Genomic DNA, 144,179 nt, shown 5'->3' with positions numbered 1-144,179 from the left:
AGACCCAGTGTAATAAGAGTAACACCCCGATTGAAATTTTGCTTGGACCTTTTATTTCTCTAAGGAAGAGGAATAGATAACCTATATGATTTTCTTCCCCCAGAAACCTGGAGTCCAATATCCCAGACGCCATCATGAAAGAACTCATCTGCCCACTCTTCCTGAATTCCTTTACAGACCCAGTCACCATATCCTGTGGGCACAGCTTCTGTTGGTCCTGTTTCTGCCTTTCCTAGAGGGGAGATGAATTCCCTTCCAGGTGCCTGGTGTGCAGTGAACTCTCCAAACAGAGTACAAAACCAATATTGTTCTGAAGAATCTGCTGTCCATTGCCAGAAAAGCCAGTCTAAGGGAATTCTTGTGCTCTGAGGAGCAGATGTGTGGGGCCAAAAAGAGACAAAGATGATTTTCTGTAGTGAGGAGCAGAGTCTGCACTGTTTACTCTGTTCTGACTCTCCAGAGCATGAGGCTCACAAATACTGCTCTGTTGACAAGGCTGCTGAGGAACAGCACGTAAGTGATGGCACTGGGAACACTTTAACAGGTGGGATTTTAGTAAGGACATGAGGGGTATGAGGGTGCCTGAGTCCTCCTTCATGAATGCCAGGTACTGGGTACCCAGGAGGAGGCTGTGAAGGAAATACACCAGGACACCAGGGGGCGCCTGGTTGGCTCAGTTCCTCAAGAAATCTAACTGAACATGACTCAGATCTCAAGGTTGTGAGATCAAGCTTTGCACAGGGCTCTGCATTGAGAGTGCAGAGCCTGCTTGGGATTCTCTCTCTCCTTATCTGCCCTTTCCTGATCATGTTTTCTCTGTCTTTCTCAAAATAAACTTTAAAAAATAATACACCAGTCTACTGCTCCTCATGGCAGGGTGGTTAAGTAAATGGTCATGATGTCCATTGGTGAGACAGATCTCATCATGCTCAAGGTACTATAAAGCCCTCCCCTTGAGAAAGAGCCACTGGCTGTGAAAACTACAAAAGTACAGAAACGTTTTCTTATAGGCTACATATATCCCCAACAGTGGGCACAGGTGGGATAAAGTGCATTGGCATTAGCAGGGGAAAAGCATCACTGGAAGTATATTGGGATCGAAGATGCCGTGTGTTCTGAAGACTGACCCTGCCAAGCAAGATGCTGACCAGTTTCACCAGGCAAATGATAACCTGACATTGCATGGTTCTGCAATTGGAAATCCCCTAAATTTTGATCAGTAGTGGGGGCAAACAGGCAAAAGTGATGATCCTTTTGCTCTCCCTGAAGTATATGTATCTAGTATCCCTACATCCTTCCCACCATTGGAGTTCTGAAACTTGGATGTATTTGCCACAATCCATAGTTCTTTTACAGAATAAGCTCTCAAACCAGATGAGATATTTATGGAAGAAGATTCAAGGAATCCAAGAGAGCCTCCATAAATATGGCAGTATGAATGTACCTTGGATGGTAAGTATGAGACTGTATTTCCCTCTGAATCAGGGTGAGACAGATGACCTAGAAACTGTGCCATTAGGAACTTCACCTGAAATCATGTGTCATGCAATTCTGCCACAGAACAGCAGGAGAAATGATCCAGCCATCTATTGAACCTAAGGTAGCAAGCATGCCTCTTAGGATTTTTAGGCTCTACTATCCCAGTAACTACCAAAAAAGAACTACGAGAAGAATGTTCAAAAAGTGTTAAGATGGAGGCACAGAGCCTGATCTAGATCAGTTCAATAGCCATTATTCAGGCTCTCAGGACAAATTCCTCAGGCTGAAGGTCAATCTGAGTTCTCAAGGTCAAGTAGATGTGAAAAATCATTGGATATTTGAGGCAGAGATTTCTACGTTTATACACTCCAGGTATTAAAGAGCGTATCATTGGGAACTGCAGCTATTTCCATTTGATTAGTCCAGTGAGGACCTTTGATCCGGGGATCAAAAGAAAACATGAACAGCAGTTGAACAAGTGTGCCCCTGATGGTGAAAACAGTGGGAGGTAGAGAATGCAACAGGTCAAATAGGAGAAAATGTTAGGTTTAAAAATAAAACTTAAAAAATGAGGGAAAAAAGCAAAAGAAAAAGCTGACATGCAGAATGAGAGACAGACCCTAAATCCCGGCAGGGAATATGCAGTGGAGTAAGGATTAGTGTCCTTAATGAATACGGAGGGCCTTCTCCTTCGAAGGTGGACAGCAGAAGACAGGGCTATGAGGACAGACATCCATTTTGAAAGCAGGTAGTGAGAATTTTAGGAAGATCCTTTCTGGTGGCCTCCAAACCAGAGAGTCAAATGCAACATTGCCCTGAAGAGAGAAACATCAGGCTGTGGAGGAGGGAGGTTTGAGACTGGAGGTGAGTTTCCTAACCTAACCCATAGCAGAATATTGCATGATTTGAATCACTCATACATTTCAATTGCTTGCCCAGTTTCTGATGTGAGAGGTTGGGTTTGAAAGAGATTATCAATGACAAGCTTTTCCTAGTGTCAGGAATTCATAAAGTGGATGCAAGTAGTTTGAGGGAATGTGGTTTTGGCTTTTCATATAGTTTTGGAAGAATCAAAAACAAATGAAGGAAAGAGGAATGAAAGGCTTCTGAGAAGGGGGAGTTCATGAATTTTTGGATGTATGGAACTCAGTGGTAGAGCCATCTGGGTGCTGTTTTAAGTGGCAAGGGATGAGATTGACTTGAGTATTTTGATTTAGTTAACCGGTGTCCTTGCAGTGTTTTGTGAATCAACATGAAACTTCACTGTTCCTACTTATGAGAAACTGAAGTACTTGTTCGTTGGTGTGTTCCTTGATTTTGACAGTGGAAGTTTGAGGTTTGTGGACGTGACAAAGCAGTGGATCATTTGGACATACAATGATGGCTTCTTGAAATGTCCTGTAAAGTCTTTGATATTCTCTGGTCACAGATTTGGGCTAAGTCAGGAGCCTGACCTGGGACACCAGGAACCTAGTACCTGAGGGAGCCCTCATCCATCAAAGCAAATCAATGATACTTGATTGCCCTTTCTACTTTCCTACTTTATAAGTTCATTTGACTGCTCTTCAAATAAAGGGGTCGTGAAACCCAGAATTTTGCCATTTCATTCCACCTTCTTGGATATCAGAATCATCTCCTGTGGGCCTCTTATCTGGAATACTGTGTCATCACTGCTCACCTATTTTGTGAGCCTGCGGGAGTTACCAAAATACATGAGTATGTGATTGGAGCCGAATGGCCAAACACAGGGAACACAGGAGCATGGGGGTTGCACATTAGGCACAGGCACGGTTATCTTAGACTCCCATGTAAGTCTGCACCCAGCTTCTGGAGATCTCCCCAGGTGTATTTAATGTATAGCCAAGTTTAAGAACTACTACTCTCAATCAATACTTTCAAACTTGGCTCTAAATTGAAATCACTTGAAGAACTTTAAAGAGTGCCACTGCCTGAACAACATCCCAGAGATTTAAAATCTATCCAGGTGATACTAATGTGTAGTTGAGTTTGAGAATGATTGTTTGAATTTAAACCTAAAGTGTTATTCTTTTCTCATATGTACAGCTCATCATTCCACAATGTTTTTAAAATTAGATTACTCAAAACTTGATATAGAAGAAGACAGGTTACAGGTGAAAATTGAAATAGTTCCATGCCAATATATATATGACATGGGCTGCCATGATATTTTCTTTCTTTCATTAAGCGTCAAATATTATCAGGCACACCAATGTATAAATCTTTTTTGAGTTGAAGAAAAAGTGACAACATCCTGCTTCTGTTTCCCAACTGGCATTGATATGGTATGTCTGTTAAAGAATTTCAACTTTCATGCTCTGGAATCTGATTCATTAGGATCAATAATTTTCAGTCTCTCAGAGAGAGGGCTAGGTATCATTGATGCTTAATCTTTGCCTTACTGCCTGAGAGGCAGATTTGTACTGTGTGTGAACGTAAGATATAGGTCACTATACATTTAAATAATATTCCTCAGTAGTCCCATTTAATTTTGGTTACATTTAGTATGCTTTTGACAGTGGTACCCCATGTCCTGATTTGCTACTGTGTAATATGTATGAATTTACTCAAACATTTATTGAATGTCAATTACATGTTAAACTCAGTGCTACCTACTGAAATATATCTATACATTAGCCTGGCATATATCTTCTCATAATGGGTAAACAAGAGGAAGAGGAGCAATATTAGCTTGTGGACTTTACAGAGAGTATAAGGTCTCCTGAGACCATACAATCAGGAGACCTCATTTAGTCCAGAAGCTTTAAAAAACCGTTCCATGAAGAAGACATTTTAAAGCTGAGACTTGGTGAAGAAACACGCCTTAGCAGATGCAGAGCAAAGAGGAGAGAATTCCAGGTCTGCCAGTGAGAAGAAACCTGTGCTCTTGCTTTAACCCATGCAGCGGAGTAAACCCACTCAGGTATTCTTCGCCTCCAGCTACCTTGGAATCAAGTGAAAGGACAAGACGTAGAATAAAGATGGCATCAACCTCTAAGAGAGATTGTTTTTATTTAAATACAATGGAAACAAATGTATACGCTTGTAATTATCAACCTTTAAAAATAGTCAATGGGTTGGATAAAGGAAGACGTTGAAGACCCTCAAGCAGGCACTTCGCTGAGCTGACACTTGCGGTCACTTTCTGACATGTCCCTCCTCACGAGGGTGCAGAGCATAGAAAGGGTCGGAGAGGAAGACAGAAGGAACGTGAGAGGAAACTGCAAATGAGGGAGCAACTGGCCACGTTCACAAAGCTCACCACACCACACTCATAATCCAGGAACACCCCCACGTGGCCCAGAGGCCTTTCTACATATTGAGGCGACAGTGGGGAGGAGCTAAAGAGACGACACTGGTTGTCCTCTTTGATACAAAAGAGTAGAAAAATCCCCTCTGAGTCAAGCGCCATGTCATTCCTCATTGTCCAAGAATCATCGCAAAATCCAAGGGCCCAGTTCCGACAGTTCCCCACATCCACCTCCCAGTAATGCTGACCACAGGTAAATGTCTGGGCTCCCCATGCCAGAAAGTATTTTGATCTTGTTGCATTAGTGACAACGTCAGGATGATCGCGACTGAAGAGCCAACGTCTCAGATCTTCAAACAGCGGCATGTGACAGGTCGTTGTTTCATTTTCAAAAAAAATGGGCACTGCAGGAGGAAGGAAACAGTCCCATTAACATGGAGTGTTACCAACTCCTGGTGGACGTGGGCTTTATATCGTGTCTGGGTTTCTAGCTTTCCCTGGAAACAAGGGCCAGGGCAGTGAGGAAGCTCTAGAAATCTACTGTGTGCCAGGGCCTGTCTTCATAATGAGCAAATCATTAATGAGACAAAATAGAAGACATTTATGAATTTTCTTAAAATGTATAAAGAAGAGGGATATTGCTAAGCTCTGGTTTTTTTCCTCTGAAACTTTTAAAATTGGGACATCATTGGTAATTGACAGTAACAGAAAGGAGTAGCCAACTTCTCTTCTCAGAAAATAAGAATAACTCTAAATAATAATAATTCCTAAAGAGTGGTCACTTTGCCTCATATTTAGGTATTTTTTACCAATATATATCAAGATAAAATAACCGGAAAGAAAAATTCATATCTTTTACAAGTAGAATGCTTGTGAGAATTTTCAGCAAATGTAATTTTTGAGAAGAAAATTATGCAATAAGTGGTTAGCTTACTTTGTGGGGTTGTGTAGAAGTATTCATTTTCTGTTCTTAACACTATTGATTTATACAAAGTATTTTTGTATTATGTGAATAAAGGATGTACTGTGTAAAGTGCGTTTATTGTGAAACATTCTAGAAAACAAAACTCTCTACTCACCTCACAGCCAGTAATCACCACATAACCTGAAACCTGGAATATACTGAATGTTCATGCAGATTTACGTGTTTCATACAGTTAACACCAAATCTCAGCATGATGCACACATCAACTATCTTTTCCTATTGCTTACTTCCAGGTAGCTTATCATAAACTATTGTACTGGGTTTTTCTCCAGATATTATTTGTTGGTCCACATATATTATTTTTCCACAAAGGCAAATTGGGTTACAAAATGCCCAGGTATGAAATCATCAATCGTACAATGGAGCAACATAACCCGTAGACACTAGCTGAGGAGAACGTACAGCTATCCCACCAAAGGGTGGTCTATTACCAAGAAAATGGTTGAGTCTCTCTATCAGCCCCGTGATGGGCCATGAACTGAGCCGTGGATCCACAGGTTGGGGCATGTGCAGCTGCACTGACTCACTCCTGCAAAAAAGAACTGTCAGTTACTCTTTCTGAGTTCATTTTCATTACAATGGTTATATTTAATGTACGTCCTGGTGAAGATGCTTCATTAAAATCCTCATAGTTAGCATCGTAAATAGTTATGAATGTTAACTCCACAAACTAGGAAACTTAACAAATATCCATTTATTTTATGAAGAGCAAACTAAACCCAATTCTACCTCCTAACACTTTGATCCTGGCATAATATTTCAGGATCTGGTTCTTCACAGCCAAGCAGGGGTTCTGCAAAATGGCTCAAAACTGAGGACATTACAGAAGGGCACTTTGATTTTTAATCCACACTGGTCACCACCGAGATGCTGTGTCCATATAAGCACAGCAAGGGGGTGAGGAGCTTAGCCCGGGCAGAGATTCTGCTCCCAGGTCCCAGCTTCCATAAGTGCCACAGGCAGCCTTTCCACGTGAAGCTGGAGTCAGCCACGTGCTGCGTGGGAGCCCAAACCCTACATGGTCCTCCCCCCGCCTGCCCCGTGGCTTTCTCTCCCTTCTCCCACTCTATGCTTCTCGGAAACACCTATTTCTCCCACATAAGCCTGTCACAGCTTTGGGCCACATCCTCAATGTGTTCTTACGTTTCTAAGCACTAAAATCGTAAATGGCGCTTTGTCTACACGCAGCTTGTCCCAGAACTGCCAACCGCACGCGCTTCCACAGAGCCCTGTCCAGCTCCACCTTACACAAAATGACAAACGCGTCTCTACCTTATGAGACATGGAAAAATAAATATATTATAAAATGGGTTCTATTATCATAATAAATTATGCTCCTATTTCAGCACCAATAGCCTGATTACTCTTAAACAATTCTCAAACGTTTAATATAGGCGTAAACTTACCTTTTTAAAGTGTTTTCAAAATGCTGCAAAGAGAAACAGAAAAAAAAAAAACTCAGTATATGCCACAAGATTCGCAGTAGAGACCTCATTATTTATTCCCAAGAGTGGGTAAGCCCCAATTCCAGCAAATTGTATCATGTACACGGAAACAGAAAGAGAAAATGAATTGTATAGATTCTGAAATTTCTCATTTTTGCCAGGTCCACATACAAATCCACAGTCTTCAAACAAGCTTCTCGGGGCTGTCCATCAGTAAGTGAATGTATATTACAGCTTGAGAAGGAGGTATTCTCTAGGATTGTGTTTAACCTGCTTTTTCAGACTTGGCTTGTTATGTATGGCAAGAATACCGTTTGGACTTCTGCATCACCGAGACAGGTAAAACCCCTCCCACAGCATCACAAAGCATCACTGCCAACGCGTGACGGTAGACGGAGAGATTGTGGACGTTCTCCAGGCAGCCCCGTGACTCTCCTCAGCCCTTACCTGGAGCAGCTCCACGTCCGGTTTATGACACGTTTTCTTGAGGTCCTCATACATTCCTCTTAGGAGTTTTCCCTTTTGGTCCATGCTGTCCTCACTTGCTCTGAGTTGTTGTAAAATCTCGTTGCTTTCTTTTTCCATTCTCTCTAAATAACGTCTCTCTTCCTCGTAAAGCAAGTGGTACACCTTCCGATATTCAGCACGGATCATCTCCCTCCGCAGAGACACATAACCCTGCGGTGAGTGGATTGTTTAGATCACAGAGCAGGCTCTCCCTGTCTTATCATCTGCTATTTCTGCTCTGACATTTAGCAATTGGGTACATTCTTGAAAACAGAAATTTAGGGACATCTTTCTGTCCCCTGATCCCCTTTTCTGCTCATTTGGTTATTTTTTGGCACTAGAAGTGAAAACTTGACTCCAACTCCTTCCCCCAAATATCTACGTTTTCTTAATAATAGGTACTTGTGATTTAATAACTGTCCTGCCTAATATGCTAAGAATCTCATTACTAAATCCATTTCATCTCTTGTATGCCCAGATACTTTAGCTACAGACTAACTCGCTTTCTGAAAATAATAGCAAACATTACTTCCTAGAATAAGATAAGACCTTTCTAAAATGTTTGCTTCCACGTCCACAAACTGCAAGCAGACCAGAACCTTGTGTGTATGAATGCAGCTTAACTCATCCTGCTCAAGGCTCTACACCCCCTTTCTTAGCTAACTTCCACATGTCCTTAGAGACATTGGTCAACAGACAACCACCTTCCAGTATTAATTCCTCTCTTCTCACTTTTTTTCACTTTATCTTTCCCTATTTTCTTCCCAAAATTTAAACGTGGTTTGTTCATGCACATAGTTTTGAAATTAAAACAAACGTACTCGGTTGACCCGATGTCTTGGCTTTTGTGCTGTCATTTTTACTCCAAAAAAGCCTATTTCTTGTTTACAGGTATACATTCACTGGACTTGTTTATGGAACTCTCAATCATTCTTCCAATCAGTGAAATCTCTCTTTTATTCCTGTTTTAATGAGATTGCTAGATTGCTCTTTATCTCCCCAGAACCTTCTTTGCTGAATCCACATGAGTTGTTACATGCATGTTACAAAGTTCTTCATATTTCATCAGTCCTTCTTGCTATAAGAAGGACCCTGCATACCCTGGGCTTCAAGGAAATCCCTGTCTCCTGGTTTCTTTCTAACAATTTGCCTTCTCCAGCTACTCTTTCCCAGCTGGAGTTACTAATACAGGGATTTCCCAAGTTATCTTTCCATGTGAAAACTTTTTACTTTTCCTTCCAAAAATTCCCATGTGAAAACCCTCTGCTCCAATGCCTAAAATTTTCCAACAATTGTGAAATGCCCCTGTCCCATCCCAATCTTTCACATAGACTCCAACCTTACACATCCAACTGCCTACTGCACATTTCTTCTAGGATATCTCACAGGAACTTACAGTGGCACATTTCTCAAACTAACATTATCTTAACCCAAACCAGCCATACCTCCTCCATTTCTAACCTTGGTGATGTTCCAAATTCAAGGAAATCTGTTGCATTTTTAAATTTTATCCATTTAACATTCTACACTCAAACAGATAATATTTTCTGGCATTTCTCTACCATAAAGACTGTCCTTTAAATCCTTCCATTTCCCATTATCTGTGTTCAATTCATTCCCCAAATTTCCTTTCAAGGTTCCTAAACAGCCTATTTGTTTCCTTGACTTTCATTTTGAGGTCTTCCAATCAATCATTATTCTTTATAAATTGCTATCTGAATGAACTTTCTAAAAACGAATTGTGATATCTCTGCTTTAACTCCAGCAACTTTTAACTGCGTTCAATATGTTTCAACTTCTTAGCATATATTAGATGAACCTTCAGTAAAATGACACCTCATTATCTCTGTGCCTTTATCTATGATCCATTTGGATACTTCTCCTCATTACACCAGTTAACCTTCAGTATTTTAAATGAGTTTTTGGTTCATCTTAAGTGATGAGTTTTTGGTTCATGCTTGAAGTAAGCATGCTTACTTCAACTGTGCTTCTCATAAATAGGTCATACTCAATATTTAGATCTGACTTCAAATGTCTCCACTGTTACTTTCCTTTATTGTCTTCATAATGGAGAAATACAGGCAGGTGTGGGGAAATCCTAAGTTTAGTGTGAGATGTGTTTAATTACCTCTTCCTAAAAGCTATTTTCCCAAATAGCCACATGCCTTGATTTCTGACATCATGCTGGTGTCTGCCCAAAGTGATATTCCATAGTAAGTCTTTTCTGACCACCGTATTGAAAACTCAATTTTGTCAAAGCTACTTCCCTTATTTACTTTCCTACTGTATTTTTCTCAAAAAGCAGTTATCATGATGACTCATACTCTAAGTTTTATATTTTTACTTGTCAAATACCTTCCCCAACTACTGCATGAGCTCCTTGAGTGCAAAGAAATCTGTTGCTTTTGTCTATTTCTATGTTGGCTTGGAACAGTTACTGAGACACAGTAGGCACTGGATATTTCAAAGAAAAAATATTGTAGGTTATATACTTAATGATATCACCTTTAAGTAATGAAGATAATTTTGTTTTATCACCTTGTCATTCACACAGCCCCATTTTGATTCCTTTATTAGTGCTGACAAGGTTCCCTCATACTGTTTGTTTATATTTCCATCAGGAAATCTTTACTTCCTCAAAAATACAGATAGGCTTTTGTTTCACATCTTCTACTAGTGGTGTTCAATCCATATTTTTGAATCCACAAATGATAGATCCGCATTCCTCTCTCATTCATCAGGTCACATTTGAAGTAGCCAATGCTACTGTTTCAAGCCATATGTCTCAACACTGCATCTCTTATAGTACATGTGTTAACCAGCATGAACTTTTTAGGCTATCAACTTCTTCAGGATTCCTCTAGCTGTTAGGCTCAATCCTCACATATTTATCTGCTTGATATTCTCATGAGTTTACAATATCAAATTGTCCAATCATTAATATAATCAGAGAGTAACTTCTGCACAAAGATTTTTTTCCTTCTAAGAAACCCTGTATTTATCTCATGTATCAATTATTGTCTCCCATTATGATAGTGATTTTCCTATACCTGTTGGTGTGTTACGGTGTTATCCAGGAAATAAAATCTTTTAGGTGGGTTTTTTGGTTTTAGGAAGAAAGCCTCACAAAAATGACGTACTTCCCTGTACATGATTAGGTGGAACTGATTTGCTATTGGTTACTCACTCATGGAAGACTATTAACATGATTTTAGCTCAAATTTTTATTGTATAATCACTGTGTGGTTGAAGCTGGTACTAAAGAAAAAAGAATCCCTTGCTTACCTCCCATGCTTTGATTTTGCTGCTCTCTCTTTTTTGATTTCTCCGATTTTCTTGTGTCTTTTCCCACACAGACCTCATTTCTTTCAGGAGCTTTTGCTACAAAAGAACCATGAATGTGAGCATCACAAACGCTGTTATTGAAACTTCCATGTCATAACAGACAGAAAGGGGCAGGGAATGCAAACTACATGATTATTAAAGAGAGCAAAGTGCCAATGCATTTCACTGCTAAGCTCAATGTCAAATATGGAGGACTTTTATAACCACATAGTAAAGCTACAGTTGGAAAGGGTGTCTCACCATGGAGGACACTGGATGTCAAACTTTACATCATAAAACCAATTTTCAATAAATGAACCTATTTCACCTTTTAATGGTCCTGTTACCAGTTATCGTCTCCTAATACCCTATTACTTTAGTGGAGAGACGGTGTTTCTAAATAGAGTCTATTAGTTTAGGCTTTGTGTAATTATGGTTATAATGGACAATAACCATTCCTGAAACTAACAGATTTGTCTACCTTGGTCTTCACAGTTCCAACTATGATCAACATTATTATCACCATCAAGCTTGAGTTGTAAGATTTTAACTGTGGAAATGTAAATGTTGTAGGACTGAGAACATCCTTTTTTCAATAGGTTATCCAAGTGTCGGGCACATGATGCCAGTTAATACCTGTTCAGTAAGATGAATGGATGAATAAATTCTTTTTTTCTAGTCTCTCAAATATCAGATCCCCCAGATTCTGTCTCAGCCATTGCTTACCCGGTATTCCTCAGCGGTCCAGTCAGTGGAACAATGTCTGTGGGCCTCATGCTCCTTTGACTTACAGCACAGCAAACAGAGCAGGTCCTTCATAACCTCACAGAAGAAGTTCTTAGTTTTCATGTGTATCTCACACATCTGTTCTGCAGAGCTCGGTAAGTGGTAAGGTCTTGCCCGTCTGGCAAGGAATACCCGTGTCTTCAAAACAATGTTGGTTTTGAAGTTCGTTTGATGGGATGTTTCCCTGCAGACAGGGCAGGAAGGAGGATGATAGGCTTCCTCCCAGAAGATACAAAGACAAGGCATACAAAAGCTGTGCCCACAGCCTATAGTGACCGGGTCTATGAAGTACTTCACACATATGGAACAAGTGAATTCATTCTGGAAGATGTTGGAATCCATATTTCTGAGGAGACAAAGTAAAGAAAGAGGAAATTAGTTTGTCATAGGCCTTTTAAAGAAGTGAATATTCAAAACTTTAAAAAATACCAAGAGGTAGGGGTGCCTGGGTGGCTCAATTGGTTAAGCACCTGACTTTGGCCCAGGTCATGATCTCACGGTTTGTCAGTGTGAATCTGTGTTGGGCTCTGTGCCGACAGCTCGGAGCCTGGAGACTGTTTCAGATTCTGCATCTCCCTCTCTCTCTGCCCCTTACCCACTTGTGCTCTCTCTCTCAAAAATAAACATTAAAATTGTTTAAAAATATATTAAAAAATACCAAAAGGTGTAAAAATTATTTCCTTCCTTTATGTACGAATATCCTAGTATATATAGCAGGACACGCTATATATTGCATATAGGAGATGTTGAGGAAAAGACAGTCCTCATGATATAGGTCAGATTATTGATTTGTCAAACATGGCCTTCATACCAGAGTTCCAGCTCCCTTGTACAATTCCAAATTAGTTTATTTGTGTCTTCCCTTCTAAGTGGACCTGGGAATGTAGTACAGATCCAACCACCAGAACAGAGCATGGATCAGATTTCACCTAATGCAATCATCCTTATCCCTTTGCCAGGGATTGGTTATAGGCCGCTTGACCCTATTTACCCAAAGCAATTTGAAGGAAATGCTATTATGAGGATTTTGTGAAGTGTTTATTGGCTCCTGAGAAGAACCATAAGGAAGAGTCAACTGTTTCATGCCCCTCTGGACAGTATTTGAATGTGATGCATGAGACTGTCATTTTGTTACCACAATGTCCACCTGCCTAGAGACCAAAGCATACACCCTGAGGATGACAGAAATGGAAGACCTGGGTGTGTGACAATGTCATCAAGGCATTAAAGTAAGCCACTATGGGACTGACCATAAATACATGTAAGAGGAATTAAGGAAATAGAAAAATCATTTTACAATCATGATGATCATCTTTTCTGGCAAGAATCATCAATGGATATGAAAAACATTGGTTAAAACAGGACTCATCCAAAGATTGTTTATTAATAAGTTCTTCACTTTATTGCCAGCTAATATATTAAATCATTTATTGAAATTTTTAAAAATACATGATTTTAGTTACCATAAATTGTGACTAAATATTTAATTATATGATTGCTGTTATCTTTCCCATCTGGAAGGACTTGAATGGGAGAGGCTGTATACGTGCAAGGCTGAAAACTCATTTTGGGTCCAAAATAAGTTGGGTTAGACATGAGGTGAATTATTGCTTTACTGAACAGTTATAAAACCAGCTTTACAATACCTCTTTGAAAAATAGGTAGCAACGAGGCAGTAATGCTGACAGATATATTTATGAATAACAGTTTGTGGGAGGAGATTCATGGCTTTCTGCTCGATGAACACACGATTTTCAGTGACATGGAACATAAAGCCTTCTACCCAAACCCACCCATCTGGAGGAGATAGTTTGAGGGACAGGAAGAAAGTTTAAATTTGCCCTGTGTAGAATGGCCTAGAAACTGGCCAAGAATTCGTTCCAATATAATCATTTCTAGACTGATAACATTAATGATAATATTAAAGTGATAATAGTAGAAGCTAATACTGTTTTCCAATTCTAGGCATGGATTAACTCCTCTTACCTGGATTACCTGTTTTAGTCTCCTTAATAATGGTAGCAACTTATTTTCTGTTTTTACCAACACTTTATAATGAATAAGCTTGACATAGTATGAGTAAAATAAGTTACTTGTCTAAAAGTCACACATTGAACAAATGACTGATCCCATACTCAAATATAGATCTTACTGATGGAAAAAAAGACAACTCTGAGCTGTAGTGTCCAAGATTAATATTAAATCAAGCAGCATTTACTGATCTCTGAATTGTAATGACAGTAATCTGTTTCATCATGATAAAAAAAAAGACAATATTCTAGTACTCAGTGGGTCAGAGTTTGAATTTTTAATTGTTTTTTAATGTTTATCTTTTTTTGAGAGAGAGAGAGAGGAGAGAGAGAGAGAGAGAGAGAGAGAGAGAGAGAGAGAGAGAGAGACAGAGCATGAGCAGGGAAGGGGCAGAGAGAGAGGAAGACACAGAATCTGAGGCAGGCTCCAGGTTTTGACCTGTCAGCACAAAGTCCAATACAGGGCTCGAACTCACTATCTGTGAGATCATGAGCTAAGCCAAAGTTGGACACTCAACTGACTGAGCCACCCAGGTGCCCCAGAGTTTGAATTTTTTAAAAAAAGTTTATTCATTGAGAGAGAGAGAGAGAGAGAGAGAGAGAAAGAGAGAGAAAGAGAGAGAACAAGCAAGCACATGAGTGGGGGAAGAGCAGAGAGAGAGAGAGACAGAGAGAGAGAGAATCCCAAGCAGGCTCAGTGCTGTTGTCTGCAGGCTCGATGCAGAGCCTCATATGAGACTCAATCCCAGGAACCATGAAATCATGACCCGAATCCAAATCAAGTGTCAGATGCTTAGCCTATTGAACCCCCAGGTACTCCAGAGAAATCTGTAACTGGCTGTAATTAACTAATTGTAAACACATCTGTACTTGGATCAGCCAGCGAGTCAGAGTTTGAAGGATGATATAACCAAGTTTAGTGTAGTTTAGTTTAGTTTTTAGAAAAGGATGTTGTAATAATGAGAAACATGTAATGTGCCATGGAAACAGAGAAGAGAGAACCATCAGATAGTTCACCTTTGGTTATGCAACCATGCTACACGAATACACACTCAATGCATACAACCAAATCTACTTGTCTTAATGCCTAGCATATTTCTTAAGGAACATCCTCTCTCCCAGTCTACCTTATTTTTAATACAAAAAGCTGACCTATTTAAAGTTAAATATTGTATACTTTGTTCAGATCTTATCTATTTCCCTTCATTTTGAAATTTTCAAACAAGTCAATTTATCTTCTCTATCAACCCTGATGCGTTCAAGATTTTAATGACAAAAAAAAAAAAGAGACAGATTCCATATGTTTTCACTCCTATGTGGATCCTGAGAAACTTAACAGAAGACCATGGGGGAGGGGAAGGAAAAAAAATGGTTAGAGAGGGAGGGAGCCAAAACATAAGAGACTCCTAAAAACTGAGAACAAACCGAGGGTTTATGGAGGATGGGAGGGAGGGGTGGGTGGGTGATGGGTATTGAGGAGGGCACCTGTTGGGATGAGCACTGGGTGTTGTATGGAAACCAATTTGACAATAAATTTCATTAAAAAAAAAAAAGATGAAGAACTTAAAAAAAAAAAAGAGACTAATAATGTACTCAGACTCATTATCTAGAATTCCAGTTCTCTGTGAAATGATATATACCTCAGGTTAAAATAGTTGTCAGCAGCAAATAAAAATTGTGTTTTAAAGTACAGATTTTTCTTGGGGATTTTGGGTGGGTCAGTTGGTTAAGTGTCAGACTCTCAATTTCGGGTCAGGTTTTTGCTCAGGTGAGTTTAAGCCCCGACAGTTTGGAGCCTGCTTGGGATTCTCTCTCTCTCCCTTTCTCTCTGCCCTTCCCCTGCTCTTTTTCTCTCTGTCTCTCAAAATAAACTTAAAAAAAAGAATTAAAAAAAATTTTTTTTAACGTTTATTGATTTTTGAGATGGAGAGAGACAGAGCATGAACGGGGGAGGGTCAGAGAGAGGGAGACACAGAATCCGAAACAGGCTCCAGGCTCTGAGCTGTCAGCACAGAGCCCGACGCGGGGCTCGAACTCACGGACCGCGAGATCATGACCTGATCCGAAGTCAGCCGCTCAACCGACTGAGCCACCCAGGCGCCCCCCCAAAAAAAGAATTTTAAAATACAGATTTTTCTTGACTTATGATGGGGTTACATCTGAAAAAAATCTATTGTAATCTGAAAATATCATTAGTTGGAAACACATTTAATACACCTAACCAACTGAACATCATAGCTTAGCCTCACACACCTTAAAAGTGTTCAGAACACTTACATTTAAAACTGGGCCAAATCAGCTAATTCAAGGTCCATTTTAGAATAAAGTGTCAAAAATCTGCTGTAATGTATTGAATACTGTACTGAAAGTGAGAAGCAGAATGGTTGTGTAGGTACAAATGATTTAAGTGCATCAGAGGTCAACCGTCACGTTCACTGGCTGACTGGGAACTGCGGCTGCCTCTGCTGCTGCTCAACATCACCAGAGAACCAGTAGGGCTCCATTGCTGGCCAGTGAAAAGACCAAAACACAAAATTTGAAGTTCAGGTTCTACTGGATGTGCAACACTTTCTCATCACTGTGAAGTCAAAAAATCATTAAGTCCCACCATCTTAAGTCAGGGACTGTCCATAAATTGATTTGGCTACACTCAAGAGTCCTTATTTTCATGTTCAGTGGATGCAGAGAACCTTCCCATATCTAAACTTCCTCACAGGGAAAAGTAACAGTCTTCTCTAGGTCACTCCAATTCCTAAACACTTGACAATCTCCCTCTGAAAACTGAAATCCAAGTCTGAAGCTGAGAACATTAAGAGACATTTTAAACACTCAACCTCACAATGAATGTTTGTGGGATAATTCAGCACATTGAACCAACCGGCATTTTAAATAGACCTGAGATACAAACATGTACTTAAATATGCACGTACACAGAGCATAACATGAACAGCTTGGTAGGCATGGATAGATGACTTAGTATCTACAGAAAAATAATACAATTAGCATATATTTATTGCTTTACCTACCACACTGCAAGCTATCTGGTGCCAAATTATTTTCTGTACTTCACAATTATATATGAATAATCAATGTACACAAAAATAACAGAGGAAAAATAATCATACTAACTCAAAAAATAAATACAAAGAGAAGAGATTGCATCCTCATAATGGACGAAATTTAAAGTAATGAAACAATTTCTACTATTACATTCTTTGGAAACAACCTAAACAAACAGACATGTGGATTATCATTCCTAATTTTAAGAGAAAATAACAGAAGTTTCTTTCATGAATATGAGTACTCACCCGTGGTTACTGGTAATGGAGATTTCCATTCTTGTTCCGTACGTGATTCCGGTAAAGTCGGTTCAAGGATTAGGCGCTCACCTTTCAGTAGCAGTAAATTTCTGAAGTCTCCACAGCCCAGCCAACTCCAAACACAGATTCTACAGAATAATGAACTCAGCCCTTTGCCTGATGTTTTATAGTCTTTGAAGACCACGCCCATTTACCCAAAGTGCTTCAGTTATTGAATCTTGGGAAAGGTGTTGGGTTACATGATTCGATTTTTGCAGCCTGGTAAACACACCCTGAAGATTATGGCTGATTGGAAACCTTCTTCAACTTATTCAAACTTCCACATTCGCTCTCTAGTAAGAAGCCACACCTTGAGTTAACCTATGTGATCAATATGGGTCTTGTTTTAAATGAACTCCACATAAGTAAATAAATACCCCCCAAATATAAACTTTTTATCTGCTTTTAAAATTTTTTTACTTGTGTGTGTGTGTGTGTGAGAGAGAGAGAGAGAGAGAGAGAGAGAGCAGGGGAGGGGCAGAGAGAGAAAGGGAGAGAGAGAAAATTCCAAGCAGGCTCCACACTATTGGGCTCCAACTCACCAACTGTGAGGTCATGACCTGAGCCGAAACCAAGAGTAGGAAGCTTAACCAACAAAGCCACCCAGGCGCCCCTATAGTTTCTTAAAAGCAGATAAAAAGCAGGGCGCCTGGGTGGCTCAGTCGGTTAAGCATCTGACTCTGGATTTCAGCTTAGGTCATGATCTCACGATTTATGAGATCCAGCCCCATGTCCAGCTCTGTACTGACTGTATAGAGCCTGCTTTGGGTTCTCTTTCCTCTCTCTATCTCAGCCCCTCCCCTGTTTGCTCATGCTCTCTCTCTCTCAAAATAAATAAATAAACTTAACAAAAAAGAATATGTAATCAATGCTACTGGATCAAATTGTGTCTAGTGATACTCTAGCTCTGAGATGTTAAGAAGTTTGCTGGTATAAACCAGATTCATTCAGTGTTTCTCAAAACCCAGCATTCATCTGAATTACTTGGAATGACTGTCAAACCATGAATTTTGGCCCCTGACATGCAACATTTTTGATTCTCTAGGTCCTGGGTTTGAGCCAAGAATTGGCATTTCACCCAAAGTTCAGGTAAATTATTATTTTTTTTAAGTAAGCTTCATGCCCAACTTGGACCCTGATACAGGGCTTGAGCTCATGACCCTGAGATCAAGACCTGAGCTGAGATCAAGGGTCAAACACTTAATGAACTGAGCCACCCACGGCCCTGAAGCTCAGGTGATTATGATGGTGGGGAAACTGAATGAAACTTTGAGAAACATGAGTCAAGTCCCTTCTTTGTCCTTTATTATCCTCAACTGTGTCATCTTCAGTGGTAGATAGCATTTCTTATACTGGCTATTCTCAATTATTAATCACAAATATGTAGAATCACATGCATTTCAAAACTACGTCCATATCAGAAGTGGAATTTGGTAAACAGAGTATATAGTATGTTAACTGTAGCAAAGATTATTGGGTAGCATACAGTAATCAAACCCTACATTACACGATTGAATTGGAATCACACACTCATACATTTTTGTAACCCCAGCAAACTCCCAAACCAGGTGTGCAACCACAGCATGTATTCTAGGTAAGTGGGCCACAGAGATGATTTTAGTTTAAAGAAGATGGAACAAGAGAAGATGGAATGAAAAGTCAAGGAACATATACCAACTGGCCCAGAGATTTCTTTATTGACAAACACTGGGAAACTGGACAGGAAAGTGTAACAATTACTCTCTTTCACATATAAAAGAAGAAATGTATCCTCAGATTCCATCAGCAGGTCATTCTTCCTTATCCAAGAATCCTTATAAACTCCTAGAGCTTACTCCCAAGACCTGGCCCACATCCAGCTCCCAATACTGTTTTTCAGAGGTGAAGTCATCATCCATAATATGTCTTGATGTTCTCCACACAGCACAATAGTTAGATCTTTCTGAATTCAAAGATGCATTTTGATGGTCATGTCTACACCTCAAACATCTCACATTGTCAAACAGTTTGATATCCTGGTTGGTTATTTCTTTATTGAAGGATCTCTTTACTGTGGAATGAAAAGAATAGTCCAGTCAAAACCAGTTTTAAAATTCCTGGCCAATTTCTGAGTTGATTTAATATCTGATTGGATACAAACTGTGACTTCAAAATTTAAAAGAGGAAAAATTCAAGCTTTTTGTTCTTGTGAAGTATTTCTTCTCTTAGCACAAAATATTAATTTCTAAGTGATTTTGCTTCCAAGAATGCCCAGACCTAAATGACTCCACTTTAAAGCCAAAAGAAAAATTCCAAGAGGAGTTCTTAAGGAGTCAGAGGAAAATACTAAGCAATTCCTTTGCTTGTCTATGGTATAAATATATTTTACATATTGTATTTCCTCTGCTGGTCAATGTGTCTATTACTAAAATGCCCCCCTCCAGAATTTAAACAATGATATTCTTCTCGCATGTTCTACAAATAAATCTAAATGAGTGACAACAGAAGACTGTTAGTCTAGCTTGATGGTGAAGTCATAGGTTATTCTGATATATAAAAGTACATTATGTTTTGTAATTGAAAAATTGTGCCCATTACTATGTCTCAATTTTTGATCACCTGTAACCCTAACTTTAACACTCCCAAATTTTACTTGTACATTTTCATTTTTATATTGTGAAGGTGCTAATAAGTGCATCAACTCTAATGAAGTCAGTATCAGTTTTGTTTAAAATCAGTTGATAGTAAAAAGGATAAAATGGATAAAGGAATAATAAGATATAGGATCAAAAAAATAAACTTGTCAATGGTAGTCATGAGCATATATTTATATACACATATAAGGCTTTTGGGCACGTTTTATCCTGATGTTTGTGGATTATTTATGTTACTTCATAAAGAGCAGCTCTTTGGGATAGGCAAGAATATTTTTTTTATTTTTTAAAATTTGTTTGTTTATTTATTTATTTTAGAGAGAGAGTGAGAAAGAGGGAGGGAGAGGGGCAGAGGGAAAGAGAATCTTTTTTTGTGTGTTCATTTATTTTTTGAGAGACAGAGAAAGTGAGAGTGGGAAAGAGGGAGAGAGAGAGGGAGACACAGAACCTGAAGCAGGTTCTAGGCTCCAAGCTGTCAGTACAGAACCAAACACGGGGCTCGAAATCACGAACCAGAGATCATGACCTGAGCCAAAGTTGGACACTTAACTGACTGAGCCACCCATGCTCCCTGAGAGAGAATCTTAAACAGGCTCCACACTCAGCACAGAAGGGCAAGAATATTTTAAAGGAATGTATTCATTTCCTGCTCCCCCCAAAAAAGGTGGGGGTGTGGATTTGCCATGTAGTTCAGCAATTCATTCCAAAAACCTGTTCAAGAAAGCACTTATGCCATTGCAAACTAAGCTTATATAGATAAAAATAGAATATCTCCTCTACTTCAAAAGTTATTCTAGTAATAAGATACTTTAGTCAGTGAGGCACAGACTATAAGAATTTCATGGTCTTAAGCATGTTGATAAAAAAGTGATTAATAACATTTTAATGTTATTAAATTTTTTGTACATATGTTTGAAAGCAAGTCCCATAACTAAATATAATATATACCAGGCAACTAAAACCTAAGCACTATTGTGGCTGCTTATATGTATAATCCAATGGTGACCTCATTACCATATTAATTACCTTATGAGTTAAATCCATGCTTACTAGTGATATGGGTTCCAGTTGCCAAATATATTTGTTTACTTGCAATAAATAAATAAAATTCCTATAAGAAAACTCTTTTGTTTGCCTAACCAACAAGCATCCACCTTTCCACCCCTCTTCCTCCTGTTTAAAAGAACCTCAGTTTTGTTGAGGTGTTCATTTCCTCCAAAAATCAATTGGTCTGAAAAATCAATCAATAATGTGACTAGTCAGCAAGTGGTTTAACAAAGGGCAGTTCACTAGGCTTCTACTTTCATTATTTGATTTAAGTGTCAAAACCATCCTGTCATGATTTCTTGCCCCAAATCACTCTGCTACTAAATGTCAGAGCCAGAAGTCCCACCTTTGACCCAATTAAAATCAGCAAGCTATTAGTCTCTAAGACTCTACAACAGGAAAAACAAGTAACCTGTGCTTTCTAAGCAACTTTATTAATTCAATCAACAAGATTTTTCTGATAAGTTTACGGTTCCAGGAACAGTCTGTCAGCTTGGGGATATAATGGATAGTAAAAGAAAAAAAAATAACATTGAGGGGTGCCTGTGTGGCTCAGTCAGTTAAGCGTCGACTCCTGATTTCAGCTCAGGTCATTTTGGGGTTCATGGGATCAAGCTCCGCACATCAGGTTCCATGCTATCAGTGGAGCCTCTTGGGATCCTCTCTCCATCTCACCAACTCTCACAGGCTTATGCATGCTCTTCTCTCTCAAAATAAATAAACTTAAAAAAAAACAAAAAAAAAATCCCACAATCGATAAAATGAAATATATATAATGCCACTGATCTGTATATCTTCTGTCTCTCATTCATGATCCAGAAAAATGTTTTTATTGCAATGTGTTGACTAAAATGCACAAAAATGTGCATACATACAACATTGCCATAAAACGAAATTTTCTCCTCTGATGTTCTCTATTTCAAACAGAATCCATCAGTGAAAACATTTTCTGAATATATGAGAATTAACAGGATAAACTTTGTAAAATTAGACCAGATTTCACCCAGCATCTTTTTATAGGAATATGCTAAGTTTTTAAATTTGCCTTCCTGGCTTCATTATAGACACAGCTGCATTAAAAAAAAAAATCATTAAGGAGAAGAGAATAGAAACATATTCTAAATCCTTTGGAACTATTTCCAAGCATTCCTTGTCATGGTGAAAAGATTTCACTATCATGTAATTACAATCAGCACCAGAAAACATATCATAATTTAAAATTGTGTTTTGCAAAAACATTCATTCATTTCGATTGTACATGAACACACTGACCCTCTAATTTCTCACATTTCTTCACAGTTACCAGTGTCACTTTTCTGCAAGCCCATTCATTTTTGCCATCTCTAACTTTATGCCAGAAAACTGAGTTTTCTGAAATCATTTGCCAACAGTCAAATACAAGTTATTTTCCAAATTATCCAGTGCTTTATGTACTTATAAATTACCAAATATTTCTTCTAACATACTTGCATATTGTCATTTGTAGAATAGAACATAATATATTTATACAAAGAAGATATGATTGTCCTAATTCATTTTTATGATCTACACAGACTAAAAAATTACAAGACTAGAAACTAATTTATGAGTCTTTATAGTCATATAAACAGCCAACAATGAATAAAACAACAGATCAAAACTTAATCACCAAATTATTCCAAAAATATATAGCAAAATCAGATGAAAAAAATAGCTTAAGTTATGAAAAAGATGAAGGAATGGAGTCATTTGGGGATTGGATTACTGAATTACCTAACAGTAAGCTCACATCTTATTAGAAATAAACCCACTTTCTGAGGTTGTATTGAAATGATGACTAGAGTTTAGGCAAATTTTCCAGCCTTTTTTATGTTGGAAATATGACATTTACACAAAGCTTCCATACTACCACTTTGGGAAGCAGCCAAAGTTAATTATTTCAATGTTTTAATTATAATGAAGCTTAATATATGATTAACGATGTTGACATTGTTACCTTCACTCAGTGTTTATCATGATCTAGATTTGAATTCATTTTTTTTTCCAGAATAGTAAGGCCTGAGAGGGGACAGCAGGGTGAGGGAACAAGACTCATTAATTATTACATTAAAGCTGAAGGACTTCCCCAGGCTCATCCTTAGAAAACTGAAACAAAATGTAGTTAGGGAGAAGAACCAGGGAGGTAAATCTCTCTCAGAACTGTTGCAGACACATAGACTGGGCTGGATTAGCACTTAGGCTCTTTCATTTTGCATAAATTGGACAAAAATTGAATGGGAAATATCAAGGTGTCACCTGTGTGCTGTCATGTGCCTGGAATCTGAAACACCATCCCCTCATATCAGTGACGCTTGACCTGAGTCTCAAGGAGGCAGCAGTCAAAGGGAGGCCAGGAGACTGTAGAATTAGTTGCTTCCTACATTTACCACCCTTATCATTGGGCATTCCTTTCCTTCAAGTACCATAAACTCCTGGTTTCCCTTCACTGCTGTCTCTGTCTTGGAAATCTGCATATTCTCATGTAGCCTATATGCCCTTCCAGCATGAACCCATCATGTCCCACATGTCTATCTGTTATTCTCCCATTAATTAAGTCCATATATTTCTGCAAAAGTCATATCACAAAGTAATAATCTCACTGACATCTCCATTACAGTTTTCCTCTGGCACACCATTCTTCAAGTGTCAAAGACAGAAATCATCCCAAACCCAAAACCTGCTCCTCTCTTGGGATGATCCCACCCATCATCCAATTGTCCAAATCCTTCCGTTCCATATTCACTGATGATCTTCTGCCTCATCTTCACCAGCACAGAGCAGGTGATCCATCTTCTCAGCACACAATTGTAAATGGGAGCTCCAGGAGGCCTGCCGAGCTCTAATGGAATTTTCCTAAATTCTCTTGGCTGGTTCAAACTTCTTCAGGCTCTACCAGTTGTCACACAGAATGAGATATGAAAGACTCAGATATGGCGCTGGGAACCACAGGGCAGCTCCAACACCTCGTCAGTGATTTAAAGTGCAAGCTTTTGGGGGAAGGGGGCTGGGTGGCTCAGCTGGTTGAGCATCTGACTCTTGATCTTGGCATAGGTCATGGTCCCAGGGTCATGGGATCCAGTCCCCGAGTGGGGCTCCATGATGAGCATGGAGCCTGCTTAAGATTCTCTCTTTCTCCCTCTAGTCTTCTCCCTGCTTGTACAAGCGCGCGCGCTCTCTCTCTCTCTCTCTCTCTCTCAAACAAACTAATTAATTAACTGAAGAGAAAGGTTTTGGACTTGGGCGGTGACTCAAGTAAGGCAGCCACTGGGAAGTGGGGAGGGAGGGAACAAAGGGACAAATGATTTGATCTTTACTCATTACTGGTGGGAAAAAAACAGACGAAAACAAACAAAAAAAAAACATGGAGGCACGAGGATGTCTGGGGTCATCTTACCCTGGGGGAGAGACAGGATGCTGTACAGAAGGTGGACCCTCCCCTATTCCTCTAGGGCTAAATGGTAGGGAACTCTGGTCATTGGGACAGCCCCAGTGTCAGGGGAGAAATCCTGACATCAGAAGGTCCTCGGGGACAGGGTGGGGCTCAATCTTCTTCAGAGCAGAGACTTGTTTCCCTTGTTAATCCACAGCACCAGGATTAGAGGGGATTCTACATCCTCTCTGCACACTCCCCTTTGTGTCTATGAAAAAGGCAGTGCGTGGGTGAAAATGTGTGATCTGAAACGGACTGCACAGTTTTCGAGAAAATCATCTGAACCACCTACAGAGGAAGCTGGGGTTCCGCGGGGCCCACCTGTCGCCTACCCTGGAGGGAACGGGTCCCACTGTCCCCAAGGCTAAGGCTTCCCAGTTCATACTCTAGGCTCCTAGAGAGCAGTGGAGGGCACTGCAGTGGAGGGCACCCTGTGGCCAGGGTGAAAGAAAAGCCTAGAAGGCCAGGGTCCCTAAACCAACACTGCAATTCGCGGAGATTCAAACCGGATCTGAAATCCCCCAGGCAAAGGCTGAGCATCTCTACCCTTTCCCGCCAGGGATGCAGGGCGGCGGCGACCACACCCACCACCGCGCAGGGCCGGCCCCGAACGGTCCCGCAGCCAAGGCCCCTTTGCACGCGGACTCTGGGGTGCTCGCTCGGCCTACTGACTTGTCCCGCTGAGGCCGGAAACCTGCACGGGGCGACTAGGGGTAGCGGCGCGGTTTCCGAGGAAAATAAAAAAAACCAAAAACATAAAAGGGAAGCGGAGCCTCGGGAACAGACCCAAGGGGCGACAGGACGGGGGTGGAAATAAGGGCCCACAGGAGGGAGCCCGAGAGCGAGCGGGGCCGGAGGGACTGGAGCGAAGAGGCATCGCCAAGCTCTTCCAGCCTCGGGGACCCTCCGGGCTCTGCGCACCAGCCTTAGGGGGAGACGGGGTCCGCGCAGCGAGCCTTTCTCTGGGTGCTGAAGTCAGGGGTGACGTAGAACAGGTGCGGGTGCGGCGGTGGTGATTGCATTCGGGTCGGAACGTGGCTCAAGACCCGAAGGGAAGCAGGGAGATCCCGGCAGGAATGCAGCGCGGGGCGTGGTCAAAACAAAGGAAACCCACTCGAGTCCCTCCCCATCCCCCCATCCCCAGGGATCCTCTGCTCGGGATTTCTAAGACCTTGTAGAAGGCGCGGCCCAGAAGCGCGCCAGCTCCCTCTGACCTCATCCCACCCGCGGAATTAGCACGAGCTCACTGGTGCTCACAGCTCCTCACATTTTACACGAGGAAGTGCATGGGCTTCAGAAGGATTTCTCCTCCTCCTGGGCCCTTTGGGCGCTCGATTCCAGCTACTGGGTTGCCAACACGCAGGATTCCACCTTTGAGGTCCGGCGGGGGAGAATAAAACGAAAGGATGGAAGGACAGAAGCCACAGAGGTACTGTGGCCCCGCTGGCAACGTTTTTGATGCAAATTCTCTAACAAATGCAGGGGAGAGAATGACTGGTTCCTCTAAGCCATAGGGAAAATAATAAAACTGCCAAACAGGGAAAGGAAAACAGGTCTGTTCTCCAAGAGGCAGATGCAGAAGCCTGGATGGTCTCAGCTCCTGACATCACCAGGTGTTCCTGAGAGTCCATACCTGCTGGGCTGGAATTTCCATCTCTTTTAGCAAAGGGCTGAAGGTCTTGCAAAGACTGGATCAGAGAGAGAAAGAAGAGACAACAAGATATTATAATACGAGAGGAGAAAAATAAAACTGAAGAGACACTACACAAAATATGCAAACCTTCCTCACAAGTCTTCGCAGACTCTCCGGCTGATGGGAGGAGGCAGGCTTTCTCCTGCACATCTGGAAAAGCTGCACAATTGCTGTTCACTTCTATGAACACGTCCCTCTACGGCCAGCATCCTTCTTTTTTATATTATGTGTATCTGAGCCAAGAGTCAGATTCTCAACTGACTAAGCTACTCATGCGCCCCCAGCATCCTCCTTTTTACAAAATTCATTTTACCAACTTGAAAATTGCAGAAAGTCCAGAATCTCGTAGTAGCTCTGAAACGCTAATACTCTTGCTCTCTATTCTTTCCATTTTTTTCTGCATCTCCATTCTTTCATTCCCTCTGTATCTTTATTCTTATGTTCTTAATACGCTTTTACTGTAGAGACATGCTTTTTGTTAGCTTTTTTAATGCATAATTTACATATCATTTAACCAACTTTAAGCATACAATTTAATGTTTTGATAAATCAGTGAAGTCATGTTGAAAAGCAAAGGACAAACCAGCTGATATTTAGGTAACATCTAAAGATTATTATCACTTGAGAAGGAGCATATTTATGAAAGTGGCTTTGAAGTGTCGCATTTAATAAGGAAAATAAAGATGTACCACAGAGGAACAAAATAATTAGAAGAGATTCCTTGAGCTGACTTCCCAAGTCTTAGAAAACGCTGTTCACTGAATGCAGTTCAGTGTTCCTTTCTCTTTTTATGGATCATGTGAGGAAAATAATGCCCTCAGAGTTCCCTGGAATCCATACGGCAGGAATATTTATGAACAGGGTGGAAATATACAGTTCTGCCTTTCTGACCCAAGATTACACCTTCCTGCACAGAGGTCTCTGAACATTTGGAACATGGTGAAGACATTGTCAAAGAAAATTGTATTTCATAACACAAAGTAAAGATACTCCCACATCCAGCCCCCAGTATTGTCTACCCTACCCCAACTCTAACCATAGAGGTTACCATAGCGGTAACCACATCCTGGTGATTCATATATCCTGACACAGATAATTGTGTTGTTTCCTCCATTCTTTTGCCAACATTTGCCATTACCTGTTTTGATATTTTTTGTCATTTTGTGGTTGACATTGTGGTGTTAATTTGCATTTACCTGATGACAGATGCAGTGAAACACTTTAGCATAGGGGTATATTTGGATATTCTCGTTGGTGAACTACCTGTTCAAATCATCCCTCCCCCCCCCCCCCATTTTTCAAACAAGTTGAGTTGTCTTGTTCTTACTGATTTTTGGAGTTCTCTCCAAAAAAAATGTCAAATATGTTCTCCCATTATTGCCTTTCGCTTTGAATGGTGTCTTGATGTACAAAAGTTACTAATTTTCATTCATTCCAATTCATTTTTCGTATGTTTAGTAACTTATGTGTCCCACTTAGGAAAACTTCCTCTGAGATTATATAGTCCAAAAATTTTCTGAGATTTTTTTCTTTATTATTCTTTCCACAATGATAACTACAATAGTGTGGAAATAATTTCTATGCCATGAGATAGGAGTTAATATTCATTATTTTATTATCAGTATTCAGTACTACCCTTACTCTGTTGTAACTCACAGATTACTACATAACACTAATAGTGAGTATTTATTTCTATGATGCAAATTACAATGAAAATACTTCACAAGTGATCAAATTAGCCTTCACAAAATGGATTATTAAATTCGGGGCACGATGGATAAGTAGGATTTAAGTAGGAAAAAAATAAGTAAAAACTTTCTGGTGACAGTATTTTTGCGAAGAAAAGAGCATTATGTTTATATTAGACATTAAATTTAATGAAAAGAGCCATGCATTAAAAAAAATTAACTTTTATTCATTTTTGAGAGACAGAGAGAGACAGAGCATGAGCAGGGGAGGAGCAGAGAGAGAGGGAAACACAGGATCTGAAGCAGGTTCCAGGCTGTGAGCTGTCAGCACAGAGCCCAATGAGGGGCTCAAACCCATGACCTGAGCGGAAGTCAGATGCTTAACTGACTGAGCCACCCAGGCGCCCCCCATGCATTTTTATTTTTACCTACTTGTAGTCTGGAAATTAAGATGAGAACCACCACATATATTCTATGCATTATATAATAGATTATGATTTTCATTATAATTAAGTAAACAATTCAAATACATACCTTTATATCACCACCCAAAACCATGATACTTCATATAAAATGGTACTTTGTTTTACATTAGAGAGAATCTGAAGACAGATATCATCTGCTTGTCTGGTTCAAGATTGCACAAGAAGTAGAGGTTTTTCAGATTTCCTCTTTTTAAAAAAATTTTTTTAATGTTTACTTATTTTTGAAAGAGAGGGAGGGAGGGAGGGAGAGAGAGAGCAGAGGAGGGGGAAAGAGAGAGAGACCAAGAGTCCAAAGCAGGCTCTGCGCTGACAATGAGAGCCTGATACAGGGCTTGAACCCATGAACCATGAGATCATGACCTGAGCTGAAGTCACTTAACCGACCCAGCCATCCAGGTGCCGCATCTCAGATTTCCTTCTAATTCCTGATTTGCCCCTGGTCAAATGTGATTATGGAAAAGATAGGCATGAGATGGACAGGGAAGGTGCAAGATGAGTGGCTGCATATAAGGGAACTTGGGCAACAATTGCAAAGCTCACAGTTCTACTTTCATAACCCTGGAATGCTCTTATGAAGCTAATAGGTTTTGATACCTATTGATGAAAGTGGGCGTGTGGGAAAGAGATTATAATGAGTGTTCTCCTTAATACAACCAAGAAGAAAGAATCCCTCTTCTTAACTATCAGGTTATTCTGACACGTCAAATTCCAGGAGGCTGATCCAAACCTTCTATGAATTGCCTTTTATTCTATGTCTTTATGCTTGGACTGTCCACCCTAGTCCAGAGGTACCAGAGGTGACAGGGGACCTTTTCCAGGACATCACTGTGTGCCTGGAGAGAGTCATGAGAGCTTTGTTTGCAGATAATCTATCAATCATCTTTTAGTTAAACAGCATGTTGATTCTATACTATAAAACAGTAAATTGTGGGGCACCTGGGTGGCTCAGTCGGTTGAGCGTCCGACTTCGGCTCAGGTCATGATCTCACAGTTAGTGAGTTCGAGCCCTGCGTCAGGCTCTGTGCTGACAGCTTAGAGCCTGGAGCCTGCTTCATATTCTGTGTCTCCCCATCTCTCGGCTCCTCCCCTGCTCATGCTCTTTCAATAATAAATAAATGTTAAAAAAAATTTAAACAGTAAATTGTTATTTTCATCATTCTCTTAGTGTTTTGGTTGCTCTTCTTTGACATAAATACTTGACAAAGTAAAGTTAGAATTTAAATGTATTGCACATAATCTTCAAAAAGAAACAGATTTGGAGGATGATTGAAGGTGGAGATGGGGTGAAAATATTGAGGACATTATAGAATAAATTGGGAGTGAGCCATCTATAAACATTTCATTTCATTGCCTACTAGATATTTAGAAATACCAATGTGGAACATGGGGGATATCTTCTATTGGGAAATTTAGGTTAGAGAGTTATGGTTAAAGCCATAGGGATGTGGAGCTCATTGAGGGAGGCCGTGCAAAGCACACTTAGAGAATCACAGTCTACCAAGGGTGCTAATAAGAAGTCTAGATGAATAAAGAAAGATAGTAACCAGAATGAAGTGGGACCAGGAGGGTAAATGCCAAAAAGCCAAGGGGCCAGTGGCGTGTTTACATATCCAGGAGATCCTCCTTCCCCTCCCCCATCCCCCACATCCCCATGTTCCAGCGCACTGTTCCCAGTCTCTCTTCTTTTAATAATCTTACTGTCAGTTCCCAATAAAACTGAAACCACCTGAATTTGGTGGGCAGGAAAATCCTCCATTTATGTTTTTTCTTTCTGAATCAGTAAGAGGAAGATCTGAGAACCCTCGCTCTGGAGAGTGAGGCCAAAAGTAACTACTGTACTTCTTACCATAGGAAACCACTTGAGAAGATCTAATCTGGTTTCATATAAATAATCTAAGTTATGAAAGTTTTTATTTTTATTTTTTTATAAATGTTTACTCATTTTTGAGAGAGAGAGAGAGAGAGAGAGAGCATGAGTGGGGGAGGGGAAGAGAAAGGGGGACAGAGGATCCAAAGCAGGCTCTGCACTGATGGTAGTGAGCCACATGTAGGGCTCCAACCATGAGATCATGACCTGAGCTGAAGCGGGACGCTCAACTGACTGAGCCACCCAGGTGCCCCTGAAAGATTTCAATTAGACTACATCGGGAATTCTTAGTGATGAGAAAATAGTTAATTGGTGAGAAATTATAGCCTGAGGGGTGCTGGGTGGTTCAGTGGGTTAAGTGTCAGACTTTGGCTCAGGTCATGATCTCACAGTTCATGAGTTCGGGCCCTGCATAGGACTCTGTGCTGACAACTCAGAGCCTGGAGCCTGCGTCAGATTCTGTATCTCCTTCTCTCTCTAACCCTCCCCCACTTACGCTTTCTCTCTCTCTCTCTCTCTCTCTCTCTCTCTCCCAAAACTAAATAATAAACATTAAAAAAAAGAAGAAATTATAGCCTGATTTTTCTCCTACATAGAGCAAGACTTATAACTCTATAACTCATTGCCATAAATTACCTCATGGGAACGTGCATGGAAAAGAAAGATGGCAAGTTCTGTCCAAAATGACAGAGCTTAGAAATGGATTACAGGACAATTTATATCTTGTCCTCCTTTTGCTAGAGTTTGAGCATATTTCTACGTTAGATTTTTTTTTTTTAAGTTTATTTTATTTGAGAGAGAGAGAATCCCAAGCAAGCTCCACACTGTCAGTGCAGAGCCCAACACAGGGCTCAAACTCATGAACTATGAGATCCTGACAGGAGCTGAAATCAAGAGACAGATGCTTAACTGACTGAGTCACCCAGGCACCCCTCTACATTAGGTTTTTTTTTTAATAAAGAAGGAAATATTATTCTCTCTAGAATATGTACAGAGAAATCATTTTATTATTTCTGACTGTCTTGTCATAAATGATTCTGGTGTCCCCATTCATGAGTTTATGGTACTCTATGCTTTTCCTAAAAAGATTAGATTTATTATTTGTATTTATTATCTTTTTATCTGTTTAATTTAGAAACATAGTTTCTTTGATTTTTAAAAAATGTTTATTTATTTTGAGAGAGAGAGAGTACATGCGGGGAGAGGCAGAGAGAGAAGGAGAGAGAGAGAATCCCAAGCAGGCTCCGCACTGTCAGCCCAAAGCCTGATGTAAGGCTCAGTCTCATGAACCATGAGATCATGATCTGAGTTGAAATCAAGAGTCAAAATCAGTCACTTAAATGACTGAGCCACCCAAGTGCCCCTCTGTTCTAGTAATTTTTAAGTTGACTAAATAGCATACACATATTCCTTTTTTGTTTAAAACTATTCCTAGGTGCACTTAAATATTTACAGGAGTTTATGAGAGCTATGTGATGTCTAAAAATACAATTTCTTTTCACATGAGCAGTTAATTGTTGCTACTACAAATTCTAAAACATAAACAAAGAAGACAATAAATTAATAAAAAGAATACCAACAAGCTATTATCAAACTTAATCCTAAGAGTTTTAGCTCTCCAGATACTCTTCTGTATACGTTTTTCATTATGTTCATCTATATCCATAATTTTAAAAGCCCTAAATTAAATCCTATGTTATGTACCAATTTGTAAAGATACTAATATTTTTTAAGCACTCCACTGATACAGGCTTTTATAAATAACATCTTATTATTAAGTGTATATAGATAATTAGTAGTTAGAAATCAGGTAATGTCAAATGTAATTTCTCAAATAATTCTTTGTTTCAGTCAAGATATCCTTTCCAGTAACTTGAGTTTGACAAATTGCTTTTAACCAAATCATCTAGAATTCTTTTTTTCTTTTTCCCGCCTATTTCCTATGTCCCTTTTCCCTAAACCCATAATTAAATCATCCAGGATGACAGACATGTGACCTTACACTTTCATTTTGCCAAACCAGCCATAAGAATCATTCATATTTTGATCTCAAATGCCAATTTAACTTCTAAAGAGTGGCTAGAAAGTGATCAGAATGAAGGGATTTAAATAGCTGTTTTGAAGATACAATGACATTAGAGCCTAAGTTTTTGTGAGGAGAGGGCAGAAATTATCAAACAAGGGAAGGATTCAAATACCATATTCAAATACAGTTAGATGTAAGGGTAAAAACAAGAGAACGTGGGACATGAATTTATCATGCAGACATTATTTTTGTAAAAATTAACTACAAGATTGAATCAGCACTAAGAGGTGTTTGTAGTCAGTATTTTTAGAGATTAGGAAGGGAATTAATCTCATTGAACAAAGGGAAAGTATATCCTGCTGGTCTTCTGTACTGCAGAAGCCTAATCCAGGGAAGCTTCAAGAATCTTGATATAAAGATAGTCTTCAAATCAAATTTGGTCTGTTCAGAAGCATTGGCTGGACCATGGAGACCTGAAAATTTCAGCTTCTGTCCACTGAACTGAGAACACAGAGCCACTTATCCAACTGGGTGTCTTTTCTTTCAAGTGTTGATGAGACCAATTATAGAATCTTCAAGTGGGTACAGAGTTCCAAGGGGAAGAATTCATTTATCTTTAACTTAAATATTCTAAAAAAGAATTTCAATTTAACCACCAGGAAGTTTGCATCTTTCTTAAAGCCAATGGTAAAATGCCTAATACATATGTATATATTATGTGTGTATCTATATATTATTATTTTCAGTTTTCACTGGAACTATGGAATAATAATCTGTACTATTGCTTAGAATTTTATAAATTAATAAGACTCTTTCTGTTATTTTATGGTTCCACGTGTGTCAAAATAGACTGAATTTCTGTAGAATTTTCTTGGAAAATCTTGTTATAGAATGTGAAAAATGATTTCTCATTTTTCAGATTGTGGCCTTTTAAAAGTGGCCAATAACTACCCAAAAATTGGTGATGTGGGAAGATGTCATTTGTGACATGTTGGAGTATCGTAAATGAGGACTTTTGAATTCACTCTTGTCTAAAAATCAGGATGCTGATTACCTCTGGTCATTTATTTTAAAGCATACTCTATTAAATGAAACTAGTTGTCTTTTAAATTTGGGCTTTATGTATTTTCAAATGTGGATGATAGTATGTATGATATGATTGAGGAATATATTGAGGAGTATATATTCTATTTTAAACAATACATCCCCTTTACATTAAGATTTCTTAAATGTGCAAGTGTTGACACTGAAGAGAAATCTTGTATTAAGAATGGATGGGAGAAGGTTATATAGAATTGAACAAAATATTTGAAGTAATTTTGGTTTGTGAAGATTTTATTTGTTTATATCTGTAAGCTTTTGATGACAGATATATTGTCTTCTATATCTTTGTATCTCTACCAAAAAAGGTAAGTCTCTGTTGTTCTGTACATGATACTAAATAATAAGCTTATTTTGGCACTTTTGAATAAAATGTCTTTTAACTTTAAGAGAAATAAAAATTGAGCTAATTCCTTCGTCCTTCACACATATTTGTATTCTCTTCTTTCCTCATATGGTGGCATCATAATTTTTCTTACATTTTGTTAACTAACCCCTGTGGAAAATGAAAATCGTAGATGAATCATAAATTGTATTGTAATTATAATTCTTTTTTATTATAACATCTTTATTTCCACTGGCCTTTATAAAATTTTACTGTGATGGCTTTCTATAAACCTATCACAAACTCCTCTCTAATCTCTCCGAACTGGAGTTAAGATTTCTCAAGATTTAAAACATATCTATTAATTTCCCAGTTTCCTCTAGAGTTTGTTTTACTCCATTTAGGTTCAGAAGTGATAAAAAAGAAACTGAACAGAGAAAACTTTCCGGAGGTTCCTAACCTTCCAGCAAAGAGCCCCCTCCCCAGGGACGCCTCCATACCACACTGACAGGTCAGTTGAAAGCATTGCAGTCTATTTGTAACACAGCAAATTAGTCCTCTTCGGGCATTCCAGCTCAGGATCTGATATGCTCTTCCTTTTTGGCACAATTCATACTGATTTTTAATTTTTTAGGAAAAAAAAAAATCTTGCAAGGGGTGCCTGAAGGCTCTGCATTGACAGTGCAGAGCCTGCTTGGGATTCTGTCTCCCTCTCTCTCTCTCTCTCTGCCCTTCCCCCACCCTCTTTTTCTCTCTCACAAAATAAATAAGTAAATGTTAAAAAAAATCTTGAGGAAGGGATGGAAACTTATGTTTTTCTGTTTATTAAGCAATCTGAGATGCAACTAAATTCCAGGTTGGGAAAATGAAAAAGTATATATATTTTCTATACATAAAAATAAAACTGAAGCACCTGGGTTGCTCATTGGGTTAAGCTTCTGACTCTTGACTTTGGCTCAGGTCATGATCTCATGGTTCCAGGGTTTGAGCCCTGTGTGGGGCTCTGTGCTCACAGTGTGGAGCTTGCTTGGGATTCTGTCTGCCTCTTTCTCTGCCCCTCCCCTGTTTTTTCTCTCTCTCTCTCTGCTACTCTCTTTCAAAATAAATTTTAAAAAACAAAACCAATATAGGCTTTTATGTCAATGGCAACTTGGCAGAAAACTAACTCATGGCTTAAATTTTATAGGCAATTGTGCCTTTGTCGTATCAAATGATATTCTAAATCATTCTGACCAATAGACGTATCTTTCTCCTTAAAGCAGAATTGTAGCAATTTTGTGGGAGCACATGTATGCTGCTGGCTCCTAGTAAGATCCTAGGGACATGGGGTGCCAGATCCGAAAAGGTCTTTGGAGAAGGAAGTAGTGGGGGGAGGAGTGCATTCATGACCCTCTTCTTCCCTTCTCCTCCATGCTGCTTGCCCTCTCTTGCTGACTTCCAAATGCTGATCCTCCTGCTGACCCTCTCTACCCTTTCTGGCAGCTTCCATCTCACCCCTCCTCCCCCAAGTTGTGGCCAGTGTAGTGGGTTCCTGGGCATTGAGTCAGCCCCTACCCCTTTGTGTATTGGTAATATACATTGACATGATTTCCTAAAACAGAAGATTTAGTTATTTTCTTTGAATTTTTATTTTGAAAATTATGCAGGCGAGCCATTTTTCCCTCTAATTCCTATCTGCACTAAGTGGTAGAAAAAAAAAGAAGATAGTTTCTGTTTAACTGATGAATGTGGCTTTTACTCTTTAATGTTAAGAAAATTATGGCTGTTTCATGGATTTCTTCTATTTCTTCTGCAGTCCCATACTTGTAATTGTTAAGTAAATTTTTCTCATTTTCTCCTTCAATGTCCATGAAAGCAGTGCTGAAGAATCAGAATATCTGGTCAAAACAAAAGAACTGAAGTGACCTTAAAAAGGTAGTGTCTTCTCTCTGTATGGGAAAAAGGGAGGTATTTAGATTTCTCAGTTACTGTCAAATGCATCATGGCTACAGAGATGCAGTGGGTCCAAGCTCCTTGGAGTTCATGACATTTGAGTGACCTCAGGGGGACAATTGACAATTTTGCAAAGTTGCTAGAGGTCTGTATGTAAGGTGGCCACACATAACCTGCTCACTTGACTTCTAACCTTTCTATCTTGTTGATTTGGAGACTGTTATCTAGGCTTATGCAACATTCTCTATGGCTTGAGATGAAATTTTCAAGCCCGTCTTTTACTGCCTGACTTTTTTTTAATGTGCTAAGCTGGAAACAGGATTTGATTTCCTGAACTGCTCATCTGCTTTGTCCATGCCACTAAGGAATTTAGTTCATCTTTCATCTCATTCGTGTTCTTTTGAAACAAGATGCTTTGGGGCTCAAGTCTTTTCAGTTTATTTACTTATTTACATTTATTACATTTGTAATACATTACAAATATATTTATTTACATTGATATAGGAGATTTTGTGTTCTCTTTTGTGTAACAATTCACAATTAAAATGTAAATAAATAAAAGTCTGATGCTTCAGGATGCTTCCCTGATGTACAGTCTCCTTGTAAAATGCATAATTGCATTGTATATCAGTGTTCCTTCAATATTATTAAAGTATTTTAGAATTAAAAAAAAAACCTTTAAATAAATAAAGAAGTTTTAACTGATAAGATCTTGGCTCCAGTACAAGGATCTATAAGTTATTCCTTAAGTGGACAGGAAAGAATATACGTCACTGAAATATGTCCCATTCTGGGGTGCCTGGGTGGCTCAGTCCATTAAGCATCTGACTCTTGGTTTCTGTTCAGGTTCAGGTCATGACCTCAACAGTTCCTGTATTGGAACTCCCTCTGTCAGCAGGGAGCCTGCTTTGGGATTCTCTCTCCCCTTCCTGATTGTGCTGTCTCTTTCTCAAAACAGAACAAAACAAACAAGCAAAAAAACTAGTCCCTTCTTAAAATCTCAGGTGATGAAAGTGTTTGGAGCAGTTCAGTTACACAGTGATACCTACCACTGAGAAGGGAAAACAAACAGCCTAAAAATTTATAATGTCAAAATTCAAAATCCCGTCCCCTTTCAAAAAGAAAGTTTTTCTTGGAGTCTACTCATAATTATCTTTCTCATTTCTGGAACTTTAGGAACAAGAGAACAAGCTCGGCCTGATACATCAAGTTTGGGCGCGAGTGGCAGCACCAACTCATTTGTTAATTGTAGAAGATACAATTATCCAATTACAGTTTGTTTTTAAATTTTTTTAATGTTTACTTTTGACACACAGAGAGAGACACACACACAGAACGTGAGAAGGGGAGGGACAGAGAGAGAGGGAGACACAGAATCCAAAGCAGGCTCCAGGCTCTGAGCTGTCAGCACAGAGTCTGACGCGGGGCTTGAACTCACAAACCGTGAGATCATGACCTGAGCCGAAAGTTGGTCGCTTAACCGACTGAGCCACTCAGGCACGCCCAAGGCTATGTGTTTTATAAGAGCATTTTCTTTCCATATTTTCTTTCATGTCATTTTTACTTTTTGTTTTATAAGAGAATAAAAATTCTTGCCATATAAAAAAATGTGGCCAGGTAAAGGAATAAATATCTTATTTTCATGGATAAGATACCAAGGAAGTCCCAGATGGTAAGTGTAATAATTGGGAAGTTTTCTAATGGCTTCACTTTGATTTCATTTCAGTCATAAGTAAGTTTCAGGTTATATTAATTCTTTTTTTTTTTAATTTTTTTCTTACGTTTCTTTATTTTTTAGAAGCAGAGAAAGAAAGAACACAAGTGGAGGAGGGGCAGAGAGAGTGAGAGATACAGAATCTGAAGTAAGCTCCAGGCTCTGAGCTGTTAGCACAGATCCCGACACGGGGCTTGAACTCACGACCCGTGAGATCACGATTTGAGCCAAAGTCGGACGCTCAACTGACTGAGCCACCCAGGAGCCCCATCAGGTTATATTAATTCTATATAAGTAATCAAACCTAAGAGGTAGATAGAGTGAATGTGATAAACATCTCCAGGACTATCAAGAATAAGATACTTTTGATGTGATGGCTGAGAAAATGTACCAAATAGAAATGCAAACATTCATCAGTTGATGAACATTTAGGCTCTTTACATAATTTGGCTATTGTTGAGAGTGCTGCTATAAATATTGGGGTACAAGTGCCCCTATGCATCAGCACTCCTCTATCCCTTGGGTAAATTCCTAGCAGTACAATTGCTGGGTCATAGGGTAGATCTGTTTCTAATTTTTTGAGGAACCTCCACACTGTTTTCCGGAGCGGCTGCACCAGTCTGCATTCCCACCAACAGTGTAAGAGGGTTCCCGTTTCTCCACATCCTCTCCAGCATCTATAGTCCCCTGATTTGTTCATTTTAGCCACTCTGACTGGTGTGAGGTGGTATTTGAGTGTGGTTTTGATTTGTATTTTCCTGATGAGGAGTGACGTTGAGCATCTTTTCATGTGCCTGTTGGCCATCTGGATGTCTTCTTTAGAGAAGTGTCTATTTATATTTTCTGCCCATTTTTTCACTGGATTATTAGAAGTTGTGGTTTATATACACAATGGAATACTATGTGACAATGAGAAAGAATGAAATATGGCCTTTTGTAGCAACGTGGATGGAACTGGAGAGTGTTATGTTAAGTGAAATAAGTCATACAGAGACAGATACCATATGTTTTCACTCCTATGTGGATCCTGAGAAACTTAACAGAAGACCATGATGGGGGTGGGGGAAGGAAATAAAAATAAAAAAAGGTTAGAGAGGGAGGGAGCCAAAACATAAGAGATTCTTAAAAACTCAGAACAAACTGAGGGTTGATGGGGGGTGGGAGGGAGGGAAGAGTAGGTGATGGGAATTGAGGAGGGCACCTGTTGGGATGAGCACTAGGTGTTGTATGGAAACCAATTTGACAATAAATTTCATATTAAAAAAAAAAGAAATGCAAACTGTCCCATCTTCTAATATCGAAGGCAAATATTGAATGTCTTTAAAGTAGCTAATTCTGCCTGGAGATACAATAAAATCTGAGAGAAATAAGAAGAATGCTAGCTATAAAATTTTCTTTGAAAAGGAAGAAAACTTAATATTATCAAACTTCAGATGTATTTGCTGTTACTCAGCAAAATGTTAGCATCTGTAAAAAAATCTCAGGAACCACAGGCAAAAATAGAAAAGGAGTGTTAGATTGAAGCTCCAGCAGATAAGATTATACAATCTGAGATCACTTGGAAAGAGGCAGCAAGTCAGGAAAAAACTTGCAATAGAGTCTCTCTATTAGTCAACACAGTGCTGCATGAAAGATGTGGGAGGGGAAGAAAGTTAACTACAGAATCTGAGTGTTAGGGTGAAAAAATAATGGAACATTTCTGATAACTATTTTCAAAATTTGGAGAATCATTTCTGTCTTAGTCACTCATTTAAGGGAATAAAAGGCAAAAAAGAGGCTCCTTGTCTCATGGCTCTCAGTGAGCCAGGCTTTGAGTAGGTAAACCCTTGTCACTTGGAAAATGTGAAGAGCAGAGTTTATACCTTCTTGAACACTGGACTTGGACCTAACCTTGAACAACACCATATCTCTTTTGTTGAGGCTCCCCTGTGTTTCATTAATCACAACCTTTTGGAATTTCTCCTACTGTGCCAATCATTTCAATATTTTCTTCTGAAACAATAAAAACTGATCTCCTTTTCACTGTGTATCCAGAATTCTCGGATATTTCTCACAGCTTGGTATGCTCCAATGCCTAAGCATAAACCAATAGGAATGGAACACAAGAGCTGTAGAAAACACCTACTCATTTCCTGAAAGTCAGATTCCTTTGCCCCAGATATTTTTTGCAGCTTTCCTGCTGGATGGGACAAGGCCACAAATTGGAATTTTACATACACCTAGATAACAGCCAGTGGTTGACTATGTCAGTCTACCTCTTGACCACCTCTGCTATTTGGGCAGCCATGTGAGAGAGCACATCTTCCAACTCATTTCAATGTGGAGGCTCTTGTTAGATCAGATTAGTCTATCCCCTAACTGGTCCTAAGAGAGGCTTTCACTTGCACCAACTACCCATGAGAAGTGAACCCTCAATGTCATGGGATTAAGCACATTAGTGATTATGTGGTTGCTTCATATTTCAGTCATTATTTATCCTATGACTGTACTCCAAAGTATTTCTTTCTTTCTTAAAACATTTTTTTTACAAGATACAGATATCACATGGTATTATAGAATTCTCTATTTTCTATCATCTGTATTAGTTTTTCAAATCTAAACAGGTTTTGTTTTATGCACTGCTTAGAGAAGTTAATACCACTTTATGTTTAGTAAGTAATTTAACACATATGTCAGTTTAGAAACTGATAGTCTCCATTATTCAAAGTGTTATTTCTTGTTTCCCTATCTCTTTATCACTTTATGTAGGGTCTTCATCTTCTACTAGATTATATTGATTATCCTAGGGAAATCTCAAAATCAACACTACAGAATAAAATTATGCTGTCGGTATTTCATACCTTAAAATAATGGACTTTTCTTAGTCTGTGAGTCTGGAAATTAATCTATTTCTTGTCTGTTGTTGACATTTCCCATTAGTATTTTTTGTCCTATTATGTTAGCTGTATTCTGAAAAATCATGTTTCAATGCTGAAATAATATTTGCTTACATGAACTCTTTTGCTCATTTATTTATTCATGTTTAATTTATTGTATTTTATGGTCTAAGTACTGCATTGAATAGTGGGAATAGAGTTGTAAGTGAGACAAATACTGCCTCTACTCTCTTAGAATTTTCAACCTAATAAGTATCAGTCTAATAAGTTTCAATCTAATAAGTGTCTACCAATGTGATGAAAGTTTGTTGATAATCAGTCAAGATTCGATGAATGACTAAGGTTTAGAGGAATGATAATGCCTGTCAGATACTTGGATTTATCCAACTAGGTCAGCCTTGAAGAGAAGATTAAGCATCACTCCTTTTGCATACTAAGCTGAGATATATACCACTTCATTTCTTCTACCCCAATCTGGTTCAAACATGCAAGTAAAACACATTGCTCACAATGCAGAGGAGCCTTGAAAACATTATGTGAATGTTTACAAAATACAAAAATAAAAATACAAAAAGCCACATGCTGTGTGTGACTGACTTTGCATGAAATGTATATGATAGACAAATCCATACAGACTGCAAGGAGAGTTGAGGTTGACAAGGGATGAGAGGGTGAAAAGGGAGTAAGTATTAAAGGGTATTTATTTCTTTTGGGGGTGATGGAAATGTCCTGGGATTAAATCGTTATGATAGTTGCACAACTCTTGGGATATTACTAAAAACCACTGAATTATGTACTTTATAATTTTTTTATTTTTGAAAGAAAGAGAGGGGGAGGGGCAGAGACAGATGGAGAGACAGAGAATCCCAAGCAAGCTCCACGTTGTCAGCACGAAGCCCCATGTGGGCTTCAATTTCACAAACCGTGAGATCGTGACCTGAGCCGAAATCAAGAGTTGGACGGGTAACCGACTGAGTCACCCAGGTGCCTCTGAATTATATATATACTTTAGAGGAATGACTTTTATGGTAAGTAAATTTCATCTTACTAAAACTGTTATTAAAAAAAGAAGAAGAAAAGGCTGGCACAAGAACAGACACTCAGATCAATGGAACAGAATAGAGAGCCCAGAAATGGACCCATAAACGTGTGGCCAACTAATCTTTGACAAAGCAGGAAAGAATATCCAATGGAATAAACACAGTATCTTCAGCAGGTGGTGCTGTGAAAACTGGACAGCGATGTGCAGAAGAATGAACCTGGACCAGCTTCTTACACCACAATCAAAAATAAACTCAAGATGGCTGAAAGACCTAAACGTGAGACAGGAAGCCATCAAAATCCTCGAGGAGAAAGCAGGCAAAAACCTCTTTGACCTTGGCCACAGCAACTTCTTACTCAACACATCTCTGGAGGCAAGGGAAACAAAAGCAAAAATGAACTACTGGGACCTCATCAAAATAAAAACTTCTGCACAGCAAAGGAAACAAACAGCAAAACTAAAAGGCAACTGACAGAATGGGAGAAGATATTTGCAAATGACATATCAGATAAAGGGTTAGTATCCAAAATCTGTAAAGAACTTATCAAACTCAACACCCAAAAAACAAATAATCCAGCAAAGAAATGGGCAAAAGACATGAATAGACACTTCTCCAAAGCAGACATCCAGATGGCCAACCGCCACATGAAAAAATGCTCCACATCATTCATCATCAGGGGAATACAAATCAGAACCACCATGAGATACCACCTGACACCTGTCAGGATGGTTAACATTAACAACTCAGGCAACAACAGATGTTGGTGAGGATGTGGAGAAAGAGGATCTCTTTTGCATTGTTGGTGGGAATGCAAGCTGGTGCAGCCACTCTGGGAAACAGTATGGAGGTTTCTCAAAAAACTAAAAATAGAACTACCCTGCGAGCCAGCAATTGCAATACTAGGCATTTATCCAAGGGATACAAGTGTGCTGTTTTGAAGGGACACATGCACCCCCATGTTTATGGCAGCACTATCAACAGTAACCAAAGTACAGGAAGAGCCCAAATGTCCATCCATGGATGAATGGATAAGGAAGATGTGGTATATATATATACAATGGGGTATTACTTGGCAATCAAAAAGAATGAAATCATGCCATTTGCAATGACATGGATGGAACTGGAGGGTATTATGTATGCTAAGTGAAATTAGTCAGTCAGAGAAAGACAAAAATAATATTACTTCACTCATATGAGGAGTTGAAGAGACAAAACAGATGAACATAAGGGAAGGGAAACAAAAATAATATAAAAACAGGGAGGGGGACAAAACAGAAGAGACTCATAAATATGGAGAACAAACTGAGGGTTCCGGGAACGGTTGTGGGAGGGGGGCATGGGCTAAATGGGGGAAGGGGCACTAAGGAATCTACTCCTGAAATCATTGTTGCACTATATGCTAACTAATTTGTATGTAAATTAAAAAAAATAAAAAATAAAACAAGTTAAATAAAAATAAAGAAAGAAGAAAAGGCATTGATTATATTCCAGAAAATGCTCCAAAATAAACAATTTTTTATTAAAAGAAAATTTAATACACAAATTTATATAGTCAACATAGTTAATGCCATTTTATAAATGTACAATGGTTCTGTTCCCTTAAGTCAGTGTGCTCAAAGACCCTTATTATCCTGTTGTTTTACATGAAAAGGTTTCATGATAGGAATTTCCTCAGACATGGGAATTCATCAGATAAATGCTCACAAAACTTGTTTTTTCAGAGGGAACCAAAGCAAAGGAAAGGCTTCAGAGGGAAAGAGAAGGAGGAAGGAAGGAAACTGTATATGAGGGAACTTTTGCAAACATCATAGAAGCTCACAGTTCCATTGTCGTAATCCAGAAATACTCCAATCTGACCCAGAGGCCTTTCCACATACTGAATTAAGGGCGGGGAGTTGGTGGAGAGACTATAACGATTGTTTATCTTCAAAGAAAACAGAAGAAATGCTGCCTCAGGATCACTAATGGTATCAATATCACTCATAAAGGAATCTTTACAGACTCCCAGAATCCAATTTGGGGAGCATGTGACATCCACCTCCCAGTAATGTTTACCAGAGGTGAAGACCTGAGGTCCCCAGGCTGCAAAGCTCGCCAGGCTCTCAGGCTCTCTGGACACACCAGGATGGGTGACTCCAAACATCACACTTCCAGCATCCTCAGAAACGCACATGTAGCGACCGGTGGCTTCCTGACTCAGCACATTACCCACTACAAAGAGAAGCAAAAATTAGGTCAGTGAATGGGTTTCCATGTCCTGAGGGGCAAAGATTTTCTACCCACCAATGACCTCTTCATTTCCCCTCCTTCAAGGAAATACAAAAGAAAAGAGTGAAGAGAGTTCAGATGGCTTATCTATGAAGAGCAAGAGTTGTGACTGCCTCTATAGCACAGAAACCCTTCAAATCATACAGAAAAAGGAAAAACATCCAGACATACTGTGAACTGTGTGAAGCAGTCATTTAATGTCAGTCTGGATAATTTATTTCAGGACACACCTCATTTTTTGTCTTTACTTCAGAAAACTCTTCCTGTGTTGTTTATCTTTAATACTATTTAATAAATAAATATCACCTAGCTATTATGTGGGTATTGACTGGCATATAACTGGTACCTGTGACATTTTCAAATGTCAAAAATTTTATAGAAATCCACGTATGCTTAGTTTAGAAGCTTCTGAAAAGAATGTTGTGTCTTTACATTATCTGTTCAGACCCTGGATTTAGTCAAATCCCAATTTTAGCCCTCTGCTGTCTAGACCTACTCTCTGTTGTGGGCCCACTCTGTTTCAGCCCTGTTCACACATCCCTTGCCTTTCAGTGGCTTTGAGATTGCTCTAATAACATTAAAATTATTCTGCCAATGACAATTTTGGTCTTTCTCTGTCAAAGCTTTCTGATTTTATAAGTAATAAATAGTCTTTGTACAATGCGTGATAAAGGCACTTGGAATATAGAAAAAACTAAAAACCACCAATGCCATATTTAAGCTTTCAAGACTGGAGTAAACTGAATAAACATACATATTGATTGTTACTCTGAGAACTAAATATTCTAGCTCTTCATAACTACACGACCAACCTGATTACTCTTCTCTTGCTCTGTTTGTGTCAGAAACAACTAAAAAATATGTATCGTGCTTTGCATTTTCAGTAAAGTATAAGTTGGAAAATTTAGTCTTTATCATTGTAACATGACTATTTAGAGAGAAAAGAGATAATAAGTTTGGAAAGTCACACACTACCTTCATGTCAGAAAAAACAAAATTAAAAGAGAAAGGAGAATCATCCCCAAGAACCACTAAAGAAATTGAGGCCTGATTGCCAAAGGGCTGATTCTTACCTCTGAAGTTGTTCAGTATGTCTAGGATTCCTGTGATGCCGTGCAAGGTGAGCTCTGGAATCATGGGCTGAGGCTTTTGCACCTGCACCAATTCAGTCCTGTAAAGAATGACATCAGTTACACTTCTGGGCCAAACGTCAATCGCACTAGATTACAAAAGCAGCAGTGTTTACTCAAAGAGTTTTCATCAGAATTCTCCCATTTTGGTTTGTTGGGAATACATTGTATTCCACGCTCTTGGGAATATGAGAAACGTTACTTTACCTTTTTTTCTAAATTTAAATTATATCAAACTCCAACTTCTCCATTCTTCTCAGATATTATTCCATTTCGCAAATTACTGAGGATCATTCCCTCCCTCTATTCCACCTCAGGCAAAGCAAAGATCCTGAGGTCTTACGGAGAGCACAATGTTCAGGCAAAGCCTTTGGGAGGTCGGTCTGCACATAGTCACTAATGATATATTCAGTGTCTAAAGGGGGAGAGCCCACTGAGTCAGACAGTTTTTTTCTTTTCTGTCCAGCAAGAGAATCTACTTTCAGCCTGGCAGCTTTGGTCCCCAGGGTCTGACCCCCCTCAATGGGCACCAGGAAGCCATTTCCGGTGAGGCCCTGCCTACCACCGGATGTGTTGTGATGGAATAGGTGAGATCATTACTACTGCTGGGAACAAAATCACACTCCCCTCCTATCCATTCTTGGGGAATATCCGTCTTTCTTGTCTTTTTCACCTCCAACTCTCTAGGGTAGGAACCCCTTCTGTTACACCTTAGAAAAATTCCTTCGGTAAGTTTTACTGTGGTGAGGTGGGAGAGGATTTGGGAGCAGTGAGTGGAACAGAGCCCAGAATGTTGCATGGTTTGAAGTATATTTTAATTCATCCACACAAAAAGAAAACTGAGTCCAAGGAGCAGAAGGTCTTTAGGCTTCTTTAAAAAGAAATAGAAAGTAGCCACAGAGGGGCACAGGGTGGCTCAGTCAGTTAAGCTTCTGACTCTTGGTTTCTACACAGGTCGCAATCTCAGATTGTGGGATTGAGCCCCACACTGGGCTCCATGTTGACAGTGTGGAGCCTGCTTGGGATTCTCTCTCTCCCTCTCTCTCTCTGTCCTTCCCCTGCTTGTGTGCTCGCTCTCACTCTCTCAAATATAAATAAATAAGCTTCAACAACAACAAACAACAACAACAGAAAGTAGCCACAGAGAATGATTTTAAGAGCTCAAAACATGTCCATCCACTTTATCAATAAGAACAAGAGACTTGCTCAGCAATCAGTAACCATTAGTGGAAACTCACCTTTGCAATACATTTCCCAAGTCCTGTAAGGGAAAAAAAAGTAAGGTTAATCATGAGAGTTTTGTTTTTTTGCTTCTCTAAGTATTCTTGTTTGTTTGCTTAAATAATGTATTTTTTTCTCTCATTCCCCTCTAAGGAACAATCAGAGACTACCTTAATAGAACCTAAACTAAAGCATGACAGAGTTCCTCAGGATATATTAAGGAAAGAAGGAGGTCAGGAAGGGGCTGTGCAGAGATGCAACATGATCTAGGTTTCCACTGTCACTCAGAGCCCAGTCTTATTCCCAAGAAGAGATCTGATCATTTGCGATAACAATGAAAGCAAAACAGAGAGAAATTACATTTTAAAAAGTTATAGAGTGCAGTAAAATTGGTTGCCAAATTCTACAACCCTTGCCTAGTCAGAGGGCAAAATCTCAGTGTCTTCAGCAAGTTATTTCTGGAGTGGGGGAAACAGAGAGTGACAATGGATTAGGGGAACATAAATTGAGAATTACTCCAACATAGCTAACCTTCCTCTGGTTATAGGGTTTTTCTGATTTTGGATCATTTATCCATGTGATTAGTACTTCTGATTACACAGCAATAATTTTGCCGTAGGTTAGCTCTTAAATGGGAAAAAATCTCCCAAAGATTACCAGGGTATGAAGAAATAAATGGTTGGACAAACAGAATGATGGGAGTCAATAAGCATCATGACTTTGCTGAGAGTAATGGTATATGCTGTTAGCATTTCAATGTCACGGCAACATTGCCCAAAAAAGGATTCCTGTCTCTGAGGATGAACCCTGCCTTCTCACCTGGAGCAGCTCCAGGTCAGGCTTGTGGCACATCTCAGTCAGCTCTTTGTACATTTCTTTCAGGCTTGCTTTCTGTTGGGTCATTCTGAATGCACTTTCCTGGAGTTGTTGCAAAATCTCCTCCGCCTCTTTCTCCAGTGTCTCCAGATGGAGTTGCTCCTCCTCGCGGAGAAACAGATGCATCTTCTGATACTGCATTTTGATCATCACTTTCCTTAAAAGCACATAGTCCTGAGGAGATGGTAGGTGTAAAGGGTTAGCCTCACTCACAACAGAAAACCTCAACCTTCAAATCCTACTTCCTTGGTGTCATTGAGAAAGTACTTGACAAACTTCGTACCTCATATCTCCAAACGTCTGGAATATTTGCTAGTCCTTTATGTTCACCCTTTGTCTATGTTCTTAGATGCCTTCCCTGTTCAAATCAAGCTCTCTAAGAGGTCCCAGGCTATCTTGCTGTGATGCTCCATCAATTATTTCCTCTCTTACCTGAACCTCCTTTTCTTTTGTTCCTTTGTCTGATTTTTCTGAATGTTTAAAAATACTTATGTATACACCACACTTTACAGATCTTTAAATTCTCTACTTTTCCTCTCGGTGCTACCCTATGGCTCTCCTCTTCTTCACAGCCAAATTCATTGCAATGTTTTATTTTATTTTTAAGTTTGTTTATTTTGAGAGAGAGAGAGAGAGCGAGCACGCAGGAGCAGGAAAAGGGCAGAGAGAGAGCTTTCAGCATAGAGCCTGATGCGGGACTCGATCTTACAAACCAAGAGATTATGACCTGAGCTAAAATCAAGAGTTGGATGCTTGGGGTGCCTGGGTGGCTCACTCAGTTAAGCATCCAACTTCGGATCAGGTCATGATCTCATGGTTCATGAGTTCCAGCCCCACATTGGACTCTGTGCTGACAGCTTGGAGCCTGGAGCCTGCTTCGAATTCTGTGTCTCCCTCTCCCTTTGCCCCTCCCCTGCTAGCTAGCACTCTGTCTCTCTCTCTCTCTCTAAAATAAATAAATATTTTAAAAAATTAAGAAAAAAAGAGTTGGACGCTTAACCAACTGAATCACCAGGCACCCCTATTACAATGTTTTCTTAAACTCAGTGTCTAAGGAGGTTTATCTAAACCTGTAGGGTTGGACTAGGAATATCTCACATGCCCTGGGTATCCCATATACCAGAATTCTTTGCACTAGCTTTTATTGGCCTGTATATCTGTGATTACTGATCTATCATTTGAAACCATTACTTTTTCATGGAAAAAAAAATGATCCTTTAATTGGCAACTTAAATGTAGCCAAAAATCTAAACCACCATTATGTCAATCTGCATAAAAACAGATAGAACATTTTCATTCTTACCTCAAATGACTGGATTGTGTTAGCTTCTTGATTCAGATCATTTTGCATTTCTTGAGTCATGTTCCATAAAGAGCCAATTCTCTTCAGAAGTTTCTCCTGCAAAATAACCATGAGCTTTAGCAACACAGAAGATAATATTATAGATTTCATCCCCTTATCTATGGGAAAAGTCAGTGGCTGAGAAACCAGTAATCTTGAGTTAGCATGGAGTGGCCAGATTTCTCTGCATTATCTAATTTGATTCTAATATTTATGATATCAGAGGTGACAAACGTAATAGAGATTTGAGGGTAGTCTATAGATAATATTACCCATTTCCTGAGAAACTGGCACTCACATTTTTATATAACCTGACTATGAAGGCATCAAGCTTGCATCAGAAGCCAGTGTTCCTGGTAGTAGCCATTTACCCCACAATTACATCAAACACACAGATTTGGACAATGTTTCTAAGGAAATTTCCCTTACTAAAGGATCAACGTAGCTATGATTATAGAGTCAAAATTGGTCAACACACTGAAAGGATATTGGTCTTGGTATTTATATTGAAAAATCACCACCTTCACTATCTCCACTCACATCAACTTCATGATCATTTTCCTCATCTTTCTCTCGGACTTAGAAGCCTATGAGTCCAAACTGCTCTAGAGCCACCACTTACCCTGTGTTCCTCAGCAGCCCACTGGACTGGACTGTGGCCATGAGCCACATGCTCTGGTGATTCAGAGCAGAGCCCACACAGCAGGCTCTTGTCAGCCTCACAGAAGAACTCCTTTGCTTTCTTGTGTACCACACAGATCTGCTCATTGGAGCTGTTGGCGTGGTAAACTCTGGCCCGTCTGGCAAGGGATGCCAGTTTCTTGAGCGCAATATTGGTTTTGAAGTCTGATTTCTCTGAAATTCCCCTGCACTCAGGGCAGGACATTAGGGTCTGGGCTTCCTCCCAGCAGAGGTGCAGGCAGGGACTGCAAAAGCTATGCCCACAGTCAATGGTGACAGGGTCTATGTAGTAGTTCATACAAATGGAGCAGATGAGTTCATTCTGCAAGGCTTGCAAGGTGTCCAAATCCATATTTCTGTACATCTTTAAAAAAAAAGAGAGAGAGAGAGAGAGAGAAAGTCATTCTTCTGTCCTGATGAGGTGGGGGAAAGCCTTTAGACAAAAGCTTGTCTGCTTGAGCTCTATCTAATCCACCTATTAATTTAACTCCAGCACAAAGGGAGGCATGGTAGATACAGATACGTTGGGTTTATGCTATGCTACAAATGAAAAAATGGGACGAAAGTGTCCTCACCATCTTTTTGGTTTCAAATAGACAGTGTTCTTGGGGCTCCTGGGTGGCTCAGTTGGTCAAGCATCTGACTTTGGTTCAGGTCATGATCTTACGGTCTGTGAACTCAAACCCCGTGTAGGGCTCTGTGCTGACAGCTCAGAGCCTGGGTCTGCTTCAGATTCTGTGTTCCTCCCTCTCTCTGCCCCTTCCCCACTCACACTCTGTCTCTGCCTCTCAAAAATAAATAAATGTCAAATAGACAGTCAATTTCCCAATCAGAGCTAAACTACTGCCCCTCAAAGACTGGGACAGGGAGTGAAAGGATAATTACAGAGTTACATTTCTCAGCTGATTGGTGCAGAAGCCTATATAGAGTCTCAATCTCCCCTCTCCCCACCCTGACTCTCTCTCTCTGCATGTGTTTCTCTCTATCTTCATGACTGTAACACAGGCACACATATACACACAGACACTTCATCTCTATGCTAACAGCCTCCATGTATACTGTCTCCAAACTGACAGGTGTACTTTTCTAAAAATAAATAAAACTGATTAGGTTTAATTTAAGCTTGTTTAATTTAATCAGTGTTACCTTCAACTTTGACTCCTGCAACTGTAAGCAGTTGAATTTGTGCTTCTAACTTTAATAGCAAAACTTCTCCTTTCAGGAAATAAAGTCTAGGGGCGCCTGGGTGGCTAGTCGGTTAAGCATCTGACTTCGGCTCAGGTCATGATCTCGCAGTTTATGAGTTTGAGCCTCACATCAGGCTTTGTACTGGCAGCTCCGAGCCTAGAGCCTGCTTCAGGTTCTGTGTCTCCCTCCCCCTCTGCCCCTCCCCCACTCATGTTCTGTCTTTCTCTCTCCCACAAAAATAAATAAATATTAAAAAAAATTTTTTTGTAAAGGAAATAAAGTGTAAAAATTATCTTTTATTTCTAGTTTGGAAAAGGATTTTTCCCAGAGTCAGTTCAGATCATCAGAACATCTTCACATCTTGAACTGGTGAACGTTCAAGTCACAGTGCTAACGAGCAATGATTAAAGTTTTTTTTTTTTTTAACAAACAAAAAAGAGAATAAGTATTTGGATTTTCTTTCTGCACTAGAAAGTACAGAGATGTAGTTAAGAGAAGCATGATCAGTTCATCTGTATTTTTGGTATTTCCCCATGGTGATCAATGCCACTTCTTGGGAGTCCTTACCCATTGGTAAGAGCCTTTTAAATCTAGTCTGCAAACTGAAGGTTTTAGAAGGAGAGCATAGTAGGACTTTTACAACAAAGGGTTTCTAACTAATTCAGCACACTAAACTTTCATGTTGATGGCTATAAAGACTATTACATACATACATTATGTTGAACATTTCAGGTGCTTTATGAGTTCCGAAATTGCATAAAAACTGCATAAATCTCTAAGACCTAAAAAAACTTAGTAACACATAAGATAATAGAATAAAAAATAATCGGGGCGCTGGGGCGCGTGGGTGGCTCAGTTGGTTGAACAGCCGACTTCGGCTCAGGTCATGATCTTGCGTTCCGGAGTTTGAGCCCCGCATCAAGCTCTGTGCTGACAGCTCAGAGCCTGGAGCCTGCTTCAGATTGTGTCTCCCTCTCTCTCTACTCCTCCCCCATTCATGCTCTGTCTCTCTCTGCCTTTCAAAAATTAATAAATGCTAAAAAGAAACAAAAAACAAAACAAATAAAACTTAAAAAAAAATAATCAGGGCGCCTGGGTAGCTCAGTCAGTTAAGCATCCGACTTCGGCTCATGTCATGATCTGACAGTTCATGAGTTCGTGCCCCACAATGGGCTCTGTGCTGACAGTTTGGAGCCTGGAGCCTGCTTCAGATTCTGTGTCTCCTTCTCTCTGTCCGTCCCCCCACTTGGACTCTGTCTCTCTCTCTCTGTCAAATATGAACATTAAAAAAATTTTTTTAAGTAAAAAAAAGAATAAAAAATCATCAATTTAATATAATAAATATTATTATATTACAAATGCTCTAGTTACACAGATATTTTAAATCTTGATGTCATTTTAAATAACTAGGAAAGCTGTTTATTTGCTTGGACAAGACCCAATCAGGACAACAGCTAAATTGAAAGTATTTGTAGAGGAGAAAGTAGGCATGAAGATATTTACTGTAAATTCCATACTCACCAGGGTCTACTGAGTGGTCTTACCTCTGGAAGCTCTGGAAGGTCTGGAAGGTCTGCTGCTATCAGGGTCAGTAGGAACTCTCTGCTCCCTGAAGCCTGGAAGCTGCAAACTCAGCCAGTCTTCCCTGTAAAAGAAGTCCTCTCTGGACAGACGGGCTTTTTATATGGTCAGTCTCACCTAAGGTCACGCCTACTTCTTGAGATTGGCTATTGTCTTCAGAAAGAATCGGAAGTGGCTGATTAGATAACACAGAAAGGTATAAAAATGGCTTATTAGGGTTTACAGCATCTAGAGAACAACCCTTGAGAACTAATGCCCTAACAGAATCTGGACTTGTTTTGGGGTATGATGGAAGAAAGTTGAACTTGCACAAGTTGTTCAAAAAGACATTCAAGTTTTTATTTAAGTTCTACTTAGTTAACATGTATGGTAAAATTGGTTTCAGGTGTAGAATTCAGAGTGATTCGTCATTTACATACAACACCCAGTGCTCATCATAACAAATGCCCTTAATACCCATCACCCATCTAGCCCATCCCCCACCCACCTCCCTCCAGCAACACTCAGTTTGTTCTCTATCTCTTACAGTTTGTTTCCCACTCCTGCCTCTTTCTCTCTTCATTTTTCCTTCCCCTTTGCTCCTCTGTTTTGTTTCTTAAATCCCACATATGAGTGAAATCATGTAGTATTTTGTCTTTCTCTGACTGACTTATTTCACTTAGCATAATATACTGTAGCTCCCATCCATGTCATTTCAAATGGCAAGATTTCATTCTTTTTGATTGACATCAATTTTTTTAATGTTTATGTATTTATTTTGAGAGAGAGAGAGAGAGAGTAAGAGCATGAATGGGGGAGGGGTAGAAAGAGAGGGACAGAGAGAATCCCAGGCAGACTCCATGCTCAGCGCAGAGCGCCACATAGGGCTCCATCTCATGACCACAAGATCACGACCTGAGCTGACATCAAGAGTTGGAGACTTAACGAACTGAGCCATCCAGGTGCCCCTGACCTCACAATTTTTAAAACTTGTTTTCTTACTCTACTTTTTAAATTTCTAATTGCTAATTAAACTCCAGCTATTGTTTATCTGATTATGTTAAAGCAATCAAACATTAAATGGAAAAACCAACGCATCTGAACTGTGCAACTTTCTCATAAAAATATTTAAAAAGGGCACGTAGGCATTTCAATTGGGTTTTAAATAATTGTATATATAATAGTTGGTGGAATTAACTCTGCTAGTGTTTTTCATACCTTAAATATTTGATGACTATTTTTTTAATGACTGGTTCATGTAAAAATAAAATCTATTTTGTGGACTTATGTATCTTGGTGAATAATTTTAAACCAAATACTTTGTGTATTTGTGTGTGTGTGTGCACACTTATATTATCATATAAGGTGATAATACCTATTTACCCAAAAATTATGTGCAGAATTATCTTTAATAACATGCATAAAATAAAAATACTTATAAAATATAAATTTTAAAATTTATGAATTAATAAATATAAAAAATAATAAAATTACTTTTAAAAAATTTTATTTATTTATTTTGAGAGAGAGAAAGAGAGTACAAGTGGGGAAGGGGCAGAAAGAGAGGGAGAGAATGAGAATCCCAAGCAGGTTCTGCACTGTCAGTGGAAAGCCTGACACGGGCCCAATCTCACAATCATGACCTAACCCAAAATCAAGAGTCAGACACTGAACTGACTGAGCCACCCAGGTGTCCCCAGAAAATTATTTTTTAATCGAGGTATAATTAACATATAACATTATATTAGTTTCAAGTGTTACAATATGAACTGGTATTTTTATATATTGCAAAATGATCACGATAAGTCTTATTAACATCCATCACAATACATAGTTACATAATTTTTGTCTCATGATGAGAACTTTTAAGACCTCTCTTCCCAATTTACAAACATGCAGTACAGTATTGTTAACTATAGTCATCATGCTGTGCATGCTGTGGAAATTATTTTTAACAGAGGTGCCATACTGCCTGTGTTTTGTTGACGCCTATCACAGTTTAACAAATCACCAATGCTTGCCTATAGGTTGTCTCACTAAGTTATCTAATGCGTGGGAGTTTAGGCCCTATTTTTATAAACATGAAAATAATCTAACCTTACTAGGAATTTTTGAAAGCAAAAGTTTAAATAAAAATCACCTTTTAGAAGGGGTGCCTGGGTGGCTCAGTCGGTTGGGCATCCAACTTCAGCTCAGGTCATGATCTCAGTCTGTGAGTTCGAGCCCCGTGTCGGGCTCTGTGCTGACAGCTCAGAGCCTGGAGCCTGCTTCTGATTCTGTGTCTCCTTCTCTATCTCTACCCCTCCCCCACTCATGCTCTGTCTCTCTCTCTGTCAAAAATAAATAAACATTAAAAAAAAATTAAAAAAATCACCTTTTAGAAACTTTGATGGGAGTATCTTTTATATACATTTGTAATAGATGGAAAATAAACCAGATTGTAATTTTTTTTTTTAACATTTAAACTGTGTACCAAGTTTTTGGACCAAATTGTGTAGGATAAGTAAAACTTAAATTGCATTCTATTAACCAATATGAGTGTATTCTGTAAGCATAGTTATGTTAAATAAAGTTTTAAAAAGAAAGAAAAAAATTATTTGGGGCAGCTGGGTGGCTCAGTAGCTTAAGTGTCTGACTTTGGCTCAGGTCATGATCTCACAGTTTGTGAGTTCGAGCCCCATGTCGGGCTCTGTGCTGACAGCTCTGAGTCTGGAGCCAGCTTCAGCTCCTCCTGGCTGTTCCTTAGTCCTTTGATCTCTGTAGCAATAGCTTCTCTGCTGTCCTTTATACTGTTTTCAAGCCCAGCGATTAATTTTATTACTATTATTCTAAATTCACTTTCTGAAAAATATGGAACACTTCATGAATTTGCGTGTCATCCTTGCGCAGGGGCCATGCTAATCTTCTCTGTATCGTTCCAATTTTAGTATATGTGCTGCCGAAGCGAGCACTGGAGCCAGCTTCAGATTCTGTGTCTCCCTCTCTCTCTCAAAAATAAATAAACATTATTATTTTTTTTCATTATCAAATTGTGGGGCACCTTGGTGGCTCAATTGGTTAAGCATCTAACTCTTGATTTTGGCTCAGGTCATCATATTGTGGTTTGTAGTTTCTAGCCCCGCATCGGGCTAGACATCTACTGACAGGGCAGAGCCTACTTGGGATTCTCGTTCTCTCTCTCTCTCTGCCTCTCCCCGGCTCTCTCTCTTTCTCACAAAATAAATAAATAAACTTAAAATAAAATAAAATAATAAAATAAAATAAAATAAAAATTATCAAGTTGAAACCAAACATAAAAGCTAGTATATAGTAAAAAAAAAGGTAAAGTAACTACTGAATGCATAGGATTGTAAAGTAATATAAGCTTCAGAAGCATTATTTGACTAGCAATTATGCTAGTCAAATGTATTCTAAGGAGATTAAGGAAAGGAAATAGTAAATACTATATATATCTATATCTATCTATCTATCTATCTATATATATGTATATATAGATATGTACATGAGGACTTTTCCAGAAATTTTTATTTTGGGAAAATTGCCTCAAACATTTCTTAACAGGTTGCATATCCTCTACATAAGCATAGAGAGGAAGGATTTTCTAGTATTCTCATCTTTCAATAAAAATTAAATGGTTATGTGTGCAGGAAACCCCCTTATAGTGTTGCTAAATGGTGCACTCCCTTACAGGGATTTGTCCAACATTTGTTTGCACCATTATTTCCCGGATTTGTGATCACTTTACACAGCATATAAAAGTCCTATAGACCACACTCTGTGATCTCATCCCTACCTCAAATAATAAATATAGTAATTAAGCAGTTGCTATCCTGAGTAAGTTTTACTGAGTACCATAACAACCTCTCAATTCCCTTCCCCCAAAGGGGGAAGTTACCTAGTTTTCAAAGGTAAGTTAGACAAAACTCCTAGAATCAGAGATTATAAATTAGTAGGGAAGATGAATGCATATATAGAGAAATAAGAAATCCATAACGTCTCAAATAAGAAAGAGAAATCTGGGGCTCCTGGGTGGCTCAGTCGGTTAAGCTTCTGACTTTGGTTCAGGTCATGATCTCATGGTTCACTAGCTGAAGCCCCACATCAGGCTCTGTGCTGACAGCTCAGAACCTGGAGCCTGCTTCAGATTCTGTGTCTCCCTCTCTGTCTGCCCCTCCCCCACTCACACTCTGTCTCCCTCTCTCTCAAAAATAAATAGACATTAAAAAATTTAATAAAAAAAAAGAAAGAGAAATCTGCTGTGTACAACTGGAGAAGAAAACAAAGAGCAGCTGACTGACTCCTGACATTCTTTTCCCCTCAACTTTCTGTGGGAAGAGCCCCCTGCAAAACAAAAACATTGATTAAAAAGGCTTAAGTTCCCTACTACAGCCAAAAATGAGCCTGCCAAAAACTAGAAGAAATCTATTCCTATCATGGCCTAATTCTTGAACATTTGACAGATGTGGATTCACCAAGGTTTATGGGCTTAGCTTGATAGAAACCTAATATGAACATAAATCTGAGAGTGTATAGTTGAAAAATTGTATCTTCTGTTAGGATAAGGAAATGCTAATATCACAGATATCAGGCCTTTTTGGAAATAAAAAGTGGATCAAAAAATAATTTCAAAAGTGCATTGATAATTTATTATGCTTAGAGATTCCCATGAAGGATAATTTGCACTGACAAGGTTAAAAAGGACTTTCATTTCATTCACCTCACATGGGGCAGATACTGTGAGAAGCCGGGACCCAGGCAGCAACACACCCATCTGGACGACACCATGGATTATAATACAACCAATGCCTGGCTTCCACCAAATTTTTGCACCTCAAAATCACGGGTGATGCCATTCAACTCTGCTTCCAGCAAACACTAATGAATTCCAGGTTGACATCAGTGTGGTTGGAGGGAATAGTTGGTAAGTCTTTTTACCAGAAGGTGGTCAAAAGCTTATAAAACTGCTGTCAGTACTACTTGGGCAATTAGAAACAGATGTAAACACTTCAATAGGAAAAACAGCCCAAATTAGCCTGATCATCTGCTCTCCAACGAATATGAACAACTTTTGGCCAGAAAAATTTAGGACAAACTCAGACCATAAAGCCAGGTATCAATCAGACTGGCATTATCCATAATGCTGCATAGCAAGAACCCAAATGCAGCAGCTACAAGAGCCATTAGAAGTGGGTCTCAGGGGCTCTTGGGCGGCTCAGCGGGTTAAGCGTCCTACTTGGGCTCAGGTAGTTCATGGGTTCGAGCCCCACGTCAGGCTCTGTGCTGACAGCTCTGAACCTGGAGCCTGCTTTGGATTCTGTGTCTCCCTCACTCTCTGCCCCTCCCCCACTCATACTCTATCCCTCTCTCTCTAAAAAATAAAATGAGAAAAAATAAAATAAAATAAGTGCACTGCAGCTTCCTGGGTTACCAAATCTTAAATAAAGTCAGGCTCACTGCTTGAAGGAGTGTGATTTCTTTTTCTTGTCTAATTGCTTTGAATAAGTCATCTATAATAGTGTTGGGAAGTGGAAATAGCAGACATTCTTATTTCATTCCTATTCTTACGTGGAAAACGTTCAAATTCCTCATTAAATATATTATTTGTCATAAATTTCTCTAGAAAATCTATGAAATTTCACTATGAAATTTCACTTTTTGTTAATAATTACTGAAAAATTGTGAATAGGCTTTGAGTTATATCAAATGCTTTTTTCCTGCATCTATAAGAATGATTTTATATATATATATATGTATGTATATATACATATATATACATATATATATGCATATATATATATATATATATATATACTCTAGTATATATATTAGAGGCTGTGCTATAATTTTCACTTCTTGTAATACTCTTGGCAGGATTAGATATCAAAGTTATGGGTTGGGAAGTATTAGTTTTCTTTACTTCTCCAGAATACTTTGCTGAAGTTTGTGTTATTTCTTTCTTAAATGTTTGAAAGATTTAACTGAAAGAGATCACTGGAGTTTTCTTTGTGAGAAGTTTTTTTTTTAAACGATAAGTTTAATATCTTTAATGTAAATCATACCACTCAGATTTTCTATTTCTTCTTTTGCTAGCTTCTATAAGATATATTTTTCAAGGCGTTTGTTAATATCATCTAAATTGTCAAGTGCATAGGCATAATATTGTTCATAAAATCCTCTTATTGTCTTATTTACATGTAAGGAATTTATATGTTTGCCTCCTTATTCTTGATTTTTAAAAATATTTATTTATATATTTTGAGAGAGAGAGAGTGCATGTGAGTGAGGGAGGGGCAGAGAGAGAGAGAGGGAGAGAGAGAATACCAAGCAGGATCCATGCTATCAGCACAGAGCCCTACTCCAGGTTTGATCTCATGACTATGGGATCATGACCTGAGCTGAAATCAAGAGTCAGATGCCTAACTGACTGAGCCACCCAGGTGCTCCATTTAACAAGAACATAAGATAAGCATTATAAATGTTCTCATGATGGTAATTTTAGAGGAAAAGTCGATTAGCCAGGCTGGTTGCTTTATAAGACAGAACTCACTGGTAACTGTAACTTGGCATCCTAATGAGCATTAGTGAGGGTCTTTATTTTCTGGATAATGTGGTGGTCTGAATTTAATTGTTCAGATTTTTTGTGGAATTTTCAAAGACTAGACACTTAAGATGTTGTGTTACACTCTTAATAGAAGATTAGGTTATTGTAACTGTAAACACAAGTTCAAGTCCTTCTGCCTGGATTTACATAATCACCTAATCTATTAAGGAAACATCAACAAATACCAGCTGGTGGTAGATAATTAGATCAGTTTGTCTGATGTCGTTATTTGATTTTATATTTTCAAGCCCACATAAGGTGACTTCACATATGCTTTTCAGTGACCATTCTAAACCTAAAATCTATTAACTACAATAGGACTCTTGCATGAATATTTTTTTTAAATAAACTTTACTCTTTAGAACAAATTAAGGTTCACAGCAAAATTGAGGGGAAGGTGCAGAGATTTTCCATATACTCCCTGCCCCTATACATGCATAACCTCCCTCATTATCAACATCCCTCACCAGAGCAGTGCATTTGTTACAATTGATGAACCTACAATGACATATCCTTGTCACCCAGAGTCCATAGTTTACCCAGGAATTCACTCTTGGTACTGTACATCCTATGGATTTGGACCATTTATAATAAAATGTATTCATCATTATGGTTTCACACAGAGTAGCCTCACTGCCCTAAACATCCTCTGTGGTCCAGCAGAATCCTCTATGCTGATCATCTTTTTTTTTTTTTTTTTAATGTTTATTCATTTTTGAGACAGAGAGCATGAAGCAGGGGGAGGGGGAAGAGAGGGAGATAGGATCTGAAATGGGCTCTGTGCTGACAGCAGAAAGACCAATGGGGGAGTTCAGGAACCATGAGCCAAAGTGAATGCTTAACTGAGTGAACCAGGCTCCCTGAATCCTTTTTTTTTTTTTTTTTTTTAAATTTGTTGGATGTTTTTCCTAAAAGGCAATTAAATATTCTCTGATACAAATAAAAAGCCGTGAGTTCTTTCAAAAATATGTCCTTTAGATTAGAAAGCTTTATACACATTTGGTATATATATGTTTTATTATAAAGAACTACTTTTTTGCTGTTTGCTGTTTGTGAGCTTTTTTAAAGTTAAAAATGTGTTCACAAACCAAAGAACAGTCTGAATAACTTTGAAGATAACTTTGCTCCTCAACAGCAGAACCACCTATGGGGACTGAGTTATAGGTATAGAATCGTAAAAAAGGCTGCAGATCACTGGATCAATATTCTGATGTACAAATTAGTTGTAGTGCTTTAGACAAATTCCCAAATCACTGAGCAAAACAAATTTATAGACCATAAGTTTGTAAGGGGTTAATGAACTGTTGTGAAGCATTATTTACAACTATTACTATGAAAAACAAGAAAGACTCAAAGCATTTTTTTAAGTTTATTTGTGAGAGAGAGAGAGGGCACATGCGCACAAGTGAGGGAGGGGGAGAGAGAGGGAGACAGAATCAAAAGCAGGCTTCTGGTTCTGAGCTGTCAGCGCTGTTCTAAGCTGTCTGAGCTGTTCTTCAGGTTCTAAGCTGTCACAGCTGTCAGCTGTGGGTTTAAACTCACAAACCATGAGATTATGACCTGAGCTGAAGTCAGACGCTTAACTGACTGACCCACCCAGATGCCCAAAGACTCAAAGAATTTTTGATGAAATGCATCTGTTGAGAGGTTTATCTGCTAGAATAGGGGTCCTTTCAACTCTGGCCAATGTATTATACAGATTAACTTTTTATGTGACCTCCTCCTCATGTTCTCCTAATTTATTCTTGTTCAGTAATCCTCTTGACTCCATGTAAACTTGCCATTTTACTGACCTCTCTGTTTCCTTTTCCTGAGCAATAGATTTATGTTTATCTTAAGGTTGTGGCTGACCTTTAAGAAGGGTAGAGGTTAAGACTTCTGCTGTTTAGGTATGCATATTCCCACTACTTTGTGCCTTGGATTTATGTTCTTATCCTTATTCTTTTATTTCCTTTTCCTCTTAATCTAAACACACACACATACATACATACGTCCTCAGGGAAAAAAGTGGAGATTAATTATTAATACTGAAATTATTGATTTAAAAGAGCCTTTAAGCTAGTTATGGTAACACTTTGTTATATTCATTGCAAATATTTTTCCCAGGATGCTGTTTACATGTGGTTTACATCATTTACTTTGAGATTTTTCCCCCAATTTTTAGGTTTAGTAGGTCCCAATCCATCTAGATATTAAATCACACCCTTTTATTCTGATTTTATGGCTGTATTCTTCATATTTCACTGCTTCCTTCATCTCAATTTATTTTAGCATTCAAGTATATTTTGGATTGAATATAAATTGAACTGAATTTAAATTATTTGATTAAAATACATTTTTCGGATTGAATACAAATGAAATTTAAATTACTTGAAAATTTTACTACTTGCCATTGAATTTGATTTATTAATAGCCCCAAATTATTTTTTAATGTTTATTTATTTTTTAGAGAGAGAGAGAGAGACAGAGCATGAGTGGGGGGAGGGGCAGAGAGAGAGGGAGACACAGAATCCGAAGGAGGCTCCAGGCTGGGAGCTGTCAGCACAGAGACTGACGTGGGGCTCGAGCTAGTGAACCGCAAGATCATGACCTAAGCCGAAGTCAGAAGGTTAACCAACTGAGCCACCCAAGCGCCCCTCACCTCATTTTTAAATCACACTCAACAAGAAATATATAACTGCAATTTGGTGAAACACATCTTACAACTATAGTAGGTAGAAATAAACAATAAGTAAATTATAAGATGCATGTAAAAGAATAAACAATAATTCAGAATTTTAGTGTTGGAAATTAGAGTAGGTATCTTCTAATTCAACTGTATCATCATGCTGAAGAGAGAACAAAAAAAAGTGATGCTTATTGCCATATTAAGAGATACTCGGAGCACCTGGGTGGCTCAGTCAGTTGAGTGTCTGACTTTGGCTCAGGTCATGATCTCATACTGTTTGTGGGTTCGAGGCCTGCATCGGGGCTCTGTGCTGACAGCTCAGAGCCTGGAGCCTGCTTTGACTTCTGTGTCTCCTCTCTCTCTGCCTCTCCGCTGTTCATGCCCTGTGTCCCTCTCTCTCTCTCTCAAAAATAAATTAATTAAAAAAATTATTAAACAAGAAATACCATTCCAATGACAATATTGAACATGTTTTGATTACTAACTATATGCTGGGCACTGTTCTAAGTGCTTTGTATGTACCAGCTCTTTTAATCCTTACAGCAACCCTATGAAATATTGTTTAATACCCATTTCATAGATTAAGAAACTTAAGAGAGTTTTAATAACTTTCCCATAGTCATATTCCAAGTAAAAGAAGCAGCATTTGAACCCAGCAATCTGTCTCCCAAAGCTGTGCTTCTGTCCCTGTACAACCTCCAGTAAATGACAATTAACAATAATGTGTTGCCAACATACGTTATTAAACCATGCAATTGCACAAAGTTTTGGGGGGATGCTTATTGCATGCTTACAACTTAACTGAAAATTCACATAATTTTCAGCACTATGTGGGTTTTTATTCATATTTTAGAATGGTGTTGTTCACCTTGTTCCAGGGCCCACGCATCACCTACAGTATGGTCTGTGTATCACTGACATCAATAAAAGCTTTAGTAGGCATGTTCAGGCAGATCCCATTACAAGGCATTGCTGAAATCCTAGTGCCAAGCACACCACTTTCCAGCCCCACCATTTGTCGAACACATCATCTCCCAGACATAACTTCCTATGCACGCTACCGACTATTCACAAAGGAGTGGTTGCTACAGACTGCATTCTGGTATAGAAGGACCAGAGCTACAGTAATGATCAAGACTTGTCCCTAATGACTGGTAGAGGTAAAGATAGCAGGGAATGGGCGAACATGCCGGAAGTCTTTGCAGAAGAGATGAAATGTGAAGAGTAAGAGGGAAGTCTTGTCTTTTCTGAGGGTGAAGCTCTACATGGCATAGGTGTAATGAGAAAAAATTCAGGTTGTGATATCTTGCTGTGTTAATGCCCTTCCAATCCACGTATGCCTAGGCCAGAATTCTTCCAAAAATGTAAATCTTACCTGCTCTCCCCTGCTTAACTTTACTACATGGCTTTTTTTTTTATGCTTTATTTATTTTTAAGAAAGTGCAAGCAGGGGAGGGGCAGAGAGAAGGGGACAGAGGATCTGAGGCAGGCTCTGAGCTGACAGCAGCGAGCCTGACGTGGGGCTTGAACTCATGAACTGTGAGATGATGACCTAAGCCAAAGTTGGATGCTCAACTGAGTCACCCAGGTGCTCCACTACATGGCTTTTTATACAGGAAAATAGTAACACTCCTTAGTGTATCTTCCCAAGCCTTACATGATCTGATGCTCAATGTATAGACACACTCCCTTTCTAGAAACACTAAATTCTTTGTATTTCTCTAACCTGCCAGTCTTTCTTATTTCTATTCTCTTATATAATATGATCACTTTGCCATTGGGAATATAGGAGAATAAAACCACTTTGTAACAGTTTCACAGTAAAATTAAAGATGTACATATTTTACAACCCAGACATTTCATTTAGGATAGATGCTGCCCAAAAAGATATTTCTTGTATATTTGCATTGGGAGACATGTTTGTAGGAACAAAAGACAGAAAACATTCCAAACTCCCACCAGCAGGAAAATGAATAAATACATTCTGTTATGTGTCAGCTGTCCAATTTATTGCTTCTCTGCTGCAAACTTACTCTTCATTGCCCGCTCTTTGTAAAGGTGTCTGCATCCTTAAAATTTTTTTTTTTCTTTTCTGAGAGACATGATGTTAAACTTTGTCAGTAGAAGGCATTGTAGAGACCTTGCAGGAAGGGGCTTTCCTTCCTGGTTCCCATGTGCTCACCTGGCAGGTCTCTGCCTGCAAAGGACTTCAGCGCGTGGCTCATAGAGCATACAAGGCTTCGCCAGTGCTGCCGTCCTGTGGTGCCCCGTCCTGTGGTCCAGGCTGCTCCTCTGGCACTTGCTTCTTGCCATTAATGGCGACCAGAACAGTAGCCAGGAGCTTCTTTTAAAACCACCCATGGTTGGTTTGCTAGTGCAGTGCCTCTGGCAAGACAATTCCCCACAATCACAATTCCCACAGTAGCCTAGAGTGCAAATTTCTGAGGAGTTTCACAAGGTCTGTGAGCACAGCACCACAGTGACTTCTCTGCTATTCGGTAAGGCCCATGGGGTGGGGGAAGTTCATCAGCTGCTCCATCTAAGCCCTAGAGACAGTGACTGCTCCTTGTGTCTGCTACGCTTATATTCTTTAGAGCTCCCTTTACCTTTTACTGGCAGTATATCCTTACTGCAATGTTATTGTAACTAATCATCCTTTAAAAAAAAAAAAAACTTAAATCCAAGTTAGTTAACATATAGTGTAATAATGATTTCATCTATGTTCATCTATCTTGTTTCTCAAGTTCCACATATGAGCAAAATCATATAGTTATCTTTCTCTGACTGAATTATTTCGTTTAACATAATGCACTCTAGTTCCATGTTGTTGCAAATGGCAAGAGTTCATTCTTTTTGATGGCTAATATTCCATTGCATGGACATTCGGGCTCTTTCCATAATTTAGCTATTGTTGATAATGTTGCTGTAAACATTGGGGTACATGTGCCTGTTTGAATCAGCATTTTTGTGTCCTTTGGATAAATACCTAGTAGTGCAGTTTCTGGGTCATAGGGTGGTTCTATTTTTAATTTTGGGGGGAATCTCCATACTCTTTTCCACAGTGGCTGTGCCAGTTTGCATTCCCACCAGCAGTGCAAGAGGGTTCTTCTTTCTCCACATCCTTGCCAACATCAGTTATTTCCTGAATTGTTAAATTTTAGCCATTTTGACAAGTGTGAGGTGGTAGCTCATTGTGGTTTTGATTTGTATTTCCCTGGTAGTGACTGATGCTGAACATCTTTTCACATGTCTAACGAATCATTCTTTATAATAACTTTTCCTGTTTGTGTTGCTGTGTGGTTTCCTTGTGTTAACTGGACACAGACTGATAAATGTTGTATTCACTCAAGTCCACTGGTTTATATCCATGAACTACAGCCATAGTAACACATGTGTGGATGCACCTTCAAAGGTGAGTGAAAAAGAAATCAAGTCTTAGAATATACATACACAGTATGATTTTATTTATAAACAGTTAAAAAACATACACAAAGCCAAATACACACAAGGGATATATACCATGTGTGGTATAAATAACAGAGAAACTCACAGAAGATTAAAGGAAGTGAGTATCTCTGGCAGAAGATGAAGGCACACTGGTCAGTGGCACACGGAGGAGTCAAAGATATTGGTAATGTTCTTTTTCTTAATTTGGTTATTTGTGGGGATAGTTCTACAAATGTTCATTTCTTTATTATTTTTCACTATACACATATTATATATACCCTTTGACATAAATAAAATATTCGCTAATTTAATAAAAGTAATTATCCTTTATGGTACAGAGCGACTATGTTTACCAGCAGTGCGAGTAGACCAGAGTTGTTCCACTGGCACACTAAGATAGTGCTCTCTCAGCCCTGGGTGGCCAGTAGGGCCAACACAAGTGTTGAACTAGACTTGATTCTCTGATAATGTCACATGGGTGTTTTAATATAGTAGGTGTTCACCTTAATTTAACATTTAGTTCAAACTCAGAATAACCTTATATTATTATTTTTATCTACTTATTTATTTATTTTGAGAGAGAGAGAGAGAGAGCAAGTTGGGGAGGGGCAGAGAGAGGAAGAGAGGGAGAGAGGGAATCCCAGGCAGGTTCTGTGCTGTCAGCGCAAAACAAGGCATGGGGCTCGAACTCACAAGCCATGAGATCATGACCTGAGCCGAAGTCGGACGCTTAATCACCTGAGCCACACAGGTGTCCCTAACCTTCTATTATTATAGAATAAAAATTGTCCATCTTTCTTTTTTGACTCGAAGGGAGAAGAAGAAAGAATGCTAATATGTGTGTGTGTGGGCATGTCTATATACACATACATATACATAGTTTTATGTTTTAGTTTACCAATACACCATAGTGATATACCTACCTATTCAACACGGGTTCTCTGAAGAACCACCTAGGCTACTTCTCTCAGGGTCCCTGCTGCAGCCCGCACTGTAAAGGCTGCAATAGCAATCTGTCTCTTCACTTCTCCCCAGGCCTTGGAAGGATCATCTTTGTTTTTGATGTCAAACAGAGCATCATAAATTCCTGGAAACGACTCCCCTGCATACTTGTTGTGGCTGCTTGGAGCGTAGATGACATGCCTGTTGATAAAGACAGTGTGTTATCTATCTATCTATCTATCTATCTATCTATCTATCATTGTCCAAATGATACACACAAGAGAAAAACAGGATCGCTCTATCAACCCTGGACTGCACAATTCTAATTTCATGATATGAATAAGCCACTCATCAGCTGAATTTCCAAGTTTAGTCACTTCCAAAGACCAGTCTATGAAGTGTGTATTAATTAACTATGTTTTGACTTTTTTTGGTTTTTTACGTTTTTATTTGAAGTCCAGTTAGTCAATGGGGCGCCTGGATGGTTCAGTCAGCTAAGCGGCCGACTTTGCTTCAGGTCATGATCTCACAGTACTTGAGTTCCAGCCCCGTGTTGGGCTCTGTGCTGACAGCTCAAAGCCTGGAGCCTGCTTTGGATTCTATGTCTCCCTCTCTCTCTGCTCCTCCCCCACTTGCACTCTCTCTCTCTTTCAGAAATAAATAAGCATTAATTTTTTTTTTTAATTCCAGTTAATATTAGTTTCAGGTGTACAATGTAGTGATTTAACATTCTATACATTACTCAGTGCTCATGATGAAAAGTGTACTCTTAAACCCCTTCACCTATTTCATCCACCCTCAACCCTCCCTCCTGTTAACCATCAATTTGTTCTCTATAGTTAAGAGTCTGGGGGTGCCTGGTTGGCTCAGTTGGTTAAGCATTCTACTCTTGACTTCCGCTCAGGATATCATGAGATTTCCCCACATCCATGAAATCAAGCCCCACATTGGGCTCTGTGCTGACAGCCTCCTTGGTCTTCTCCCTCTCCCTCTCTCTCTCTCCCTACTTTGCATGTGCTCGCTCTCTCTCTCAAAAATAAATAAATAAACTTTAAAAGAAAAGAGTCTGTTTCTTGTTTTGCCTCTCTGTCTCTTTTTTTCCCTATTCTCATTCGTTTTGTTTCTTAAATTCCACATATGAGTGAAATTATATGGTATTTGTTTTTCTGACTTATTTCGCTTAGGATGATACTCTCTAGCTCCATCCACATCGTTGCAAATGGCAAGCTTTCATTCTTTTTTTAATGTTTATTTATTTTTGAGAGAGAGAGAGAGAGAGAGAGAGAGAGAGAGAAATGGAGCACAAGTTGGGGAGGGGCAGAAAGAAAGGGAGACACAGAATCTAAAGCAGGCTCCAGGCTTTGAGCTGTCAGCACAGAGCCCAATGCAGGGCTTAAACTCATGGACTGCAAGATCATGACCTGAATCGAAGTCAGACGCTTCGCCAACTAAGTCACCCAGGCACCCCAAGATTTCATTCTTTTTAATGGCTGAGTAGTATTCCATTGTAGATACATAACACTTCTTCATTATCTGTTCATCAGTTGATAGACATTTAGGCTGTTTCCATGGTTTGCCTACTGTAGATGATAACACTATAAACACTGGGATGCACGTACCCCTTTGAATTAGTTTTTTGTTTTGTTTTGTTTTTTTATTCTTTGGGTAAAAACCTAGTGGGGCAATTATTGGATTGTAGGGTAGTTCTATTCTTAACCTTTTGAGGAAATTCCATACTGTTTTCCAGAGTGACTGTACCAGTTTGCACTCCTGTCAAAAGTGTAAGAGGGTTTCCCTTTCCCCACAGCCTCACCAACACCTGCTGTTTCTTGTGCTGATGATTTTAGCCATTCTGACAGGTGGGAGGTGATATCTCATTGTAGTTTTGATTTGTATTTCTTTGATGATCAGTGATGTTGAACATCTTTTCTTTCTTTTTCTTCTTTTTAAAAAATGTTTACTTATTTGCTTTTGAGAGAGAAAGAGAGAGGGAATGCACAGGGGAGGGGCAGAGAGAGACAGGGAGACAGAGAATCCCAAGCAGGCTCTGCACTGTTAGCGCAGAGCACAACTCAGGGTTCGAACACATAAACTACAAGATCATGACCTGAGTGGAAATCAAGAGTCAGACGCTTAACCCAACTGAGCCACCCAGGTGCCCTGAGCATCTTTTCATGCGTCTGTTGTCCATCTGTCTGTCTTCTTTAGAAAAATGTCTACTCATGTCTTCTGTCCGTTTTAATTGAATTATAAAGTTCTTTATATATCGAGGATATAAAACCTTTATCTAATTATGTTTTTATTTTAAACAGATGACTTAACGTGGTTCATAGCAACAAAAATAACAAGAGCCACAATAGTTGGCACCTACTAGGGATCATGCTTGTTATATAATTTGCCTATAATTTTTCTAACCCTTGAAAATAAACTCTACAAAGTTGATTTTAGCATTTCAAAAAGGAGGAAATTAAGATATGAGAGATTATGGGATCAGTCTCAAGTTACACTGCAAGTAAGTACTGACTTTTCACTATCTCACTTTACCCCCTGAAATGTAGCACAGTTGTGATTATCAAAGTCCTGTTTGTGGCATGCCAACTTACTACTGTGTTTTTCTCGTTAAAAAGGAAGACACACTAACATGTTAGAATGCCTACCTTAAAGTATGAAGAACTATTAAAAACAACCTTGGAAGTTTAACATGACCTAGGTAGAAGGTGATGTTTTATTAAAAGACCTATGTCAGGGCACCTGGGTGGCTTAGTAGGGTAAGTGTCTGACTCTTGGTTTTGGCTCAGGTCATGATCTCACAGTTCTGTGAGCTCGAGCTCCACAATGGGCTCTGTGCAGCTGGCAGCACAGAACCTGCTTGGAATTCTCTCTCTCTCTCCCTCTACCCTACTCGCACTGCCTCTGTCTGTCTCAAAATAAATTTATAATCTTAAAAAAAAAAGAAAAGAAAAGAAAGATCTATGTCAGTTCATGTAACAGCCCATGAAGGGAAGGATAAGTTCCCAAGCAAAGAGGTAAGGAAAGAGGCACAATCATGCTGCCATTGGGAAATGAGTTACCATGCTTGGATCATGCCCAATTCTGATCCTTTGATAATCTATAAACAGACAGATGGGGCTATTTCTTGTTAGTCAGTGATCTAATTCATTCTGCAACTTTCAGTAGGATCAATCTAATGTTCACCACTGATGTTTATCAGAAATATTTAGGATTGTCAAGAATTAGTAAAAAATGTGAACATTAGGGGAGTAAGTAAATATATATTTATTATATACATTTCACATATATTTATTATGTCTTATATACATACATAAACACAAATATATTTAAAATGAGAGAGGGGCTAAAATTATCTAAACCAAAATATAAGCATAAACTAACTGATGGAATTGGGGATATTTTTATTTCCTACCTGTGACTTTGTGAATCTTCTAAATTTCCTACAATGAACATATATTCTTTTATTATCAGAAGTAAAAAAAAATTAAAAAGAAAGGTATATAGCCATCATATTACATTATATGAAGAAATAATATATTTATCATTTACTATATATATTTTGAAATATTCTATTTGCTTACAAGAAATCAGCTATAGTTTTTCCACAGTGCAAAAAATAAGACAGAATGATATAATCAATAGTCATATTTGTATCCTTACCTATAGAAAGGCCTGTCTGGTAATCCTAAAGGATCAATAAATGCTCGTTCCAAAAACATCAATTGATCATTCATAATTCTCAATAATATTGGGCTAAAAAAGAAAATGAATACAGTTGTCACTTCATGAAAACGTGAACACTACACAGCAAACTAAAATTTCAGAACAAAACAGGGTTTCCTGGGTGGCTCAGTCCATTAAGCATCGAACTCTTGATTTCAGCTCGGGTCACTATCTCACAATTCACGAGATAGAGGCCCACATCAGGTTCTGTGCTGACAACGCAGAGCCTGCTTGGGATTCTCTCTCTCCCTCTCTCTGTGCCCCTCCCTGGCTCACACTCTCTGTCTCTCAAAATAAATAAATAAACTTTAAAAAAGTAAATAATAAAATTCAGAACAAAACTAAACACAACTAATATATCTTAAATTCCTATGATATGCAAATTAAGAACAGCATACACAGTTACATTTAAAGAAACCTATAAAATACTATTCTCCTGGGGCTTGTAAAAGCACATGAAGTTATACTTTCCAATTGAAAAGATGACAGTAATTTTTATTTATTTTGAAATAATAATGAATTGACAAACCTAGGCATTTAAAAATAGGCAAGACTTTTTTCATCTTAGGTATTCTAGTAATCTACTCAAAGTAGTCACTTCAATATGGAATGGGATAGCTCATGAAGAGAAGGATAAGTTCCCAAGCAAAGAGGTAAAGAAGGATAATCTATTAATGTTAATGTAAGGTTCGTGGAAAATTATACATATTTTACCAAATGACAGCTAATGTTTTTATTGTTATTAAAGATAAACTATAATAAACACAAGAAATGGTGTTTACTTTATCCTTTTAACAAGATTTGAATGTCTGCTGTTATCAAATATCAGATACTTCTAGAGACGCCTGGGTGGCTCAGTCAGTTGAGTGACCGACTTCGGCTCAGATTGTGATCTCACGGGTTGTGAGTTCCAGCCCCACGTTGGGCTCTGGGCTGACAGCTCAGAGCCTGGAGCCTGCTTCGGATTATGTGTCTCCCTCTCTCTCTGCCCCTCCCCCACTCATGCTCTGTCTCTGTCTCAGAAATAAATAAACATTAAAAAAAATTTTTTTTTAAATAGCAGATACTTCTCCTGCTATCACAGAATTCATATTCCAAAGAGGGGGGTGTTATTGTAATAAGAATGATTCGATATCATTGAAAATGTATCAAGTTTTGAATAGTTGAACAATGAGTTATTAAATTCAACATATTAATTCTCCTATAATTTAACTATTGAGAACTGTTATTTAATAATTTAATTCTTTATTTTGTTATATTTTAGTTTTAATAATAACTACTGATTCCCATATGCCAATTACTATTCTGAATGGTTATGTAATGTCTTCTTTCTTTTCTTTTCTTTTTAAGTAGGCTCCATGCCCAACATTGAACTCACGACCCTAAGATCAAGAGTCTCCTGCTCTACTGACTGAGCAGCCAGGAACCCCAGTAATGTTTTCTTTAATGTTCAGAGTAATCCTGCAAGTTAGGCAGGAAAGCAGTCCCATTCCATAGCTAAGATAACTAAGACTCAGTAGTTAAATAACATGCCCCCATTCACAACTAGAAAGTTTTAGAATGAAATAGAAGCTCAGCACTATTCTTTCAACTGCACTATGTTGACAAAAGGAAAAATAAAATAACTAAAGGCCCCATAATCTGGTTTGAGCTATTTTTAACATTTATTTATTCAACATCAAGAAGTCAGGTTTTGTGATAGTATCAAGGTAAACTCAGTGTAAACTTTACCTGTGACCACCTCACATAAACTAACAGTGGAGACAACTGCATAAAACACAATTTCAGTAAGATACTAAAGGTTTCTGAACCAAATTCATAAAGCATTACAACAACAACAACAACAACAACAACAACACATGCACACACACCTCTCTCTGGATTTCTGATCTTGAGGCTACCACTGAAAAACCATGCTGTTCCTTGTACAAAGCACAGCCTAGTTTGAAATAGCCCTGGGAGGTAAATGCTGAGGACACAGGATTTAAGTAAATGGGATTTCTGCATTCCAGAAGCATGCTGACCTTCCCAGGACAACCAAAGAACGAATAAGTCTTCAGGTTGAATACTATGTGAATATGAAGGTACCAAGGAGACAACTTTCTGAATCCTTTGATGGATCTAGGGATTGATTCAGCAGAAGCAGAATTAAAGAAGCGTCTTTTCCTTGGATTTCAAAGTCTGGGTTGAGAAATTCAACATTCAGTTTCATGTACTTTAGCCAGCATTTAGTACTATCATGGGTAATTCATTTTTACAGATGTTTCAGGATTTGTAAACATAGTGTGGAGACACAAACTATACCTTAACTACTATTTAGAGAGGATAGGACAAATACAGAAATATCCGAAGTGAAAGCCAAATGTCCTAGAAAACCATAATCTATGCCCATAAGGCATTGTGCCAGCAAGAAGAAGTATCTTTTTTTTTTAAAGATAGAAAATCAACTTCATAGAATATATGGTGTTTGGAATGTCCTTAAAGTTTATTTCTTGTTGTAGATTTTTTTTTTTTTTACCCACATAAAAAATTTGGAAAGAATTGGAAAGTATACGGAAAAAAAACCCTCATGTCCACCCCAGAATAACACAATTATTATACTAATTGGTTTACCTTGAGTTTTTCTCTATATTTGTTCAATAAAAGTATAATCAAACTCTATTTAAATTTTACATATTTTTGCTTGCTTCACATTTTATTATAAATATCTTACATTATATTTCCTTTATAATCATCTATTTTAATGCTTATAAATTATTCAAATTAGTGAACAACTAATTTTTTTTAGTTAATTTCTCCCCTCTTAGGTAATGACTGTTTGGAATTATTCGGTATTATAATTCCTATCTTTCTCTGAGAAGCCCTTTTTCTCTTTCCAAACTTGAAACTCTTTCCTGAAGAAAAAGTCCAAGAAATGGAAATACTATGCCAAAGTCTAAGAACTCTGAAATCGGCTCTTGAAACATTAGCAGTATGAGTTTGTGCTTTTCCAAAGGTTTTTATTTTTTTATTTATTTTCTTTTTCAAAAAGGTTTTCAAAGCAATTCACAATGCTATCAAAAGAGTGTGAGAATGCTGGCTCCAGTGAACCATCTGGGGCAATGTGTACGACCAAGTTTTAAATCATTAGTTGATATGAAGATAGTACAACACTATTTTCATCTGTAATTTTTAACTAGTGGTGAATTTGAAGGTTTTTTGTCTCTTTCTGTACTGGTAGTATCTTCTTTTTAATTGGCTTGCCCATTGCCAACATTTTCAACCTTGTTCTTTTGGATTTTTTTTACCAATTTTCAAAAATATTTTTATGATATTTATTGTATTATTCCCTTTCCATATTTGTGGGAAAAGAGGTTTCCCAGTCTTCTATCTTTGCTTTGGATGATTAATTTTCATATTATTAACCATTTCGGTGTCCTCAAACCTCATTGCTTTCTCATTTCCTTGTTGCGTCTAAACTTGAATTTCACTTCCAAGAAATTTCAATTTTTAGTAAAGAATTCTTCTAACCCATCGCTTATGTTTGCATGTGATGTGAAGTTAGATTTTTGAACTCAACTTCTTATCAGCTGCTAAAAGTCTTACACATCACTATTGTTGAATATGTCTTTCCTCTCCATTTATTTTTGATGTATCCTTCATTATAAATACATTCTTAAATGTCACTCATCTATTTTCGGACCATCTGCTCTTATCTTTCTATGTATTTTTGCATCAGTCCCCAAAGATTTGATATTTGTAACTTCATAATAAATTTAATATACAGAAGATGTTCACTCTCAAAATTCTACTTTAAAAAAATTTCCTTAATACCTTCCCATTATTTTTCTCCCATCTAAAAATTCTGTTCCAATTATCTTTTACTTTTGCGATTTTATACAGAATTGATCCTAAATGCTTACTACTAGAAGAAAAACGGCTTCACAACACTTGTTATGCTGGATAAAGACCTTGTCAGGTGGAAGTGGAAATGAGGAACTCCGAGGTAGTGACATTAAGAAGAGGGAGAAAGAAGGTGTGCTCTGGGAATAGGAGAATTTGGTGGGAGTATGATGTACAAACATTGAAAGAATGAGATAAAACTAGAAAAAGCTGGGGTCACAGAGCGAAGGACCTTCAGGGCGAAGGTGGGAATTTCATAACTATTCAGCTGGTAGTAAAGGGGCACTGGCATTTCCCAGCAGCACAGCCGCCACTCCGAATGTTAGAAATGGGTCTTGGAGATGGGGCACCCGGGTGGCTCAGTCAGTTAAGTGTCCAACTCTTGATCTCCACTCAGGTCATGATCTCACAGTTTGTGAGATCGAGCCCCACGTCAGGGTCTGTGCTAAAGGTGTGGAGCCTGCTTAGGATTCTCTCTCTCCCCGCCCTCTCTCTGCCCCTCCCCTGTTTGTGCTCTCTCTCTCTCTCAAAATAAATAAAAAAATAAAAACTTAAAAAAAAAAAAGGAATGAATTTTGGAGAGATACGGTAGCCCCGTATAGGATGCATTACAGTGGAGACAGAAATCAGCAAATCGCTTTCCAAAGACATTTCAGCAACAAACATGTCAATTAGTATCTCTTTTTCATTGTATCTATTATATGCATAACTTAAAAATGTACAACATACTTGTTTTTGTCCAAGCCTTGGAGTCTCTCACTGAACGTAGAAGCAATTTCTGTAAAATTCTTCACAGCAGAAAAAAGTGAATCTGAAATAGAAACAGGCCCTAATGGCATTGATGAATGGCTTATGCAAGGGAACAATACAGGAAGTTGTCCTCTTTTGCATTTGACAAGGTATTTATAATTAAATATTACAAGATGAGCATCAATGAAATGGAAAGCACTTTTATAGATGTAAACAACGTATCTGATCCCGTGGAATGGCAATAATTAATAAATGGACTAAAGTAGGTCATTGCGTTTTGGAGATTAAATAAAACCCAGAGATAATGAATTTTGAAAGAGGAAGAAGCTTACCAAATGACACACTGTACATTTTCATTTCTTGAGGATGTTTCATTGAAATATTGTAGATTTTGTCAGCATACTTTCTTAAAACTGTAGCATAATCTCGACAGTCAAATGGGAGCACTGTGGAATCGGCCAGTTCAAACACCATCCCTCCTCGAACCTGGGCCACAGTGAGGTGATACTTAAAAGTTGGATCATAGAACTTCTCCACCAGTTCATAAGTTTCATAGACACTGTGATACAGCGGATAGCTCCTGAATTTGTTTGTTGCCTACAAAAAAAAAAAAAAAAAGAAAGAAAGAAAAGAAAAGGAAAAAAACACAAAAAACCAAAAACACAAAATATTTCTCTTGTAAGATAGCTTCTAATAAAATGCAAAGTATCATATTTACTATTAATATTAGTAAAACTGTTTTGGCCAATAACGAATAAATAAAGGAAAGTATTTCAGTGCCTCAATAAGCCACTTACTAATGGGTTAGTATTATAATATTAAAACACACCCCAGGTTTTTAGTAATTAAAAAATATGTGTATACAACATAAATGATAGCATAAAAATTATTTGGAAAGGCCTAACAGTCTTGCCTTCAAGAACACAGGAGATGGGAAAACGTTTTGAAACTTTAAAGACAAGATAATGTTTCATTTCAGTACAAATAATTTAAGAAGGCAGAGAATTGGTAGAGGCAAGGAAATGAGTATTATGTACATATTATATAGGGGAATGTTGCAAATTGTTAATGATTGAAATGCCACGGACAGATCATTCTCTGACAAGCAGTGTGTGAAGTGTGAAGAATGGGCACAGTGAGTTCAGTAATGGATCCAAAGTCTCGCTCAGGAGAGAGAAGGAATGCTCAGACATATCTAAGAAACCAAGAAAATACACAAAAGCCAAGAGGCAAGGACCTTTCCAACTCTGAATTGCTGATTTATGCCTTCTGCCTGTTTTATTTAGCAGCTTATCATTTTAGTTGCTCATTTTTTATTGATATAAAAGAACACTTTATACAGTGGTGTGTTGAAGATACTAAGACTCTAAAATTAACCAGAGTTTGAATCCAGGCTTTAGGATTTATTACCAAATAACTTTTGAGTGTTTATTAACCCAAAGATTCTTAGCCTTTCTTTACTGTAGTTTTCTCACAAGTAAAATGTAGATAATATGAACATCGGTACTCATCACAACCCCCATCTAACCTTCCCTAACTTCCTACCCCAAAGGCAGGATTAAAGATTTCCTGTCTGGGGAGAATAACTAGTCCAAGAGAAAAGACATATAGATTCTCGAATTGTTGCCTCCCCGTGACGCAACCAGAATAGGCATTCTTGATCACTCTCCTCAGAAGCTTCCTATTTGACAAGTGCCACCCTTGTATACAGAACTTCAATCAGCTTGCCTAAAAGACAGGTTGCCAAAGATGACCAGGCATTTGAAAACAGCCTTGACGTGAAAGATACTAGACCAAGCACACAAATTAAAATAAAATCAACTCAGAGTAAGGAGGTACTGTATGGAATGGAGGGAGACAATAATAATGATAATAATAATAATAATAATAATAATAATAAAGATATCATTAAAAATGAATGACAGAATTGAGAAAAATATTCCAGATGGTAAAAAAAAGACACAGATAGAAACAAAAGATAAAATATAAATACATTAGAAAAGAATCCCCAGGTATTAAACAACTACTAATAGTTCAAAAAAGAGGAAAGAGGGAAGAAGTGATCAAAGGAAAAAGTATTCCCTCCAAATGTGAGACATAGGTTTCCAGACCAAAGGCCCACTCTGTGCCCAGCCCAGTGAAAGAAAAAATGTATTAACCAACCAAGGCACAACACATATACCAGGACAACATGAAAGGTATAAAACCTTCCTTTCAAAATATCATAGAACCAGCATGAAAATAGACACATAGGTCAATGAATGAAATAGACAGCCCAGAAATAAATCCATGCATATGTGGTCATTTAATCTATGACAAAAGAGGCAAGAATATACAGTGGGGAAAATATAGTCTCTTCAATAAATGGTGCTGAGAAAACTGTATAGCTACATGCAGAAGAATGAAATTGAACCACTTTCTTATCCCACACACAAAAATAAATTCAAAATGCATTAAAGACTTGAATGGAAGACCTGAAACATTAAAACTCTTAGAAGAAAACATGGTCAGTAAGCTCTTTGACATGGTCTTAGCAATATTTTCTTGGACTGGTATCCTCAGGCAAAGGCAGCAAAGGCTAAAAGGTGTACATAGGACTACATCAAAATAAAAAGTGAAGGAAACAGTCAACAAAAGGAAAAGACAACCTACTGAGAAAGAGAATATATTTGCAAATCATACATTCATTAATGGTTTACTATCCAAAATATATAAAGAACTTTTACAAGTCATTATCAAAAACACAAACAACCAAATTAAAAACTGGGCAAAGGTGGAAAAAAAAAGGGACAGAGGAATAAACATTGAATAAACACTGAATAAACATTTTTTTACAAAGTGTACATACAGATGGCCAACAGACACATAAAAAAATGCTCAACATCACTAATCATCAGAGAAATGCGAATTAAAATCACAATGAGCTATCACCTCATACCCATCAGGCTGGCTATGATCAAAAAGGCAAATATAGAAAATATTGGTGAGGATGTGGAGAAAAGGAAACCCTTGTGCAATATTGCACAGAAAGCAAACTGGTGCAGCCACTGTGGTAAACAGTATGGAGGTTCCTCAAAAATGTAAAAATAGAACTACCATACAATCCAGCAATCCACTGCTGGGTATTTCTCTTAAGAAAAGAAAAACAGGGGCGCCTGGGTGGCTCAGTTGGTTAAGCGGCCGACTTAGGCTCAGGTCATGAGCTCGCAGTCCGTGAGTTCGAGCCCCGCGTCTGGCTCTGTGCTGACAGCTCAGAGCCTGGAGCCTGTTTCAGATTCTGTGTCTCCCTCTCTCTGACCCTCCCCCGTTCATGCTCTGTCTCTCTCTGTCTCAAAAATAAATAAACGTTAAAAAAAAAAAAAAGAAAAACACCATTTCAAAGAGATACATGTACCCCTATGTTCACTGCATCATTACTTACAATAGCCAAGACATGGAAGCAGCCTAAGTATCCATCAATAGATGAACACACACACACACACACACACACACACACACACACACACACACACACAGGAATATTACTCAGCCATAAAGAATGAAATCTTGCCATTTGCAACATGGATGGGCCTAGAGGGTATTATGCTAAGTGAAATAAGTCAGACAGAGAAAGGCAAATACCACATGACTTCCCTTATATGTATAATCTAAAAAACCAAACAACTGAGTAAATAAAACAGAAACGGACTCACAGATACAAAAAAACAAACTCTTGGTTATCAGAAACAGGAAGGGTTAGAGGGCAGGCAAAATAGGTAAAGGGGATTAAGAGGTACAAACTTCCAGTTATAAAATGGAGTTAAGTCATGGAGATGTAATGTACAGCACAGAAAATATAGTCAGTAATATCATAATAACCTTGTATATTGATAGATGTTAACTAGATATTGTGGGGGTCATTTTGTAATGTATAAGAATAGTGAATCACTATGATGCACACCTGAAGCTAATAGGATATTGAATGACAATTATATTTCAATAAAATAAAAAAGAGAAGTGATCAGGGATCAAATAGCAACAGATTTCTCAACAGCAATCCTGAAGGCTGAAAGTCATTGAGTGAGGAGTTCAAAATTCTGAGGATGTAGCATTTTCAACCAAAAGCTTTGTGCCTAGGCAAACTGAAAAAGAATAGTGTGTAGTTGAAATGCATTTCAGACACACAAGGGCTTTAGATTTCATACACCCCTTTCGAGAAGTTCTTGTAGGATGTGCTCCAAAAACAGTAAAGAATAAACAAGAAAAAGGAAGATACAAAATCGAGGAAACAGAAGATGCGAAACAGGAGAGAAATGAAGGTGCTCTCAGATTTCTCAGTGAAGGAAAATTTCACAGGCAAGGATGTACCACAGGCAAAGAGAACAAGCAGAGAATTCAGAGTAACAGGAGAAGATTCCAAGGAAAATGAAATCTGCCAGATGGCTTGATGTTTTTAAATATACTAAAAGTTTGTGGTGAACCAGTTATGGATACATGGAGAAGAAAAAAGATATTCTAATCAACAAGTGTGGTACAAGTATATACTGAGAAAATGCAATGAGGGAAAGTACTTGGGAGTTGGGAGAAAAAGTGATAAAGAGCTAAATGCCATCTTCCCTAATGAGATGTAAACAGATAATACATAACACCGAAAAATAAATAGCAGCATGAGCATATTGTCAGCATGCAGACAGCAGAATAAAACAATTAAAAAGTTGAAAAAATCTGAATCTGTTGAGCAGAATCAGAAGTGGGACAAGCATGGATATGGGATAGGGACCACTGTTTTTCATTACACACTCTTACAGACTGTATGACATTCTATGAACTATGTTCCTAGGTTGCCTTGATAAAAATAAAAACTATAACTGTCATTGTCATCATTAGAAACAACAGTAGCCAAAAAAATTAGGACTTGTATAGGTGTTCATGGTTTATTGTGCTATTCATCATGATAATCTATTGTGAGAAATAAACTTTCATGTTTAATGACTGGGGAGCTAATGACATAAAAATCCAAATATTTGCAGGTCTTGATTATAACTAATTTTGAACGGTAACAGGTAGAGAGGAATCAAAGACAATTTTGACATTTCTAGTGTAAGTAACTGCATGAAAGCAATGCCATCTAATGAAACAGAAAACATATTTAAGGGAGTTCATCAAAGTTCAAGTTCAAAGGCTCAAAATACCAGATGCAGGAACTACTCCATTAGTAGTAGCACCATCTCAACCACATCTGCTTCAAATTCCTCTACTTCTCTACTGCTGAACTCACTTTTTAAAATTTAGAATTATTTATTTAGCTAAAATATATTCATAAATAACCTTGAAAATCTTATTGATAGACTTACCCAGTTTTTAGTGTACCGTGCTCTGCCTGAAGCAATTCCAAGTCTTTGGAAGAACACCTCAAAATCATTACCAGATCCCAACTTGCTAATCCTTATAGGGATTAAAACATGAAATTATTTGAGTAATTTCTTCAGGGAGTACAGATTAAAGATTAATTAAACTCCATTCTTTCTACTATAAATATAATTTTTATTTATAAAAATCATGTTAGGCAAGTAACAACAAAAAATAATTGAGAGGAATATCAATTTTGATCATGGAGTATCTACTTCCTTAAGACTGTTTTGGGTAGTAGTGACCATTGTTCTTTTGGGTTCCTGAACCCAATTCCAACATGTGGAGGGGTGTGTGTGGTGTTTCCCCATACCAGCAACAAGCAATTCTCTGGGATGCCAACTGGGTGTCCTAAAATTCAACTCAATTCTGACACTGAAGATAACACCATACTCCATAAGTGAATGGCTCCATCCCAAAAGACTTCCCCTCCTCTAATTTCAGAAGCCAAAAACAAACCCAAGTGGATTTCTCAACAATGGGCTACAGATTAAAGATTCCCCAGTTCCCCTCCTTGGGTTCGATTAATTTGCTAGAGCTGTTCCCAGAACTGGGAGAAACATTTTATTTACTCGATCAGATCACTGGTTTGTTATAAAAGGATACAACTCAGGAACAGCCAGGTGGAGGAGACGCAAGGGGCAAGATGTGGGGAAAGGGCACAGAGTGCTCCATGCCCTTCCCAGGTGTGCCACTCAATATGGAAGCTCTCTGAACCCTATCTTATGGAAGCTTCATTAGAAAGTCATGATCGATTAAACCATTGCCCATTGCAGATTGATTCAACCTTTGCTCCTAGGGTGGGACTGAAAGTCCCAACCCTCTAATTATGTGGTTGTTTCTCCTGGCCATCAGCACTCATCCTTAGGTGGGGATCCAAAGGTCACCCTGTTAACATAACAAGAGGCACCCTTTCTTTCATCACTTAGAAAATTCTAAAGATTTAAGTTCTCTCTGCCAGGAAAGGGGCCAAAGGTTGAATATATACTTCTTATTATAAATCACAATATCACACCTATGTAAGTTACTTTTTTAAAAAGATTCATTAAAAAAATAATGAAACAAAATAACAAGTTCATTATGCTGGAAAATATTTCCCCTCATTAACTTATTTTACTACCTGTATTTGTTGTGCATGATGAAGTTAAAAGAAACAGAAATTTTTTAGATAACTCAGATGTAAATACTACCCTTAAATTTTTTTTTAAGTATTCATACTCTTTAAAGCTATAATCTCATCTTTAATCAATCTTTATCTCTGAGATATTTATTCCTGTAATTTGCTGTGAAGACACAACCAATACTGAAATGATGCCTATATTTTTCTTAGAGTAACCAAAATATTTGTTAACTGTATGATATTCAGAAAAGAGAAAACGTATCTAGTAACTGGGGGACAGAACTGTGAGGGGAATTACTTTCTACCATACTTTTGACTTACGTAACAGGTGTATATAGTGCTTACTCAAAAAAGAACCATTTCTTGATGGCCTACAGATTTAACTTCAAAACACAATAATATTTTATTTGTGAACCAAAGCATTGCCTTTCCTTTATCATTGAGAGAAAATACACTTTCATTTTCAACACAACCCCCTACTGTATGCAACAGAGACTCTTGTTTGCATGGTTACCTGGGCATGCCACTGAACTCAGGGGAAGGACTTTTTTCATTCCAGCTCTCATAAAGAGATTTGCCTTCAAAGCCTTCATCAGGGCTTTGGAGCTACACAGGTTAAATGGGAAAAAAAGAGAATACTTACAAATCAGATATTTTAAAATCAAAATGTCCATCAGTCAGGGAATGAATAGCTAAACTATATTCAGCAAAACAAGTGATGCAATTCATATTATTAGCAGTCATTAAGAATTACAATAATGAATTTCTGACAATATGGTAAAATGCTCATGCTATTATATACAGGTGGAGCTACTATAAGAAAAAAAAAAAACCATGACGTGTATGGAAAAGAAGGCCTAATTATTACCAAGCCATCATATTCAAATGAACAGTCCTATTATAAGATTTTTTTGGTCTATTTTTTTCTGAATGCATGAAGGCTGCTCTCTAAAACAGACTTCTCTTATAAAAAAGAAAATGAAAGGAAGCAAGGTGGTTAAGAGAAGGTATTTCTTTTAATATCACTTCTTGCCAGTAAGGTCGCTAAAGGTCATTAAATAATACATAATAAAAACAAATGCATTAATATTGGGTATTTATTGTAATTTCAATAAATACTGGGCTTTAACTATATTTTCTGGTTTTACTGATGAGAAAACTGAGGGAGAAAAATATGACCAATTATTGAATTCTAAACCTATACTTGACATCTAGAACATTAGATGTTATCCCAAAAACATTTTGCAAACTCAACTTCAATTAATGTTCTATAGCTATTCACAGGTTATCTATTAAACATTATATGGTACACAATAGTTTTTATTTTATATTTAATAAAAGTCCTATGTTCTGGTTTTCAACAAATTCAATTTTCAAAAATTAATAGAGTACCTATATTGTTTAAGACTTTTAGTGAATGCCATGAAAACAAAGCTCAAAAAGACACATTAGATACTTTCTAATAGTGGGAACTAGAAGTAAAAATGTGAAATTCAATGTGCTAGGTATGTGCAAAGGTCTATGGGAATACAAATAAATCTGCATAAGGATGGGGAGAGAATCAGAAATTATGTCAACATCTTAACTTGCAAAATATGAATAAATAAAGCCACAAAATAATTTCACTCGAGCTTATAAATTTACACAAAATCTTGATATAAGGGACAGTACCACTCCGTTTATTCTAGGAAATGCAAATTTAGAGGTTGAGCTTCTGACTTCGGCCCAAGTCATGATCTCACGTTTGGTGGGTTCAAGCCCCTTGTCGGGCTCTGTGCTGAAGCTCAGAGCCTGGAGCTTGCTTAGGATTCTGTCTCCCTCTCTCTCTGCCCCTCCCCCACTCACACTCTGTCTCTCTCTTTTTGTCTCTCTCTCTCTCTCAAAAATAAACATTAAATTTTTTTTAAAAAGAAATGCATATTTAGAATAGTGTAGAAATACGTAACTATATTTTCAGTTCATCACTAAAATTTAAAATGCTATGAATCCCTCTCCCCCAATAAACAAAACAGAATAACACAGACTGCCAAAACTGTCAAGCATCGAATCTGACTTAGAGTGCTGCGTTTGCAATTGTCCCTGGGTGCCACCAAACCACCCAGAAAACAAATATAACTGCCAAGCTTCCTCAGCATTTACCTTAAATTACATGAATGGTGAAATTTCTCTGAAATACCCTGTTTTCAGGTATTACAGTTTTTATACATTTCATGGAAACTGATAAAAACTATAGGAAAATGATGCAGATCTTGAGTAATGACATAAATACATTTTTTTCAAATTAATTTGCTTCTATTCCTATAGGGGAAGTTAAGTTATAAGATGAAATTCCATGCTTTTGAAACCAAAGGTTAGTGATATTAAAATCCGTATCTGAAGGGCAATAATTGTGTTTTTCTTGGTATTTATACTTCAGTTGGTAATTCCATTAAATAGGCAACTCTTTTTTTTTTCCTTTCCAGTTCAAATCAGATAATTAACAATAAAAACAAAAATCTGCCATGCAACTTCTTCATTATGACTAACTTTAGTCCCAGTGGGTTTAGGAGCAGGACAACTAAAGTGAAGAGTTGCCTGTCAGTCCTACAGGAATTCAGGCACTGTCTCCAGCAGGTTCTGTATCTTGTGCCTCTGTCAGAACTAACAGAACTTTAGCTGTCAGCCCAGGTCAGTGGGGCTCAGTGGAATGCAGCTCAAGTCAGGAAGTCAGAAAGGGGGGTACATGGTCTCACTTAGCCTCTGCCCCAAATTGATTTGACCTTGGAGTCAGTACTTGGTGTTTTTACACATACTCCTTCTCAATCACTTAGAAACTTTAACTCTTCCTGCATCCTGGGATAACTGGTATCATGATATGAAGGAGTATAAAGCAGTTTTAAAATTAAGGACTTAAACCATAGGACCAAGTCCTGGTTCAGCTACTGCACAAGTTGTGTGACTCTGGTGGCTAATGCTTTTTGATCTCAGTGTTCTCCATTTCACATGGGGATGGTAGACACAATGCTATCCAAAGGCTACTTCAGGGCAGTTGGGGAAAATGGGATAACACGTGTACATAGTTTATTCGATGCAATGTTCTCTGGAGTGGGTATTTGCTCTATGAGAAAAAGACAAGCTATAAAACAAGGCAGCTGCTTAACATAATAATGGTATCTCAATGAAACACCATTTGTAGAACTCAAATTTTCTAAAATTATATGTAATTATTTTTACCTCCTTTGTTAGGCTGTATACCAAGCTGTACATCAGTGGGGAGCAATCAACTCGTAGGGTATAGTTTCCTTAAAGATAAAGAAAGAATGGTTTTTTTATTTCATTTACTTCATTCTTTCATTCAAAGACCAGTGTTAACTCTTTAGCCAGAAAGATCCTTTTAGAACCTAAGTCCAATCAAAACCCTCCAACTCATGACTCAATAAAAGTCATCATACTTACCTTGGTCCTCAGTTCCATACAAGAAACAACCCCCGTCACCTCTTCAAATCTTCACATCCCACTCTACCCAAGCAGGGACCTTCTCAGGGTCTTTGCACATACTGTTCCTTCAGCCTGGAACAGCATTCTGCATTACATCTGCATGACTTAAAACTCCCCCACTTCACTTAGACCTCTAATGTCATGTTTTCTGAGAGTTGTCCCCTGAACACCCTACCTAAAGGAGCACCCTCTCTTCCCTTCATCCTAGCTACTCTTTCTCTCTTGACCTTGGATTATTTTTCTCCTTATTAGTTACCTCCCACATGTGTTAAATATTTGCCTTTTTATTTGCCATCCTCACACCAGACTGTAAGTTCCATGGGAACAGGTAGTCTTTTTATTTGTTGCCATATCCCCAGGGCTTAGTACAGTCTTGGCATTTAGCATTCACCCAATAAATATCTGTTGTAAAAATGCATTTGTAAGGCAGGTGCTCTCCATCTAGTTATGAATACAGAGCAGAGATGGGGTTCCCATTCCTCAGGAATTCTATGTCTGACGAGCTTGAGAATCTTGCAAACCAGCCAGGAGAGGTGCCCTCAAGTAGCTGTGGGAGCACAGCGAGGAGAGACTAGAACAGGCTGGGGGCCTGGGGAAGGGGAAGTTAAGACAACTTCATCAAGGAATAGCCTGTACAAATGCCCAGAAATATAAAAGTACATGATGTGCTCAGAGAATGGCCAGAAACTCTTATCTCAAAGCTTAAGATCCATGTCTAGGAACGGCAAAAGTTGAGGCTTTAAAAATAAGTAGACACCCCAGCAGAATTGTTCCTGAAACTTGAAAGGCTGGTTCTAAAATTCAACTGATGGGGCACCTGGATGGCTCAGTCGGTTAAGCATCCGAATTCCGCTCAGGTCATGATCTCACTGTTCACGGGTTGGAGTCCCTCATCAGGCTCTGTGCTGACAGCTCAGAGCCTGGAGCTGCTTCAGATTCTGTGTCTCCCTCTCTCTCTGCTCTCCCTTATGCTCTCCCCCCCCCCCCAAAATAAATTAAAAAATTAAAATAAAATAAAATTCAACTGGAAGAAGAAATATGCACAAATTTTAGCTACCGCAATTTTTAAAACAGATAAATAGCCAGTAAGAGTGTAAACCAGAGGGTCAGAGAGATAGTTTGGCAGCATTTATCGCAATGTATTGCACATATACCATGAGCAAGCAATGGTACTGTAGTTCTCCACTCTCGACTTGTGTAGAAAAATGTAAGGCAGGCAAATAAAAAAGATATTGACTGCAACAAATGGAAACCATCTGACCATCAGCTGGAGAACTGAGACATAAATTGTTCTGTTGAATACACTGAAGAAGTTTAATTTTCAAGTGGAATAAATCTATATACACTGACATGGAAAGTTTTCCATAATATGCTGTTGCATGAAAAAGGCGAGATGCAGGACCATTTAGCCTGTAAGATGTAATATGTAATGAAAACCTGTATAAGGTAGTGAGGGGGAACAGAATATAGGGATAAGAAGATAAAGTTGACCAGCTTGATTTGAGTTTCAGCTCAATCCTTTACTAGCTGTGTGATCTTGGGAAAATTACTTAATCCCTCTGAATTCACAGTTTCCTCTTCTACACAAGGGAGACAATAAAGTACTCACCTCAGTGGATGATTGTGAGTATTAAATAAATTTTTACACATAAAGCCCTTAAGAGAGTACCTCCGACACTGTTGATAGGTTGTGTGAGCTGAGTTCTATATATGAATGTCAGTATGATGGAAACACCCCAAACTGAGAACAGTAGTACCTTCAGAGAGAGGGCTGAGTTTGACATTTGTAAAGATTTTTGCTTTGTCTGTAAATTTTGCATTTTAACATGAGAAAGCCAGTGTATCACTTATTGTGTTATTTTAAAAAGTCATACTTAATAAGATTTTAAATATAAACCAAAGTAAGGTAAGTGGTGTCCTAATCTTAGGGTAACATGTGTGTCATTTGCTCTGGGTCTTGAAAATGATGGGGAGACCATGCAGCATTTTAAGGCAAGGAGTGACGTAATCAACAAATTCCAATGATTTAAAAATATACATTAAAAATCAAATCTTGCAAACAAAGCTAACAAGAAAGAGAACAATATTCTGCTTTTGAGAAATATATGTTTATGTATTTATTCTGTGTAGTGAAGGGGTTTCATCCTACCATGTGTTTGTTTTTAAGTATGGGTAATAGTTCCAAGCTAATATTTTTGAACTTTTACCCTGTGCAAGGCACAGGTGTGGGGGTTTTGTAAATATTAACCTCTTTTGCCCTTCTAAGAGCCTTTGAGGTATATGTTCTTGGCAACTCTATTTAGAGCTGAGAAAACTGAGACACAGAAGATAAGTAACAAGCTGAGGTCATACAAGTAGGAAGTGGCTGTGCCGCGAATAAGGCCACACCCTTCACCATGGCCATAAGAGGAGGGGGAAAGGATTACTGAACTGCACTGTGTGAGCCACCTTGGGGACGATGCAATTTAGACACCTGGACAAAGAAGAAATGTCAATGCCAACATGCCTCTGTCAAAAGGCATTGTCTCAATTATTGTGGATGTGATAAGTTTATCAATATACTGCCAAAAAGATTCTCCAAGTCTACCCTTCATTGACTCATTCTTTGCTGCACGAATGCAACTCATGTGTCTTTAACAAGACATTAGGAAACCAGGAGTTATCAAGAAAGATCCTGTCTGTTACTTGCTGAAGAATATAGCCTAGTAACAGAAGTAGTCTGTAAAGCAAATAACTGTTTAGTAATGGTCATGAGGAGAGCTACAGACATGGCTTCCCTGAAAAAGTACCATTTCAGGAAGACTGTAAGGGTAAGAATGAAACAGATAGAGTGAGTGTGGAACAGCCATCCTAGTACAAAGAACAGCAGCTGCAGTGTCTGGGAAGTTGCATGTAGTCAAGAACAGATAGATGAATGGGTATGGAGGGTAGTGACAACAGACTGCTCGATCTTGGAAATAGACCTGAGAATGTCCTTTCGATTGAATCTCTACTTATCCAAAGCAGATCCATTCTTAAAGGCCAGTCTTGAGTGTCTATCTCATTTCTCAAGCCTTTCCTGAACTTGCTACTCTTCTCTCCTCTGAACTCTCAGACCAGACTCATTATAGCCTTCTTATAGTACCTGCATATATTAGAATCCTAGACTAATTTATTTCCTCATTTGTACTGAGTCACAAACTTCCAAGTGCAAGACTTACTAAGTTCTGATTCCTCTGAAATACTGGAAAATTCATTGCATACAGAAGGTCTCAGTAACTATTTCTTGAATAGGAGGAAAAAATATTTAAGAGAACATATACCTGGACGTCAGTATTTCTTCCCAAATCTATCCACATGATATGATAAAACTAGCATTATATTTAAATTACACTTTTTTGCTACCCCATTCTAAAATCACAGAAATCTTCCGTTCTATGATTTATTGATTCATTTAACAGGTATTTACAATCCCTAGTGCAGACAAGGTAATCTGCCAGGTGAAGCAAATCAGAGAGCGCTGCTTTCCCAGATGAGCACTCTAGGTCTCACAGCTGCTGTGAGGCAAGGGTGGCATCCCAACACATGGGATGGATTTGCCTTCCTTATTAGTGCATAATTTATGAACTAAATGGCTGTTACTACCATGATCACACCTTTTCCTACAAGACCAATGAGATTCACCTTCTATAGAAGAATCAGCATTAATATAGGCCACACCACGCTCTTGAAGGAGTCTGGAATTCTCCTACAATAAAAAAAGAAAGAAAAGCATAAATATATACCATAATCTCCCCCTAAAACAATCATCTCTACATTTGCTGTGTGCCGCTTTCTGAATTAAGCTGACCACAAAACTGATATGTAGGATTCTCAAAGTGAGTTTGTTTGAAAGAATTTAAGTAAAGACTACTGCTAAGAAATAATAGGCAAAACATTTTTAAGACTAAAAATTAAAATGAACCTTTCCATCTTAATATGGTAAATAGAAAAGGAGTTGATTGCTTAACCATACCATAGTTTATCCTTTAAGAAATTCTCTTAGCAAACATGAATGACCTAAGAAAGAAAATCTGTGAGTGGAAATTTTCCCATGATTTTTTTTTAAATTGAAATAGAGATTATTACCCAATTCTCAGGGAATAAATAATCTCAAATTTATGGGTTAAAACTATGTGAGGTTTCTTTCTGGTCTATACTCAGAAGCATGAAGTTCTCCTGTAGGATACCACCACCTACTGGTCAAGAGTGATCATTGCACAACTTTAAAATGCTGACAAAAAGTGCAGCAGGTTTTTTGAGCTATTAAGTGGATTTGAGTCTTCAAAACATGCAATTTCCTAAGCGTCCTGACAGTAAGAAAGAAAGTGGAAAAGATTTGCAACTGTTGGTAGGGAAAACAATTGAAAGAGATAAATAAACCTCAAAATATTTAGGCTTTTCCTGATGCCACCATAAATCTTTCCTGTCTTTAAGAACACTTTTTTTTTTCCCCAAAGAAAATTGAAGTTTACAGGGCTTCTCCTAATTCCTAGAGAATATAATAGGAGCCAAATACGTTTTAAAGCATTACTGGAAGTAAACGAGATAAATTTTAAGTTTACCTATATTTACAGCTAATGCTTCTATTACACAAAGCCAATAATATATGCAAGTAAAATTAATTTATTTAAAATTTTAAATCCAGTATAGTTAACATACAGTGTTATATAAATTTCAGGTGTATAATATAGTGATTCAACAATTCAACAATTATTCAGTGCTCATCATGATAAGTGTACTTTTAAATCCCCTTCACCTATTTCACCCATCCCCCCACCCTCCCCTCTGGTAGCCATCAGTTTGTTCACTACAGTTAAGTCTCTTTCTTGGTTTCTCTCTCCTCTCTCTCTTCCCTCGTTGTTTGTTTTGTTTCTTAAATTTCACATATGAGTGAAATCATATGGTATTTGTCTTTCTCTGACTGACTTATTTCACTTAGCATTATACTCTCTGGATCCAACCATGTTGTTGCAAATGGCAGGATTTCATTCTTTTTGTGGCTTAATAATATTCCATTACATATATATGTGTGTGAGTATATATATATATATATATATATATATATATATACATATATATATATATACACCACATCTTGTTTGTCCATCTATTAATGGACACTTGGGCTGCTTCCATAACTTGGCTATTGTAAATAATGCTACTATAAACATAGAGTGCATTAATCTTTTTGAATTAGTGTTTTTTGTATTCTTTCAGTAATTACCCAGTTGTGGAATTACTGGATTATAGGGTAGTTCTATTTTCAATTTTTTGAGGAGCCTCCATACTGTTTTCCACAGTGGCTGCACCAGTTTACAGTCTGACCAACAATGCATGAGGTTCCTTTTTCTTCACATCTTGCCAACACTTTTGATTTTAGCCATTCTATCAGGTGTGAGGTGATCCTTCATGGTTTTGATTTCCATTTCTTGGTGATAAGTGATGTTGAGCATCTTTTCATGTGTCTGTTGGCCATCTATATATCTTCTTGGGAGAATGCCTGTTCATGTCTTCTACTTATTATTATTATTTTTTTATCAGATTACTTGTTTTTGTGTGTGTTGAGTTGTAATAGTTCTTTGTATATTTTACAAATATCTGCTCCCATTCAGTAGGTTGTCTTTCAGTATCATTCATGGTTTCCTTTGCTGTTCAGAAGGTTTTTATAATGATGTAATCTCAATAGTTTATTTTTGCTTTTGTTTCCTTTGCCTCAGGAGACATATTGAGAAAAAATGTTGCTATGGCCGATGTAATAGAAAGTACTGCCTTTGCTCTTTTAGGATTTTTATGGTTTCAGGTCTCACATTTAGGTCCTTAATCCACTTTGAGTTTATTTTTGTGAATGATGTAAGAAAGCGGTCTTTGTCAAAGGCTAATTGACCATATAATTGTGGGTTTATTTTTGGGCATTCTATTCTATTCTACTGATCTATGTGTCTACTTTTGTGCCAGTACCATACTGTTTGGATTACTACAGCATGGTAGTATAACTTCAAATTTAGAATTATGATACCTCCAGCCTTGATACCTCAACCTGTAGATTGCTTTGCAGCAATCTGCATATATGTCTATATGCCATCTGCATATAGTGAAAGTTTTGCTTCTTCCTTACCAATTTGGATGCCTTTGATTCCTTTCTCTTGTCCAATTGCTATGGCTAGGCCTTCCAGTTCCATGTTGAATAAAAATGGTGAGACCTCCTTGTTTTGTTCTGGACCTTGGGTGAAAAAAGTTTTGTTTTTCACTATTTAGTATGATGTTCAGCTGTGGATTTTCATTATTATGTTGAAGTATGTTCCCTCTAAACCTACTTCGTTGAGGGTTTTCATCATGAATGGATGTTGTATTTTGTCAAATGCTTTTCTCCATCTGTTAAATGATTATATAGTTTTTATCCATTCTCTTGTTGATATGATGTATCACGTTGATTGATTTGCAAATATACCACACAGGAATAAAACCCACTCAATCATGGTGAATGACTTTTTAAATGTATTTTTGGATTCAGTTAGCTAACATTTTGTTGAGGTTGTTATTTCTTCTCTTTCATCTCTGATTTTGAGTACCCTCTCTCTTTCTTTGTTTTTTGGGTTTTTTTGTTTTGTTTTTTGTTTTTGTTTTTTTTTTATGAGTCTAGCTAACGGTTTACCAACTTTATTGATCTTTTCAAGAAGAAGCTGGTGGTTTCATTGATCTGTTCTATTATTATTATTATTTTTTGTTTCTATTTTGTTTATTTCTGCTCTGATCTTTATTATTCCCTTCCTTCTACTGATTTTGGATTTTGTTTGTTCTTGTTTGTTCTTCTTTTTCTCCTTTTGTTTGAGATTTTTCTTGCTTCTTGATTTAGGCCTATATTGCTATAAACTTCCCTCTTAGAACTGCTTTTGCTGCATCCCAAAGATTTTGGACCATTGTGTTTCATTGTCATTTGTCTCCACGTGTTTTTTTAATTTCTTCTTTGATTTCTTGGTTGACCTATTCATTGTTTAGTAGCATGTTGTTTAACCTCCATGTTTTGTGGTCTTTACAAAATTTTTTCTTGTGGTCGATTTCTAGTTTTATAGCATTGTGGTCAGAAAAGATGCATGGTATGACTTTGATCTTTCGGAATTTGTTGAGGCTTGTTTTGTGGCCTAATATATGACCTATTCTGGAGAATGTTCCACGTACACTTGAAAAGAATGGTCCAGTGTGTCATTCAAAGCCCCTGTTTCCTTTTTGATTTTTCTGATTGGATTATCTATCCACTGATGTAAATGGGGTGTCCCCTACTAGCATTGTATTATTATCAATTAGTTCCTTTATGTTTGTTATTAACTGCTTTATGTATTTGGGTGCTTTCATTTTGGGCACATAAATATTTACAATTGTTGTATCTTCTTATAACTGTATCTTTTATGACTGTATACTGTCCTTTGTCTCTTATTACAGTCTTTGTTTTAAAGTCTACTTTGTCCACTGTATTACTACCCCAGATTTCTTTTCACATCCATTTGTATAAATGTTTCTCCATTCTTCATTTTCTATCTGCATATGTCTTGAGGTCTAAAATAAGTACCTTTTAGGCGGAATGTAAATGGGCCTTGTTTTTTAATCCATTCCATTCCCCTTTGTTTTTAGATCAGAGTGTTTAGTCCATTTACATTCAAAGTAATTATTGATGGGATGTAACTTACTGCCATTTTGTTACTTGTTTTATGGCTGTTTTGCAGTTTTTCTCTGTTCCTTTCTTTGCTCTCTCATGGTTCGTTGGCTTTCTTTAGTGAAATACTTGGATTCATTCCTCTTTATTTTTCGCAAGTCTATTACTAGTTTCTGATTTGTGATGACCATTTGGTGTGTGTATAACATCTGCATAAAGGTAAATTTACTTTTAAAGGTGCCTATCAAATATTCTGCAGTGAGACTTTCTACCGCATTTTTAGCATGATTTAATTTAGAGTCAGTCATTAGGATATAAGGAACATAAATCTGAAAAGTATACCTTACTGTATAAGCTCAAGGGGTTATTTTAATGTGGTTAGCTTTAGTAGTTAATTTGCAAAGGGTAATAGAAATGTGAAACCTTATTTTGATGTTTGGTTTCTAGTGAGTTTACTTATTTGCCATAAAACTCCCAGAAAATGAAAACTAAATTACTTTGACAATTGACATTAAGTACCTTTAGAAGTTCAAACAAAACAGTTCTTTAATGACAAAGAGATTTTTCTTTTTGGACAAGGATATGTTGTTTCAGATTTTCTGGAAAAAAAAAAGTTTGAATATGTTCTCACTGAATTCACTAGTTATTTTTGCGTCCTTGATAAATCCTAACTGCTTTGTTGTGAAAATTTATATTGTAGCAAATTATCAACTAACCTCTGCCCACTCAGTAGAGCCAAGAAGACCAAATTCTTCTGCATCCCAGCTTGCAAACAAAATTGTTCTTCTAGGTCTCCATCCTAAAATATATGTGTATACACATAAATGCTGGGAAAATGCATTATATATCCAAGACACTGTAAAACTCAACAGCAAAACAACACTAAAATTCCACTGTTTGTTTAGAAAATGTGAACTGTAGTGAGAATTTTTACTTATATCATTTCTTTTTGTGAGATGTTAAAGCTGATTTGTCAGTACAAACGAGCACATTTGCACTGAAAAGTGGGGGGGGGGGGGAATGTACACATACCAAAAATTCCATTAGGTCATAATATTCTAAACAGTTTATAATGATTGGATACACACAGGCAGCCATCTGTGCCCTGCAGCTGCCCGGAGTGAAAGAAGAAAGTGCTAGATGTGGTCTGTGCTCTGAGAGCAGATCGAACCGAGAGAAAATTCCTTACAACTCTTCCATATTCTGGCATCATACACGCAATTGTTCAGTGTCAGCTGGTTGTGTGATTTCACTCCATTCTTTGCCAGAATTAGTCAACAGAAGCTCAGTTAGCAATACTGATGTCTGTGGCTGCTGCAATAATTCAGCATAACTCAACAAGGAGGTAATATGGCTTGGAGTGATAAACACTGACCTTGGAGTTAAAGAAAGATCTTATTTCAAATCCCAGTTCTTTCACCTACTAGCACTATGACCGAGGGGAAGTTATGCAAGCTTCCTCCGCTTCCCTCTCTTCATCTGTACACCAGAAAAAGCAAAGTGAGATGAAGATACTCCTTGATTGTTAGGAAGATTAAATGGAGTCGTGTTTACAAACACAGCACTTCAAACGTGCTCAAAAATGTGTCATCTTTTCCGCAAACAGTTCATTTCTGCTTAAGAATGTGTATCCCTACAGCTGAGTCCAGTGTTTTGTCAATTTGTTAATAACATAATTCAAATTTCCTATGAATTATTATTCCTCATCATTGCACTCTCTTGGCATACTCTATCATTGTCACTGCAATGTTTTGTATTTATCATAGGGAATCTTATTGCAAAATCATAAAATTTTTTGTGTTCATGTTCAACACTACCTAATTTATGAGCTTTGTAAATTCAGATCTTCTTAATTCTGTGTTCTTAAAACATAAAATAGCTTTGTGGAAAAAAATAATAGAGCCCTTTTACATTTTGTTTTAAAGAGAGACATGGTTTTGTGGGCTAGTAGCCAGAAATTTGAGTTTATTTTATTTTTTTAAATTTTTTTTAATGTTTATTTATTTTTGAGACAGGGATTGACAGAGTATGAATGGGGGAGGGTCAGAGAGAGAGGGAGACACAGAATCTGAAACAGGCTCCAGGCTCTGAGCTGTCAGCACAGAGCCCGACGCGGGGCTCGAACTCACAGACTGCGAGATCATGACCTGAGCTGAAGTCGGACGCTTAACTGACTGAGCCACCCAGGCGCCCCCAGAAATTTGAGTTTAAACCTGGGTTCTTTGACTCTGCCACACACTAGCTATACAGCCATGGATGACTCACTCAATTCTGTGAAACTTGGTTAGCTTATTTGTGAAATGAGAACAGAAATAACTAAGTAAACTTCTCCCTGGTTGCTAGGAGTTCAAAACAAAGAATACGTGAAAGCACTTTCTCTGTGAAAACAAGTATTGTACAAACTTAATACAGTTTTGCTGTTGGTTGTTATTGCTGCTAAAAAAACACGGGTCACAATTAGAGCCCCACACCCTGGTTTGCAGGGTCAGTAAAGAGAGTGGACTTTCTGCTCTCAATGTGTGATTTATTTTAAAAAGCAATCATTTGAACTAAGTGTTATCTTTGTTTTCATATGAAGATTCTAAAAGGACTGAAGCAATGGAGCTAGGAGTTTAAACCTAAGTTTTAGGAGAGCACACCAAGACTGAGGATGTGGGGACGCAAACATCAAACTTCTGAGAATCCTATTAGACAGACACCAAAACTTCTCAGAGCAAGCTTCAATCCCCTCCCTTACTTGATGCCCTTGACCTGTTGTGTGAGGCTAGAAGGGAGGAAGGAACTTCTGCTCACAGTTCTCTGATCAGGACACGTTGGCCCATGACCTAACTTTGGTTTGTCTTCTATGAAGAAATGTGTCTCCACCTTCTTTGTTGTCAAGAGCGACCCCTAACAGTATAATTCCCTTATTTCAGATTATAACTTTATAAATATCAATAATGTAAACATTATTATATAAATAAGCAAAAATAAGTAAACAATATAATTATCTAACCCACACAAGAAACATGGCAACTAGTTACTGAAAGCTGTTCTATGCTACTAGGTATTACCAAGCACTTGATGTTTGCACGTATCCTGTCAGTTGGACCCTCTCTCAGACCTACGAGAAGGTGGTAATTTTACACACTTTACAGAGGACCAAATTGAGATTCAGAGAGGATGATCTTTTCCCTTGCTGTTTACATTACCTTCTTTTTTCAGTGTCCCAAAACTCCTCACAATTTCATGAACAACAGCTGCTCCACTCTGAGGGTCGATGCCTCCAAACACCCATGAGTCACGGTGACCTCCAAGAATGACATATCTGTCTAGGAAGCATCATTGCAAAATTATTTGTCATTCCAGGTCAATAACAGAGCAAACTGCAAGTGAGTCAAGAACATCTAAACACAGAGCACTCACGACTCAAAGAAAGAGCAAGGTTCCCGAAGATTTGTGTAAATATACTATTTTGGTCTGATTTTGATGGACAAAGAGAGTAGATGGGACAAGCAAAGGTATACTCAGTGTACAACGTACAATAACAATCATAAACATGTAAGTGACGGGGCACCTGGGGCACTCAGTTGGTTAAGTGTCCAACTCTTGATTTCAGCTCATGTCATGATCTCACGGTTCGTGGGTTCAAGACCTGCATGGGTTCTGCACCGAGGTGTGGAGCCTGCTTGGGATTCTCTCTCTCCCTCTCTCTCTCTGCCCCTCCCCCACTCACTTGCACATGCTCTCTCTAAGTAAATGTAAAAAGAGACATAAGTAGGGGCGCCTGGGTGGCGCAGTCAGGTGAGCGTCCGACTTCAGCCAGGTCACGATCTCGCGGTCAGTGAGTTCGAGCCCCGCGTCGGGCTCTGGGCTGATGGCTCGGAGCCTGGAGCCTGTTTCCGATTCTGTGTCTCCCTCTCTCTCTGCCCCTCCCCTGTTCATGCTCTGTCTCTCTCTGTCCCAAAAATAAATAAAAAACGTTGAAAACAAATTTTAAAAAGAGACATAAGTAATAATAAGTAAGTATGGAATTATTCTATCCATCTCTTTTTATAATTCTCTGTCACTCCTCTCTTAGCTACTTAAAACTTTGTTTCCAGAATTTTCAGAGTAAGAGAACACAGTGGCCTCATAGTATGTTCTCCACTTCCTACTCCCATTCAGTTTTCAAGACACAGATCAACGATTTTACCTCTCCATGACCCTTTCCTAGCTTCCCCAGGGGACAGAACTGCTCCCACTCTCCAGCTCTCAGAGCAATCCTACCATATCTGACAAAGCATTTACCACGCTTGAATGTATGGCTCCTCATCCCTGGCTTATGTCTTCATTTTTTCCCTCCATCCCCAATGCCTAATACAGAGCTGGCACAAAACAGGTAGTCAGTGAGATTCAATGAATTGCCAGTTATATATTATTTAGTACCCTCTGGAAGTATACCAGTATTCTTTATCCCTGAAAGAAAGCATTGGCTGCTTCTACAAAAAATATGTGATTTAACTGTATGCCTGTTAGTCAGAAATATATTACCCTAATCCTTAAGGAATTGAAACACAATGAAGTAAGACTATTTACAGAATAGAGTAAGCTGCAGGGTATCTGAAATTCTGTGGAAATCATGTGTCTATAGATCTCATTAACTTCAATAGAAGATAAGACTACATAAAGGATTCATTAATTCAAGGTTACCTTAATCTTCTAATAGTGTTATCTTTCACATAGATGTTTGTAGTTAACATGAAATATTACCCCAAGCAAACTACGTGGTAAACAAATCCAGAAAACCCAGAGAAAAGACCTCACAATGATCCCTCCCTGACCTTTCTCCCTCGATCCTTTAATTGAAGCATGCACAGCTTCACATTTACTATCCTTGGGCATCTAACCAACTTAGCCCCACGTTTACTCTTCTTCAAACATGTATCCCAATACAAAATTACCTCAATTTGTATATTTTGTGTCCATGTAAGTTCCATTAGGGCCAAGAAGTGCTTTGTTCACCTTACATTCCCAGAGCTCAGAGCAGTGCCCGGCCCGGAAGGATTGCTCAATCAATATTTGCTGAGCAAATGATTAATTTACCTGGTTCCACTGCTCCTCTGAGAGTTCCGATCACATTGTATATTCTGGTTACTTTATTGTTAGAATGGATGTGCATCTTGACTTTTCTAATGCAAAAATAAAGAATGCATTCTGAAAATCCTGGTTAACACTTTGCCACCTGCAATTTTTTAACTCTTACATCATTTTAAAGATTTCTAAATGTACACACGCAAGAATTACATTGTCCAGCTGTCCAATACAACTGATGTAAGTGTATTCCCCTCTACAACCTGTGGCTTTGTTCCCTTTTGGTACCAGATATATTTTACTTTTCCAGTCATCCTCTGTAAGTATTTTTTTTTTTTTTTTGAAAAAAGTTTTCCTTGCCTGAGAGTTACAATAAAAATAGTCTCTTAACTGCGTAGAAAAGTTTCCAATAAAGCCAGGGCCAACATTGTAGGGCACTTGGAGACTTCCTTTCCAGCTGCTGTCTGGCGGTGCTGATCCACCCATTTTCCTATGGAACACAAAAAGTATTATTAGCTGAAGAAAAACTTTGGAGCTATCAGCTAAAATGTCAATGAGCTTGCTTTCTTGAGTGCCTGCTCATGATAGCTTCAGGAGTCAGGGATATGCCAGTTAACCCTTACTCGGACTCTTAGGAGGTAGAGTCTAAGTTCCTAGTCTGAAGTAGACTAGGTTCCTAGTCTGAAGTCTGAAGTAGAAGTTCCTCCTACTTCAGAGATGAGGGCGTGAGGCTTAGAGAGATAGGCAACTTGCTTGGAGTCATGCAGCTGGTAAGTGGTATAGCTGAGGGTCAAACGTTTGGGAAGAATCCAGACTCTTCGTTCCCAGTTTCTAATAGAAAGTCTGTTTAACATGCCTCCAGGGAATGCTGTGAGGAAAGAGCTCTGATGTCAAATTCTGGGATTTTCCATTTTGTTATTTCTCCTACTGATAAATATATCCCCAAATATGGACATGTTAATCTTTCACAAGGTATCTTCACTCATAAAGAGCAAAGGAAATGATTTTACTTCAATCAACAGTCTGTAAAAGCTTCACGAAATTTTTGTAAACTTTTTTATTTTTATTTTTATTTTTTTTAAGTAGAGGGGCACCTGGGTGGCTCAGTTGGTTAAGAGTCTGACTTTAGCTCAGGTCATGTTCTCACGGTTCATGGGTTTGAGACCTGCATCAGGGTCTGTGCTGACAGCTCAGAGCCTGGAGGCTGCTTCAGATTCTGTGCCCCTCTCTCTCTCTTTCTCTCTCTCTCTCTCTCTCTGCCCCTCCCCCACTCACGCTCTGTCTCTCTCTCTCTCAAAAATAAATAAACATTTAAAAAAATTTTTAAGGTAGAAAGATTCAAGCAGACTAGCCAGTACATGCAACTAGCCCTGGTTATTTCTCAGCAGGTGACTGAGAAAGGTAATATGATAGCGTTTATGGAATGAAGGAGTTCTTGTGGTTTTATCTCAACATATCTGCCTTTATTCTTTTAAGAGCATTGACTTATTCTTGGTTTGGGCACAGAAACCTTTGCTAAATTGCAGCAAATAGAAGAACATGGTTCAAGAGAAAATGAAGAGTGTGAAAAATATCAATCTATCTTTTATGACTTTATCTCTCATCATAGCACTTCATGCACCCTAGGCTTTGCAAAGGAGCATGCTTTACAGTTCCCTCTTTGTTGTGTGCCTACACACAGGCGCTGTTCCCTGCCTACCTATTTGAGGAAATGTGACTAGTTCAACTTGACCTAGAATCTAGTGCACACACAATGCTAAAGCAATTGATTAGATTATCTTCTCATGGAAGCGTAATTATAAGTAATATTCTGTTTTAAAATGCTCTATCAGGGAGTAAATCCTTCTTTTTTTCCCCCCATATCACAGAGGAGTTTGGCTAATAAACATAATTTCAAGTAATATACTATAAAATTTATCTTTTTATATTAAAATCTCACATAAATAGCATCAAGTAATATGAAGGGGACTTTTACATTGGTAGAAAGCATAATCAGTCAAAACAGCAGAGTTCTAAGTATGTAAAAAAGTTGCAGAGCACAGGGGCACCTAGGTGGCTCAGTCTGTTAAACATCTGACTTCAGCTCAGGTCATGATCTCATAGTTCATGATTTCGAGCTCCAGATCAGGCTTTCCGCTGTTAGCACAAAGTCCACTTCAGATCCTCTGTCTCCCTCTCTCAGCCCTTCCCCCCATAAAATAAACATTAAAAAAAAAAGTTCACAAGTGAAGAAAAATATACCATGCTTCATTATATGTAAAATATTTCTATAATGATATATTATAAGTTAACAACACTAATTGTTCTTGAGGTGGAAATGGGTTAGATGGAAACCTCTTCCTGTATTCCCCTTTGAATTTTGAACCATGTAAATGTATTTTCAAAATAAAAACATGAAAAATATAACAAGGTAATTTCAGCAGGAAGAATAATAGCCAATTGTATATTATTACATAAGGAAGGTAATGATTAGTCCATATTCCCACAAAATAATAAACTATAAAGCAGAAATTATAGTATTCCACAAGGGCAAGTAAACAGATGACTGGAATAGAATATAATAGCTGAATATAAGAATTTGATGTATCAGTTCAGGAAATATCACAGATCTATGGAGAATAGAGGTTTTAGTCAATAAATGTTACTGAGATTATTAGGAATATAAATTCTTTAGGTACTTCCCTCACTCTATAAATAAAAAATAAATTCCAAGAAAATTAAAAAGTTAAATATTAAACTTCCAAACCATAAAAATTTCAGGAAATATACATGTTGAAATGTCTCTGAAAGGACTTGTTCAATAAATATATGCAAACAGCACGGCATTTAAAATCTATATCCTGTAGCAAATTACTTTTTATGTGTGCATTTGGCAAAGATTTACGGTCTACGATGTTCAAGACATTGTGTTATACTCAAGACATTTGTGTTATAAGGAACACAAATATGTACATGACCTTTTTCCACCAAAAAGTTTAGTCAGAAGAAGGTACATATAAAGTCAACAATAATATAAAACAAAGCAAGGCCAATGGTAGAGAAAATTCTAAAGAATATAGACAAAAGACAGCTTGATTTAGCTTGTGGGAACATGAACAACTTTTTAGAGGTTTTACTTATCTGAATTTTAAAGGATGAGTTAAGATCTGGGCATGGGAAGATGACATGGAGAGCATTCTAGGTACTAAGTATGACATGAAGAGGTACAAATGCAGAGAAGTATAAAGCAAGTGTAAGGCATGGTGATTGTTCTGGCTGGGGAATAAGGGATTAGGGTACCATGACAGAAGCTTGAAAAGAAGTAAGACTGCTTCTGGAAAGATGCAGATGAGCTTTACCCTATTCTTCTGGTTAAGTACAACTAAATTCTCTGGGCCGTAAGTATATACAACACACATTAGGCTTTCAAAGCCTAGGCTGGGACTTCAGGGTATAAGAAAAGACAAAGATGAGTTCCTCTGTTTATTTGTTGGCTTATCTATCCCAGACTTGGAGCTGAAGAAGCTGACAAGCCAGAAATGTCATGTGGCATATCTAGAACATGCCATCTGACAAGAGCTGAATGCATGTTCTTCCCAAGCACCTATGGAACATTTTTTCAGGATAGACTATATATTAGGCTATAAAATCAGTTTAAATGAATCTAAATGGCTGCAGTCATGCAACCCTTTTATAAATTATACAATTTGTTTATTAATCCAACCACAAAAGGAAGAATTTAACAATTAAGGATGGGAATTTGGGAAATATATGGAAATATATATGGAAATCAAAGAACTAACTCCTAAATACACAATGGGTGAAAGAAAAAATCCCAAGAATAATTAGGAAATACTTTAGTGATGAATGAAAATGCAGACATGATGTATCTAAACCTATGGGATGCAGCTAAAGCAGTGCTTGGAGGAAAAGTATACCTGTAAACATCTACATTTAAAAAGGAGAAAGACATTGGGGCACCTGGGTGGCTCAGTCAGTTGAGCATCTGACTGCAGCTCTAGTCATGATCTTTCAGTTGGTGAGTTCAAGCCCCGTGTCAGGCTCTGTGCTGACAGCTCAGAGCCTGGAGCCTGCTTCTGACTCTGTGTCTCCCTGTCTCTCTCTGCCCCTCCACCATTCATGCTCTGTCTCTCTTTCTCTCAAAAATAAACATTAAAATAAATTTTAAAAAAGAGGAGAAAGACATCAATCAATAAACTAGTCTTCCACCTTAAAAAACGGGACAATGAAGGCAAACTAAACTTGTATTGAGCATAAGAAAGAGAACAATAAATATTGTAACAAAAATAATTACAGAAAAGAGGAAAAAATAGAGAAAATCCATGACACCAAAAGTTGATTCTTTGATAAAATTGACAAATAACTGCATGATAGATGCTATTATTATTGTTATTGTCATTATTATTGTTGATACTGGTATCAATCCTAGTAGTTTCTCAGGGAGGCAAATGAAAACCATATAATCACATTCCCTTCAACAGAGATGTAAAGAAGAATAGAAAAAAACACATGTGTCCCTTTTCCCTCCCACCCAAGTAAATGTGGTTTTGCTTTACTAAACTCACATCTCATAAACTCTTTTTTTAATTTTTTTTTTTAACATTTACTCATTTTTGAAAGACAGAGAGAGGCACAGCACAAATGGGGGAGGGGCAGAGAGAGAGGGAGACACAGAATCTGAAGCAGGATCCAGGCTGTCAGTACAGAGCCTGATGTGGGGCTTGAACTCACGGAACGTGAGATCATGACCCGAGCCAAAGTCAGCCGCCCAACTGACTGAGCCACCCAGGAGCCCCTCACCTTTTTTTTTTTTTTTTTTTTTTTTTTAATAGGCTTCACATCCAGCCTGGAGTCCAACACAGGGCTTGAACTCATGACTCTGAGATCAAGGCTTGAGCTGAGATCAAAAGTCAGACCCTTAAGTTACTGAGCCACCCAGGCACCTCACATCTCATCAACTTTTTATTGAAATTCGCAACATTCTTGGGCCATTATATGACTTTATATCTCTTCTTGTCTTCACACACATTTATGAAGAAACTTTCATGTTATGATGTTAGCAATTCTTTTCTAATTAATACATAATGCTAAGCGGCTAACCTTTTGTGGGCATCTGAGAACTGACTATCAGGGACAACTAGCATACTCCTAAGTGTGCATCGGGAGTAAATTTTCACAGTGAAATTCATAAACAAATGATATGTTCTTTGAAAAAAATATGTAAGAATAAATTCCTGAAGAATATTTCATTATATCTTAGAAAGTATGAAAGATGAGATAGGAGCTGTCTTATTGCTTTTAACATATAAAGATCATCTCCTACTTCCATGTAGATTGTATTTCCAAAGTTCCTTTTAAATTATGGTGTTTTTAATGCAAAGTCCACTTTTCCATAGAAATTACGTTATTAATGATGCTTGTATTTACAAGATGGCTTAGAGAAGCTGACTTGAATACATTAGAGATAAACTGCATTTGTGATTTTTTTCTGATCAAGTAATTCTAATACACATTTAGGACCTAGCCAATGCTGACCTAGTTAATCTGAGCAGTCAAATAGTAAACATGGCTAAATACACTTCAAATAAATTCCATATGATCTTCCTTCCATGCATTCTTTTTTTAATTACAAAGATAATACAGGGTCATTTTAAAAAACTAACATAATTGAGATTATTCTGTCTTTATGTATCTGCATATCTATATATAGATATTTCTATAGATACCTAGATAGATAATTCTGCTATTTTCACTTAGTAGTATAGCATAAGCATGTTTCCATAACATTAAATATTCTTGTACAACATACGTTTTAATGGTTCTATGCACTATCATAGCCAGAGCTACATATCTGACTTACTTAGCAATTTTTGAAGATCAGTGTTATTGACAGTTTTCTAATACTACAAGTAATGTTATAATCACTTTCATCTTTTAAATAGACAAATATTTGACTTGATTTACAAATATGTTTAGACAAATGCAGAGTCTGCTGTGCCCTCAAAAGTTGTGCCTGGATCCTGAATTCTAACCACATGGTAAAAGCTGAGAGCCTATAAATAAAAGAGACGAAGGTGCTGTTCCTTAAACTGCCCTTAAATGGGACAGATCCCTCCACTTCTCCGAATATCAACCTCCTCAATTGTAAATAAGAAGGGCACTGTATTAGGTCATAAAAAGTTTTCTTATAGAGACTAGAATAAAATGATTAAGAATGCTTTAAACTCAAATAAGAAAAGGTACTAACTGGCAAGATGCTTCTCTCACAATTCTACTTTCAAAGAAGTCATGTTCTCTCCCTCCTGAAGGACACTGGACAAAGGACCTACAGATGGGACATAGCAGAGCAGGAAAGGAGAGAGGGTTCCAATGTCAGGAAAGCAGAAGGGGAAGAGGAATAAAGATGAAGATAACATGGAATTGATCTCACAATATGGTGTTCCAAGTCATCCAAGTACTAGACAATATGTGGATTAGATGAGTAAGAGATTTATTAGGGGAAAAGCCTGTGAGAGAAATGGGAAGGGGGTGAGGGAAAGCTGAAAAAGCCAATAGACTGCAATGCAGGTCTCATATGAGGTAAAGGAGAAAAGGAAGGAAGAAAAGGGTCATGGGTGGTGGCATCTAGTTGGACAAACCTGTCATGGAATCCTGAGCCAAAGTCTCCCATGAGAAGAGTCCTGGGCCTCCCAATAATGGGCCTGTTTTAGTGCCCTGCTGCAACTAGTCACTGACTGGGAACACCAGTAGGAAGTATGGCCTTGACACAAACAGGGTGATGGATTTCAAAGCACTGTCGCTGGAGTCATTGATCAGTCATGCCCCCTGCAGCTGGAAACTGAAAGTCATTCTCATGACTGTCACATACCGGATAGCACTACATAAAGTAAATTCCAGAAAATAACCACTATTCTTTAAAATGGTGATAAAATTGTAGGTTCCACCATCTAACAGAATTTCAGTGTTTCTGAATAGTAGAGAAATATTCAGATGTTAATATTGCCAATAGTCAAAGACTGCCGATAAAGAGAATTATCCAAAGAGCCATCTGTTTGTTTCTTACACACTTACTCCAGGAACTTCTGTGCATCATAGTATCCAACTGGATGAACGGGAATACTTGGAAGACCAACAGCCTCGGTGATTCCACGTCTATAAGCATATTCTGAAAGAAGCTGGACATGCTTCAGTACAAACCGAGTCCCTTTCAAAAGTGTTTCTGTAAATCCTATTAAACACATTCTTATATTGCATCTACTGGAACTGTTAAAATAAAAAGACACCTTCAAATGTTAGCGAGTATGTGGAGCAGCTGAAACTCTCATACATTCTGTGCAAGCGTGTAAAATCATACAGTCACTTTGGATCACTCTTTAGAAAAGTAAGGTTAAACAGAATTGTGCATTAGGACACAGCAATTACTCGTAGGTATTTACTCAAGAAAGGAGGAAAATATATGTCCACATAGAAGACCTGTACAAAATTATTCACAGCAGCTGTAGCCCAGTCGCACAACAGAATTCTACTCAGTAATTAAAAGAACAAACTACTAAGACACACAATAACACGGACAGATCTCAAATCAGTATACTGAATAAGAACAGTGAGCTACAAAAGAATATACACTGAGTCCTTGTATATGAAGTTCAAAACCAGGCAAATTAATCAATGGTGAGAGATACCAGGAAGTGCTTGACCAGAAAGGAGCACAAGAGAACTTTCTGGAGTCATGAGAATGTCCTATATCTTATTGTGAGTGACACAGACATATGCAATTTAAAATTTTCACTGAACTCAATTCTTAAGATCTGTGTATTTTATTACATATGAGCTCTACTTCAAAATAAAAACCTTCTGTCATTTCCTCAGATTAAAAAAATAGGAGTTATTTTTCCATTTTTTTCTCCAAATTTTTAAATTATCTAATAAGAACAAGGTGATTGCAAAAGCATATTCATTTTATGAGTAAAATGATGTAATGATACATTACATGGGACTTATTTAAAAATTGTCCTATGTAACAATAAAAAAGGCAGAATAAAGAGATGAAACAAGATTGACAAAATGTTGATAATTATCTCTATGTTTGTGTATTTTAGAACTATTCCAGAATAAAAAGTAAAACTAAAGGGGTAAGAAAAAAAAAGAATAGGGCACAAAAGGAAATTCAGTAAATCAAGCCCCATAGGGATAACATTTCTCCCCTAAAATACTATCATTTAAATTTGAGGATAAGCAACAGAAATATTCCAGGTAAGTTCATTTTATGTTCATAAGTTTAGCTTTGTAAAACAGAAATTAAGAGAGGTTACATTTTTTTTTAACTTGGGAGTAAAAACCAGAAGTAAGTGAAGTTAAGGTATATTTATGTGATTTTATTACAGGATAACATGTATTGTTTTTTAAAAAAAAAATCTATGACAGTATACTATGTTCTAAGAAGATTCATAAATCTTTAAAGGACTCTATATTTTAAATGTGCCATTTTGGGGATTTGTAAAACTTCTTTTCTGCTATCCCTTATCAGCAACTAGGAAATCCAAAAACTGTAAAAGCCATAAATTTGGAGGGAATTTACTTGGCATCAAAACCTGATCTGATCCAAACTCATTTCACAGCCGATCTAATTAGAGCAGACATGTGGCTATTTATATTATTTATTTTTATCATTTATTATTTACCTCTGCTTAGGATGATTATTCATATATTTTGCTGCAAAAGTATTTATATGTCTGCTTCCTGGATTCCATCCCAGCCTCCTGGGTGTTACGCAATCAATGGTATATGCATCACATTACTTTTAAATGTCAGAAAATGTCTGGATTCCAAAACCCATCAGGCCCAGGGGTTCCCAGTAAGAGATCAGGAAGCTAAGGCAATACTTGTCAGTGTCTGAAACTCTTTAACTTACTTCTTTGATGCACAGAGAATTTTAAAAAGACATACTTTGTTTGAAATCCTTTAATAAAATCACTTTAAAATGTTTTTAAGTTTCCTGTGATGATTAAGGCCTGATCACTCACCATTTGCTGGGTAACCAGGTGTGAGAGGGTCCCCTGCTCCATTAAGATTTAAGATATTTCCACGCTGGACACCGCCACCAGGTAGATTCCAACCATCTGGATAGGACTTCACCCCAGGGGCAAAGTAATCAGCAGGATCTGAGTACAGAATGACTCCTTTGGCCCCTGCCAGCTGGGCATTTTTAACCTGGAAAACACAACGTCTTTTTTATTTCAGGTTGGTTGTTCCAGATTTGATAATATCGGGTTTTTTGAAATTACACTTAAACTTTGTCATTTAGACCTGCAACAAAGGACATCTCACAGAAAACTGGTGCTTGCTTTTTCCTACTTTAAGTTCTAAAAATGGGTTTCTAGGGCTAGATCAGCCCCCACAGCAGCAGATTTGGAAAATGCCCGTAATAGCGATAGCAAGTACTGGCTGTTTTCTTGCATTAGTCTAGAAGCACAGGAAGCAAGTAGACCCTACAGGCCAGATTTCTCTATCTTTTATGGATGGAAGGGAATATTTTGGAAATTTAATTTCTTACAAAAGGAAAAAAATTTACAGGTCAAAGTGACAGTCATTTTTAAAAACTGTTATGTATAAACTGTTTTCTCTGAGTCCCTACAATAATAATTACTATTAAAATTTAATTAGGTAGATATTTTCAAAGATAATATTTAAAACAAAGATACGATGGTAACAAAAAATCCCATTCATGCTTCTTTGTAGACCACAGGCATAATCTGTAAATATGGAAAAATCTGCTCTGTTCTCCCTGAACTTCGTCATTGGCCCAAACTCCAAAGACCCCATTAAAACCCTTATCCATAAGCTAGTACGTGTGTCCTCCCCATAAGGTAGGCATGTTATATAATATGAGAAGATTATAGTCCTCAGAAAGTTTGAAGGATATGTTTCTACACATGTAAGATACGACATAATTTTTTGTATTTGGGGACAAGGAAAAAGAAATGACTTTTACCTTATTTCCTCTGAAAATTTTCCCATATCTGGCAATCACAATCTTCCCAGAGCAATTGATTTTCATGTCCCTCTCTAGTTTAAAGAAGTCTTCAATCCGGCCATAGTTAACATACACTAGATCACCCTGTTGAGATCAGGAATGATTTAATACAAGTAAGATTTAATACAAGGTTTCCCTGCATGAAGACTGTTTCCCATCTTTGAATGAGGGAAGACGCAAGAGAGTTCAAGGGGGTCAGAAAGCATGAAACTCAAATAAGAGATTCAAGAGAGAAGAACTTGAATTAAAGCAATTGGCTGGGTTAGAGATGTATGAACTTAACAGTAAGGTTTGCTTATATGTCTCCTCTATAGTGGTTATAATGCTATAGAAGTGTTCCCCCCACAAATGTATACAAATATACATATTACCACTGGCAATTTGAAGGGTCCAGGCTCTCTAGGTTAAGAAACTCTTGATGAGAGCTTTATTCTTTTAGAAGTACATTCACAAATAGATTAATGGGTCTTTACAACCACCAGGTAAGGAAGAAAGGTCAGGTAATTTTTAAGGGCTTTATGGGTCTGGTTTCATATTATTAGTATGACTGTGTGTAAGTCTTATAACATCTCTGAGTCTCAGTACTCTTATTTGCAAAATGACCAGTGTTCTTCATTTTTTCTTACCTACTCCCTAAATTAATTTTGAAAAGTAATGTACTCTCTCATACATTTATTTGACATCTAAAATCATACCTTTAAGTCTAATATCATACCTTTAAGATCTAATATCATACCTTTAAGTCACTATAACAAATGCAATTACCAGCATATTATAAGTATTAACATTTTTAGGAGCAAATTTACATCAGTTTTTATATGTATCCAAAGGCATATAAACACTACACTGATTTATTATTCAATATCATCCATTTGAAAACTACAGGAACACACTCTTCAGTCAGAATTTTACCATCCCTTTTCTCCTTCAGCTTCACTTTTGTCCCCCTTTCCCCAAAAAATTTTACTCTAAAGTAAAATATATTTGTTCTGGACACTGGGATGTGCTGCCCAGATTCCTCTTCAGTGATGACATTCTTGTTACAGTTTCAAGGAAGGCTCTCCGCAGACATCCTTCAATTCTCAAGCCTCTCCAGGGATTGCCTCAGGTACAGACAGCCACCCTGCTCAAGGTAATGCCCTTTCTTAGGATGTCACACATCAGTGACAGATCAGTGTGGGAGTATAAAGACTTGGACATCACCCTACTAAAGAATGAGTGGGTCAACCAGGCAATTAGAGACGAAATTAAAAAATATATGGAAACAAACGAGGGGCGCCTGGGTGGCTCAGTCGGTTAAGCCGCCGACTTCGGCTAAGGTCATGATCTCGCAGTCCGTGAGTTCGAGCCCCGCGTCTGGCTCTGTGCTGACAGCTCAGAGCCTGGAGCCTGTTTCAGATTCTGTGTCTCCCTCTCTCTGACCCTCCCCCGTTAATGCTCTGTCTCTCTCTGTCTCAAAAATAAACATTAAAAAAAAAAAATATATGGAAACAAACGAAAATGAAAATACAACAATCCAAACGCTTTGGGATGCAGCCAAGGCAGTCCTGAGAGGAAAATACATTGCAATCCAGGCCTATCTCAAGAAACAAGAAAAATTCCAAATATAAAATCTAACAGCACACCTAAAGGAAATAGAAGCAGAACAGCAAAGGCAGCCTAAACCCAGCAGAAGAAGAGAAATAATAAAGATCAGAGCAGAAATAAACAATATAGAATCTAAAAAACCTGTAGAGCAGATCAACGAAACCAAGAGTTGGTTTTTTTGAAAAAATAAACAAAACTGACAAACCTCTAGCCAGGCTTCTCAAAAAGAAAAGGGAGATGACCCAACTAGATAAAATCATGAATGAAAATGGAATTATTACAACCAATCCCTCAGAGATACAAGCAATTATCAGGGAATACTATGAAAAATTATATGCCATCAAATTGGACAACCTGCAAATGGACAAATTCCTAAACACCACACTCTTCCAAAACTCAATCAGGAGGAAATAGAAAGCTTGAACAGACCCATAACCAGCGAAGAAATTGAATCGGTTATCAAAAATCTCCCAACAAATAAGAGTCCAGGACCAGATGGCTTCCCAGGGGAGTTCTACCAGACATTTAAAGCAGAGATAATACCTATCCTTCTCAAGCTATTCCAAGAAATAGAAAGGGAAGGAAAACTTTCAGACTCATTCTATGAAGCCAGTATTACTTTGATTCCTAAACCAGACAGAGACCCAGTAAAAAAAGAGAACTACAGGCCAATATCCCTGATGAATATGGATGCAAAAATTCTCAATAAGATACTAGCAAATCGAATTCAACAGCATATAAAAAGAATTATTCAACATGATCAAGTGGGATTCATTCCTGGGCTGCAGGGCTGGTTCAACATTCTCAAATCAATCAACGTGATACATCACATTAATAAAAGAAAAGATAAGAGCCATATGATCCTGTCAATCGATGCAGAAAAGGCCTTTGACAAAATTCAGCAACATTTCTTAATAAAAACCCTTGAGAAAGTCGGGATAGAAGGAACATACTTAAACATCATAAAAGCCATTTATGAAAAGCCCACAGCTAACATCATCCTCAATGGGGAAAAACTGAGAGCTTTTTCCCTGAGATCAGGAACACGACAGGGATGTCCACTCTCACCGCTGTTGTTTAACACAGTGTTGGAAGTGCTAGCATCAGCAATCAGACAACAAAAGGAAATCAAAGGCATCAAAATTGGCAAAGATGAAGTCAAGCTTTCACTTTTTGCAGATGACATGATACTATACATGGAAAATCCGATAGACTCCACCAAAAGTCTGCTAGAACTGATACATGAATTCAGCAAAGTCGCAGGATACAAAATCAATGTACAGAAATCAGTTGCATTCTTATACACTAACAATGAAGCAACAGAAAGACAAATAAAGAAACTGATCCCATTCACAATTGCACCAAGAAGCATAAAATACCTAGGAATGAATCTAACCAAAGATGTAAAAGATCTGTATGCTGAAAACTATAGAAAGATTATGAAGGTAATTGAAGAAGATATAAAGAAATGGAAAGACATTCCCTGCTCATGGATTGGAAGAATAAATATTGTCAAAATGTCAATACTACCCAAAGCTATCTACACATTCAATGCAATCCCAATCAAAATTGCACCAGCATTCTTCTCGAAACTAGAACAAGCAATCCTAAAATTCATATGGAACCACAAAAGGCCCCGAATAGCCAAAGGAATTTTGAAGAAGAAGACCAAAGTGGGAGGCATCACAATCCCAGACTTTAGCCTCTGCTACAAAGCTGTAATCATCAAGACAGCATAGTATTGGCACAAAAATAGACACATAGACCAATGGAATAGAATAGAAACCCCAGAACTAGACCCACAAATGTATGGCCAACTAATCTTTGACAAAGCAGGAAAGAACATCCAATGGAAAAAAGACAGTCTCTTTAACAAATGGTGCTGGGAGAACTGGACAGCAACATGCAGAAGGTTGAAACTAGACCACTTTCTCACACCATTCACAAAAATATACTCAAAATGGATAAAGGACCTGAATGTGAGACAGGAAACCATCAAAACCTTAGAGGAGAAAGCAGGAAAAGACCTCTCTGACCTCAGCCGTAGCAATCTCTTACTCGACACATCCCCAAAGGCAAGGGAATTAAAAGCAAAAGTGAATTACTGGGACCTTATGAAGATAAAAAGCTTCTGCACAGCAAAGGAAACAACCAACAAAACTAAAAGGCAACCAACGGAGTGGGAAAAGATATTTGCAAATGACATATCGGACAAAGGGCTAGTATCCAAAATCTATAAAGAGCTCACCAAACTCCACACCCGAAAAACAAATAACCCAGTGAAGAAATGGGCAGAAAACATGAATAGACACTTCTCTAAAGAAGACATCCGGATGGCTAACAGGCACATGAAAAGATGCTCAACGTCGCTCCTCATCAGGGAAATACAAATCAAAACCACACTCAGATATCACCTCACGCCAGTCAGAGTGGCCAAAATGAACAAATCAGGAGACTATAGATGCTGGAGAGGATGTGGAGAAACGGGAACCCTCTTGCACTGTTGGTGGGAATGCAAATTGGTGCAGCCACTCTGGAAAACAGTGTGGAGGTTCCTCAGAAAATTAAAAATAGACCTACCCTATGACCCAGCAATAGCACTGCTAGGAATTTACCCAAGGGATACAGGAGTACTGATGCACAGGGGCACTTGTACCCCAATGTTTATAGCAGCACTCTCAACAATAGCCAAATTATGGAAAGATCCTAAGTGTCCATCAACTGATGAATGGATAAAGATATTGTGGTTTATATACACAATGGAGTACTACATGGCAATGAGAAAGAACAAAATATGGCCCTTTGTAGGAACTGGAGAGTGTGATGCTAAGTGAAATAAGCCATACAGAGAAAGACAGATACCATATGTTTTCACTCTTATGTGGATCCTGAGAAACTTAACAGAAACCCATGGGGGAGGGGAAGGAAAAAAAAAAAAGAGGTTAGAGTGGGAGACAGCCAAAGCATAAAAGACTCTTAAAAACTGAGAACAAACTGAGGGTTGATGGGGGGTGGGAGGGAAGGGAGGGTGGGTGATGGGTATTGAGGAGGGCACCTTTTGGGATGAGCACTGGGTGTTGTATGGAAACCAATTTGACAATAAATTTCATATATTGAAAAAAAAAAAAAAAGAAAGACTTGGACATCTTAGTCCAACCCAGGACAGTTCTGAAGGGCTATGCTGACTCCAGCCGATGCTGTCCCAGAGCTGGCATTGAGGGTGACTGCTCCTTCTGCTCCATCTCGCTTCCTTTCCCTCCCTGACACAGGTACTGATCCCAAGAGAATGCTTCTTAATGAATATTTAGCATACTAAATTCCACTTCCGTTTCTGTCACCTAGAATCTGGGAATGCTTGGAAGTCTTTTCGTGATCACTGCACAACTTCCCTTGATTAAGAATATATATGTATGTACGCTTTTACTCATATGTGGAATTTAAGAAACAAAACAGATGAACATATGGGAAGGGGTGGGGGAGGAGGGGAAAAGGAGAGAGGGAAATAAACCACAAGAGACTCTTAACCATAGAGAACAAACTGAGGGTTGATGGAGAGAGATTGGTGGAAGATGGGCTACATTGGGTGATGGGTATTAAGAAGGTCATTTGTTGGGGTGCCTAGGAGGCTCAGTTGGTCAAGCACCTGACTCTTGACTTCAGCTTAGGTCATGGTCTCATGGTTCCTGGGTTCGAACCAGGGTTTGGGCTCTGCACTTAGCAATGCTAGCAGTGTGGGGCCTGCTTGGGATTCTCTTTCTCTCTCTCTCTCTCTGCCTCTCCTCTGCTTGCTCTCTATGTCTCTCTCAAAAATAAATAAATTAATTAAAAAACTTAAAAAGAGGGGCACCTGGGTGGCTCAGTTGGTTAGCATCTGACTTTGGCTCAGGTCATGATCTCACAGTTCATGGATTCGAACCCCGTGTTGGGCTCTGTGCTGACAACTCAGAGCCTGGAGCCTGCTTCAGATTCTGCATCTCCTTCTCTCTCTGTCCCTTTCCCGCTCACACTCCATCTCTCTCTCCCAAAAATAAATAAACATTAAAAAAAAATTAGGGATACAGTAAATCCCTGTCCTTGGAGGAACTTACATTTATGTGAAAAGCAGAAAGATAATAATGAATTAAAAAGTAAGTAAATTATATGGTATATTAAAAAGTGATAAGTGCTGTCAAAAATTTTTTCAAAGTTTAAATAGAATAGGCAAACAGTAACTAGTACTTGGGTGGGTGCAATGTTAATAAAAAGAGGAATGTCTACTGAGAAGGTGACATCTGAATCTTTGCTTCAGTAAAGGGATTACTTTTAGCTCTTGTATTTCTTCTTCAGACAATGCAATATTAATACACTATTAATGATAGCACTGTATGTCTCATTTATAATTGTTAGCCTTCTCTGGAGCTTGCTTTTATTCTGTGAGTATAGAGACATTAACCAATCTGATTTCAGTGAATTTTGTTTTAGTGTCAGTGTCCTACCTGAAATGTATCTCTATTTAATATCACTAACTTTGGGGACACTACTTCCTAAAATGTCTATAAACTGTGGCTATCTTTTGATAAATCTGTAATCCTCACAGAACAAATTATGATGGAGGTGGGATTGGAGAAGATATTGGTTTAAAAATGACAGGACACTTTGAAAATGAACACAAGTGTGATAGATATGTCCTCTGGGCACTTCACAAATGCAAGTTGTCACTGTTATTTAGAAAAAAGCTTTGTTTTCAGACAATGACCTTCTTGTAAAGTTTACACTGTACCATTGTTCTATGACTGGGAATAAATACAATCTTGCACTGTCAGCCTAGAATTTTCCGTGTCTTTCAAGCTTCCATCTTCCTGTTCTTGTTAGCTGAAACAGAACTGGGAGGAAAGACATGCGGCTCCCAAAGTATAGTTGTTAAACCCACAGAATCAAGACCTGGAGTCTTACTGGGAACAAACTACGAAGACCTACCAAAACTCAGCGAGGTGGGAACCAGAACCTGTGTTTTATAAGCCTTCTCAATTATCATGATATGTGCTGAAGTTTGAAAACCAAAAATTAGATTACATATATTTTTAAAGTTTATTTTGAGAGAGACGGTGGGAGTCGGGGAGAAACAGAAAGACAGGCGGAGGAGAGAATCCCAACCAGGCCCCATGCTGCCAGCAGAGAGCCCAAAACGGGGCATGAACCCAGAAAGGCCCGAGATCATGACCTGAGCCGAAAACCGAGAGTTGGATGCTTAACTGACTGAGCCACCCAGACACCCTTAGATTATATTTTTATTAGACATTGTCAAATTGCTCATTTCAAATAGCCTAAAGCAGAGCCCAGTACTTTACACTCCGGAGAATTCAGATGTAGATCTGAAGATAACTTACAGTGAAAAATATTAAGCCCACATACAGACATATATAATTTTAAAAAGAACTAACATTGCACTAGCTGAGTTACAGGTGACCCAGTGAAGCACACCAGCCGCAAATTCATCTAATATTTGAACACAAACAAGAATCTCATGCGGAATCAGGGGATCCTTCTAGCTTTCCATTAATCTAGAAGAGTTTAAATCTACTTGAAATAAATGAGTTAATAATCTCTATGACTCTTAGGAGTAGAATAATTCTGTCAAAGTCCAAAAAGTATTTGGGGATTTTAACTGATTATACATTAAGCCCACATACTAATGTGGGTATAATTTCCTCCTTATAACACTCTGTCTTCTTATCTAGAAACATAATCTGTTTCTTTTTTTTTTAAGTTTACTTTTGAGAGAGAGAGACAGAGAGACAGAGCATGAATGAGAGAGGGGCAGAGAAGGAGACACAGAATCTGAAGCAGGCTCTAGGCTTTGAGCTATCAGCACAAAGCCTGAAGTGGGGCTCAAACTCAGGAACTGCGAGACCTTGACCTGAGCCTAAGTAGAATGCTTAACCAACTCAGCCACCCAGGTGCCCCCATAATCTGTTTCTTTATACACAGTATTTTCATTGCTCAATAAATTTCAGTGTTTTTGAACTACTTCACACTCACTGAAGACTTTTAAAGTATATTTTATATTTTACGGCTATCTTAAATTAAAAATTTTTGCTATATTTCCTCTTATTATATACTATCTGTCCATATATATTTAACTCCAAGCTGATAATATTAATGCTATTTTTAAATAATTATGTATTAGTATTTTTTATATATTCTGGTTATACAGATTTATCACTGTAAATAATGAGGAGAATTAATAAAGAAAACCCAAAGTTTAAAAACATAAGAACAATTGGGCAATATCAAAATTAAAGATATATTTTCAATAAAGGAAAGCTTAGATAACATGAATAGGTGAAAAATTAGAAGATACTTATAATATTTAAACCAATATTGAATAAATAATTAAAATATTTAAGAAATACTTAAATTCAATAAGAAAAAAGGCTGGAAATTCAACAGGAAAAGGAGAAGGCTATACGTAGTCCTTGCACAGAATAAAAACCAGAACAGCTAATAAATAACTATGTATAGAGACAAGCAACCTCACTGGTAACCAGAGAAATGTGAATTAAAATAAATTAAAACACTTAGATGGGCAAAAATTATAAAGTTACATAATTTCAAGTGTTGATGAAAATATATAAAAAAAGGTTGTCAGTGCAAGCAATAAACTACTACAGTCTGGACGTCAGGAAATTAAATATTCCTATAAAACAGCAATCCCATACCTGGTTTACCATGAACAGAGAAACCGTGGCAAGCCCAAACAGGGACACGTATGAGGTTACTTGTTGCAACACTGTGGTCATGAGGACTTAAAAGTAAAGCAGTGTTGGCAACTAAAAGAATGGGTAAGTTACATGTGGTGTGCACATATCATGAAATGATAGGCAACAGCAAAAGTGATGAGCTGCTCTGACAAAGCAACAGGGTAGATTTTTTAAAGGACGTTGATTGAAAATAGTAAGAGATGAAGTAAGACCTAAAATATAATGCTACCTATAGAAATTTAAGTACATCAAACACAAAATAAAGTCATATGTTTTAAGAACACTGTGTACATTGCTAAGGACACAAATACACTGGGGGGAGGGGAAAGGAATGAGATCGAGGATAGGGATGAGAGATGAAAGGAAAAGAAAATACATTTAAATTAGGGATCATACATGGGCCCATAATGGTAAGGCGCCTTAACCTGAGGAACAAGTCTAAGTGATGTCAGGACACGTGAGATCTAAAATATACTATCTTGGGGCATCTGTGTGGCTCAGTCGGTTAAGGGTCCGACTTCGGCTCAGGTCATGATCTCACAGTTCATGGGTTCGAGCCCCACATGTGGCTCTGTGCTGACAGCTCAGAGCTTGGAGCATGCTTTGGATTCTGTGTCTCCCTCCCTGTCCCTCCCCTCTCTCGCACTCTGTCTCTCTCTCTGTCTCTCAAAAATAAATAAACATTAAAAATAAACTAAAAATAAAATAAAATACACTCTCTCTTCATTTCCAATTGTTAAATGCCACATTTCTATCTCAGGTCAACCATAAAATAATTACAATTGTATGCATTCTATTTATGTGCCAATTTTAGAAAGAATTTTTCTAATATTATACCATTAAGTAAGATGTAAACTATTCATTTGAAGTAAGTTTCATGAAATCAATAGAAAATATTCTTTGATTCAAAGCTTGTGTTTTTAAATTATAAATAAGCCAGTAAAGCCAATACATCTGAAAATAAAAAAGAGTATTTTTCTCTCTTATTAAAAAATATGGCACTGTTGCCTGATATTAAATAATCCTTATGTTCTTGGATTAAATCCTCATTGATTGGTGAAGATAGACTTTTAAATATTCAACTCTAAATACAATTTTTTTACTTAGGATGTTTCCAATAATAGCCAACTCTTACCCTTCTATCGGGTGGTATTTCAATATACCCAACTGTCAATCAGCAACTTCTCGTAAATATACCATATATCCTAGGCATCTCAACCCAGTACATCCAAAATTGAATCTACTTGCTGTCAAATATTATAATGGGAAAGATAATTTTTAAAATACATTAATAAATTATATTCAACTCTTTCAAATTTACCTTTCTTAGCTTTCTTCTAAACAACAAAGTACCACACAAGAATCGGATTGACTGTAGAATTTCAGATGATAGTTAAATACACTGCTTTATTGAGTAGACCACACAAAATTTTCTAGAATGGACATTCAGGTTCCCCATTTGAAAATGGCAACAATACTCTCATTCAAATTCTTTGAAAACTAATCACTGCCATGCAACAGTAGTAATTAATGTATTTTCATACAATGAAAATTACTTGGCAATAAAAAAGAATGAGCTAAATGCTAAAACGCAGGAATCTCATAGACTCTATGCTTAGTGAAAGAAACTGGACACAAATGATTACATGCTACACAATTCTGTTTAGGTGAATTTTTAGAATAGGCAAAACTAATCAATGGTGGAAAAAACAAATTGAATGATTGACTGTGTCTGTGTAATACCGATTGAGAAAGGTCATAAAGGTACATTCTGAAGTGACTAATATTTTGTGTGTTAAGGGGTTTGGATTACATAGGTATACGCATTAGTCAAAAGTCAGTAAATGTACATTTTGCATTTCTGCATCTCATTGGAGTAAATTTTATCTTTAAAAACGGTCAACAAAACTAATAGTCCTTTTCTTATAAAGAAATTCTAGTTTCTTAACTGTAAAAAAAGGGGTAAATTTGGATTATATGAAAAATCTTATAACTGTTTAATTGTTGCCTGCATATATGAGGAATTCTGTTTGTTATTTTTGTTTCATCATATTGCATTTTTACCTCTGGCATTCCCTGCGGGGAGAAGGCATTAAAAGGTGGCACAACGTCTGAAACATTTTCATATCCTGGAGGAGGTGGTTCAAATAATGATGTGTTAAAAATCTAGAAAAACAAAATACGATAATCAAAAGTAAATCAGGTAAAGTTTGATTGCTACAAGTCAAACACAAGGAAAAAAATGTGTATATTCTTCCCTTTCAGTATAGGGTTAATCAATCCTTCAGTATTTTGCAAATACATATCAAATATCCAGCACTGTGCTAGAAGTTGTGAGGATTTCATCAGAAGAATAAACTATAGACCCAGAGAGGACCTATAAAGCACCAGGTTTGATTTAGGAGGAAATGTTAATACCCCAATAAAAAGTAGCATTGTATTATAAATTTAGTCCCTTATAACATTGCTAAGATGATTATTTAGCAACAAATTACATACTAAATTTATTTCAATAAAAAAAATACATTCAAGAAGATCCATATCTAATAGCACCTAGACACACTGAACAACATTCACACTTGAACTAAAAATAAATTATTATGTTTTTAAGCATATCATTGAATTTGGGGGGGGAGGAGTAAGGACTACTCAGAAGCCAAAAAAGTGGCACATTCCAGGATTTTCAGGATTCTCGGGAATCCTGAGAGGTTGCACTAAAGTTGAATCTAATGGAGAGTGGGACCCCAAAAGAGGGGCACACGATGTTTAAAGAAAGTCTAGAGATGGTCCAAATAATAGAGTCTTACAAGAGACCCCTGCATAAAGCTGGGTCTCCAAAATACAACAACCTTCAGGATTGAAGATACACTAGAGATAAACCTGTTGGATGTATATATGAGGACTTGTAAAAGAAGAGAATAGAAAGAATGTGAAGGAGCTAAATTTGAATATATAATGACTAAGAATTTTCCAAACTAATAAAAACTATGAACTCTAGGATTCAGGCTGTCCAATGAATCCTGACCAAGCTAACTAAAAAATAACCTACATCCAGACCCATCATAGTTAAACTGTAATATTCAATATAATACTTAATGTTAAAAGTTGCAAAAGAGAGATTACACAAGATACCCAAACAGAATAAAAATTAGATTGGTAGCTGGTATCTCAATGACGTAATGCATAATGCATAAAACATCTTTCCTTTTGAAAATGAAATGAAAGACACATTTTCTACCAAAAAGTAACTGTTTGGAGCCAACAGACATTCACTGAAAACAAAGAAAACTTCTAAAGGTATCATTCAACAAAACAAAGCCTCTAAAAGAAGCTCTTATATGATTCAAAGATTGGTAAGCAAGTTATCGCAAATATATGGAAAAAAATGAATAAATATGGACTGTATGTAATAATAAAAGCAAGTATTATTCAAGTTGAAAAGAATAAGGTTGAATTAGAATTCTGGGTATAAATTGATAGTGCATGACTAAAGTGAAAGTATTCTAAGATGTTTGTATTGTAGAAATATTGATTGAATTATGACATTAAGTAGGGATCAGATGTTTTAGTTTCCAAACTACTAAAAAATAAAACTAATAAGATCAACCACCCAAGACACACACACAAAAAAGGGAAAAACAGTTAGAAATCATCATGACCTAGGACATTCCAGAAAGTTACAGACTTTATCTTACATTTTTAGTATGTGCAAGTCTGTATAGTTTTAATCTAGTGGGAACCAGGGAGGTTTCTTTCTTTTTCTAATCCTTATGTTTGAAATGCTTCTCTTTGGTTATTTACTTATTTATTTTTAACAAAGCAGATGTACGTTGTGTGCTTGGGGCAGAAATGGAGCCATACTTTAAGGTTTTGCTGAGTCATTTTGATCTTAGTAAATGTTAAAGTATAGCTTCTCTGGGAGCCCAGAGACAGAGCTTACAAACATGAAGAGTTGAAAATTCCCTTTATTTTATCACAACCATAAGCTGAATTATATATTCACTTCTATTTCTTTAAATCACAAGCTTATATTGCCTGTGTTTCAGATTCAGGTGTTCTCTATTGACATTGTGACAGCTCAGCTCTGTTTTTGTCCTTCTGTCCCACCTGCAAATGGTTTTGTACTATCACCATCTCCCAGTGTAGCTTAATTATTGTGACTGTTCAGAGCAGAGCTGTGTGGTAAACTGTCAATTTTTGTTCTCCTGCACAACACACACAAGTTCCTCCTTCCACAGGCAACATATAAGACCAGTGTTCTATAGATTCTACCAGAAATGTTTTAAATATATAAACACATTATTTTATCTTTGTGTAGAGATAACATATGATATAGACTGAACTATATACTGCCTTTTTTTTTTTTATGTCACAAAAGGTTAATAGAGATTTGTGGACCAAAATTATTTTGGTTATATTCAGAAAACATAATTTGAGGCTATATTAGTGAATTTTGGAAAGAGAACAATGTTCTCTGGTATATAATCTCCTTTTGATAAAGTCACCAAAAAAAGTTGTTTCCTTGACTTTAAAAAATGTCTCCCACTCAGGGGTGCCTGGGTGGCTCAGTTGGTTAAGCATCTGAGTCCAGCTCAGGTCATGATCTCACGGTCTGGTCTGTGAGTTCGAGCCCTGAATCTGGCTCTGTGCCGACAGCTCAAAGCCTGGAGCCTGCTTCAGATTCTGTGTCTCCCTCTCTCTCTGCCCCTCCCCTGTTCATGCTCTGTCTCTCTCTGTCCCAAAAATAAATAAACGTTGAAAAAAAAAAAAAACAATTTTTTAAAGTGTCTCCTACTTGTTAGAATAACTCATAAACGTGGTCTAAAATTCACTTATTTGGTGATGCTGTAAAACTGGAGATTATCATAAAGGCAAATTGAATGAAAACAACTTGAATACTCCACTGGCTGAAAGACTTGCTGATGTAATGACTGTGTTTCTATATGAATTTGTACTGTACTTTATACTACAGTTTCTTTTGTGATCTTGCCCAATGATTCAGATGAGTTTGTACCTTATGTGGCTCATGGAAAAATTATGGGCTATATGGAGAATGCGGGGATTTTTGGAGGGTAGTGGTTGATTTGGCTTCATTTTAGATTGCCTCGGGAGAGGCAGATATTTGGTGCTCTAGTTAGTATAACGTAGGTCACTGTGTTAGTCAACACAGGTTCACTCCTGGTCTCCCATTACCCTTTGTTCCACTGCACTGGCCAGGACCTTAATTAAGTACAATGTTGAAAAGTGGTGACAGATATGCTTAACTTGAAGGGGATGTTTTCAGTGTCTCACCATCAATTTTGGTAGTTACAGTGACCTTTATCAGGTAATGTCAACTAACTTCTTTTCCAAGTTTACTAAGAGTTTTTGTCATGAATATATGTTTCATTGTGTTAAATATTTGGGGGGGGGATGTCTTTTGAGATAAGTATATAAGTTTTTCTTTTTCATAATGATAATTATGTTATCTATCTATCTATCTATCTATATATATATTTATTACACATTTGGCTAGTATTTTTGCAATGTCTTTGTTGGGTTATAATTTCTAGATTATACTTGCCTTAAAAATGAGTTGAATTTTTAATATTCTCTGAAATAAGTTGTGTTGTACTGTATTTAAATGATCTTTACAAAAATGATCTTTCACTTTAATCTTTCACACTTAAAGGAAAACCAGTTGGTCTTGATGCTTTGAGTTGTGGGAATTTTTGAATTACGGATTTAATTTCTTTAATGTTCTAAAACTCTTTGGATTTTTAAAAGTGCATTCTTATGTCAATTTTCATGTTTTTTTCCATTTTGCATTTCATCTCAGCTATAAATTGTTGGCATACTTCTTCCTAGTACTTTTTTATCTTTTTGAATTTTGGCAACATCTAGAGATATGCCTCTCTTTTTTACTCCTTATACTATTTATTTATGCATTCCTTGTATTTTTTTTTTCTTATTGATCTTTGTCCTTTGGGGAACATAAGGGGTCAATCAGGTGGATTACCTCATTAGTGCTGACCAGGTAATTCCAAATTGACTAGTCAAAGGCTACATTCCTGGGAGAGGCTGAAACTGTACTAGGTTAGGTATTAAATCTTGGTTTGCTGAAGTGGGGCTTAGTACAATTAACTCCATTTTGGGCCTGTTGTATCTTTTTCTTTAACAGACAAAAATGAATTGAAACACTTATGTAGTAACCCTCTCTCTTAATAAGGTTTTTGACTTTGCCCTAAAATTGACTACAAGATAGACAAGTTTTTTAAGTCAGTATTTGCTTGGTATTTCTTTTTGTTTTGTTACTTTCAAACTTGCTGTGATGTTACATTCAAGTCACTCCTTATAAAATAGTACACAGCTGATTTTATTTAGTCCGACATACTATGTTTTTAACCAGTTTTTTCCTTTAAGTTTTTTTTCTAATTACTTATATACAGCATTTAAAGCCCTTCTACCTTCTTATTATATGATTAATACTCTTCTTTTTTTCCCCTAATGCTGCTTTTGCTTTTGGCAAGATTGTGTATCCTGCACAGCTGTCTTAACTTGGGCTCAAATAAAACTCTTTTCCTTTTCCTTTAAAAGTTTTTAAAAGGTTTGTTTATTTTGTGTCAACGGTTGAATAGCAACTGCTTCAGGAAAGGGACATAGGGAGGAAGCAAGGCACTTGGAGAAGTCTGTGACTCTTCATTCAGGGGTACTTGGATGAAAATAAAAAGGAAGATGAACCAATGATATAGCTTTTAAAAAATTAGGAAGCTTTAGGCAGTGTGATATTGTGATTTACAATAAATACATATTTGATCCTCTTTCCTTTTCTGGCACTGAGCTCCTAAAACCTCCTAAAAGGAATTTCCTGATGAGAGCAACAAAGGGTCTATTGTTAGGCTAATGAGGTAACTTTTGACCCCACCTAAGGATGGGGTCAGGTGGGCCAGGAGAACCAACTTTGTGATTAGAGCCTTGGGACTTTCCGTCCCATTGCCCACCTCCCACCAGGGAAGGGAGAGGACCTGGAAGTTGGATCAACCACCAATAGCCAAGATTTGGCTATTACACCTATGTAATAGGTGTAATACACCTTCATTACACCTATGTAATGAAGCCCATAAAAACTCAAAGGACAGGGTTCAGAGAGCTTCTGGGTTGGTGAACACATGGGAGTGTGGGGAGACTGGCACTCCTAGAGAAGGCATGAAACTCTGTGCTCTTTCCCACATACTGTGCTCTATGCATCTCTTCATCTGGCTATTGCTTCATGTCATTTACTGTCCTTTGTACTAACTCAGTTATCTAAAATGTAAAATGTTTTTATAAATGTTGATTCACTCTAGCAAATTGATCAGACCTGAGGAGGGGATCATGGGAACCTCTGATTTCTCCCAATCTGTCAGAAGTACAGGTAACAACCTGCTTACACTTGGCACCCTGAGTTGGAGGGAGCCTTTGGAACTTCCAGTCTATAGCCAGTAGGTAGGTCAGAAACACAAGTAACAACCCAAGCTTTCAAGTGGCATCCTGAATGAGTGTGGAAGGGGACACTTTTAGAAGACTGACTTCTTACCTATGGAATCTGACACAATCCCCAGGTAAATAGTGTCAGAATTGAATAGAATTCTAGAACAACCCAACTGGTGTCTGAGAATTGCTTAGAATGCGTGGGGAAAACACTCGCCATCTCAGTAGAAATTGGTCTAGGAACCCAAATGAGAGAGCTGACACCATTCAAGAAAATCTCCGAAATGAAATTTCTACATGATACCTTTATGTTATGTGACAGGCTTGAAGAATTTAATAAATGCTTATAACAGCAAAAACAAATAATGAAATGGAATAATAAAAGCAAAGAAGGAAAAAAGAACTGCAAGTTTGCTATTTTCCTCATTGTATATAGATAATCCCAAATTTGACAGATCAAGACAAGGGTTTAAATATATGTATATATTTTTTAACATAATATTTTATTTTATCATTAAACAATTTCCCTAAACACACTTTTATAGACTGCCTAGTACTTGATTATATATAGATAAATATGACACCTTATTTAACAAATGTTATGGGACCATATGCTGTACACTGATATTCTACACACCTTTTTTAAAAATACTTTTTAAATTTTGAGATTAATATTTTAAAAAGATAAACTATTAACTAGTATAATTTTACAAAGTAGCTAATATGGAAAATTTTGAATCATGTTAGGAAATTTAGCATGGGATTATATGACTGGCTACAAAACTAACAGCATATTAGCCATTAAAAGATTGATTCATTAGTTGATAGAAGGTGATTGACATATTATGAAATTTTTTTAAATCTATACATATTTAAATCACATGACATTTTCAGTTCACTGATCAAGCTGGACATATTTAGAAGGCCCTGCTAACAAAAGGGCTGAAGGAAACTATCTAGATTAAAAGAGGTTATTTTAGTTAAGATATAGTAGCTTTAAAACTAAGGTATGCTAAATAGGATTAAAGGTATGAGTTTTATTTTATAAGCCTTCATATTGAATATATATCATGATGAGATATACCTCAGTTACTTGTATTATCTCTTCTTTCTCAAGTATGTACCCTAACTTGCAAACAAGATTGTATATTCTTTAGATATCCTTCTACAGACTTGCCATCCAAACTCTTCTTCAAATGCCACATCCAAGTTCTGGGCACAGAGCTGAACACATGATCCTAGGAGACATATCATTAAATACCAGTAAAAACCTAATGACTCAAACTGTACACCAGGTGTCCTGAGTTTCCTGATAGCCCCAAACTTACACAGTTTCTTTTACAGTCTGAACCTATCAAAAATGTGTTTATTTTAGTTGCTTGGAAGTACTAATATATTACTATATATTAGTATGCAATACTAAAAAAACAGAAAATACAACTGTCATCAAGCATTAATTTCTCATAATTTTTCCAACATCACATTAAATTCAAACATCATAGGAAAACAGCTGATACTGGTAATGAGATATGAAAAACATTCACAAGTTTCAGTAATATTAATTTCTATCAATAATTAGAGATGGTATAGGGCCATTCTTTCATAAAAGGTACTTGAAAAAAATAGAGATGAGGGTAGTTTCTTATCTCTCCCTTTTTTTTTTTTTTTTTACCTCATTTCCGTCTTCATCAATTATTGAGATGTAGTTGGGATGAGTCTTATTTGGATAGGACAACAGGACATCATAATGGGCTAACTCAACAGAATCCAGGCCAAATTCTTTCCACTGGGATTCAATTTGCTTTGCAAGCTGAAAGTTCTGTTCTGTTCCTGCTAAATGTGGCACCCGTGTAAAATTACTGGTGAACAAAAATTGAAAGTGGTTAGAAATTAATGTTTAGTCAGCCAGCATCCCAAATGAACCAAGTAAGGCAGCTTTGCATCTAAAAATTGCTTTGAAATGTGATACGTTAAAAAAAAACAAAGCAGCACTATTATTGCATCAAATAGATCCTCAAAGTGTATTTTGAAGGTTTCATTCTGTAATTTGTACTCATTCAAGGAAAAACTGGAGAAACTGATCTTTGTAGAGAATCGTTATGTGCGATCCTTTGGACGTGTCCCCATAGTAAATGACGAAAGTATCATATCTTTCCTTAAGACTCATGCATCTTATAACTTTTATGGAATTATTTCTTTATTTCACTGTGTAAAATAGATTTGGGAGGTAAAAATTATTTTCCTACAAAATACCAAGCTGTGACGTGCCAAGAATGATTGATAATCACATTTATTTTTAAAGACTGAAAGTTAGAGCCAAGTGAGAAACCTTTTGATTAGCAACCTGTATAAAGTATCTTCATTAAGGAATAATCTAAAAATATTTACACAAGTTCAGACTGAATCTCTTGTACTCCATTCATCATGCATAGTAATACACTTAAAAATCAATGATGATAATTAGCCTGACCAGGAATATCTTTAATTAATAAACTATGCAGCCAAAATTTTAGCCACCAAAAATATTGTCATGAGTTTACTAATCTCTCGTTTAATATATCTATAGAGTGGTGCTTTTTGTTTAAATTTTTCTTTTGTGGAAATGTGTTTCTCTGAAAATTCAGCTCATTTGTATTTTCATCTTAAACCACTTAAAGGAAAAAAAATCCATATGCCAATGCATCACGTATCATAAAAAGATATTTATTTCTAGATCATGAACTTCTTGAGCTTCATGAACTTCTGGTTCTGAATATGTAGGTTTTCCTAAAATTAGCACATGTCTATCCGTATAGTGAGTTTAAAAAAAAAAACACTAATAAATAGGCAACATGGCTATGATACTTAATTTTACTTAATACAAATACTTAATTTTACTGTGTATCTGAATTTTTGACTGAAAAATCAACTGCCAAGAATAACTTCCAATTTTTTAAAAAAAAATGGAGTTTTTGTTAATTTTTATAACTCCATTAAAATAATTTAAGTTATGTTTACAAAGATGGTATTAAAATCCTCATTCAAAAAATGTTTAAGGGCTTAACACCCTAGGGGCCAAAGGTGGGCTGCCCCAAGATGGGCCATTTTGGCATGAAGATTATTCTGAGCTGAAGGCAATCAAGGCCCTACAGGCTCAAAAGAAAGTTTGTCCCTCCCTTAACAACACAGGAGAATTGAAACTGGTGGTCTTTCCCCGAATAAGGGTTACTAGCAGAGATAAATTTGATCTGAGTGATCCCTCTGTATAGGCAGGGCACACATCTATTACCAAACATCTGTTTTTCTCATTGCCCTGTGAAGCACATTTCTTTCACCTGAAGTCTCAGACCCCTGCCCACTTCTTAGTTCAGGGTGACACGTATACTCATTTTGTCCTGCTTTGGAATTTCCATGTCTGTGTGGAATCCCTGTGTGTATGCTATTAAATTTTATTTCCTCCTGTTAATCTGTTTGTGTCAATTTGATTCTTAGTCCTGGTAGAAGGACCTTGAAGGGCACAGGTCATTCTTGCTCCCATACAACCTCTTACACAAAGTTTCTAATGCGTATTTACAAAATGTAGTAACAGAAATACAGAATCTTAACAGGCAGCTGAGGTGTCTCTATATCCCTTCAATGTATACCTGCAGAGAAAAGAGAAAAAGAGCCAGCATGGTGCTATTTTTTTCTACATTACACAGATGGCAAACTGTAACGTAAGTAAAATGGATGCAGATTATGCATATTTTCTGAAGTCACAGTGATAACTCTGTCCCTGCATCTAAGAAATGGGGTGTCTGGCTGGCTCCATCAGTAGAGCATGTGACTCAATATCGGCATCGTGACTTCGAGCCCCATGTTGAGGATAGAGTTTACACACAAAAAAATGTTTTTTAAAAAGAAAAAAGAACAGTTGCCAATGGGGAGTCTTGAACCTGCTCTCCCCACCACCAAGAAAGAGGGAGGGAGGGAGGGAGGGAGGAGGATGGATTATTACCAGACCTGGCTATTATGAGTGAAATTCCTTGGAACGGTTTTGTCATTACCAACTAGGATACTACACTGTGCTACAAGCAGGGCTAGAACCCACTCATTTGGAGCAAAGCAGATCCTAATGAAGAGTGGGAAAAAATCCATTTCCAATGATAAATAAATTAACTGGCATAAAATCCTACAAGGAGTATATTTGAGGTTTTGCCACTAAATTGTGTAATCCTGGCTAAATCTTCATTTTCTCATCTGTATATGGGGAGAATATTGTTCCTTCACTACTTCCCAAAGATCTGTGGCTCAGTTAGGTAACTGATATTAAACTTCAGCTCTTAATTTTTATTATTTTAATCAATTAAGAGGTGTGTTGCAAGTAAGTTGTTGATCCAACTAAAATATCAAGTTTTAATCTCTTTCTTTTGTGCTAATGGTGAAACTCCTTGAGTTCCAAACAGAGGAGCTTGGTCAGGGTCAAGGAGGAATAATTAAGAAACTGCTTCCATTTTATTCAGGGTCCAGAGAGAGAAATTAAAGCATTCATTTTTCTTCTTTGCTGGTCAGTCTATGTCACAGGTTAGGAAAGGAAGAAGGAAGCAGCAGCGACAGCAGCTCTGTCTAGGAAGGAGATTGTATTTTACCGGACCTCCACTTTTATTTTATCTATTATACATAATTATAGTGAAGTAAGTCCAAGAGTCAGAGGAGGAATTTCCACAAAATTTAAGCTTCAGGGTCTCTCACTTGAAATGGCCCTTCCAAACACCTGGAAGGTGCCCTAGCGAATGTTTATTTATGGCTTTAATTCTATTGTAATTAAAACAGACATATGTGTGTAGGATCATGTGTGCACACTTATGCTTATTATATGTGTGCACGTAAATATATGTGTATATATACATAACTTCCCTTTATATAAAATCGTAACTTTTATCCACTAAGGAATCCTTCAATCACTAATGGGGACTTCAAGTATTCTGCTTTGAAAAACCTAAGTGTTCTAATCAATTACATACAATCATCCTACACAAGTGTTTTATTTTTAGTTGCTTTGCAAATACTCTTTAAGTTTACTCATTTACATCTTTTGCTTTACACTACAGATAGCTATTTCAGGAACTAGGGAGCTAGTTTGCAAACCCTGTCACATATATGCTCTTTAATCATCCTTGTCACAACAATATCATGGTCCCCACTTTATAGAGGTGGAAATGCGAGCTCAGGAAAGTTAAGTATTCACCCCTAGCGATTTTACTGTCAATAGGCAAAGATGGAATTTAAACTCAAGTATATCCAAGTCCAAAATCCAGATTTATTCTTTTGACTAGAACATAATGTCTTTTAAAACGGCAGTCAGCAAACTATGTTCCCCTGACTAGATCCAGTTAACTTGTTTCTGTACACTCCACAAGCTAAAAATGGTTATTATATTTTAAATAGGTAGTGTATGTGTATGTATATATATATATATGTGTATATATATATATATACATATATGTGTATATATATGTGTGTGTGTGTGTGTATATATATATATATATATATAGTGACCTATAAATTATATGACATTCAAATTATAGTGCCCATAAATAAAGTTTTATTGAAACTGCCATTCTTATTTATGTATTTTCAATGGCTGCTTCTTGCTACAATAGCAGAGCAGAGTAGTTGTGACAGGGGCTGGTCCTTCACAGACAAGTTTGCTGGGTCCTCCTCAAAAATGGCTCTTGTGATACAGTTTAGCTTAAAGTATAATCCTCTCTAAATGAAATATGATACAAGATTTTCAACAAATAAAACTTCTTTTAAAAACTCAGCTCCTATATATGAAATATTGGATCAATATTTCCAAACAGAGTAACAATTTTCCAACAAATTATCCATATAAACTCTCAAGTATATGCTTACTATAAGAACCTCTTGATGTTCTCAGCTTTCAATTCATCCAAAAATGCCTTCTTCACATTAGGCTGTGGAACAATCTTAGTAGGTTCACTGGAGGATTTTATAAACCATCCTGTAAAATATATGCAAATATAGGAATGAGACATGAGCTCATTGACAGGACCTACTTTTCCTCATTACTGTATCTATCATGTAAAACACAAATTATCAATGACGTCCAGTCTTCTGGAGTGTAATTTCTCTTGCCCACTTCCACTGGAAAATAATCATGCAAACACTTTGAAAATACAGATCAGTCACAACATATTTTTTAAAACAATTTCAATGACGAGTATTGCTGTTATTCTTTAAAGAATGTTTTATAAGAAAAGGACTACTAAAATATGTTTCAACTAAGGGGGATAAAGAAAATCTCTTAAAGGTTAAGGAAAAAAGGAGATCCACCTACTTTCTTCTGAAACCTTCTATTTCCAGTGACTGCCCCTGTGCTGAGAATAAGCACTTAGTAAATGTTTATAATGAATTAATTATGAATCTATTTCAAGTACATAAATTATTTTAGTGAAGGAAACTCAGACTTGTCATTTGTTCTGTTTCCCAAACTCAAACAAAATGTATTGAGAGTCTGTGTTTCCAGTTGAAGCAGGCTGGAGACGTTGGACTTTAGAAAGCTACAAGGAAACTACAGTTTAGTTTTCCCAATGGCTTTGCAAGATGCCCACTGCTGAGGGAAATGGGGTATCTTTACAGAGTTTATTTGGAAAAATGATATGATCTTGTCATAAAATGGTTACCAAAATCACCCACCCAGCTTTCTTGGAACTTTCCAGTTACAAATCATATACATACATACACACACCCATATATACATACTGAAATAAATGGTTGGCAGCAAATGGAAATTTAATTCCACCGGTACATAAAACAAAAGGACTTGGGTTAGAGTGTGGAATCAGGGAAGTATTCATTGGGGATGAAATGCTTGAATTGAGAGCTGAAAAAAATGAACAAAATGAAGAGGTGGGAGGCCTGTGGGAGAGTGGAGAGCAGAGAATCTTAGGGAAAAAATTAACAAGTCCTAATAAAGAACCTATTCAGGGGACGCCTGGCTGGCTCAGTCGGTTATGTGTCCAACTGTGGCTCAGGTCATGTTCTCACAGTTCGTGAGTTTGAGCCCTGCATGGGGATCTGTGTTGACAGCTCAGAGCCCTGAGCCTGCCTCAGATTGTGTCTGCCTCACTCTCTGCCCCTCCCCCCCCGTCTCTCAAAAATGAATAAACGTTAAAAAAAAAAAAAGAAAAAAAAAGAACCTATTTGGTGTTAGCCACTGAGCAGTGTACACGGAAGGTGCTGTGGGCAACAGTAGGAAGAATAAGATTGCCACCATGAAATGCAGTTTTTAATCCCTGTGCCAGCCTTACCAACTCTATTTCGCAACTCTATTTTACAGCTGAGACCATTGAAACTCAACTTGAACTGTGTCCTAATTACTGAGCGCCTATCTCATGCAACCCCCACAACAACCCTGGGGGTGGGGGTGGTTACTAACATCCATACGTTAGTTATAAGCAGAGTGAAGCTCAGAAGTCTTAGTCACCCCAGAAGTCACACAGCAAGCCAAAAAGAGTGCTGGATTGAGTCAAGGTTGCTGGTCTATGCCTGGTCTTCTTAATCCCGGAAGGAGAATCCAGAATTCAGAGCAGGGGTGAACGACATTAGGCTAGACCTGTACACCAACGTCCAATGAGAAGCATCTCCTCACCAAGAAGGCACTAGGAAAAGTGCCAACGCCCCAATACTGGGCTAGAGGGTTCTGGTGCTACTTCATTTGCTATTCCGAATAAATTCCAGAAATTCTCCTCATCATAAAGATTGGAAAACGGAGGCGAAGAGAGACATGGTGAACTGTTCAAAGCCACGAAGAAGTAACAGAGTCCAAATGAAAATCTAAGAGTCTGAGCTGGTCTGTGCTGCCCCTAGTTTTTATGGAAGTTGGGCTAAGTTTGCGAATCGGTACACAGAGAACGCCGCAGAACACCTACAGGCAAAGATCTGTTCAGAGCACTGGCAGTAACAGCCAGTTCCCACGTGCTCCCCTAATTACGTAACTCGCAAGGACCACGGTATGAGGACGGAAAAGAGTCCCGTGCAGCAATGCCCGGATTTACCTACTGTATACATGAAGCAGCCCGGGCAAAGCTCTGCCTGCAAAGCTCCCTGGACGACCTGGTTCAACTGCCGCCGCTGACCTGCGGGAGTACGTCCTAAGACTTACCAATTGCTCACAGGGCTCGAGCGGGTGGGACCTGCTGAAGTCCAGTTTCATGGGCTCTGCGCTCCACTCCTTACCCGGGGTGACGGTCCAGAATCCAACCCAGCGCCCCCCCCAGCTGACTCGCGGGGGCCGGTCCCCACTTTCCGCCCCCCGGAGGGGAACGCGCCACAGGACAGGACCGCGCTCGGCGGGCGGCCCGCGAGTCCCGGGAACCGCGGGGCTGCGCAGTAGGCTCCGGCGCGCGCGAGTCCAGCCCGCCCGTACCGAAGAGGAAGCCGACGATCAAGAGGCCGGCGGCCAGCGCCAGCGCCCCGACGCACAGCCAGCGCGGGCGGCGCCAAGCCGCAAAGCTCGAGTCGGCTTCGTGAAGGGGATTCCACATCTCGGCGCGGGCGGCGGGGCCTCCCCAGACCTGCGCCTCTGCTGTGGTCCCGCTGCAGCCTCGCGGCGGGACGGAGGACTCCTCGGGCCAGGGAACGCCTCGGGGCTACTGCAGGCTGGCTCCGCTAGCGGTCCGGGGCTCCGGTTTCCCCGCCCCAAAGCAGCGCTAGCTCACTCCGAGCCAATCAGCTCCCTGAGTTTTTGCAAAGTGCCAACACCCGCAGTCCAGCCACGTGAAGCTGAACAGTTACGACTTGTGAACTTTTCTGTACGCCTATATACAGTAATTAAAACCTTCCTTAAAAAGATAAAGGCAGAGCAGCATCGCATTTTGTATTTCTTAAAGAATCTTGTGTGTATGCATAGAAAAATGTGAGGGTAGGGTTTGGACCGAAGTGTTTACAGTATTTGCCTCTGGAGGGTGGTAACAGTGAGGGAGGGGAGAGAAGAGGGTAAAAGATGTACTTGAGTTTCTTATTTCCTATACTTCTATGTACATTTCTTTAAATACTAAGCAAGTTTTATTTAGTAATAAAAAATTAACAGGAAAAAAAAACCTGCCTTTTACTTAAATATTACAAATGTGGTTTTTCTTAAAGTATAAGAAGCTGTTTTCTTCTATGGGAAAGGTATTCTGCTCTTTTTCGTTTTGTTTTGTAAGAATTTATATATAATACTGTATGCCTATATTTTTAAAATTTATTTGTTTTACTCAGGAATGAAGATTTTCATATCAATACATAGATTATATCCTTTACTGTTTTTAGTAACTTTATAATATTTTAAAGAATAGGTGTGAAAATGCAATTTTTATTCTAAGCATACCAAAGATTTCTATGTGTATCTGATTCACATAAGAATTAAATATATTGAGGGGCGCCTGGGTGGCTCAACTGGTTAAGTGTCAAACTCTTGATTTCAGCTCAGGTCATGGTCTCATAGGTTGTGAGATCAAGCCTGGCCTGGGGCTCTGTGCTGACAGTGCAGAGCCTGCTTGGGATTCTCTCTCACACGTGCGCTCTCATGCTCTCTCTAAAAATAAATAAAAAATTTTTAAAGAAGAATTAAATACTTTGCATTCAAGCTGAAATTTGTTCTGGAAAATAGCACCACAACTTTTGTCATGAATAACCTTTTAAGAAGAAGGAGTGGCCCTTAAAGAATTTGAATAAGGAGAAAGCTGCTTCTGGACACATGAAGCAGAAAGGGCTTTTTTATTCCATTCATAGCAGAATAACCAGAGAATGTCAGTGATTTCTATGTGAGAAGAAGCAAGGTAATTGTGATTTGTATGGAGTAAAGTGAAAACTTATTGCAAATTGTTTGGAATATAAAGGTAAGAATGAAGCTGATTGGGAAAAATTTTGGCAAAGGTGGCAGTTTTGAAGGTCTATAATGGGAATTCTGAGAGAAATATTAAGACCTAAACTGAAGGGAATTGAGTTAGCATGTGTCTAAAGAAAGGTCTTCAAAGTTCTTGACAGAATATATGGGAGAGGAAACCAAAAATCCAATTAAAATGCCGTATTATTGAGAGAGAGGAGGAATATGGAATGGAGAGATACTACACTGTTTATATCAAACTAGAAACTAAAAGCTAAAATCTTTGTTTTGTTTTAAATAATTGGAACTCTTGTGCACTGTTGGTGGGAATGCAAAATGGTGCAGCCACTATGGAAAATAGTATGGAGGTTCTTCAAAAATTTTTAAAAAACTACCATATAATCCAGCAAAATTGAAAGCAGTGTATCAAGGAGATATTAGCACTGCAATGTTCATAGCCAGGATGTGGAAACAACCTAAATGTCCACCAATCAATGAAGGGGTTAAAAAAAATGTGGTATATACATACAGTGGGATATATTCAGCCTTGAAAAAGAAGGAAATACTGCAATATGTGACAACATTAATGAACATTGTACTAAGTGAAATAGCCAGTCACAGAAGGGAAAATGCTGCATGTTTCCACTTATATCATGTCTAAAATAGTCAAACTCAGAGAAGCAAAGAATAGAACAGTGGTTGCCAAGGAGTTGCTAATCAAGGGCTATAAAATTTCAGTTATGCAAGATGAAAAAGTTCTGGAGATATGGTGCAAAAAATTGTACCTATAGATAATATTGTGCAGTATCGATGACACTACTGTTTTGCACACTTAAAAATCTGTTAAAAGGGGACCAAGATATGGAAGCCACCCAAATGTCCATCAACTAATGAATGGATAAAGAAGAGCTGGAATACACATAGAATGGGGTACTATTCAGCCATAAAAAAGAATGAAATCTTGCCATTTGCAACAACATGGATAGATCTACAGGGTATAATGCTAAGTGAAATAAGTCAGTCAGAAAAAGACAAATACAATATGATCACACTCAAATGTGAATTTAAGAAACAAAACAAAGGAACAAAGCAAAAAGGAGACAGGGATGCCTGGGTGGCTCAGTCGGTTAAGCGTCTGACTTTTGGTTTCAGCTCAGGTCATGATCTCATGGTTCTCTGGTTCGAGCCCTGCGTTGGGCTCTGCACTGACAGTGCGGAGCCTGCTTGGGATTCTGTCTCTGCCCTCTCCTCTCTCCCTCTCTCTCTCTCTCTCTCTCTCTCTCAAAAATAAATAAATAAACATTAAAAAAGGAATACTTTTAGAAAAAAGGAGGCAAACAAACAAACCAAAAACAAAAAGCAAAAAACAGACAACTATAGGAAACAACCTGGTGATTACCAGAGGGCATGTTAGTGGGGGATGGGTGAAGTAGGTGTTGGGGATTAAGAGCACCCTTACCATGATGAGTACTGCGTGATGTATGGAATTGTTAAATCAGTGTACTGTACACCTGAAATTAATATAACACTGTATGTTAGTCATACTGGAATTAAAAACAAGAAATAAAGTAAAAGCAAAAAGCAAAATAAATAAATAAACATACATATATACATAATCTGTTAAAAGGGTAGATTTCATATTAAATGTTCTCACCACCATTTTAAAAACAAACTAGATGGCAATTCTAAAAACTAAAGGATGCTAAGAGGCCCAAATTATAACCAAAACAACAAATTAACAAAGATTTACCTTCCAAAATGCTAATCCTAGATTAATTTAGCATATTTACCTAATTAAAAAATAAACCTCAAAAATAATTATTATTGAAAAGATACAAACATTCCCACATACAAATATGGCAAGTTTGTCTCTTCACAGTCTTGAATTTAAAATCATACATCGTTGATTTTAAATCTATCTCAGTTGGGGTGCCAGGTGGCCCACTCAGTTTTGGTTAAGCTACTGACACTTGATTTCAGCTCAGGTCATGATCTTGCAGTTTGTGAGTTCGAGCCCCTCATGGGGCTCTGCACTGAATGTGGAGCCTGCTTGGAATTCTCTCTCTCTGCCCCTTCCTTGCTCTCTCTAAATAAATGAATAAATAAATAAACTTAAAACAATAAATATATCTCAATTGCTCACATAGGCAATTATAGGTAAGTTGTTCAGCCTTCTCAAAATTACCAAGACAGTAGTCAGTTCTCTTTCTCTGTACCCATGACTCACCATCTCTCTGTCTCTCTCTGCCTCCTCTCACCCTGTCCGCTCACTGTCAGTGGAACCTTGGGACACTGTAGAGCTATAAGAGTTATCTAGATCCATAAAGGCATCTGTTCCAAACAAATTGAAAAAACATGATAAAAGTGTAGGTTTCTATCAAGACCACAGGTATTTAGACTTACATGTTAGAAGATATTTTAAATAGCATAAGAACCAAAGAAAATTAATTTTAGTGATATAACCACCTGAATGGGGTTGCAGAGTCTTATGAAAAGAATAATTAGGAACAATCCAAATTTAAACATGTAATCTACATGGATTTTGAAATCTCCACAACCATTTAGTGGTTTGATGCAGGGACTACAAAAGGGCATCACAGGCATAGATGTGAGTATCTCTGGTCAGTATCTCAGGTAACTATGCAAATTCTATACATCTAAGAGAGTATTCTTGAAGACTCTTTTGATGACAGCTACGTTTCCTTTGTGAAAAAGCATATTTTTACCTCCAGAATATTTAGATTTAAACATAGAAATATATGGGTAATGGAACTCATTAATTATCAGAAATTTAGGCATATTTAGTATTTCAAAAATGTGATGTGCGATATTTGAGAGGATTTGGAATATTCAGTTAGACTTAATTCTAAATTTAATCTGTATAATAGAATAATTGAGTTCACCTTTTGGGTTTTAAATTGAAATTACTTACTATATTTATATGCAGTTTTACTAGAATATATATAAGAAATTAAGATTCTCCATAATTATAAATTAAATTTATTAGTCTTATAAGAATTAATTTTCAGTACTTGAAAATTTTTGTTAAATGATTGAAGTGGTTTAATATTAATAGAATCCATTAAATGTATAAATGCTATTTAAAATGTTTAACAGTATTTAATCAAGTGTTTAAAAGAAGACTAAAAAAAAGTATCATAGTGATTGTTAAAATTTATTAGATTTATAAATAGAATAAGGTACACACACTGAAATTAAAGCCACTAAGGAAGAACAAGGTTTTTTAAAATTTCTAACTTAAATCAACCAAATACTGATTATGAAAATCAAAGCAAAACTTTGAATATTTTTTTCTATATAAAACCTGCCCTCAAGAACATTAAAAAAAAAAGTGTCACAGTGTCTAGCAAAGTTAATTACTAGCTCCCCCATTAACACTTCTTTTCTAGACTAGATGACATCACTCCTCTCAAACTTGTTGGCATTCGTGAGTCTCCTTTGCCAGTCTTTTAAATGTTGGGGTGCCTCAAAGCTCTGCCTTTGGTCCTGTGTTTCTTTTTTCTATAGTATCCCTTGAGGTGATTTCAAGCTCCAAGTACTATCTATACTCTGGCAGAAATGGGCTAGAGGTTCACCAGACATTTCCCTGTTTCCTAGGCACACAGCTAGACTACAAATCTCAGTTTCCCTTGAAGCTAGGTAGGCCACGTGGGTGTGCAAGGGCTACCAGAATACAGGAGGAAGTGATGTCTGTCACTGCCAAGCCTGGACCTTAAAAACCTCCTACACAGCGGCACCTGGGTTGTTCAGTTCATTAAGTGTCTGACTTGGGCTTAGGCTCAGGTCATGATCTTGCAGATCATGGGTTTGAGTCTCATGTCAGGCTCTGGGCTGACAGCTCAGAGCCTGAAGCCTGCTTCTGATTCTGTGGCTCCCTCTCCCTCCCTCTCTCTGTCTGTCCCTCCTCTGCTTGTGCTCTCCCTCTCTCTCAAAAATAAATAAAACATTAAAAATTTTTTTAATAAAAAAATTGAAAAAAAAAACCCAACACAATCTTCCATTCTCCCTCCTCACATCAATCATTTGTCTGACTGCAGGCAATCTAAGAGAGGAATCAAGGCCCTAAAGGATGGTAATAGACTCAGGATGGAAAGGACATCGATTCCTAAATCATTGCTTGGAGGAGTAACCAGTAATCAAGAATGCTCAATTAGACTCTATAAAAGTGAAAAATAAACTTGTATTTTTTTAACCAAGTAGATTAATTTGCCACAATAGCTGGTGTCACTAAATATCACTGATCTTGATGGAATCCTCCATTTTTTCATGTTTATTGCCAGACTAGACTTCACCTCTGAGATCCAGAATTAAATATCTAATTGCTTAATTGAGATCTCTACCCGGAAGTCAATTAGTCCACCCAAACTTCACATGGTCAAAGAGAAGTTGGTTTAGTACCCAACTGTATTAGTCAACATTTGGCAGAGAAACAGAACAAATAGGATACATACAGCTATGCACAATTGAAGATCTATTGTAAGAATTGGCTCATGTGGTTACGGAGGCTGAGAAGTCCCTCAATCTGCTATCTGCAAGCCGGAGAACCAGGGAAGCCAGTGGTATAACTTAGTCCAAGTCCAAAGTCCTGAGAAGGGGTGTTAGGTGGGGAGAGGTATCTTTGGTGTAAAGCCCTAAGTCTGAAGGCCCACAATGTACATCCCAGTTGAAGAACAAAGTAAAAGAATTTACCTTTTTAACATCTTTTTTGTTTTGTTCGGGCCCTAATTACATTAGTGAGGGAAGATCTTTTTACTCAGGCTACTGAATCAAATGCTGATCTCTTCCAGAGACACCCTCACAGCACAGACACACTCAGATGCAATGTTGACCAGCTATCCCCTATCCCAGTCATGTTGACATAAAATTGACCATCATGTCACCTCCCAACACCACACCCACCTCATGCTAGACTTCCCTGTCTGCCCTGTGTGAATCAACGACACCATTCTCCATTGCTGTTCAGGATGAAATCTTAAGTCATTCTTTATCTATTTACTTATGCAATATTTATTTAGTTGTTCTATGCGTTAGGAACTATTCCTGGCACACCAGACACAATAGTAAGCAAGCTAGACCTGGTTCCCGTTACCTCTTGTACTCATACCCAACTTCTACCAGTTCTCCTAAAAAATAAGTACGATCATTTCAATCTTTGGTTTGAAAATCTTTGCCTTTACTTGTTTTTTTACCCCCTACAAAATAAAGTTTAAATTCTTCCTCGAGATATACACGTTTTTCCAAAACCTGACACAAATCTATTCTTGTAGTGGACATCTACCTTGAAAACCTCATGCCCCTGGGCACAGTTACTTGAAGGACGACCAGGCACTTGATTGAGCTTAGAGGAAAGTCTTTATTGTGGAGCTGTTGAATTGGAGTTTGAAGCGGCTGGAAGTGTTACATATGTGGCCAGTCAGCTTCAGCCTACCACCACACGGATCCAATAACAGAGAAAGCAGGATTAACTAGCACGGAGAAGGAAACGAGTGTCCAGAGAGGAGCAGAGATAGTACCCAAAATGGAGGACTCCTCTAATTCCTGACCTTCAATTCAAGATCTTGGTTCCAGTGTTTCTAGAGACCCAGTGTTGTTCCTGCTCTTGGGTTCCATGAAATATTCTTATGTCTCTATAAAAAAGCCCTGCTCCCTTACCCAATCTCCTTTTTGCTTAACTAACTAGAGTTGGTTTCTTTTACTTAGAATCCTGAATAATTAAGCTCTTGAGTCTCATCTCTCCTTCAGCTCTGGATCTCCATTCTCTGCCCACATCACCTCCAGGGGCAGTGCTCATACCGCAGATACCTTTGTCTGGTTGCTCATTGTTCCTGGGGGCCATTGGGGTGGGGGAAGCTCTCCTTTGGTTCCCTCTTCTGATACCGAACTATTAAAAGATAAACTGAAGCATAATAAAATTTTAAGAGTTTATGTAAGAAAAGTCTATTTGAGTCAGGCTTCTCCAAAGTGGACGTAGTTAAGAAAGTTCCACCGACAGGAGCATTGGTGAGAGGTTTTACAGAGAAAAGGTGTAAGGAAAGTAAGGAAATTGCAGATTGACTGTAGCGTAAAGCCCACTGGCTAATTGTGGCTGGTTGTCATTAGCATTTAAGAATTTTTTTTTTTTTTGAGAGAGAGAGAGAGAGAGAGAGAGAGAACAAGCAGGGGAGAGGGGCAGAGGGAGAGAGAGAAAGAATCCTAAGCAGGCTCAATGCAGAGCCTGATGTAGGACTCAATCTCACGACTGTCAGGTTATGACCTGAGCCAAAACCAAGAGTGGAACGCTTAACCAACTGAGCCAACCCAGGAGCCCCTGTCCTTAGTTATTTTTATTTCTTAACCTTGAGGCTTAGATTTGGGTTTGCTTACAAAAGCTGCCGTGGCATTAGAACCACATCAGTCTACTGGCCTCTTGCTTAACTTAACACTGCTCATCAGTGTTTGGGATTTGGGGATTCATCCAAATCCAGTTTGGATGGATTTTGGATTCATCCAAATATAGTGGGTATAGAAAGGGTCTCTTGCCAAAGACAGTCTCTAATGCAAGTCATTTATTTAGGTTTATAATGACTTTTGTTGTTGTTGGAGTAGGAGTTTGTTAACCAACTATTTGAGGGCTCTGAAAAGACTGTGAGCTACCTCACGCTTTGTATATTGGGGTACTCAATGCCCTCTTAAACTAGAATACTTTGTTATTTTTCCTCAGAGATGTCTTTTTTAGGGGTGCCTGGGTGGCTCACTCAGCTAATGTCTGATTTTGGCTCTGGTTATGATCTCGCGGTTTGTGAGTTCCAGCCCTGCATAGGGCTCCTGGCACTGACATTGAGATACCTGCTTGGGATACTCTCTCTCTCCCTTTCTCTCTGCCCCTCTCCTGCTCATGCTCTCTCTCTCTCTCTCTCTCTCTCAAAATAAATAAATAAGCTTAAAAAAAAAAAAAAAGAGAGAGCCTCCTAAGGAGCGTTCACCTTTTCTTCTGCCAAGAGCTGAGCTTAAACAAGATGTTTTTTGAGCTACTGGCCAATATATGCAAATTAGTTCTTTGTGTGGCACAAGGTTACTCGCTAGAATAGCTTTGTGGAAGAAAGACCTCTTTACCCTTCAGAACTGGCCAGAAAATATGCCATTCCTCAGGACTGGCTTCTCTGCCTTGGACTCTGACATGATCATATGATGATGTACACTAATGTACTCTAGACAATTCATTTCATTGTTTCTTGCCCTTTCTGGTGAGGAATTTAATCCATTCTATTCCAGGTCCTCCCCTTCACAGCAGGTAAGTCAAAGAAGAGCAGAGGATTATGGGAGAAGGGCACCAGAGACCTGAGAGTGAGGATTTCAAGGTGTTATTTTCCAAAAAGACTGAAGAATTCTGTCAACCAGCCAAAACACATTTGGATTAGAATTTCTTTCTACATGTCTTTTTCCAGTTTTTAAAAATTTTCTCCTTTAAAAATGTTTTTTAGTACAAATTAGACTAAAAAACAAACAAACAAAAAAACTGTAGCTTTGTCCTAGCTGAACTGATAGAACAAGGAATGTTTCCAGATCTCAGACCTAAACAGAGGAACAGAGTATTCCCAAGGAGGCAGGCCAGTGGGAGAGGACCCTCTTTGGAGAGCCCAGTAACATGAAAGTTGATAGGAAGTGGAAAGTAGAAAGGGAGTCTCTCTGAACATAAGCCTATACCCTCTGGACAAGGGCAAAGTAAGACTTGCAACATAGTTTCAGATTCCAGAAGAAATGACATTCCTGCCCTGCCCTGCCAAGATACCCTTTTGTAGTTTAGCTTCTTGCTCACAATGCACACTCCTATCTTTCTTACGTACTCTTCCTATTTCTTGGGAAGCTGCCCGGTTCCATCTGCATTTCTATTTGGATATTTGGAATTTATTTTATTTTCATTAGCATATATTACCCATATGTTATTCAAATGGATTTTGCTGTTCCGTGGAAAGAACTCTAAGCCAGGAATCAAGAACTGTGGCCTTACACATTTATAAGATGTAACAAGGTAATAATAACTAAGTTATTTCTTATGCACTCTATGTGTAAGAATGTGACAAATGTTTACATGGACAGTTGGAAATAAATGAAATGTTAGCTGGGCAACAAACTATGAGGGTAGATATATGTGATAAAATTTAGTTTGGTTACAGAATAAAATATAAATAAAATTATCTATGGTTTATGTGCATTCATTAGTGTACTTTGTGTTTAAGCAAAAGTAAAGAGTATTTTAGACAGATGTTGCAATTTTTATGGTTAAGCCAAGTTATTCAATACAAGTGAAATCTCTCTTTATTATTATTTTTTGTCAAGTCTAGGGAGCTGGATGTCTTACTTCCACTAAAAAGCTGTACCCACAGCCTGGGCATTGCAAGACCAGAATATTTACTATCATGGATAAGTAACACAACTGAATTATGCCCTTCAGCCAGGGCAACGTGGTGTTATGTAATAGGGTAAAATGGAAAGGAGGGAGGAGGGAGAACATAACTTTACTAGGATATGAATCTAAGATTCTTAACAGGCAAAGTGGTTTTCTCATTTTTAAGTTTCTGTTTTATTTTTGGAGAATTGAGGTCACAAACATTCATTTCCCCTCCCCATTTTCACTATTGACTTTACATAAAGATGGAGTAAGTAACTGACAGAAAGACCCTTTACTGGACTTTGTCATCCCAGATAAATGCTCTTATTCAATTAAAACTCTGCACACAGGAAAGTAATTTGGATTAGTAAGCAAGTGGGAGAGATGTCTGTGCTAGTTCAATAGGCATGGTGCTATTTCAATAGGTAGGACACCTTTATTATTATCAATGATTGTTATTATCATTATTATTGTAACTTACTTTGGGTCTATACATGCAGTTTATACATTCATTTGGGTTTATACAGCAAGACTAAGGTAAAGTTATCACGGCCCCAAAATATGGAGAAGTTCTGTAATGCAGGACTTCACAACATTAAGACTTTTTTAAGTTTATTTATCTATTTTGAAAGAGAGAGAAAAAGAGTGTGCAAGCAGGAGAAGGGTGGGGGAGAGAGGATCCCAAGCAGGCTCCGTTCTGTTAGCACTAAGCCTGAAGCGGGGCTTGATCTCACGAACTATGAGATCATGACCTGAGCTGAAATAAAAAGTTGGAGGCTTAACTGACTAAGCCACCTTGGCAACCCCACAACACAACAACTTTTAGAAATACTAATTAAATGATTCTCTTCTTCTAAATTAAGGAATAAAAACTAAGTATTTTTTTATACCATTAATTTAAATTTCAGTATAGGCTATATATTACTAATGATAAATGATGGGCTTCTATCAGACCCCCTTGGAGCACAGATGCTACCCAATGTGGATTGTGCACCCTGGAGTCACTTACCTTGGGCCCTGGACAGGTATAAATATTTAATTCCAATTTAGTAATCCCTCAACTAATAATGGCTGTAAGAATCATTTATTCTAGTTTGGTTTAATTATTTGTTGCTTGACCTAAATTCTGCAAATTCTTTTCTATATGTCTTCACATTCTGTTCTTGAGCACATCCTTCTGAATTCAGATATTTCTTTGTACTGAAATGAACTTTATATATGTACATCCACAATTTTGAGAATTCATGTACATACCTAGGGGTATATGTGCAGTGCACCTTTATTTTTCCTCTCAGTCTCTGTTTCTCCCAGTGTGTGTTGATCGCTGATCTTCCTGCACCATTAAAAATGTAGTTCTCTTCACAGGAGGAGTATATTCGTGGAGATCTCAAATGAAAAAATTCCTCTCATTGGACAGAAATGTGTATGACCTGGCACTTCATATATTACAGCATTTATTATCTTCCCTTGATTGAAACAGTTTAGGTTAGGTTGAATTGAATTAGGTTGAATTGAAATAGTTAGGTTAACCATTTTATGTCCCATTACATGTTAGGGAAGCATGCTAATTTAAAACATATTCCCTACATCCTTGCTATTTTTCATTCTGTTAAACTCTGTAAATCTTTTGTAAGCCACCTTGAATGTTTTTGTGAACTAAGTATAGAAATGGGGCCCTTCCGTGCTCCAGCCAAATTATATGTGCCTGTTATAAGTTGAATATTTCCTTCAAGACTTATATATTGGAGTCCTAACCCCCAATACCTCAGAATGCAATCTTGTTTGGAGATAGGACCTTTCCAGAGGAAATTAGGTTAAAATGCAGACCTTAGAGTGGGCTTTAATTCAATATGCAATATGACCGCTGTTCTTATGAAAAAGGAAAATTTGGACATAGACATTCAGAGGGGGAGAGTGCCTTGTGAGAACAAGGCAGAGATTAGCGTGATGCTTCTACAAGCCAAGGAACGCCAGTAATTACCAGGAAACACTGGAAGTTAGACTAGGGGCATGAAATAGATCCTTCTCCCGCTGTCCTTGGAAGGAACTGACCTTGCCAACACCTTGATCTCGGTCTTCTTGATCTTGGACAGTTGCTAATGTGAGGAGGCTTGAGACAGCTCCAGAGATGTGAGGCAGATCAATTTCTCTTGTTTAAGCCCCTCAGTTGTGGCATTTTGTTGTAGCAGCCCTGGAAACGAATGCAGTGCTTCTATAAAACAATTATCATATTAACTGCAGATTTTTTTTCATTGGTGTTTTTTTTTTCTCCCATCCCAGAGTATGCGTCATCAAGAGAAGTAACCTTGTCTGTCACATGCTTTGCTCTGTGGTAGTTTTGTAGAGGACACAAAATGTAAGACATGGTTCCTACCTTAAAATTCAAAATGTATTCATCAAATACTTATTGAGTGATATAATTATGTAACTAGCACTCAGTCACCTTGCATGTCATACGGTGGTGGAGACAAGAGACGATGATCCCTACTTTTATGGGGCACATAGTCTGGAAGACACTGGTGGGGTGGAGCATGAGGAATATTCACAAAGGAAAAAAAAAAGAATATACACAGATAAAACAATTGCATGTTATGTAAATGGTTTGAAGGAAAAGAAGGCAAACAGTGGTTTTATAACAGTAACTTCAGTGCATACAAATACGTGATAATTGTCAAGCAGGAAAGAAACAGCTGTGTATAAAGAATAGGGAACAGTGATCACCCTTGGCCAAGGGATGGTCTGGGAAGGCCTCCAGGGGAGGGCATCAGAGCTCAGTTTACAAAGAGCAGTTGATTTTGATAGAGTGTGGGGAAAGAGCCCATTTATACTTGTCAAGATGAGAATGAACAAAAACCCCTGCGTCATTAGCAGTCCATTTGTCTGGAGCATAGAGAAGTAGAAGAAGTAGAATAATGTAGCAATGATAGATATTATTTTTTTAAGGCTTACTAAGTGCCAGGGACTGGAATAAAGATTTACATTGTCTTAATTACCTTCATATTTCTTTTTTAAACTTTTTTTTTTAACGTTTATTTATTTTTGAGACAGAGAGAGACAGAGCATGAACGGGGGAGGGTCAGAGAGAGGGAGACACAGAATCTGAAACAAGCTCCAGGCTCTGAGCTGTCAGCACAGAGCCAGACGCGGGGCTCGAACTCACGGACCGCGAGATCATGACCTGAGCCGAAGTCGGCGGCTTAACCGACTGAGCCACCCAGGCGCCCCCCTTCATATTTCTGAGGTAGCCTGTAGTTGTCCCCGTTTACAGATGGGGATTGAAGTTTATTCCACCGTTGCTTCGAACTCATGTTATTATACCCTGCCAGTTATCACCCAGACTTCTCAAGGATTGCTGTGATTTGGAAAGAGGTCTCTAACTTCACAAGCTGTTTTTTCCCTGAAGGAGACTGTTCCCCAAAACACAGAGTGCGATTTTAGAACACTCTGTGTTCTGAAAAAACTACACATTTTACTTTATAGTAAACAAAAGGAGAAATAGAGCTTCTGAGAAACAGTAACGTGACCTGAAGACATTAAAGCAGGAGGATATGGGGGGAGGTAAGATCCCTTGGCACTTAACTAAAGGGAAGATCCAGATCAGAAATTTAAGCATGTTATTAGGATGGTTTAGTGTGCACAAGAAACATCTGCGGTGCCTGTTAATAACTCCTATTTTCAGGCACCACCCCAGGGGATTGCTAATGTGAGGAGGCTTGAGACAATATTCTGTTCTCTCCTCGCCAAAGGATTAGGGAGGCAGTGTGCACCAAACTTCCTTCTTTGCAGCAGGCTTGTGGCCTGTAGGGACCAGAATTCATTCATCTTTTCATTCCCTTTCCCCGTAGGACCCAAGATCTTGCTCATTATAAGCATGTGGAGGAATTGAACTATCAGAGTGAAAAACTCTTGTCAAAGAAGAATCATTAGGATCGTGCGAATTGAAAAAGAGAACAAATTCAAGAAAACACAATTTGTAAGCCTGGGGGTGAGAACACATGAGGTCCAGGGATGCAACATGTGACCAGTGAAAAACATTACAATGAAATCTCTAGCCAATTGTATTTGAGTGATCT

At 37.9% G+C, this 144,179-nt stretch overlaps 3 protein-coding genes and 1 non-coding gene across 7 annotated transcripts; all 4 read right to left on the bottom strand.

The window, feature by feature from the left end:
- Window positions 1–4,444: 4,444 nt before the first annotated feature.
- LOC106983165 (tripartite motif-containing protein 43-like) lies at window positions 4,445–12,250 on the bottom strand. Its single transcript, XM_053202537.1, has 6 exons — window positions 11,735–12,250; window positions 10,970–11,065; window positions 7,625–7,870; window positions 7,139–7,161; window positions 6,164–6,261; window positions 4,445–5,151 (listed from the first exon to the last, which is right to left on the bottom strand). Exons 1-6 carry the CDS (start codon window positions 12,134–12,136, stop codon window positions 4,658–4,660), a joined length of 1,359 nt encoding a protein of 452 aa, XP_053058512.1. The 5' UTR covers window positions 12,137–12,250; the 3' UTR covers window positions 4,445–4,657.
- Window positions 12,251–42,559: 30,309 nt separating this feature from the next.
- LOC106983153 (tripartite motif-containing protein 64-like) lies at window positions 42,560–53,649 on the bottom strand. The gene is made up of 8 exons (XM_015081331.3): window positions 53,468–53,649; window positions 51,312–51,523; window positions 48,521–48,943; window positions 47,860–47,955; window positions 46,500–46,730; window positions 45,698–45,720; window positions 44,403–44,500; window positions 42,560–43,272 (listed from the first exon to the last, which is right to left on the bottom strand). Exons 3-8 carry the CDS (start codon window positions 48,941–48,943, stop codon window positions 42,779–42,781), a joined length of 1,365 nt encoding a protein of 454 aa, XP_014936817.2. The 5' UTR covers window positions 51,312–51,523; window positions 53,468–53,649; the 3' UTR covers window positions 42,560–42,778.
- Window positions 53,650–54,171: 522 nt separating this feature from the next.
- Window positions 54,172–54,278, bottom strand: LOC113593814 (U6 spliceosomal RNA). Its single transcript, XR_003414178.1, has one exon. It is a non-coding gene; the product is annotated as a U6 spliceosomal RNA (small nuclear RNA).
- Window positions 54,279–62,003: 7,725 nt separating this feature from the next.
- FOLH1 (folate hydrolase 1) lies at window positions 62,004–130,520 on the bottom strand. Of its 4 annotated transcripts, XM_053203777.1 has the most exons (20): window positions 130,278–130,518; window positions 127,742–127,850; window positions 123,540–123,726; window positions 116,483–116,584; window positions 106,050–106,175; window positions 105,082–105,268; window positions 103,130–103,223; window positions 96,450–96,548; window positions 96,071–96,156; window positions 94,198–94,317; window positions 91,723–91,805; window positions 87,001–87,064; window positions 83,074–83,141; window positions 80,375–80,466; window positions 78,686–78,776; window positions 73,685–73,949; window positions 73,332–73,431; window positions 68,658–68,750; window positions 64,967–65,186; window positions 62,004–64,000 (listed from the first exon to the last, which is right to left on the bottom strand). In XM_053203777.1, exons 1-19 carry the CDS (start codon window positions 130,393–130,395, stop codon window positions 64,997–64,999), a joined length of 2,274 nt encoding a protein of 757 aa, XP_053059752.1. In that variant the 5' UTR covers window positions 130,396–130,518; the 3' UTR covers window positions 62,004–64,000; window positions 64,967–64,996. The 4 variants fall into 4 exon arrangements, with proteins under 4 accessions (XP_053059752.1, XP_026895807.1, XP_026895808.1 ...); XM_027040006.2 differs by lacking the exon at window positions 62,004–64,000 and having other exon boundaries at window positions 64,040–65,186; XM_027040007.2 differs by lacking the exon at window positions 62,004–64,000 and having other exon boundaries at window positions 64,040–65,186; window positions 73,332–73,413; window positions 130,278–130,516.
- Between the last annotated feature and the right edge of the window lie 13,659 nt (window positions 130,521–144,179).

This window comes from Acinonyx jubatus, chromosome D1, assembly GCF_027475565.1.
Source record: "Acinonyx jubatus isolate Ajub_Pintada_27869175 chromosome D1, VMU_Ajub_asm_v1.0, whole genome shotgun sequence".
NCBI classification, from domain to species: Eukaryota; Metazoa; Chordata; class Mammalia; order Carnivora; family Felidae; genus Acinonyx; species Acinonyx jubatus.
Note: the sequence above shows the minus strand (reverse complement) of the source record. Positions and strands in the feature narration are given on the sequence as shown.

Excerpts from the sequence above, each read along its gene's own strand:
- LOC106983165 (XM_053202537.1), bottom strand. The coding sequence starts at position 12,136 with ATGGATTCCAACATCTTCCAGAATGAATTCACTTGTTCCATATGTGTG. Across the intron at positions 7,871-10,969 it reads GCAAAATCAAAGCATGGGAG|ATCCACTCACCGCAGGGTTA; the intron begins GTAAGCAAGGGA and ends GTGATCTAAACA. Across the intron at positions 7,162-7,624 it reads CGGACGTGGAGCTGCTCCAG|CATTTTGAAAACACTTTAAA; the intron begins GTAAGGGCTGAG and ends TTCTCTTTGCAG.
- LOC106983153 (XM_015081331.3), bottom strand. The coding sequence starts at position 48,943 with ATGTACAGAAATATGGATTTGGACACCTTGCAAGCCTTGCAGAATGAA. Across the intron at positions 46,731-47,859 it reads ACACAATCCAGTCATTTGAG|GACTATGTGCTTTTAAGGAA; the intron begins GTAAGAATGAAA and ends CCATCTCCTCAG. Across the intron at positions 45,721-46,499 it reads CTGACCTGGAGCTGCTCCAG|GACTTGGGAAATGTATTGCA; the intron begins GTGAGAAGGCAG and ends TTTCCCTTACAG.
- FOLH1 (XM_053203777.1), bottom strand. The coding sequence starts at position 130,395 with ATGTGGAATCCCCTTCACGAAGCCGACTCGAGCTTTGCGGCTTGGCGC. Across the intron at positions 96,157-96,449 it reads ATTGGAAACTTTTCTACGCA|AAAAGTCAAGATGCACATCC; the intron begins GTTAAGAGACTA and ends TTTTTGCATTAG. Across the intron at positions 91,806-94,197 it reads TGGGACACTGAAAAAAGAAG|GATGGAGACCTAGAAGAACA; the intron begins GTAATGTAAACA and ends CATATATTTTAG.